The sequence below is a fragment of the Echeneis naucrates genome, chromosome 5, assembly GCF_900963305.1.
Source record: "Echeneis naucrates chromosome 5, fEcheNa1.1, whole genome shotgun sequence".
In the NCBI taxonomy this organism is placed as follows: Eukaryota; Metazoa; Chordata; class Actinopteri; order Carangiformes; family Echeneidae; genus Echeneis; species Echeneis naucrates.
In genome coordinates, this window is record NC_042515.1 from 1,834,539 (window position 1) to 1,978,717 (window position 144,179).

At 43.9% G+C, this 144,179-nt stretch overlaps 3 protein-coding genes across 3 annotated transcripts; 2 read left to right on the forward strand and 1 right to left on the reverse strand.

The window, feature by feature from the left end:
• The first annotated feature begins 1,734 nt into the window (after positions 1-1,734).
• Positions 1,735-7,255, forward strand: manf (mesencephalic astrocyte-derived neurotrophic factor). Its single transcript, XM_029502418.1, has 4 exons — positions 1,735-1,940; positions 2,571-2,698; positions 4,043-4,184; positions 4,936-7,255. The coding sequence occupies exons 1-4, from the start codon at positions 1,853-1,855 to the stop codon at positions 5,118-5,120; spliced, it is 543 nt and encodes a 180-aa protein (XP_029358278.1). The 5' UTR covers positions 1,735-1,852; the 3' UTR covers positions 5,121-7,255.
• Positions 7,256-7,759: 504 nt separating this feature from the next.
• On the forward strand, positions 7,760-12,365 carry rbm15b (RNA binding motif protein 15B). Its single transcript, XM_029503175.1, has one exon. It carries the CDS (start codon positions 7,974-7,976, stop codon positions 10,560-10,562), a length of 2,589 nt encoding a protein of 862 aa, XP_029359035.1. The 5' UTR covers positions 7,760-7,973; the 3' UTR covers positions 10,563-12,365.
• A 20,960-nt stretch (positions 12,366-33,325) lies between these two features.
• Positions 33,326-93,881, reverse strand: pcbp4 (poly(rC) binding protein 4). Its single transcript, XM_029502485.1, has 14 exons — positions 93,835-93,881; positions 76,009-76,273; positions 75,444-75,467; positions 73,609-73,641; positions 66,585-66,701; positions 60,210-60,341; positions 59,528-59,656; positions 55,701-55,775; positions 52,601-52,672; positions 44,261-44,302; positions 44,084-44,162; positions 42,919-42,974; positions 38,308-38,477; positions 33,326-34,250 (listed from the first exon to the last, which is right to left on the reverse strand). The coding sequence occupies exons 2-14, from the start codon at positions 76,138-76,140 to the stop codon at positions 33,812-33,814; spliced, it is 1,500 nt and encodes a 499-aa protein (XP_029358345.1). The 5' UTR covers positions 76,141-76,273; positions 93,835-93,881; the 3' UTR covers positions 33,326-33,811.
• Between the last annotated feature and the right edge of the window lie 50,298 nt (positions 93,882-144,179).

A 144,179-nucleotide genomic window follows, 5' to 3' on the forward strand; every position in this document is an offset into this window, starting at 1 on the left:
CTGCACACCCCCCGACATTAAACTACCATCAGCCAGTGGGAGGTTTGTTTTTCACTGCCTGACATGTAGACTCCATCACTGATACACTCCAACACACACACACACACACACACACACACACACACACACACACATACACACACACACACACACACACACACACATACACATACACACACACACACACACACACACACACACACACACACACACACACACACACATATCCTCCTGACACCCAGGAAAAAAAAAACTTTTCATTTTGACCTTTTGGGGATCAGATAAGTGTGGTGGTAAGTTTAAAAAAAGATTAAAAATATTTTAAGCTTAACTTTATTAAAAGTTAAGACACATCTGCTGCAGTGGACAACAGACATCCATCCACATTTAAACATTTTACCTCTGCGTCAGGTGCACCTGAAAGTATTAGAAGAATCAAGCAAACACTAATGTCCACTACAGAGGACAAAAATAAATAGCTTGGGTCTCAAGAGCACATATATATTTATGGCACTGAGTGTGCTCCTTCTTACCCTTACATGATTGGACTCGCACAGTAGAGAGTCACAAGCCAAGAAGTTGGAGTAATCAGTTAACTTTGCCAATGAAATATAGGCAACAGGAATATCAGATTTCAAATATATTTGATGGCTGTCATACATATAAATTAAATAAAAATAAATAAAGCATAAGGGTAAATCTACTTTAGATTTTATCGATATCATGAGTGGATTTGAATGCTCCTTGGTAGGATACGCTTGGCGCTATAATGTGAAAATTTAGAATTTTAATATAAGCTCAAAAATTAATATAAACTTATGAAAATTATTCCAGTTTAATCTTTTGATAGTGAAAACACTGATTTGGCTCGAATTCTGGTTTGAGAATCAATTTTATTTATTTTTTTAATATATTTAAAAATCCTAATCTGTAAAAAATAATGATAATGTAAAATTATCAACAATCTCCTCTGAAATGTAGTGAAGTAGAAGTATGAAGTGTCATAAATTGAATCAATAATAATTTTTCCATTGCACGGCTATAAATACTGTGGCTTGGAAAGGTCATGAAATTCCTCTCATTGAGTGTTTTCATATCTTATTTTAATCTGTAAAGAATTTGTCAGAACTTGACAACCTGCTTGCTTATTTTGTACTACGAATCTAATTAGTAAGAAACAAGACACAAGTAACTCCGATAAATGAAATCACACTAACAGCACAATGTAGAGAAGTTTAAAATATAAAGAAATACTCAACTGCACTTCAACAAATGTATTTAATAACTTTCTATCAAACATAACAACAGACATAGCTTTGAAGTACATTTATCTAGTATTACTGTTTTTATTGTATATGCCATCAAATAACATCATAATTGTGCTTTTATTCCACCGTCGTGTCTCCATACGTTTTTTTTTTTGTATCATTGATTCGAAATCACATGAATCACATTTTAATCCAAATGTTACTCTCAGATATTTAAATTTATTGATTAAATTGATCTATTCGTACAGACGCTGTCTCCCCATGTAAATGCGCGATGAGGGCAGGAAGCTGCCGGGAACCAATCAGGCGGCGCCAACTGGACGTTCTTCCCGGAATATTCCCCCGGCGACCAATCAGAGGGGAGAGCGTGGAAGAATACGGAAGCGATTCGCCCTTCTGACCAATAGGGGAACCGGAGTAGTGTGACGTGTTACCGGAAGAAGCCCGTACGCTCACTCCACTCTACCGGCGTCTCCTCCACTGAAGCATCAGCGGCGGCGGCAGCTCATGAGACACACGCAGGGGATTGTCCTCCTTCAGCCGCGGTCAAATACCTACATTTTACCCCAGTTTCCCCCGCAGAGATGTTGTGTCTAAGCGGACTGTCGGTGGCTCTGGCTCTGGCTCTGGTTCCGGGTCCCTCCGAAGCCCTGAAGGAGGGAGAGTGTGAAGGTAGGTCCTTGTTAGCTTCGGTTAGCTTCAGCATCTCCTCAATGGCTACCTGCAGCAGCAGCAAGAACTTTTCCAGGTGTTAAAAACAACCACACATGATCCCACACACTCTCCTGGACGTGTGTGAGGGTGCTGGGAGCTGGTGTGAGTCAGTTTCTGGTTTTTGGGTCGTAGGGTCAGACTGACCCGGGACTCTTAACTCAGACCAGGTTGCTTAAATCTGCTTGGAGGTAGACTGCTACCATCACCAGTCTAGTTCTGGTTAACTTGATGCCAGTCACAGCTAAGCATCAATACTTGTGAGGAACAAAACAAAAAAATACCCAAAAGACTGACATGATACTGAGAATACACTTATCTTAACTTTGCAGAGCAGTATATACAATGTCATTGATCATTCTTCCATGAGCTGATCAGCTGCATCTATTTTGATCGTCGAATAATTGCTCACATCCACTGCTGTAATTGAAAGCAACAAAGGATTTGTTCATCCTCGTTGCACAAAACTAAACATGATACAAAACTATTTAATCAGAGAACTCATCTTATCTCTAGGCGTTGGTCTAGAGAGAGAAGGAGCAGGGAAAAAAAGTTGTTTAATATCTGTTTTCCCCTACAACTTTGTTCCAGTGTGTGTGAGCTTCCTTGGGAAGTTTTACCAGTCACTAAAGGACAACAATGTGAAGTTCAACAGCGCAGACATTGAGAAGGCCATCACAAAGACCTGCAAAGAAGCCAAAGGCAAAGAAAACCGCTTTGTGAGTAAACTACAGACTTGGATTTGTTGTCAAGTGATTCTGATAAATATGTCATGTTCACCCTTGATAATGAGTGCTGATGTGGCCGGTTTTAAACTGTTGAGGCCCAGTTAATGTTTGAGTTTGTGGTTTAACTTCGTAGCTCTCAGATAGGAACACAGAGTTGGGTGGTAATGACAAAAAGCTGCTCAGCACAATTTGAACTTCCAATCCTTTTTAGGAGTAGAGAAATAAGAGCAGCATTTATAGATTTTTGGCAAATGCTCCTTCTCTACATACGAGAATACAAGAATATAGCCAGTGATTTCTTTGGGGCTGATGTGTATCTGAGTTGTGTGTACTTGTAAAACTTTTACCAGCCTCAGCAGCATCTTTGTCATTATATTCACACCAGGATTCTCACCAGCAGAAAAAACATATTATTCTGCATACAGTTGCTTTTGTAGAAGCACATCAGAGATGCAGTGAAAAGGTTGAGGAGGAATAATGAGGATTTTCTGACTGTTGGATGAAAACGTGTGCTGTGACTGAAACGCTCTTTGTGGTGGTGTTCCCTCAGTAACTGGTAGCTTTTTGGGTGGTCAGTAGAGCAGAAATCCAGTTGTGTTGTTGAACAGTTGTTGGTCTCACTCCTGCAGAGTAGATGCTTCTCTCTCAGTGATTCTTTGAACAAGTTTCGCAATAGCTGAGTTTGAAGAGGAGGTGGTGCTCACTCCACCTAATAAATCCTAATATACAGGTTTTGCCTTCAGTTGCCTTTGTTGTTTCTCGTCTCATATGCAAATCAAGCAAAGCTCGACCTGGCTGAATGATTTTTATTTTTTTACTAACAATCAATCACATGACCACTCGTGTGTGAATCACCAGCTCCCCTCACAGCAGAATCCTTCAACTCACTTTTGTTGAGGTTTGCTTTTATTACCTACTTTTACTGCTTTTCTTCAGTCACACTGTCATTTTTGCAGCTCCTCCTATTTCAACCTGCAAAGATCAGTTGGTTTGGAAAACCTCTGCATTGTTAACAAATATAATCTAGAAAATAGGGGTTAGGGTTACCTAACCCTAACCCTTTCTTGACTTTGTCAGAAGTAGCATGGATGTGATCTCCATTCTATCAAGTTAGAGTCAAAGGTCAATGTTAACAAGATGTTGACTTTGATGTCAACTCTTTGTGCTTGGTATCTTTTGAAACTTATGATTTACTTAATGTTAGATGGATTTATGTATCTATTTATTGAATTACTTTATTTTTAAAAATATTTGTTTCATATATTCTTTGGCCAGTAAAAAACTTCTTGGAAAATAAATGAATGTGTTTCTTCCTGTCTTGCTTCACACATGTAGTGTTACTACATTGGAGCAACAAGTGATGCGGCCACTAAGATGATCAACGAAGTGTCTAAACCGCTCAGCTACCATGTCCCAGTGGAGAAGATCTGTGAGAAACTGAAGAAGAAGGACAGTCAGATCTGTGAACTGAAATACGGTATGAAACCAAAGCCTTTGTTGCTACTTTAAAAACACTTCCCTCAGGACTAAACTCCCCTTCCACAGACTCTGGCTCCCATTTGGAGGAGCTGCTGATTTTTAGAACATTTTCTTTTATCTTTTAATTCTGAAAGTGAATCGACAAATAAGCTAAGCTAAATATATATATATATATATATATATATTACATTACATTAAGCTGTTTAAATGTTTAACGCACAGTGGCAAGGAGTGCATTAACTGGCAAATGTGGAGGCAGACCATTCTGTAGTATATGTAATATGTATGCAATAACCATAGATATAACTTTAACCTGCGTAACCGTGGACGCATCACAGCTGAAAACAGGCTCATACTTCCCCTTCATGCACGCTGTGAAGCAGATTGTCCACTCTGAAGTAAATTAGTTTTGCTAAGCACTACAAACAAGGAATAGCAAGGGCAGTTGTACCATTAAGGAGCTAAAAATAACCCCACAACAGCTGCTACAAAGACAATGTCTGTATTTCATTATACTCTTTCCGTCGTCCTCCATCTATCAGCTCATCTCGGCACCGATGTAACAAAACAAAGTCCATCAAGCAATTCAGATGTATAGTATAGAATTATCCCTTGCTTGCAGGTCATAATTTCCAGAAGTCCCCATTTTTGTGCTACAAACACAACACAACCATCCACAGTCGCCTGATCAAAAACTATAGATGGTCGCTGTATGTTGATTTTTCCCCTCTCTTGTGTTTCTCATGTAGACAAACAGCTGGACTTGACCACAGTAGACCTGAAAAAGCTTAAAGTGAAGGACCTGAAGAAGATCCTGGAGGAGTGGGGCGAGTCCTGTAAAGGATGCGCAGAAAAGTCCGACTTCATCCGTAAAATCACAGAGCTCATGCCCAAATACGCCCCCGCAGCCGCCAAGGCACGGACAGAACTGTAACTGCAACACAAAACCTAAACACAAACCAACCACACAACTCTGGACTTGACTTACTTGGACCAGTGAGGAGGACCAGGGGCAGAGGAGTTTAGTCTGACATGTCTTTTGTTTGATATTTTTTTAATTTTTATTTTATTTTGAGGATGTACACCCATCTGGTGATTCAGAAACATAGATGTTAGTGTAAACGCATCAGGCTGAAGTCCCATACTGTACTTTTAAACCAAGTGTGAGGGGAATGAACAGTGTTTTCGGTTTTCAGATATTTGGTGGCACAGAAGCACATAGGGCAGGTTCTTTTACTTGGTGTAGTCAAGATGTTACACATCAAGTCACTTAGAAAAACGACATTCAGCCATATCCATCAGCGTTGGCATCCTCAGATAGGGGCTCCTCTCTCTGCAGAGCAAGTTTGTTGTTCACCACGCTGCCCAAGATTTCCTACTCCAGCCAGGATTTGAATTAGCAGCCTCTTGCTCACAAACCTGCCTAACAAGCTGCTCTCAACGCTGCCTCGAGACCCAAAAGGATCTGAATGCCACGATGCTGTTTGGAAAAGCCATCATGTCATCACGATGAATGTGTTTAGCCTCTTGTAATTTTGCTTAGTATGGAGGAAGATGAGCCCAGGGTACCGCTCTTACTGAAACCTAAAGAAATAGTTTGAGAAGTTGGGAAATTTAGACTTGTTTTCTTGTTGAGTCAGATGAGACAATCGCTCATGTCTGTTAAATGCAGCTCAGTCGAGTGCAAAAACCACCTGCGTCCAAAAGTAAGAAAGCTCAGTAAATAACAGATCATCTCTCACTGTGTCAAACCTTTGCTTTGAGTTAAAGTCCGCTGGTTTCTCCAAGACATCCCCCTTCTTAACCTCCACCGTAGTCTCTCTGTATCAGCCTGCTGTTTGCAAAGTCACCCATAACCCAACTTAGTCATAGTTATAATACAAAAAAAAAAAGAAATCAAGGTAGATCTATTTTCTGTTTTAAGTTAAATTTAAAACATTTTTTTTTTTTTTAGACTTTTCTCATTCATGGCACTTTCACATCAGACTGATGCTGCACTTTATTGCCTGGTCAGTCATTCACAATGAGTTAAATGGCAAATAATGTGCTCCTAGTCTCAGTCCTACGCAATCAGCAGAGAGAATGAAGAAAAACATTAATTTAGGAATTCCAACACTGGCATCAAGAAAAGACCAGTGGACATTTAAAGACAGAGGAGGGTGGGGATTATGGGTGACTTTGTCAGTCTCACACATGAAGGTTCTTCAGTCGCTGTTGGCAAAGTAAGAAATATTTTGTTCAGATATTTATTGAGGATTTTCATTAAACATTTACCTTCTACATCTCTTTCATTTCAAAAGCAGGAATGGAGTTTTCATGTGTTCTTTTGGGGGGGATGGGGTTAATTTATTCTGACTGATTACATTGCAGATGTTTTCTGTCTTCTCCTGCAGCTGTTAAGTGTACTGAACAAAATAACTCATGAAATACTGCCTTCCCCTTTTGTCGGGGACACCCAGAGCATAAATGCTTAATCAGAAATTGGTTCGCAGAATTGCTGAAATGTAAAAAAAACTCCCAAAAAACTCAAAACTCAAAATTCTTTGAGGGCTGGCCGATGTCTAAAATTTGATCCCACGCTAAATGTTGTGAATCCAGCATTGTAACAATACTGATGCTTCCTAAACACGCGGAAACAACTCTGTCTTCTACATGTGGGGGCCACAGCTGAAAGTGAAGCAACCTTCGTCACTGGCTCTCCCACACTCCTGGACTTGTCTCTCAGAAAGGGATTGATATTTTATCGTTTGGTGCACCTAGAAATATGACTTGATAAACTCATGTGATACTTGATAAGATTTGATGTGGGGAAAATGAAAACTTAAAATATGCTGTTGTTTCACGTTGACCTTTCATGTAAGGCCCAGTCATTTGTTACAACTGTACTATTCTACTTTTTCATTAAAATATGAAAAAATCCATCTGGAGCACAAAATGGTTTGATTTCCTAAGAGTGTCTGTGTGACCAGAAATGTGAGATAAGATGTGTGTCTGTCACTGGCAAAACATCTGGCATTAAATTGTGCAATTAAACAATGGCCTAAAACTATAAATATGTATAAACCTGACGTGTCACGAGGAATGAAGTGTAAAAAAATACAAATAAATAAATAAGCAAACTAAAATACAACTGATAGAATTAAATCTATCTATCCATTCACATCCCTAAGTCTTTTACTATGTTTATTAACTCTGTAGGATAAACATGGAAAAATAAAAACGCAAAGAAAAGGAAAATCTTGAATTTTTAATGTTTAATAAAAAATCACATTTTTATGTCCATAGTTCTTCAAAATATATATAAACGTTTAACAAGGGATTTAAAATAAGAATAAATTGAGAAAATGTGAAAATAAATTTTATGTATTTAAAAATAATTAACAAAATAGATATGAATAATAAAAAATGAATGAACCAGATATACGTTATTAAAAATAAAATGAAAAGCTTCCTTTTTTAAAAATGTGTTAAATCGTTCAAAACAAGAAAACCTTAGACGTCACTACGCCCGCCGCGGTTGCGTCATCGCAGGCCCCGCCCTCCTCTGGGAAAGCGCACATTCCTATTGTCCAAGATGGCGGCGTCGGTGCAGGTCCTCCGATGCTGACATGTTTTTAAACGAGTTTTCGTCCTTTTTTCGATATTTATGCAAAAATCCAGCCTCCGGAGCCGGAGCGTCTGTTCGCCGTCGGCCTCGCTTCATCCGCTAACACCGCAGAAACCCGCTCCCGGGGCCGGATTCCCCGCTGCAGGCGCCGAAAAGTTTGAGCTCCATCATCCTTAGAAAATGAAGAGGCAGGCCGGGAGGGAGACGAGTCCGTCCAGGGCCGTCGCCAAACGGATCCGGGAGAGGGAGCGGGAGAGTGCGCGGAGGGAGGAGCTGCCGCCGCCGCCTCCGCTGGCTCTGCTGCTGGCGGAGAGCCGAGGATATCACCGCCGGAGCCGGAGCAGGGAGCGGGAGAAGCCGCGGCTGAGGGAGGAGCGGGCGGCCGCCCTGGAGCTCCACCACCGACACGAGCTCAGCCTCCTCGGCCGCCCGCCGCTCCGGACCACCACGGCGGCGGCAGCGGCGGCCGCGGCCGCAGCAGCCGCAGCGGCAGCCGCCGCCGCCGAGCTCCCGGCCGCCCGGCCGGGCACCCTGGAGTACAAAACCCTGCTCATCAGCAACCTGGGCTCGCAGGTGTCGGACGAGGACGTGGAGGACGCGCTGTTTCACGAGTTCAAAAAGTTCGGGGACGTCAGCGTGAAGCTGTCCCACACCCCGGAGCTGGGCCGGATCGCCTACGTCAATTTTCGGCATCCGGAGGACGCCAAGGAGGCCCGGCACGCCAAGTCCTCCAGGCTGGTGCTGGGGGACCGGCAGCTGAAGATCGAGCCCATGTACGTGAGGAGGCGGAGTGTCACGCCGCCGGACGTCGGCTACTTGCCCCTGCACGCACCCTACCCCTACCGGCAGCGCTCCCTGTCCCCGCCGGGCCCCGGGGTGAGCAACATCAGGGACCTCCGAGCCAGACACTACGCCCTGGAGACCCTGGGGCTGAGCCGGGAGAGGGAGAGGCTGCTGGATTACTACGGCATGCTGGATGAGAGGGGCCGGCCCTACGGCTTCCCTCCAATGCCGGTGGTGGAGGATTTAAAGCCGGAGGACGACCAGAGGGCCACCAGCAACCTTTTTATTGGGAATCTGGACGGTAATGTTACAGAGGCCGAACTGAGGAGGGGCTTTGACAAGTACGGCATCATCGAGGATGTTGTGATCAAACGCCCAGCCCGTGGACAGGGTGGCGCGTACGCTTTCGTCAAGTTCCAGAACCTGGACATGGCCCACCGGGCCAAAGTGGCCATGCAGGGACGGCTGATTGGTGGCAACCCAATAAAGATCGGTTATGGCAAAGCCAACCCCACCACAAGGCTTTGGGTGGGCGGCCTCGGGCCCGGAAACTCTCTTGCTGCTCTTGCTCGGGAATTTGACCGGTTTGGGAGCATAAGGAATATCGACTACGTTAAGGGGGACAGTTTTGCCTACATTCAGTATGAAAGTCTGGATGCAGCTCAAGCCGCCTGCACCCAGATGAGGGGTTTTCCCCTCGGTGGCCCCGAGCGGCGTCTGAGGGTGGACTTTGCAAAAGTTGAGGAGAGTCCGTCCCGGCCGTTTCCTCCGGGCTACCAGCCTCCCGTGGCGCTCCCGTCCCACTACGAGCTCCTCGGGGAGGCCTACAGCCGCCATCGAAGTCTGGAACGAGAGCTGAGGGGAGCCAGGGAGCGTTCGTCACCGCCCACCCACAGCCTCCTGTCCCAGCGGGAAAGAGACAGAGCCGTGCTGGAGAGAGACTACCCCACGAGCCCCACCAGGAGTTTGGAGAGGAGAGCGGGGGCGCTGGAAGCTTTCGGGAGGAGCGGGAGAGGAGCGAGGAGCCGGAGCAGGAGCAGGGAGCGATGGCTGAAGGAGAGGGAGGAGAGGAGGACCAGGAGGAGGAGCAGGAGCAGGAGTCTGTCAGCCGACAGACAGACAGAAGAGAGGGAGAAGGAGAGGGAGAAGGAGAGGGGGAGGTCAAGAGTCCGAGGTCCAGGAGGGGTGGTCTCTCCTGATGTGAGCCCAGACCGGGCCCGGGTCCGAGCCCCCGACTCCACCACAGAACCGAGAGACCACTCCCCCGACAGCGGCGTAGCAGGACGCCACTCCACCGCTAACGAAGAAGATCCACCGTCTGGCCGCCACCACGGCAAGAGGTCCTCCAGTGTGCACCTGAACAACCACCACCATCGAAACAGCGAGGTCATCGCCGCCAGCTCCCCCGCCATCCACACAGACACGCACACCTCCTCCTCTCCGAGCACGCTGTCGGAGTTCGCCCAGGCGTCTCTCTCCAAAACGTGGCACGGCTTCTTCGCTCTGAAGAACAGCAGCTTCCCCACAGACCTGTTCATGCTGGAGGGGGGGCCCTCGTTCTTCAACACGGTGATGAAGGACAGCCTGAAGCTGCAGAGCCAGAACCAGCCGAGCCAGCTGAAGATCGCCCAGAGGCTCCGCATGGACCAGACCCGCCTCGACGAGGTGTCGCGCCGCATCAAACTGGGGCGGCCCGACGGCTTCGCCATCCTGTTGGCCCTCCAGGGTCCCATCGATCGCCAGGCCCCCGCCCCCGAGCCGGGCCTGCAGGTGCGCTTGCTCCGCCACCTGGTGACCTACCTGCGGAACAAGGAGGCGGCGGGAGTCGTGAGCCTGCCTGCTGCGAAAGAGGGCGGGCCCGGGGCGATGCTGTACGCCTTCCCCCCCGGAGAGTTCTCTCAACAGTACCTGCAGGCAGCCAAAAGGACTGTGGGTAACCTGGATGAGGAGCACATGGTGATTGTGATCGTCACTGACACTAACTGATGACACTGAAGAGAACACACATGTACAGACGCTCGTGAAGGCATGCACACACACACACACACACACACACACACACACAGCGTCGCCCTGATGACGACAGATACTTCCATGTTTTTAGAAAGCTGCATTTTATTGTTGTATTCATTGTCTTATACATGAAACACAGCAGATTACACTACATCTTTTACGCTCTCCTTCCTTTATTACTTTACGTCTCCTGCTCTCTCCAGTTGAAATGTCACGTTCACGGGCGGCTCAGATTTTTCGGCCTTTCTGGGCCGATGAAGTGTTCAAAAACAGGCCTGTAATGGAAAACACTTAAAGGAGAGAGGAAGGAGAGGCCTCCTGCACACACAGGCCGACTCCAAGCTGGAACATATGACACTAAAACTGAGGGCTGGGGGGGTTGTTGTTTTATATGCTTGTTTACTTTGTCTTTTTTTTTGTTGTTGTTGTTGTCCTTTTTATTTGAATATCTCCAATACAAATGGGACTTTGGAGTCTTTTATACAAGGTGATTGGGGGAGGCAGAGTCCCGGCTTGGTCTACTTCCAGTTCGTCTCTTCTGCTTGCAGGTTGAGGCTGTTGTGAGCATCCTGGTCAGTCAGAGGAAACAAGCGAAATGTCCCGACCCCGTCCCGGGGACTGTATTCTTTACATTACTAGCCTTTTTATCAGTTGAACCATTCCAGTTTCTTCTTTCATTTTCGAAAGGTGTGAGTGTGTTTTGCTCTGTGTTGCATGCAGGAAAAAAGGAAAAAAAAAAAGTTTATATTTTGTCTGTCTAAACAAACAAAAAACAAAACAAGACAAAAAAAATGCTTCCCTTTCAGCACCCCGTTTCACTCGGGACATGTTCAGCTGGCCCGATGATGTTGCTGGTTCAGATTCAGGTTTTCTATTGTTCGCCGACTTTTCTTCAGTTTTAATCCATCCATCCTTCTCTGATCCATCCATCCAACCTGCTCCTCTCGTCACTTCAGCTTTACTAAACGTATCCCTCATTTCTTAAAGCAAACGTCATTGGCAGGCGGTTTTAGTTGGTTGTGTTTACAAGAATTTAATCAGCTCCAGAAGCAAAAAAAAAGAACACTGTCTGAACAGCTCATTTTAAAGCTCAGTTTCTGACCTTTGATATTTTCAGTTTTCACTTAGAAACCAGACCTGACTAAAAAATCAGACCACATGTGGATCAAACTTTATATTATATGGGACCTTTAAACACTAATTCAAACTTATAGTTTCTAGCATCCATGTTACGTGAAACTTCTGTGCCAAGATAATATTTTCGTAAAATTTAAACACTTTTTCCCACCCAGATGTTGTTGAATGAAATATTAGAGTTTAGAGAATTTATATTAAAAAAAGGTGGTAACTCTTCCATAAAGCTTCAACGAGGGCCAGAGATTTTTTTTTTCTCTTGTGGAAACGTGTTGTCGCGGTGTGAAACGGAGCCAGGGAAATGTAAATGTATTTTTTTTTTATCCCTGATAATGTCAGTATCACATTTGCTGTCAGATGATTTGTTTTGGACCGATCTGCCTCTGTAAACTTCTTCCACTACATTTTAGGTAGAAATATTCTACTTTGTACTCAACTACATGTTTTTTCAGAGCTGTCGTTGTTGTTGTTGGCCGTTTTGTACGTTTTGCAATTTATCTGTCACACACGATGTGATCATCCTGTAAAACATGATGCAAAAACAAACTGGTCAAATTTCTCCAAGTAAAAAAAAAAAAATAATAAATAGAATATATCTTAAATCTGCTTTAAAAAAATCCCTTGCTGTAAGACACAAACACTGAAAACAGGTTCAAATATTGTCTTTACGTATCAAAATAACATTTTGGGGACTTAATTCTAAACAAAATAGTTTTTACAGGATTTGGGATTTTTGGTTAAAATGTAATCTCTAAAAAAAAAGCTAAAAACAAAAAATGACTGAATGAATCAGTTGTTTATGGAGTCATTCAGGATGAGAATACTTCTCTGCTTTTACTCGTAAAGGAGCATTTCCGACTTTTACTTTTTTTTTAAGTGGAGACTGAATGCTTCTTCTGTCGATCAACACGATGGTCTGTCTCTCACCATGCTGTCTTAACTGCCATGATTTTAACACTAGCACTACAGACCTTTCCACTTCTCTTTTTGGGGTTCCTGCCGTTGCACGCTCTCCATTATCATCATCACCGTCATCACCCGTTCTGTTTTATCGTTGCCTCTGAAGGTTTCTCATCCCAGTGTCTTGGGTTCTTGGGCTTGAATGGGTTTTGATGAAGAAAAGTAAAGGATTTATGTTGAAACTGTGCAGGTGATCGGCTTCTGGAACAATTATCACTGAATGTTCGTCACCACCTGCACAATATAGATATATCCGTTTTGTATAATATACCAGTAAAGGAGACAAAAAAGGTGAAAGCACCATTTTTTTATATCTGCAGCCTGCAACGAATGAAAAGTTGTGAATCTATTTCCCACATCTTCATCTCATCTGAACTCGTGAAGTGCTGTGTCCCGACCGATGCACAGGCCAGGTGGAGTACAAATCCTTGACGACAATCGGTTTTTGTACACAGATTCCCTCTTTGGTTTTGTTTTTGTGTCGACATAGAAACATGTATTCTGCATTACAAAAATGTAATAAACATTTTATGCTCTTTGTAAAAGCATTTTGTGCTCATTATAAAGTTGGTAATCAGATTTACTCTGTTCTCAACTCATTTAAATTTAGTTTTTGTGAAACCAACTTGACAATAAACCCTCCAGCTTCCTGTGAAGTTTCATACACAAATATATTTTTTGTTCACTGTTCCAGAGACATGAAGGATTAATGATCGACAGTCTTCATATTCAGCTCCAAAAGCACTCAGCCTTAAATCAAGGTGTCTTAATAATTTACAACACTCATTGTACTTTTAGGAGAAGTGTTCGGGCCCTTTAGTTAAGTGAAGTGTCAATACAAACAATTTAATTTCATTCATTTGCACAAAATCACAGTATGATTTTCAACATTCTACGTAGATAAATTGTCCAAATAGGGAAAAAAGCCCAAGATCGTTCTTTGGTTTCAACCATTAAAAACATATTAGATGAAGCAATAATAAAGAAACTAATGTGGGACAAAAGCAACAGAGAGGAAGCCAATATCAAGACAGAAGTTTAAAATGTGCTTTAAAAGTTATAAAAGAAGATAACATCTTCAAATTTCTTCTTTGAATATTAGAACTTGTACTTTGATTAAAAGAAAAGGTGGAAATGTGACAGTAAAGGAAATGAAGCTCATTTGAGCGCCTCACTGAATAAAATGTCAGACAAAGAAGGAAAAATGACTAAATGTAAATGGAAAGTTTTACTTGTGAGATATAAGAGCAGTTTAATTCTGCTGAACAAATGTGCAGATTGCTTTTGACTAGTGGAATTTAAAGTCATTCTTGAAGAACTTTTCTGATGTAAGAGGATAAATCCTGCACTTAAGAGCCAACAGAAGTAAAAGTACCTTCATGTTAATTAAAAAATTTCAAATATGAAAGAAAAAAAAAAAGCTTTTTCAGTCATTATTGGGATATGATGCTTCATAGTCATTTAAGGTGGAACCATTTCAACTACTTTTTATTTTCTCAACTTAAGGGGGCATTAAATAAACCTGGGGGCTTAATGAAGTTAGTAAATGGGGAGTAGAGAAAAAACAAAAAGTTCTAGAAGACACTCATGGCTGCTGTCCAGCTTAATCCAGACCTCATAGAAATAAATCTATAATTACTTAAAAAAGAATCATATTTGGCCCAAATTTTACTTCATTTGTCTTCTTGTCGCAGCTCATCTTTCGGCCAACTTCGGTCAAAATCGGCTCAAAAAAAATAAAATAAAAGTAAATAAAAGTAAATAATTATTTGTAATTAGACGTCACCGGGAGGGGCGCTCTGAAGTGACGTCACGCGGTTGCTATCAGTCCCCACCGGAAGTTACAGGCAGAAAATGGGAATAATTTATTTCTGACTTTCATCTCACGCTGCATTTTTTGTTTGTTTGTTTGTTTTCACATCAATGGATATAGCACGATTAAACAAGACATTTATTTTGAAGGGGATCCATCACGTCCACGACCGGAAGAAGAATCCTGCAACAACCGTGAGTCCAAAACTGAAATGATGTTTGTTTGTTGGTTGGTTTTCTCGCTGGTTAAACTTTCCAGTTAATATCTGCAGAGAGGAAGCAGATTCATTTCAATTTACTGTCTCTCATCAGATTTTTAATGAATGAATTCCAGGAGAGTTGATTGAGGAAAAAAAAGTTTGTCTCTGTTTGACTTTTGTTTTGGTTTTAAGTTTTGTTTTGTTTTAAGTTTTATTAAATGTCTGAGGTGTTTGGAAAGCTGCTCAGAAATACACAGTCAAAATGCAGATAAAATAAAAACAGACTGCAGGAAAAAGATTGTAATGGTAAAAAAATAATGTATTTTGGTTCATTTAAAACATTCAGAAACAACACTGTTGTAAAAAAACATGTTGGAAGTCAGCCTCGGGGGGTTTTTGAGACACAATCCACTAAATAATGAGGCTCAGAAACAGAAATGATGAAATGCAGCTTCGGGGACGAAAATCTTGAACTGATTTCAGGATTCAGGATTTCATAGAGACTTGTTGTGTCTTTGCATAAACTGCGGGAGATAAAGTGACTCACTGTGCTTTTAGCTCACGCTTTTGGTCGTGCACTGGCAGAATCTCTGCAAACAGGCAGCATTTAAAAATTCAGCAGAGCTGAAATCAACATCTGTGTGTGATGATGATGATGATGTGTGGAATAGAAGCTGAGCTGTGTTGCACTGGATTGCGTTATCCTGCAGCAGTGTTCACATTATTGTGTCCACCCCCCCTCATGTTGTCGGACGTTATCTTGATTCCTTCAGCACAGGCCTTCTTTGAGCACAAGGAGGCAGCAGAGGAAAAGGAAAGGAAGCAGTGACGCCTCAATCGGCCTCCTGCTGTCATCTCATCTCTTCATACAACAGAGACGATTTCACTGAAACAGAGCTCACCTCCTTCCTGACCAGAAAAACAAACCCACTGGTTTCCAGTACGAATCATTTCTCGCTCCTTTTTTCAACTGAGTCAAATCCCAGCAGAGCAGGTTTAGAGCTAATCAGTGAAAAATTCTATCCTTCAGAGACAGAAACAAGGACGAGTGGAGGGGAAAGGTCATCAATTACTGATGGAAATAAAATAGATTTTAGCAGCAATAACAATAGTGTCAACAGGAAGTGGAGTGCAGAGCAGCTCTGGAGGAGAGAGAGAAATGGATCTGGACTAGATTGAATATGTTTGGTTTAGGGCGTTCACAGATCCATCAGATGAAATTATGATGCAAACCTCAAAAATGAAGCATAAAAATAAGTTTGAGTCAAATCACTGGGAAGCAGAGCTGAAAATCTTGTTCTTCAAATTGAATTTTCATGTTCAGTTGATTCATTTGGGCTTTTAAACAGGTCAGATAGTCTCACAGTTTGCTTCTCCAGATTATAACGTCTCTTATCAGATCAGATAATGAAAGTTAGCCTGATTAAGAGCAAGAAAATATGGTAAGTTCCTATTTCGAGTAATGTGAACTGTCAGTCGAGTTATGCTGAAGACAAGTGAGACAGCATGTGGTGAAAATGCTATTTTAAAGACCTTGACATTGGTTAACTGCCCCATTTGCTGGTTTTAAATGGCAGATTTATGGCTGTTTGCTCCTTTAATTGTATTTGTGGCACATCAAGAGAGAGAGATAATGTTTTTCAGTTCGTGGCTGCAAGCTCACAACGCATCTGGCTTCATTTTAAATACATTAAAGGGACAAACAGTAAATTGTTGAGCAGAGAAAGCAGGCGTTGTGTTACTTTGGTTAATTCTTTTGCGTCTGTGTCATTTTAGCCGGCCATTCCAAAGTCCTGAGGACACAGAACAGAGTCAGTTTCGTTCTTGTCTGACTCCTGAAGACACATTTTTCATGTCAAAGCTTTTATTGTTCATCGTCTTTCTGAAGTTCAACTGAATCACTCTCCTCACTTTGACTTGTTTGGGTGTTTTGTATTTGACTCATTTGAAGCACTTTACTGAAAAATGCTGCAGGAGTAAAGTGCTATTGTTACCTTTATTATTATTTTAAATGCTGTGCACTCAAACTGACTGACTTCTTTAATATGAGCTATTTTTTTTCTGCTGTTAGGTCACCTAGACCTGCTGCTGGTTTGACTGAACTGCGGGCTAAGATAATAACATAATTGCACAATACTTCTCCGTATGTGGCTGGATGTGATGTTTCTGTTGCTGATAAATCAACGGGCTATAGCAGACTTTAAACGGTGCTCGCTGGCGAGTTCAGACTTCGCAGTCTGGTGTTGTGATGTCATATTAAACTCAGCCGTTAAAGGAAGTAAAATCTATCAGGCACGGACATTTAGAGCTCATAATATCAAACCTTTGCATTATTTTCACATTTAATGTGGGCTTTAGGTCCTGATAGTCGCCGCCGTCGCTTCATGAGCTGCTGCTGTGAAGTATGCAGTTTGTAGTTTTCAGTTTGTCGGCCATCGTAGTTTTTGAAAACACATTTGAACATCATGTTGTACTGAAGACTGTAAACTAGAGACTGAGAACTCACCAGGAAAACCTTTACTCAGGAGGAGGAGGGACATTTTCCCATCGACTTCAACATAAGGGAGGAGGAGGGACAGATTTGTGTTCACGTGATATTAATGTCCTGCGTTGGAGACAAAAAGGCTGCTGGTGGAATCAATAGACTAAACTCAACTCATCAGACAGATGGGAGGGGGAGGACTCTCAGGGATGGAGGGAGAACAGGAAAGGAAGAAGATGACATGAAAATACAAACAGAACATACAGAATACATTCAGTGACTGATGAAACCTGCTCGTTCTAAATGTGCTCCAGTAAATATTATCAGGAGGAGAGAAGAAGAGGTCACAATGGGAGGCAGCAGCAGACTGTAATGATAACTGCAGCTACTGAGCAGGAACATGGAGCAGAGATGATTCAGCACCTGGAAGATGGAGACGGGAAGGAGGAGGACAGGAAGAGGGAGGACGGGAGGAGGGAGGAGAGGAAGAGGGAGGAGAGGAAGAGGGAGGACGGGAAGAGGGAGAGCAACAGGAAGAGAGAGACAGGAAGAGGGAGGACGGGAGGACGGGAAGAGGGAGGAGAGGAAGAGAGAGACAGGAAGAGGGAAGACGGGAGGACGGGAGGAGGGAGGAGAGGAAGAGGGAGGAGAGGAAGAGGGAGGACGGGAAGAGGGAGAGCAACAGGAAGAGAGAGACAGGAAGAGGGAGGACGGGAGGACGGGAAGAGGGAGGAGAGGAAGAGGGAGGACAGGAAGAGGGAGGACGGGAGGACGGGAAGAGGGAGGAGAGGAAGAGGGAGGACGGGAAGAGGGAGGAGAGGAAGAGGGAGGACGGGAAGAGGGAGGACGGGAAGAGGGAGAGCAACAGGAAGAGAGAGACAGGAAGAGGGAGGACGGGAGGACGGGAAGAGGGAGGAGAGGAAGAGAGAGACAGGAAGAGGGAGGACGGGAGGACGGGAAGAGGGAGGAGAGGAAGAGGGAGGAGAGGAAGAGGGAGGACGGGAAGAGGGAGGACGGGAAGAGGGAGAGCAACGGGAAGAGAGAGACAGGAAGAGGGAGGACGGGAGGACGGGAAGAGGGAGGAGAGGAAGAGAGAGACAGGAAGAGGGAGGACGGGAGGACGGGAGAGCAACAGGAAGAGAGAGACAGGAAGAGGGAGGACTGGAGGACGGGAAGAGGGAGGAGAGGAAGAGAGAGACAGGAAGAGGGAGGACGGGAGGACGGGAAGAGGGAGGAGAGGAAGAGAGAGACAGGAAGAGGGAGAGCAACGGGAAGAGAGAGACAGGAAGAGGGAAGACGGGAGGACGGGAAGAGGGAGGAGAGGAAGAGGGAGGAGAGGAAGAGGGAGGACGGGAAGAGGGAGAGCAACAGGAAGAGAGAGACAGGAAGAGGGAGGACGGGAAGAGGGAGGAGAGGAAGAGGGAGGACGGGAAGAGAGAGGAGAGGAAGAGGGAGGAGAGGAAGAGAGAGGAGAGGAAGAGAGAGGAGAGGAAGACAGAGGACAGGAAGAGAGAGACAGGAAGAGGGAGGACGGGAGGACGGGAAGAGGGAGGAGAGGAAGAGAGAGACAGGAAGAGGGAGGACGGGAGGACGGGAGAGCAACAGGAAGAGAGAGACAGGAAGAGGGAGGACTGGAGGACGGGAAGAGGGAGGAGAGGAAGAGAGAGACAGGAAGAGGGAGGACGGGAGGACGTGAAGAGGGAGGAGAGGAAGAGAGAGACAGGAAGAGGGAGAGCAACGGGAAGAGAGAGACAGGAAGAGGGAAGACGGGAGGACGGGAAGAGGGAGGAGAGGAAGAGGGAGGAGAGGAAGAGGGAGGACGGGAGGACGGGAAGAGGGAGGACAGGAAGAGGGAGGAGAGGAAGAGAGAGACAGGAAGAGGGAGGAGAGGAAGAGAGAGGACAGGAAGAGGGAGGACAGGAAGAGGGAGGAGAGGAAGAGAGAGACAGGAAGAGGGAGGAGAGGAAGAGCGAGGACAGGAAGAGGGAGGACAGGAAGGACCAAACACTGACTCCAGGAAGAAGCAGTTTGGAACAGGTAATGATGTAATGTACATTTCATCATTAATGTACATTACATATGTAATAGACATATACTATCAGTCTGTTTTCTCATCATCTATCCTTCCCTCCTCCTTTACTGCTGTAAACAACCGCAACGTGTCGAACTCACACAGACACACACAGCAGCTCCGGTGATACGGGCAGGAAATTGGAGTCTAATGAAATATTAATGTGGAATCATGGGAGGTCCGATGAAATCCATTAGGAGGCTGAAATCAATGGGAGGAGTAAGCAAAGGCAGACTGCCCCCCCCAGCTGACCGCCTGGAAACAGAGTATCAGCAGAAATGTGATGAAACTAAATAAATGTTAACCTGCTCCACCAAAGTGGAATTAATATCACCTTTGAGTTGAATCCCATTCAGTTTGAAGGACCAGCCTGAGGTCGTCCTTTAAACTGAACAGCACAGTTGGCTGTTTTTCTAAATTTTACAGAAAAAATATTAAAGTGGCCATTTAGTTTTTTGTTTTTGTTTCATTCATGTGCCAAACTATACATTTTCCACATCTTTCACATCTGACAAACAACAAAACACGTTACACTTACACACATAAAGAAATAACACAAACATCTGGGATTTGTACGTCACATTCAGCCATATTGCAATTTCAGTTTCATTTTGATTAATTGTGCAGCTCAGTTCTCCTTTTTTTTTTTGGCTTGACAGAGGACTCGTCGATTTATGATCTACCTCTTGCATTTTTTATTTTTAATTCCAGTTGCCAGACAGCCAGACAGATTTTCTGTTGTTGTTATTTTTCAGTGCAGTAGTGAGAGACAGACAGACGGAGTGCTCAGTTAGCACATAATCAGACTAACTGCTGTAAATACTGCAGTCTGGATCAAAGATTTCCTTTCATAACATCAGGAGGCTTTGATGGCTAAAAGCCTAAACTCAATGAAACTAAACCTTCATTAACATTCGCAGTTTGTAATTATAGGGTGCAGCAGTTTGTATTGTCACCTCACAGCACGATTTTAAATATCCTGAGGGCTGATTGTGAGGTCAGAAATGGCCGGATGGATAAACGGTGTGGATAATAAAGTTTCAAACATGTTTTTGTGACGTGACGTGAAGGTTTTATATTCAGGCAAACTCTGCTGATATAGCTGTCCTCCTCAGAATAGAACAGAAAGCTCCTGAGACGCTCTGAGTTTTAAAAAGCATTGGCTCCGGTAACAGATGAGCAGAGGTCGAATGAAAATCCACCAGAAAGCAGAATCGATGGAAAATTCCCCGTCGATCCCACGCACAGACGTCAAAAGGCCTCTCGGGCAGCTCGGCTTTCCCAGATCTACGTACTGTATATCATCCTTTTCCCCACACAGCAGAAATGCACACCGGCAGACGTCTCCTTTGCGATCTCGCTCGTCTCTTCTTCTCTGCTTTTTCTTCCTGCCTCTTTGTTACAGCACGACTCCGTGGATGACAGCGTCGCTGGAGATCTCGATAAATATTTGATTGCGTGTTGTAAAATGATGTGCTTGTGTCGCTGGTGGAAGAAAGAGGATGCTTCTATAATTCATCATTATTATTCATATATTAATGTGCCATCAGAATTTTGCTGTCCTGCCTGTTTAGGAATTATTTTCATTGTGGATTAGTCTTTATCTATCTTTATTATTTTGGTGAAATATTCGTGTTTGAGGAGCTTTTTGAGCTTTAGCCTTTTTAATATCTGTCCCCTCTTCTCTGGAACAAACTCCTGAATCCATTCAGGCCTTCAGATTCATGGATCCTGGATCCTCTCTGCTGTACTGCCCCATGACCTCCAGTCCCAAAACCTGGTCCTGGTCTGCTTTTGGGTCCAAGAACATTTAGTCAGTTTCACTCACACACATTTTATTTCCAAGATTTCTTTCTGTTTGTCTTAATTATTGTTGTATATATATATTACAATAGGCGGCGTGTGTGCAGCCTGAGAGTCAAAACTCGGGGCGGGAAATGAGAGCAAGCCCACAGGAAAAACTGCAGACGAATCCTTTAGCAGGTTGATCTGGATTTCAGCAGCAGAGAACATTATTTACATATTATAAGAGTCATCATTTGTTTGTGTAGCACCTTTCAAGGCAAAGACCAAAGTGCTTCACATGAGTCAGAAGTAAAACACACAAACTCTGAAAGGTCTCCTTTAGTTTTCGACCTCGACTTTGGTCTCGTCCAACAAAGAACCACCAGATGATCTCCGACTGTGTCCTGGATTGTGGAGGGATAAAGGCAGAGATTTGGAGCCAGCAGCTCAAAGTTTTGGTCTTTTTTTAGACTGAGTCAGGACTAATTAAACAGAAGAGCGCTGTTGACCGCCGGTCCCTGTGGAACTTGGCAGCGATGGCATAATGTGGTTTGCTTTGGCGATTCAACAGGAAAACTTTCCCACCTCAGACGTTCCCTCGCTGGAGATGGATGCAAACAAACATGCACGTGTTTGTGAAAAGGTCAGGAGAGGCAGATACAGGCAGCGGGAGACGTTTTCAGAGCTGAGGACGCTTTTCTCTGAACTGTCGCTCCGAGCAGAGAGACAACTTGCTTGGCAGCGTGGTGCACAAAGCTGAACAATGCAACAGATTTCTGAAGAGGGATGAGTTTGTTGCCGACGCCGATGAATGCTCGCTAAATATCATAGCTGTCTGTGGTGCAGAGCAGGAGATGATGGAGGACCAAACAAACAAGAAGGGAGCAGCGAAGAGAAGAGGGGGATGAATGGGACAGGAACTGATGAGTTGGAGGAGGAGATCAGGCAGGAAAAGAAGAGGAGGAAGCCAGAGTCAGTTAGCGAGTGAGCAGAAAGAATAAAGAGAAATAGGTAAGAATCTAATAAAAGGTGAAGAAATGGGATGAAAAAGAAACAACTGGTAGAGAGGAAGAGGAGGAGGGTGAATGTTTACTGATCAAAGGATGAAGCAGGAGAGAAAATAGAGAATGATTTGAAGCCTGTGCCAGAGAAGAGGAAGAGGTAGAAGGAACATTGGTGGTTTGAAGCAAAATGATTTGGAAAGAAGATGAAGAAGAGAAGGATGAGCGTGAGAGAGCGATCCAAGTTGATCCAGGGCTTTCTTCACGGCTCTCCTTAAGGTGGAAAAATATTTGGCACTCGTCAGTGAGACGTGAATTCACTAATTGATGCCAATAAATCTCACATGGAGTCAGTTATCTGACACTTTCGCTTCACTTTCACAGAAACCGTCAGAATCGTCTCCAGCAGCAGCTCCTTTCAAATGTGATTTATTCATTTTCCCAAACAACAAACAACAATCTCCTTCTGGCACCACGTCAGTTTCCTGAGTCTCGTTGTTGAGCGATTCCAACAAACCAAGGGGACCTGATCTATTTTGAAAATGTTCCCTAACATCAGCCCTGATTCTTTCCCATTTAGACCTTATTCCACGTAAAAGCCCTTAAAGTTTACCAAGTTACCCACCTTTGTTACAACTACAGCCTAAAAAGCTAACACAACATTCACCTGCGCGTTTGTTGACCATCCTAATAAATTCTGTCAAACCAACAGAAGCAACTGAGCTGGATGGGAAAGGAAGCCAGATCCCAAAACGGTGCTATTTTTTATACAGAAAAATCAAATTGAATATGAATCATTGCAGAGTAATTTTGAAGAAAAGTACCTTGAGGGGAACTTTAATATCTTTGAAGGGACCCCCAGATTTTAGAATAAGGTGTGCCGGATTTATATTCCTGGCACGAGAAGGGGCTATAAATGGCCTTTGGGAGGAAAAAGGAAAAGACAGGAATGTAGTCGCAGAAGGTTCGTTCGAAGGGCGTTAACAGACTGAAGCCAAAATATGTCTTGAAAAGAAAAGTCCTGGAGGTGACAGATGGGGGCAGAAAGCTGACAGAGGGGTCGAGCCGTGGCGGGCTCATTTTGATGCTAAAGACAGAGTGAATATAACGCAACGACCATCTTACCACGAATGGCGTTTCTGCCTTTGTTGCCATGGTTAAAAGGGCACGGTGGCACAGTGGTTAGCACAGCCGCAAAAGGTTTGATTCTGATTCCAGACTCTAATCATCACTGGGTACATCATTAACATGAGCTTCCCGAAGTTCACCAAGTCAACCTGAGCGCAGACCTTTGTCTGGTTGTCTGCTGTTCAATGCCAAAGTAAGAAGTTATGTTACTGTCGATGACCTCACTGAGTTCGTCCTCCGCCATCGGCAGGAACGTTTATTCAGCCGGCTCTTAACACTCATAAGGGGACCTGAAGACAAATGAAGGAGGAAGGTTAGAGGAGGGGAGAGAAAGAGCCACAGTTGAAGGAGAAGCCGATGAGCTGACGGTGCAGGAGCGTACTTAAAATGGTGGAAATATTTTGGAGTGATGTTCAAAAAGATGAGGAGGAGCAGGAAGGGGGATGACATTTGAGCAAAAAGGAGAGAGATACAGCAGAGGGGGGGAGATTATTGGAGAGTCTGAGGAACAGAGAGAGAGAGGAGGAGGAGGAGAGGGGATTATTTTGGAAGGAGGAAGATGAGGAGCGTGATGACGACATTTAAGCGTGTGGGGGGGGACTGATAGCTCACAGCGAGGCGTGCAGACAAAACAACACAACAGATTTTTCCTCAGCGTCGTCGGAGAGGGACGAGCCGAGCCGCTGATGAATGGTGTTTAAATATCACAGCTGTCTGCAGTTTGGAGGAGAGGAGCACGAAGAGGAGGAGGAGGAGGCGGGTGGGGCTAATAATTCAGAGCAAAGACTGGCTTTTAGCTTCAGAGGTATTTAAAAAAAAGGTGGTGGTAAAGTGAGGGCTGAAATTGTTGGAGTCAAAGTCGAGGAGGAAGAGTCGAGTTATCAGGAGGAACAGGAAGTAGTCGGCGACGCTCTCAGCGTGGATGACAACGATATGAGAGATCTGCAGGCTGCCTGTGGAGAGAGATGATGAACGGTGGGAAATGTCACTGCTGTCTCCAGGAGGAGGAGGAGGAGGAAGAGGGGGAGGAGGAGGAAGAGGGGAAGAGGGGGTGGAAGAGGGGGAGGAAGAGGGGGAAGAGGGGGAGGAGGAGGAGGAAGAGGGGGAGGAGGACAAGGAGGAGGAGGAAGAGGAAGAGGAGGAAGAGGGGGAGGAGGAAGAGGGGGAGGAGGAGGAAGAGGAGGAGGAGGAGGAGGAGGAAGAGGAGGATGAAGAGGAAGAGGAGGAGGAGGAGGAGGAGGAAGAGGAGGATGAAGAGGAAGAGGAGGAGGAGGAGGAGGAGGAAGAGGGGAGGAGGAGGAGGAGGAGGAGGAAGAGGAGGAGCAGGAGGAGGAGGAGGAGGAAGAGGGGAGGAGGAGGAGGAGGAAGAGGGGAGGAGCAGAAGAAAGAAGAAATAAAGGTCCCTGAACTGAACCGCTGTGAATCTGGATTCAGATATTTGACACTCTTAACTCGACTAGTCGAATCAGAGAAGTAATAAAGAAATAAAAAAGACACGTTGTGGGTCAGCAGCTGAGATACCAGAAGGAGTCATATATCAGCCATGATTAAAATTGAAGACGGCCTCAGCACGGGGGCCGACGACGTTTATTAATGAAAAAAAATACTCGTAGGTGGTGATAAATAAAGTGTGTGTTGAGTTTCGCCACAGGAGGAGCCGTAATAAAATATTTGGTATTTCCGTTTAATCCCACTTCTACAGCCGTACATGTCAATCCTGGAAGGAAAGTGCAGATCTGGCTCCGGCCGAACTCTCATTTGCATTTAGATTTATTTTTTTTCTCGTACTGCTCGAGTTCCAGTTTGATCGACACCTGAAATTATTTTTTCTATATTATTATTATTATTAGATATTATAAAGAATTATTTTGTGACTTTTATTTCTTTATTGTAAAATCGAAAACCTTTTCCTGAGCAGATAGATTGTGCCAATGCTGAAGAGAAGTCCGACTGTATTGAAGTCGATGGGAAAATGTTCCTCCTCCTCTCTGAAGAGTCTCAGTCTCAAGTTCACAGTCTTTAGTACAACATGATGCTCATTTTGATGCTCCATTTGGGGGGAAAACAGAGGGGACGTCCGTTGATGTCCACCTGCTGGCGTCTGTCCGTCAGCGTGAGCGTACACACCTCCCCACCGGAGCGCTGTCTTGGAGTTGATTGGTGCATCTTCTTATTTCAGAGTGTTAAACCCGAACACTCACTTTGTGGTGGGGGAACTAAAGCCTGGTGGGGCGGGGGTGGAGGCGGGGGGGGCTCCAGGCTGGCAGATGGTAGTTTAGGGGGAGAACTTCTGCTACATGAGGGCAAATCTCCAGCCGGCTCAGCTGCTCACCTCCTCCTCTCTCTCAGTCCCGCAGGAATGACAAACACATCCAATTTCCAATCCCCCCCAAATACTAACCCCCAACCCCTGAATTAATTATCTGTGCATTTATCTATTCATCTATAGAATCTGTCCATCATGCCACCTGTCTCCTTCAGTCTGACCTGAGAACAGCTGTGTGAACACCTTTTGTAATTCTAAAGACCTGAGCAGTGCAGGCGAACCATCTGAGGCTGATGGAGAAGCCGTTACTGCTGCAGGCGTTTGGACAAATTCGATGTCGGCTCTAAAAAGGGAAACATATGACTTGACTTTCTTAAATTCACATTTTCAGTTTGCTCATTTTCTTGAGCTGGAAAAGTTAAGACGACTCCAACTTGTCGCTTCCAGCAGAAGAAAGAAAGGAAAACAGGATTTCTGTGATGATGAGGAGACTGGAGCCTTCCTCACATTCATTTCTAAACTGATTTTCATTAGAGCTCTTCTTCTGTGGTGGTTCAGTGCCACCTGAGTGCCTCGGGGGTTTCTGACCAGTTTCCCTGAAGCCATTTATTTATTATGCAGCTGGAACGGAGTAATGTGGAGATAAAGCTTGTCCAGCCTTTAAAGGCTCTGGCGCTCCACCTGGAGTGTTTTCGGTGCCCTGGTAGTTTTTTAAGCAGTCTTGCTTTGTCTGGCCTGTGGTGGACAGTTTTGCGTGTTTTTATGTGACATTTGCTCTGCAGTTTCTTCATAAATTAAGTTTTGAGGGACTCCATCTTCACTTAGAATCACAATTGTCGTCCTCACGGTGGCTGTAAAGGAAAAGTCAGGACTGATCCACTGCCTGATTATTTATGATTGATTTGTAATTTAATAATTAAAAACAATAATAATTCTGTTGCTTCATTCAAATACCAAAAAGGAAAAAACAAACATGACTTTTGATTGAAAAGGAAAAACAAACTTCAATAACAGAGACTGGGCAGAAAACTAAAGCAGACAGACTTAAATACTTCGGGGACTGGAGGGTAATTGAACAGAAGGCGGGGCAGAAGTCTGTTTGGGCAGATCATTAAGATTCTAGTTGAGACGTTTTGAAAACAGTTGTTGGTGTGTTTGTGCGTCTGTGTGTGTCGTCCTCCGCTGCCCTTTAGGAGGTAACGGATGGTTCTGGACTGCAGACGGAGTCTGTGAGTGTTCTTCCTCCCTCTATAAGTCTGACTTGACATTTGTATACCTGAGAAAATGTCACATAAAGTCATTTTCTCCTGAGCGCCCGACCAGAACCTGCAGGTTGTCTTTTCTAATGCAGCGACTACAATGAGGGACATCCTCCTCCCCTCCCCATCCTCCCCCTCCTCTTCCTCCTCCCCTTCTTCCTCCCCTCCCCTCCCCCTCCTCCCCCCCCCCCCCCCCCCCCCCCCCCCCCTCCTCCTGTCAGTCATGATGGATAAGGTCATGTGATTGCCTTGTCAGACCTCTTGAGCATCTGCCCCTCTGGGACTGTGGTGCTTTTGTGTATTGTGTGTACCTGTGTTTTATGTGTGTGTGTGTGTGTGTGTGTGTTTGTGTGTGTGTGTGTTGAGTTGATTGGATTGGATTGCATTTACAGGCAGCATGGTTGGATGGATGAACAAGGGACTGGCAGTCAGGCCAAGCCCTCCATCCATGGCCAGCTCAGACATAAACCCTGTGTGTGTGTCTACACTTCCTTATTTTTCACACTGCGGATAAAAGGAGCATGTTCCTCTTTGATAATTACTCTCATTCGGTGTTTCCACGCTGCAACTTTCTATCAGACGGAATAACTCGGTCCACTCTGATGTGTTTACGTCCACTTCCTGTCCCGTCGTTATCGGAGCGAGCTGAGACTCCTTATCAGCGATAACCAGCCTGAAGTCCTCTCTGGAGAGCCGTTAGCCGCGGAGAGCAGATGCTCATCGCCGAGCTGCCTCTCCTACACTGACACCGTTAATTCAAACAGAATCATTACGCTCCAACTGAGGCCAATTACAGAGCGGCGCCTTTCGGCAAGACCTGATTATTTTGTGAATTTGACAAGGAAGCATGTTGTTGGTGAAGGATTTGGCGTGCGGGCTGAAGCTGAGGTGTCGAGCTGCAGCCTGGGAAGGCCAGGTGGTTCAGCTAAAACGCCCCCCGGCCTCCTCTCAGGCCTGAAGGCTCTCGTGAAAATCTGGTCCGTCTTTCTGTCTTTGTGAGCAACAAGTCACAAGGAAATCAGCGAGTGCAGTGAAGTTACGTGAGCTGAAATCTCCACCTGCCTGTCTGCCGTCTGCCTCCTCGCTTCACGCTCGCCTTTTGTAGATTGTGGATCTGTTTAGATTACTGTCAGTCTTTGCATCTGTAGTTGTTCAGTTGTGGTGATAGTCAGCAAAGTCTGACTCGCCGTCTTTACAGTGATACGCTCAGGAGAACTTCAAACTTCAAACTGGAATATTGCAGAAAAAAAAAACAGCAGAACATTATGATGTCACAGAGAAGCTGACCTTTAACCTTGGTCCTTCATTTTGGACATTTGACTGAAATTACATCACATTGAGGTCACGGCTGTCTTGACCTTTGACCCTGTTGTTCACGCATTATTCACCTGAATCCCCTCCAATCCTGTCATCTCTGCGTGCTCTGACTTCCTGAATGTTTAAAACAAATTTTAATAAGTTGTTGAAGACATTACTAATGTTTGAGAGAAATGTGAAGTTAGTAGTATAGATTTTATTTTTCAGCTCCAAAATACATTATTAATGCATAAATGCCAAAGCTTTTTAAGTCCGACGTTCCCAGACACTTAAAAAAATCTAAAAAATTATCAGTAATGTTGATTTTTTTTTTTTTTAATTCCTGGGCAAACAAATGTAAGACTGAAAGTTTTCTTTGTGACCTTTGTGACGCGTGAAAAAAAAAGAAAGAAAGAAAAATACAGGCTGTTTAGATGATGCAGAAATAAACAGACAAATACAGCCAGCTGCAGTTCCTCCTCTGCTTCTGTGTTATTATCTCTGCCGGTCGATGGCCTGGTGTGTGTGAAGAGTCCTCCAGTCAACAAGCCGCTTTAATCGTTGTTTAAAACATCAGCTAGAACAGAGATCCGTGTAATTACTGACTCCACCAATTGCTTGTCTGCATCTATTTGATCCGTGAGATTTCTGTGGAGGGAGAGAAAAGTGTGTGTGTGCACACGTGGTGTTGTTGTTGTTGTTGTTGTTGTTGTTGTCGTCGTCTTTGAAGAGATGAGGGAATGAGACCAGAGCTGATAATTTAGCAGTTAATCAATGTCATGTTTGAGTCTGCGAGGCAAACATGCACACACACGCACACACAGACACACAAAGGGCATATGAAATGAAACAGATGCAACCACACACCTGAACTAACACAAACAGTGACACACAATCACTCAAAAACATGCTGCATAGAGAGGAAATCCGTGTGTGCGACATAGAAAAATGATGTTTGGATGTTAATAAGTGTGTATTAAGAGAGGAACATGGATTCATGACTCATTTCAGGAACGTAGTGCTGCAGTTAAATCTCCCGACTCAGTCGTCGTCGTCTTCGGTGTTTTTCATCCATAAGAACGTATACACGCTGTTTTAAGAACCAGCACGCCACAGCTCCGTCAGCCAATCAGAAGGGATATCAGGTTGTGAATGGATGTAAACAGCTGCAGTGATGTCGTCTGATGCTGTGGAGAACGGCCTCGGACTATAATTAAAGTTAAAAGTTAGGTATCTGCAGCGGACAGGAAACACTGGGCGGTTATTTTTTTCCAGAGTGGGTTTTATTTATTAGAACATGGCATGAATGGAAAGAAAACAGAATCACAAACACGTCAGGCTGATACACAAAGAACAAACCTCCCCCGCCGTCAGGGGGAGGAGCAGAAATGAAAACAGAAAGATGGTCGTACTTCGTACTCAGCAGAGAGTTTTCATGTTCGAGTGCAATACAATATTCACCGCCGTGCTCGTTTCCCTCCAGCAGTCGGTTCCCTGTGAGTGTGCCAGTGTGGTGTATTTCTGTCATGTCTGTGTGCGCTCATGTGTGTTTGTGTTTGCGATGTGTGTGTCTCTGTAGTACAACTTGGAATGAAAGCGTCTTCGTAGAGATCAGTTTTGTGTCGTGTTTCTGAACCCCCCCACCACGAGGGCCTGATTCTCACAACACATTCGTCCTGAAGATGAATTTAGTTTAGCTTCCTGTCCTGAGTTTCGCCAGCGTTCCTGCAAACAAACTAAATATTTCATAGTTTTACTGGTCAGTTAAAGGAGTTTCAGTTTCAGGAATCATGATTCAGAAACACTTTTCTTGACTTTAACCTTTCCATCCGCCGTATCTTCGGTTGTCATCAACTCAGAGGAGCTGGTTGTGGGCTGTTGTTTAAATAAACAAAGCTAACAGGTGATGATTGTTTTTTTTTGTTTTTTTTAGTTTTTTGCGGAACTTTAGATTTGAGAATGTGAGAAAGCATCGAGCCCAAAGAATGGAGACCAGATCAAACAAATCTTTGGTTTGGACTTAAAATGTGAACGAGTCGAGCCAACAAACAAACTCACGGTGGCGGCTATGTGAAGAACAAACTCGCCACCAAGTTACTCACAGAATGGACGCCAACTTCTGAATTCTGTGATTAATCACAGATCGATAACGAGGAAGGAAGCTTTTCTCAGTCACGTTAAATGTTTCTGAGTTGACGCTGACATACAATATTATCGTATTAGCATTAAATTGTCACAAAGCTACGAAGCTACGACATCAGAATAAATTTTAAATATGGTGGTCGGTCCAAATCCGTCCTTTCAGACCTCTGAGAGCAAACGCTGAAGCTTTCTGACGTTTTGACTCCAGTTTCAGTATAAACTGCATCCTGAGGTCATTTTCTTTGTTAAAGTAAATATCACAAATTCTCTTAGTTTGACTGGAGACTGCCCAAACACACAGGACGTGACCCGAGCAGCACCGGATCAGCCGGGTCATTTCAGTTTTTGCTCCGATCCTCAGGGCGGATGCGTTGTGAGTCAGGCCCGCAGTCCGCTGTAGCCCACGCCGGCGGCCTCCGGCTGAACCACACAGGGATTATTTTGCATAGACATCAATTCAAGTCAGACTCATGCAAATGGTTGACAGACACGTGGACGAAAAAAGGAAAGGAAAGGAAGAGTGAGTGGAGTGAGGACGTGATTGAACACAGTTCAGTTCATCGACTTTATAAAAATAAGTGAGCTTGTTTAATATACCACATCATTATTAGAATTATTCTTAAAAACAAACTGAAGGAACAGAGAAACTCCAAAGCGTCAACAATCAATCCACTTAAATATTCATGTATTTGTACACACACGTTTTGTGTATTTGCCTGCCACAGTGTCTCTGCAGTGTGTAGCTACTCATCCGGCTCTGTTTAGTATTGCTTTTAGTTCACACTGTCAGTGAAGGGGGAGTCAGTGCAACAGCCGAGGCCCGTGTCTGTTTGTGTAGCATCTGTAACTGTGTTTTAAACTGTTTTGTGTTTAATCCAACATCGTTTCTGCATGTGTGTGTGTTTGTGTGTTTTTGTGTTATGTTAGTGAGGCCAAGCAAACATGCAGCATTTGTCTCAGACAGTAAACTGCGCTGAGCATCAGTTCAGCAGGAGGAAAAATAGAAAAAGGAAAAGAAATCAAATTGAAAGGTTACTTCCACACACAGAGGACGGACTCGGCCACAGAGCTACAATAAGGAGATCGATATCTACAAATGTCCAACATTTTAGAAACACTGCATCATAATTAAAAGGATTACAAAGGAAAAGCCACACGTATGAAATGTGCTGGACGAAAACGGATTTAAAGCTCCCTCAAACTAAACGAGATGGCCGACAGCCAAATTCCGACTTAAGTTAACGAAGTGATGGGCGACACTACAAACACCAAAGACCGTTTGGGTGAAAGTGCAAACTGTTTGCATCCAAGTTCAGTCAGATGTGATTTGTCGAGATAGACGGCAGAAAATGAAATGAAATACAAATTTAACAGCAAGTCAACACACCGTAAATAACTCATCAATTCATACACACTTTACAGGGCTCAGCGCATTTCCACAATGTTAGGAATATACAAATAAACAAAATTTTATTTTAGATAGAATTTCAGCCGACCAGGAAGTGGAAGGTTTTACCTCATTGTAGTTCTGTGGAGGCTGAGAGTTAAGAAGCAGCACAGACATTTACAAAACACATGTCCCCGGTCTGAAAGTGTGTGTGTGTGTGTGTGTCTGTGTGTTAAAATGTTCAGTTCGAGCTCACAAGTGAAAACACTACTCTTCTATCTAAACAAAAACATCTTATTATTAGCGTTGATGGTACAGTGATAATTTTTTTTCTTTCCTAAAACAAAGTATTATTTTTTTCCACACAACTAAAAAATAAAAACAAAAACAAGAAACAACTCAAGTACATTTTTACAGTATTTACCTGCAGCCATGTTGGAAACAAACAAAGAAAACTGTAACTGTAATACTTATTTTAATAAGTTAAAAAATAATTTAAACGCGTTTCAAATGAGAATTGTGAATGTTAACTCAAAAAAGCAAACATTTAAATTTAAACCTGTTGTATGTTGTTTTTTTTTTTTGTTTTTTGTTTTTTTAGACTTGATACAACAAACTGAAGAAGAAAAACAAACAAACAAACAAACAAACAACAGACAGGAAGCAGAAAGGAAAGAGTCCTATACAAGTAGACATCATCGTATACAAAAGCTGAGTTGTTCAGCTCAGTGTTAGTGACCAGTGATATAAACTCTCTGAGGGAATATTTCATATTAGTCAATAAATATGAGCGCATACAATAGAATAAGGGACAAAAAGAGAGCGGGAAACAGACGGGGAGGGAGAAGCTGGATAGTCTCTATGGCTTTTACAGGCTTTGTGGCCCAAATAACCTTAAATATTAGAATCATCACACGGTAGCTACAGAAAAAACGCTCCTTCCCGGACAGTCGCTCCCGATCGAGCTTCCAGAACGAGTGACGGAAGTAAAGTGGGATCGCTGGAAAATGCTTGATCACCTGCTGAATTTGACATTTTCTGGCATGATCTGAGTCAAAGGTGTGATTTTTGATTTTGTCTCCATGAGAGAGGTCCATTTAAAAAAAACAAAAAACAAAAAAAAAGGAAAGAAAATGAACCATCAAAGTTAACAGATCAAATTGTCAACAGAAAATTCGGGAAATTTCTCACTTAATGTAATAATTCATCTGCTGAATCTGTAAATATCTGTATATGTGTGACGTTATAATTGTTATATTAAGAGGAGTCGGTGATCCTGAGCGGTTTATTAGACACAAAAAAAGCTTTTTAGGATAAACACTGAGAACTGAAAAGTGTCTTTCTGCTTTCCGTCATCTGTTGTCTTTCAAATCGGAGGAAGCATGGACACGTTTGGTGTCTCCGTCCCGTCAAAGAACATTATTCTCCCTCGCCTATTTGTTCCCTCATTTATTTTGTCCACGTAGAGCTTAGACGGGTTTCTGCATCAAAGTGTGAACTTGTCATTAGCCGTGATGAAAACCGCTGCAACGGTTTCCCTCCAGCAGCTTCTGAGTTAATTGCGGCTGATGGTTTGAATTCTGCAGAAAGAACTTGAAGGTTCAGCAGGAAGTCAAATCGGCATCGGGGTCGGCCGTTTACTTGTGTGCGTCGTCTGCACGAGGCCAAGTTGTGTTGACATATAACTTCTACCTGAGTTCAGTTTGACTCCATGTTGCTGTTTTTTTAAGTTTAGTTTAGTAGTTTACTCTTCAAATGTTGATATTTAAAACATGAATATAATTTTTTTTTTCCTTCCTTCCATCTTCTAGATTTTACGTTTGCCTTCACAGACTTTTTTTGCTGAGGTACAAATGTGTTAAATTACATTATTTGTGACCATGAATGAAAAAAAAAAAAAAAATCTCTTGCAGACTCACATAATAATGTTGACCCGTCTTTGGTATTTCTGCACTTCAGTGTTTAGTCATTTACTGACGTACTGAACTGAAAAACCTTCGGAGGTTTTTATTATGAATAAATATGAAAGTAGGAAAATGCAACGTATTTATCCTCGAGTTTGAGTTTGAGCTGCTTTTTCCTAAAACAAAACAGATGTGGACGTCTCTCCGACCATGTGGAGCTGAGCGGACTGAGCTGCTGCCGTTTACTGTGTGTTGGCCCCCATCGATTATGTCGCGGCCCCACATGAAATCAAACATATTCCACTGATCCCACTTTGACAGCTTTCAGGAAAAGAAAAGAGAGTAAGAAAAAAACTGCCCTTTCCATCTGAGCCCAGGAGCTACCTCTTCCTTCATCAGTACGGAGCAAACTTCTGTCTCTCTGGCTTCTTCATCCCGTTGGCCGAGGACGAGATCTTGGCGGTGTAGGAAGCGAGGGCCGCTGCTGCGTGAGCCTGAACCGGCACGGTGGCCGTCGCGGCCGTGGGCACCGAGCCGGGCAACATGGGAGCCCCGATGGCTGCCGCCGCCGCCGCCGCCGCTGCCGCTGCTGCTGAGGCGGGAGGGGTGGAGAGTGCCAGGTAAGGGATGGATTTGACTCCCAGGAGGCTGGAGAGTGGGAGGGCGTAGGGGGCGCCCAGGATAGGAGCGTGGGGCAGCGTGGCGCCCATCGCTGCCAGGGGGGAGGAGGAGGACGAGGCAGAGGCAGGGGGGGCGGGCTGGGTGAAGCTCATGGTCAGGTCAACGGGAGACGGCATGGAGGAGGACTGGGCGGTGGATTTGGCGGTCTCTAAACTGGAGGAGGGGAGGGAGGGGAGGGAGGGGAGGGAGGGAGGAGGAGGAGGAGGAGGAGGTGGAAGGAAGGAAGGGAGGGGAGACGGAGGGTGGAGGGAGGGGGAGAGGGGTAAGGGAGAGGGAGTTTTGGATGGAGAAGGGTTAGAGGGTCAAATAAAAGACATGTTAAAGAAATCAAGAGTAAAATAAAATAAAAAGGATATTTTGGAGAGTAAAAAATGAAATAAAGGAAATTTGACAGAACTAAAATCATAAGACAGGTGTGTTTTGCTGGAGGTTGCAACAGATTATTGTAGGGGAGTTCGCTGTACGGATGGGGGGTGTGCTGTATAAGTTGGGGTGATGGCTTGGGAGGGGGCTTAGGGAGGAGGGAACAGAACCATTGTAGATATATTAGGATGAAGGCTTCGTCAGAGCTGATGAAGATGATGAAGAAGCAGAAAAAATAACTTCAACAGCACGAAAAAAAAGGAAAACCCAGTTAGTCTTTTAGAGAGCTGAAGTCCCACTCCACACCAAGATTAGCATCGGTGCTAACGGCTCAACCGCCGGATCAATGACTCCATCCTGACTTTTTAAAGGCCATCAAAACACAACAACAACAACTGTGCGTACGACACAGAACTGTGAGTCTGTTTGTTTGCTCTTCTGCTCACTTCCTGTCCCAAACTGCCTCGGCCTCGTCAGTATCGTGAAATCTGGCTCCAAGCGGAGCGGCTGTGAGTACGTGTGATATGTGATGACGCTGAATGTTAAATATACTTTTGGTCTTTTCACTGTTCATCGGATTCATCGAATTAACACAGATTGTTCCTTTTACTTCAGGCTCTGTCATTTTTGGACTTCACTGGAGAAGAAAATGTGTTTGAGCATGTTGAAACCCTGAAGGACAAACAAAAACTTCAAGGATTTGCGGCCAACGTCTTGGTCCAGATCCGTCTGGAGGAGTCCGGACCTCCAGGGTCCAGGACCAACCTGATATTAACCAGGTGGTCATAATGTAATGGCTGATGGTGGATGTTTTGGTTTGACTGTAGGAAGATATGACATTGTCAGATTCAGAAATATTTCATTAATCCGTTTGATGAAAAACCAGCAGGAGCGTCATGAATCTGTCTAATGTCAGCCTGGAAAGAGCAAAGCAGCCTCCAGCTGAAAACACGCTGCAGCAAAAATAACAAGTCCGATTTGCAGAGTGGAACTTCGACTCTCTAAAATCAATACTGTACATTTCTTTGAATTCACTGTAGTTCATTTCTTCCGACGTCAACTCCTGCATGCAGAATGTGGATAAAAACAACCTCATCAGGACTGCGATTGGAGTTTACTTTGAGATACCGAGCAAAGATCTCGACAAACAGATGGCTGACCGCTGATGTTCCCTCGCACCAAACAGATATCTGGTTGATCTGGACAATTTCAGGACACAGTGAGCCCTCCAGGTTCATGTAACTCCCTCCCTGATATTTGCATCGTCCGCTAACGTGTGTGTCACTTCCTGTTCCTAACAGGCTGCGTTTAAGGACGGACGGATGTTCAAACAGGAATGTTACACGAAAAAAGTGTAGTCAGAAAGAAATGATCTTCAGATTCAGCTGCTGTAGGAACTGATAATCAGCCAACGCAGAAGCTTCTGCGGCGGCCATCTTGAATATATCATTCAAACGACGGTGTCATCGTTTTTATTCCAGTTGTGACTTCCTTTGTGCCTGACAGGTTTCCTGATTGCTCATGAGAGTCCACGGGGAGCGCGGCGCCGAGGCATGAATAATCAACAGCAGATAAAAAGGGATCAGAGCGGTCAGCCTCCATTCAACTGCACGGAGCGAACGCACACTTCTGAGGACTCCACAACTGAGGTTGTGCGACTGCATCATAAAAGGTGATTTCTGGATTTCATCAGGAATTTAGCTTCAAAAAAAAAAAAAAATGCAGGTGGTCTGAAATTTTAGCATGAGACAATTACATCACATATTTCTTTTGCCCCCCCAATAGTGTTGCATTGTGGGTCGTTTGTGGCCTTAGTTTAACATTTACTGTTATTCAATACTATCCAATACTGAGATATTTGTCAATTAGTTCTAATATACGCTTTTCCACATTATGCAACATTTGGCCTGAACTAAATAAAGATATGAAATAGGTTGTTTACAAAGTTTAAAACAGCATTTTAAATCTTACTAATAATCTATAAAGCAGTAAAATCATCTTGGGCCCAAATACATCTGTGATCTGCTGCAGCAAGTTCAGTTTCTAATTTAACCCTTTTAAACGGGACAGTAATTAAAAAAAAAAAAAAGGATCTTCATGTTTCTTTGACCAAAAACTCGTTTGAGCTAATAAATCAAGAGAAAAGTAGTGACATTTCCCCATACAATTCAATACAATATGAATTCTTTTTTTTAATTAGAAGACTGCAGATTTAAGCTGCTGAATCAAACATTTCTGCAGCTCGTCAGTAAACATCACGTCTTTAATTCTTTTTAAATGGAGAAAGTCTCCTACATGGTATTTAACATCGGCTTATATTTCTGTTTTTATTCATTCCCTCGTGTGAGGAAGTAAACTCACGTTTGTTTCAGTGCGGTTCATGTTTCATTCTCCCACAGATGGAAGAAGCTGTGACAGACTGTCTTATCTGTGTGCTGACTGATTAAAGAAAATAATGGAAAGGACCAGATTTGTCGCGGACGCTTCGGCCTCGTCAAACACCTTTCCTGACCCGACATTTGAGGCTGACTCGTTCTTTTACATTATCTTTACGCTGCGCGTGTGTCTGTGTGTGTGAGATTCTCACTGCTGTCAGCTGTAAGTGAAATATGAATTTCATCCAGAGTCCAATCACGAATTTGCATATTCATGGTGGCGGTAACTCGTATTAACGCCGCCATGACAGCGTGGATCTCACGTCGCCGTCCATTTGGCGAAGGAAGGACGCTCGACCTCCTCGTCTTCGTGTCAAGATTCTCATGCTACACGTGCACTTCATGCTTGCGCCTCGGAACATGGGTGAAGTTTTGCCGGAAATGTGTCCAGAAAGATGGAGGAATGTCTGCATGTGTCAGGCCTCAGCTGTCTTTGCAGTCGAATGCATACATACTTCAATGTGCACCTTTTTTTTCCCAGGTGGAGGTGAAACATAAGAGAGAGAGACATCTGTAAGATCCCAATCAAAGGCACCTTTACCGAGTTATCACTCTGTTAAATTACATTAGAGGCATCGCTCTATTTCTCCTGCTGTTCATCATCATTTTATTGTAAAATCAGTTTCAGTGTGAGCACTTGAAGGAAAATCAGCCGTTAGCTTGTGGACGCTATGGGGGCGGTAAATAAGACAGATCCCTGTGCAGCAGCTGATCCGGTGCCGGTGGAGAACAGTTCTGGGTCTCTGCTGCGTTTTTCATCAACAGATGATGACTAAAGGGGGAATCTACGTCCCATTAAGGCTCGTGGAAGTGAATCTGGTCTCATGCTGCCATGTGAACCAAGTTAGCCGCTGTAAATGTGTGTAAATTTGACCTAACAAAGCAGACCAAACAAACAAACAAAGAAAAATCAATATGTCTTTCTTTGTGTTTACAGAGTTTGATTTCTTTGCCGCTTCAGACTCTTTTATATTTCTTTCCACAGATCTGCTTAGTTGACCATCGCTGTCTGTGGTTGCCAGTTAAGTTGCCACGCCGTTAAAATAAACAAATTGGTCGTGAATCTCTGGCCTTATTTGGTATTAATTCGATTACACTGTAAAAAAAAAACAGCAGTAGGCTGCAGGGTGCACATGATGACTATTATTATTATTAATATTAAGATTTTCACTCTCTTTCAGGTGGCTGTCTCAGAAGCTTCGAATTGGTCCGGTACACTCGGTTATTTAGAGAGTATAATGATTCGGGGGAAGAAAGGTGCTTTGCTCTGTGATCTGCACAGTTTCTTCTCTGCTATTCATTAAAAAAATCCACCAGAGCTGAAATAAGAAACATGGAAGAGTGAGACTGACTGATTTCAGTCGTCACCGTATCGTGTGATCGTGTGGAAATCCCCCGGTCTGGATCCTTACCACGAAGTGATGAGATACTGGGCCAGGTTGATGGCTATCGGCGTGCCGGTGATGGTGACATGGCGGTCGCTGGTGCTGTCGATCTGACTGCCGATCTTGATCTGAGCTCCCGATACCTGCCGGATCTCGTTAATCTTGGTGCCTTGACGACCGATGATTGAGCCAATCAGCTGCGAGGATGAGACAGAGGATTAAAGATTGTTGGACCGTCGCATGTGCTGAGGAAGACTAAATAAGATAAATGTGATTAGCTCTGCCCGTCCCAGGGTCCTGGTTTGTGGTCTTTGTGCCTCAAAAATGGACAATAATTAAGAAAAATGAACATCAAGTATTGAAGACGACTTTAAACTCGAGACTTAAACTTGAAAATTACTAACAAAAAGTTCACTGAGGTAATAAATCAGGTAACAAGTATGGCTGTTTTCCCATACACTTCAATGCAATCTGACTTTTTACAGCTATTTTCACAATGATGATCATTAGATAAAATGCATTGGTCAGAATGATGATTTGGACGCGCACAATATAAGCCAGAAATGCTAACGTTTATGCTAAGCTAGCTCTTCTTTTCTCGGAACCTGAACAGGAAGTTGTGCTGACGATTGGACTGAACAGAAAAGTGAGCTGTGATGTAACTCTGACAGCGACGGAGAGTTTAAACTGTCGAGGATCTGAAAAGCTGAACCAGAATTCATCCATCCATCCATCATCCATTCATCATTAATCCATCCATCATCCCTCCTGTTATCTCTGTTTCTAAGAATACCAAATAACAACAGGTGGTGAACAGCAGCTTAGTGTGTGTCTGTGTGTGTTTTTGTCGTGCAGTAGTTGTCACCATAAGGGCTGACTGATATTTACTGTTACTTCGGTGTCACTTCCTCTCCTTTTTGTGTGCCGGTTAAACTTAAACACCAACACAAACTGATTTTTATGCACAAACAGGCAGAAAGCTCATAAAAACAAACAGATCAGGCGTCACTTTGCTCCTCATTTCTTTGGCCATCACTCCTCCTCTAATCTAAAAATAACGAGTGTTTAAATGATTTTTTATGAGAAGTGACAGCAGACTGACAGAGATATAATGAGGATGTAAATACGGTCCAATTAAAAAGAATAACAATCAAATATTTTACTGTCTGCTTAAAAAAATCTGTTAGGATCTAATCTGGCCAGCATTTAAAGAGAAGACGGAACAGAACTCAAAGAAATGTACGAGATGAATCAAAGGAGACAATTTCATCAGTTTGGTTTTCACTCCGGATGAGCTTTTATTCTTTTATTCTTAACAAACTGATCCTGTCTGCTGCTGACGAATAATCCGCTGAAATAAACTTCTCTTTTTGGAAAACTTTTTGGAAAACTGTGTCCCCTGGCTGGCCTGGGAACGCCTCAGGAGGTTAGGCTTCTCTGCTTAGGCATCTGATTGGCTGCTGGACGTTTCTTCAATTTCTTGGTGGTTAAAAAGCGTAAAATACTCCTCAGAACCAAACCACAACCTCACTTTAGTTCTGGCTCCGTCAGGGGAAAGAGGCTGGCCTCGCTTACGGACTTCAGTCTGGCGTCCCACCGTTCAAGTCTGAAGTCGACGACTGCTTCAAAAATTTTTAAATCTCTCATGTTTGAGCTCGAGTACGGATCAGGACTCCAGTCCAGCGACACAGATCTGGATTTGGACCTGGTCGGGATGCAGTCCAATAAGAAGTGTGGACCGAGGCATCGGCCTTAATCGGAATCATTTTTGAAATGAAATGAAAAGCCTTCTCACTTCCTCCTGATCTTTCCCCTTTTCAGCCTCCTCTGGCTCACTCCATTCATCATTTCATTTCACTTCTCTCTCTCTCTTACGTCTCACATGTAATATTTACTTTTGTCTCTCTGTCTCTCTGTCTCTGTTGGGACAAACATTCCTTTCACCGCCCGTCATTCGAGCGACGGGGCTCTTTTGGAGGAGATCTGCTAGGCGTCCTGCGGCGGGCTATTCGTGGAAACAGGCCTGATAATATAAGTGTGTTTGTGCGTCTGTGTGCGGCAGCTATAATGACACTGGTGGACAGAAGACACAAAGCGCCAGCTGACGACTAACAGGTTAGAAGCATTTGGGTGTAATCCACCTTTAGCCTCGTCGAGTCACAGGCTGCCAGACTTTATTTCAAATACTGTCAACAACCACAACACTCTCCAGGTTCCAGCTGAATTTTTAAACTAACGTATCTGAATGTACAAAATGGGACTCGAGCGGGAGGAAGATTATATTTGTTGGTTGGAAGCGTGACACAAACACACACAGCCGGTCCATTTGTACCAATCAATATTAAAAACCACAGGCACACACGTGGAGAGGAAAGGACGGATGAAACAATAACTTCCTCTAAAACTGCCGGAAACATTCAGGAAGACGGGAAAATGTTTTTGTGAATTGAATAATTCACTAACACTACCTTACGTACAACTTCAATTAAAGATGCGTTAAAACAGACAAACAGTCATATTCCTGTATCACTGAGCCCAGCATGACCTTTAAAAAACCCCAATTCTTTGTACTTTCCTCTTTTTAAATCAACTAAATACACTCTGACATAAGCTGCCGACAGACGAGCTGCGTCCTTGTTCTTCAGTTTTTCACGTGTCCAAACGAAGAGGGAGAGAGATTTTCACTATTACAAATAAAACTGACTGGAGTTCTTCGCGGCGGGAAAACATTTCCATCGGGCCTCGCTGTGAAAACAAGCTTTGGATTTCACGCTTTCCGCAGAGCCGGCTGCTCTGGAGATTTTTTTCTGTCCCCTCTCTTTACGAACTAAGTGCTGTCGGGTAAAATCAGCTCGGAGCTGGAGGAGGGGGAAGAGGACGGAGCAAGGCCTATTTTTGGGGCCATTCCCTGCTGCCCTTGTAATTTTAGGGAAAGGTTTATTGAAGGAGAGAGAGAGAGGGCTGCTGTGAGCTATAGGATGTCGTTAAGCTGCTTGGCCCCGCTCAGCGACTCTCATCTACACAAACAGACATGTGGCACACTTAAATTCAGTCATTATTGTGTTCCCGCTGGTCTCTCATATAGAAACACGCTGAAGTTGGCGCACGGACACACGGAGGGAAGCTCGGGGGCTTTGAAACTGAGGCTTCATTTATACCTGAAGGGTGACGGCTCCCGCAGGGGTGTTGATTATCTTGTCAGAGTTTTCTGTGAATCCGCGACCCCCCCCCCCCATGAACCCCCCCGCCGTCCATCCTTTATTGTGCCGCACACAGCTCGGAGAGATGAATGTGACTGTAACTGTGCGAGTTCCTGAAAAATGGATGACGCCTCGGGCGCAACTAGAGCTGCGAAAACACGCTACGGCTGCAGATATATTCAGAGAATTCTGCTATTTATCGTAGTCCAAAAGTTGGATCTCTGAATTACCCTCCACTTCGCTCCACTGTCAGAGAAGAAGGAGAAGAACGGGATGATTTTGGAAAAAAGAAAAGACAACAAAACAAAACAAGAAAGTTGATGTCTTATTTTAAAAGTTCTTGGTCCAGGTTTGATTTCAGTGCCATCTTAAAATGTAATTTTACAGTTGGGAAATTTGACAGATGCTGTCGATGCACATTAGTATTTTTCAATGTCACGCTGCTGTGGGATAAAACGATAATGTGCGTGCAGTCGGGTTTGTGGTCCCCGACACCGTCCATGGCGTTTTGTTTTGAGCTGCAGACGTAAGGCCGAAGCTGCAGACGAACGCCACGCGGCACGCCGAACGGCTGACTAACAGCCGGTGATGGATGGACGCAGGGAGGCAAAGCGGCAGACGAGTGTTAAAGTCAAGTGAGGCAGAATACACATTTTCTCTAATGAGGAAAGCTCACTTGCTGGCAGGAGTGCCGTCCAGCTCCACATGTCTGTGGCTCTTCAGTTTAAAACCTCTGTTTGGTGGTTTTTCATTAAACTGTCACGATCTCCGCCTTCTGTTTGTTTCTGGCGTCAGCAGCCGGTTGAACGGCAGGACGTCTGTAATGTGAACGGGGGGAAATAACGGACGGCGGACGTGCGGCCCAGCTCTGACCCACAGAGCTGAACTCAGCTTTGTCGCAAATTCCCTCCAGTCTAAAACACAAAGTTACAAATGAGAGCTCAAGTCAGTGAGCTGTCTTTTCCTTCGGTCGATAAAAGCTGATCACGTCGCGAATCTACAGAGTTCAGTTTGGTGAAGAAAGTTCTCTTTTGGTGGCTGGTGAACGAAGGACGGAGGAGATTTAAAAGAAACGTGTCCAAGGTCACAGTCAGAGAGAGGAAAGCAAAACAGGAATATGAGTTTGTGTCAACTCAAAATTACGCTATTAGAAATAGAACCAGGTCATTATAAAGATAACAACTGATCACAGTATTAATTTGAAAATGATGATCCGTCAAATTGTTTCAGGCTGCAGCTGCATATTTATATCTGCGTTTCCTTCAAGTGTCGGTTCTCCAGCTTCCTCTCTCAGTCTAAACAGGTGAGCGGCTGTTTGTCATGTCATTGCAGTAAAAAGCCAAGTTCAGTTATTATCCGAATGAAATCTGCAGCCGGTTCCACCCTCGACAGTTTGTCCTTCTCAACCTTCTGTTTCATTTACATCGCCGTCACTTACATCGTTTGGAATGAGGAGCTCCTGAGACGTGGTTTGGGAATTGGCCTCCACCCCGCCTGAGAGAGAGATAAAGAGAGAGGTGATTCATTTCCATTCAAAACAAAACAAAAAATTTTATTCTGCTCCGAAAAGGTTGGACTGAAATTTCGTGAGGTGAAGTTCGTGGCTGAACATCAGATCTTCAGGAGCTGTTAGAGTTTGTAAAAGTGTACAAAAGATTTGTTTTTCAAAAGAAGAAGAAGCTGTGAACAAAATCTGTGAACGAATGATGTCAGTGATGAAGTTACACAACACTTCTGTGAACTGAAAACAAGTTCCCACAAAATGTGTGACCCTGAAGTTACAGGTATCAGCTTGTTTTTGTTTGGGTTTTTTTTTCCTCACGTGAATTTTTTTGGTAAAAATATAAATGATTTCTTCGGATATGTAAAGATGGAGCTCTTTCTGTCAGCTCTGTCAGAGCGACGAACACATTTCAGGCCTCTGCAGCTTGACAGCATCTCTGCTGATGTGTCCACGACCTCTGACCTCTCTGAAGAGGGTGACCTCACCAGAGAAGATCTCCATACGAATGACCCAACGTGCCTTTAACACTCAAAATAAACAGTTTTTAAAATAAATGTGCGATGTTTTTCCGACTATTCCGGCTCGTGAAGATGATTTGAAAAAAGAAGAAAGGCGTGAAAACCAATTCCACATTTGATTTTCACCTTGTAGTCAATTAGCAGAGTTCAGAGCAGCATGTAACAGCGTGTAAACCCAGCTGGATGCTGGGAATCAAAGCTAACACACCGGGGTTATGACGCAGGGCTGCAGGCTGGAAGAATAATTATATTTGGTTTATTATCCAGTATGAAGTTAAAATGACTCACAGAACGAGACTTTGGAATAACAGAGCGGCGAATTCAAAGCAAGTCGGACAAATTCATATATTTTTACACATATCTTCTCTGTGCTTCAATGATGAAACCCGGAGTAATGACTTCCTTCGAAGTGAAAATGAGGTTTGGATATCTTTTTCTTCTTCTTTTTTTTTTGTTCCTTTTGCGGCTTCAAGTTTGTAGAGTTTTTGTGTGAAAAAAAAATAAATTTAAAAAAGTGAACTCTGATCAGCTGACAGTCTGTCACACAGTTGTTTCATGTTTGTTTGTGCGTTTGCACCTACCTGGCAGAATTTGTGTAGCTGATTGGCTGATGGGGCCCAGGCCTTGTTGCTGCATCGACAACTGGTGAAGCTTCGCCAGCTGCGAGGGGAAGAGAGAAAGCAGAGAAAGGAAGTTATAATCTTCATATATTGACCGGAACATGTCACGTAAATCTGGCGACGGCCTGTTTCTGTCACCTCTGAGTGTGGAATGCCGTAGGGGCTCTGTACCGCGTACGTCTGCAACACAAAAGAAACACACGTGTCAATAAAGTCCACGTTTAAAATCTCTTCAGCGAAGAATCCAAATAGGCCTCATTTCTACATTTTTCTCACATTCAACGGACAGGAAGTTACACTTTTTTGGCCGTCTCAGGCTCCGCCCACACTGATGTGTTCTCATTTCATCTCCAAAGCTGAATAATTCAGTGTCAGCAATAATCTGATAATTCGCCCTGAAACGCTTGAAAACGGTGGTCACGTGACCATCTGTGCAAAGCAACGGCCTCCTGTTCGTGTCTTCATCACTGGAGGTGGAGGCCGGAAATGTCAAAATGGAACGGCGTCAGCAGCGTTTAAAATGTTGGAGAAGAGCGAACAGCTGGAGAAAATGTAAAGACTGCTTTCCTCTGATTGGTGGAGGCCTGGGAAGAAGGAAGTTAAATAAAACACAGCACTGATTTACACAACAAGTATTTCTTTATTAAATACTAAACTAGCGTTCCATACAAAGCCGGCCAGTGGACGTGCATGTCATCTCCAGGCCGAGCACAGACTCCGTGTCAGAGCATCCGTGTTTCTTTCTGAGGCTTCAAACAGAGCAAACACCTCCACGCACAAGATGTGTGTGTCTCCCTGAGGTTCACCACACCTTACATAACAGATTTCTAAGCTGTTCTCCTTGACGCAGTCCGCATTGCCACCGCTGCTGAACTTTTGACTCCTGATGCTAACTCAGGAATGAGGAGAGCCGGCTGCATGCAGCAGGAAACAGAAGAGGAAGAGGCGCCGGCCTCAGCGCGCCTCTGTGCCATCTCTCTCCTTGATCTGCAGATACTCCGGTAAATATTGATGCACGGTGGCGTCCCCATCACGTGCCCAGAAGGAGAAAACATTTTGGAAATAAATGAAAACACTGAAGGAATCAGAGATGCAGGCGGGACTAGCTGCTGTGCTGCTGCTGCTTATCTCAGAATACTACGTCACATCTAACCATCATTTTCCTCAGTGACAGACTCGTATAGTTCTGCTGCTGATGTCTGAGAGAGGACTTGATCTGTTTGGAGTTTTCAAAGTAAAAAAAAAAAAAAAGATCCTGTCAGAACCGAGAACGTCAGCAGGAACTGATCATTCTGCCTCATGAAGACAGAACTTAAAGGTTATCACCTGATTAACCTCAACTTAACATACCGACGTACGATAAATAATTCATGCCGAGCTTTTTCCTGTCTGGAGCAGCAAGTAACAAAAAAACAAAACAAAACAATTCTAAGGAAAGTGCTCACAAGCAGAAAGAAACGAGGAAAGATGGACCACATTTTTGTGTGTTTGGCATTTCAGATAATAACAATAACGATGATTTGTGAAGCATCTTATTGTGACACCTGATTGCTTTCAGCATATAAAAGTAAAAACCACTGAGGTTTGTCCCAACTCCAAATCTGGTCGTTGTTCCCGGACGGTGATGATCCAACAGGTGGATCAACGGTTCAAACTGAGGGCCTTAAATCTTCAGAGTCTCAGCTTGGTCCTCTGAAGCACAAACAAACAATCATATCTGTGGTTCGATTAAAACCGGATCCAACTTTATCATCTTTACTGTGAACGCCGGATGTCACCTGAGCTCGAGCTCATTAGATCTGTGGGCTTGTTTTTAATTTATGAATGCAGGAATCTGTTGAGCTACTTTAACATTAAAAGTTTATGATAAAATAGATTTCTAACATTTTGTTTTTTTGCCCTAAATGCCATAAATTTGTCAGCCAGTGTGGATGGATGTGCCGCTCGTCTCTTCGCTGAACATTTGTGCGAAGAGTCATTGAGCAGATTTAGCTTCTCTCCGAGGACGGTTTTCTCTCCGAGGCCACAGCGGCTCATCTTTATTTGTGTTCGTCTGGACGGAGTAATGAATCCTCTCAGCCTCCAGAAACACCTGCTCCTCAGCGTTAATGACGGTCGGGGCAGCTCAGCATCAGCTGTGATAATGACCCTCCCTCCGTCTCCAGTGTTATTAATACACATATTAATTATCAACGCGCCGCTCTCGTGAATATTCATCAGATTCTTCATATAGAAGTGACCGGAGATGGCGAAGGAACAACAAACGGCGAATGGAAAAAATGAAATGAATACAGAAAAAAGATGTTTTGGGAGATCCAGAATATTAAGATGAACATGAAGGAGCGGCGCAAAACAATTATCTGCATGTTCATGTCACAAACATTTCAATTTATCCTCCCCAAAATTTGAAATAAAACAAATAAAACTATATTTGCGTTTGACAGCAGAAAATATTTTAAATATTTTATATTTTATTTTATATTTTATTTTGGACTGACTGAAGCTCTCAGATCATTAGGAAAAGATGTTAAATCAAATAAAAAAATAAAAATGAAAAGAGGTCCAGATGAAATGAAACTTGAATACGGAGGAGAGATATTAACACAAACAAACCACAAAAGCTTTCTGGGGTCAAATACTCAACGGGAGATAAAACAAGACGACGACTGGCCAAAATGTTGAAGCTTCCTTTGACCTTTAAGACTTCAGCTCCTCAGTTCTCTGTCTTTTGTCCGATCACACGGCGTCAAAGTAAAAATAGCACCTGTGGAACTTGAGTGGAGCTTTTAATCTGGTGAGAACTGATGAGGACGAAGTCGTTACTTCCTGTTCCAGAAGACTCGCTCCTGCCTCCTCACAGGGTGAAATGACCCAGAAGTATCTTAATGGCTGCCACGATAAGAGGCGGCTGACCTGTCTGAGTGATACGGAAGGGAGCTTCGATGCTTCCTTCCTTATCTCCTCTCCCACAGGAAACATTGGAGGAAACACTGAACGATAAGTCCGCTCCAGCAGACTCACATCCTTATTTTTCTCTTATGTTTTTCCTTCATGTTGGTTTTAAGTTCTCACTTCAGTCGATTTTTGTTTCAGTTTACGCTTCATGTGTTTAAAAATGAATGACTTTGGTGGTCTACTTCAGGAATTCACATCTTTCCTGGTCTTGATGAACCAAAGTTCTGTGTTATCAGGAGTCTGAATGAGATCTGTAATAAATTCTTATATGGAGCAGGAAGGTCAGCTGATCATCAATGCTAAAAGGTGAAACGCACATTTGCTCCTTCTTATCTAATTTACTTTCACAATTTCTGATCCATCGGCTCGACTTTCCTCATACAAACATTTCCTTTCCAAACTTTGTTGGATCCCGACTTCTTCACTTACTTGACGTACTTAACGTCTGTCAGCGTCCAAACGCTTAATCGCAGCTAATTTCCGTTTGATCATATCAGGGAGAAATCCGCCCTGCTAAAATCCTGAAATGAAGATTAATGTTAAATCCCGGAGACGTGACGAGTGCTGATGAATCTGTCAGCAGAGAGAACATGAGTGATTTCAGCAGAAACTCCATGTAAACAGATGACGCCGTCGTTCCACGAATGGAAGCGAAGAATAATAAGCACTTATCGCTTCTCTTCATGTCGTCCTCCCAAACCTCCGTCCCATCGACTTCCTTTATTTTCTCCACCTTTGACCTTTCCCTTTCATCCGTCTTCATCCGCTTATCCGGGGTCGGCCCGCGGGGCTTTTCCTTTCATTATTTACTTATTTGCCCTCCTTTTCCTGAAGCCTCTGGCGGCCATATTGGAGGAAGTCAATTGAAATTTCCTCCAAACACACTTTCTTTGAAATGAAAACCTGAAACTCAGAATCTTAAGAATGTCACATTCCACACTGTCTTCAGAACTTTTCCTCCCAGTCCGCACTTCTTTCCTTTCGCTGTGAGCACTGAAGTCTGTTTCTTTGTTGGTCAAATTTAAAAGTATCTTCTTGATTTAATCTTTCCATTTGGAGACATTTCTTGCTTCTGTAAAGTGTGAATTTCAACTCCATCTGCAGGACAATGAAGTCTCTGCACATTTCCCACAAAGAGACAAAACTCCGTGACGCAGCAGCCAGAGGAGCTCCTGTAGTTTCCTCTTTTCTACGTCGGCCATCCGTCTCCTCCTCCCATCAGCCCCGTTGAGCCTCCATTAGCTTGTGTTACTGTTTCTTCACCTGACACCCCCAAGGCCCCTCGGTGCCTGACAGACACTGTTTTAAACGCACACAGACAGACACACACCACTTAGCTACAGCTGGCTGAGGAGAACAGGGAGCTGTCAGTGTGCTGCAGAGTGTGATGGAGTAAAGCGATGTTCTGTCCTCCGCTGCCCGTCTCTGCCGTCCGTCTGTCAGTCCGTCCTCTATGTCCAGCTAATCTGACCGTGTCAGCTCCGAGGTTCTGAGCTCTGAGCGTCCAAATGCCTCTCCATCAACCAAATCAGTCAGTCCTCAGCGGCCCGAGAGTGAATCAGCCGGTGGAGGGCGTGCACAACTCAGCGCAACGGCGAAACAAGAAGCATAGAAGGAAATAATCTGTTTGGCTTTTTTTTTTTAAGGGTGACTTCAAAATTAATTAGATTTTAATCATCAAGCTTTCCCGTGGAGTCAGTTCTGATGGTTAATCTGGTCACTCAACGTCAGCGCCTGTCTGTTGTTTGATAACTGGAGCCAAACCTCCAAAAAGTGCGGAACTCAGTCGTAAAGGCTTCAGGCTTTTTTCTGAAACCTGACGAGGAAAGAGCATCATTGCTGAGTCTACTTCTGGATTTTAGCTGAACTGGCGCTGAACTGGCATCAATGCAACGCCTGGAATTCCTCCTGGGTCCAAGTTTTAGTTTCATGTGGACCTTTAGCTGTCTGATCAGATTGCCTGAAAATAAAAAGACGTCATTTCATATTTTTTTCATTTAAGTTGAAATCAGACAAAAGTACAACAACAACCCAGAGATGAGATCTTCCAGTCTTGACTGAGCTTAATCACCCTGGAAGAATAATCATCTCCTCGATGCGGATAAAGTTGAGGAATTCATGAATGTGATGCAATCCTTGATTTAGTTTTGTCACATGAGAAACAGTTGAAGTTAAACCTGACTGTGTCATCCACACAGGCTTTAATTCGTCACCCGACATCTGTAGCTGTTCAGGGAAAAAACAACCGTTTCTACCCGGCTCCAATGACGGCTCTGACAGAAGCCATTGCACATCAACACCCTCACACGCTCGGCTCTCGGAGACACGTAAGTGAAAAGTGTTTAAATAAATGAGGAATTTTCGCCCCGGGGCTCTTCTCTATAGCCTGACTTGAAATAATTGTGTAAGCAGCGACTGTGAGTTCACTGGCTGGTTGAAGGACACTTAGCTAATGATGGTGACACGCTCTGCTGTTAGAAACCTGAGGACGCTCCGTTATGGACAGTCTAATCTAAACACGCTGCTTCGCCCTTGACATGAAAGCTATTTGTGAAGCAGCGTTTGCACGGTTCACTGAGGGAGGAGAAAAATTGCAGGGAAAGAAGCCATTTAATTGAATTCTCTATAATTTAGTTTGAAGTTGAGAAAACAAACATCGCAGCCTTCATTTCCCAACACCAATATTCACTTCCACTTTTGAGAAATTAATGGTTTTTGAGAAATCAAAAATGAAAGAGGATGTGTTTCAGAAAAAGAGAATCAGACAAATTAAAGTAATCTAATGATTTCTAGTCTACATTTTTAAAAAGGCCCCATTTTGTATGATGTCTGTTTTTTTAATTCTCAATCACGTTTAGGTTAGATTAGACAGTGAAGTATCAAAAGTCTGCCTGGATTCAGAAAATGAGCCGTTGGTCCTTCTGGGAGTTTGTGACATCACAACTAAACAGCCACGCCCACATGGACCCACCATCCTGAGCGTTTACCTGAAATCTGCTGTATTTTTATTAGATCACAAAATAACCCTGAGATATATATATTTTTTAAAACAAAAGCTCTAAAACGTCACATTTTCTCTGGAGGGAATCTGTAGGTTCATCGTAACGGTGTGATCTGAGCCGGCCTACGATTCATCACGCTGTCCTGAAACAGCGCCAAGATGAATGCTTTCCTGGTTCAGGGGCAAAAAAAAAAGGTTAAGCCTAAATCTGTACAGAAACAAAGTCTTTGACAACAAAAACAACACATGATGGTTTTCTCTCCTTGGCGTTGGGGGGGGGCACTGATAGCAAAGTGGCCTCCTGCTGTGCTGAGTCCGACCTAACCAAACCTACAGGGAGTCTGGCTGAAGCCCCGCCGGCCAATTTAATGGATGCTCAGACGGAACATTTCGGGGGTGGTTCAGATATTAAATCCAACTAAGGAGGTCCCTCAGGAGTCTCACGGATTATCAGATGCCTAAACACCACACGGGGGGCTCCAGTCCTCGGAGGCCTTTTTTTTTTTTTTATTTTAAAATCGCTGAGTAGACGGTGGAAACATGTTCACATCGACGTGATCTACCAGGAAGTGATTGGTCGAGGCGCCGCGTCACCGAGTGACAAAGCAGAATAAATATGGATGTTGGCTCCGCCTCCAACTCCCTGATGATCCAAAAATGGTCAAAGGGGCTGGGCTTGATACTCAGTTTGTAGAAAGCTAATTTTAAAAAGTTAAATAAAAAAAATGAAAATGAATCACTCACTGAAACTATATTTTATAAAAGTCTGTAAATGTGTTTCTACAGGTTTAACGTGAGAATCCAGACAGAGTCAGAACCTTATGGCCCTTGAAGTCTATGTGAAAATGTCCTTCCTTCTCACTGATTTATTTTCCTGATGAGCAGCTCTCAGATTGATGTGCGACATCACGGAGGGTTGGGACTGTTCCACTTTAGACCTGGACTAGTGAAGCTCCACTTCAAATCCGTCACCGTGCAGTTTAACATAATGAAATTCTCTTTGCTCTCCGGGGAAAACAGTAATCAGTCTACTTCAACTCGAAGCTCGTTTGGAACAGATGAGGCTCCAAAAAAAGGAAAAGAAATGCAGCAAAATTAACTCTAAAATAAAGATCAGGCTGTCTGGCTGCTTTTTTTTGTGTGTGTGTGTATTTTCACAGCGCCTTAAAAGATTAAAGGTGTTTATTGTCATGTACAGTAAAGAAACACGTTTCCCGTAAAATTAATGTGCGCATTTATAGAATTTTTTAAAAAGGTTTAAAAAAAACAGACAGGACAGCAAAAATAGAAAGAACAATAACAGATGAAGTGTAACAGTCGTCGTAGTCGATGCAATTAGTAACTTCAGTTTAGGAGTCTGATGGCAGCGGGAAGGAAAGAGTTCTACATTTGACACTTCTGTAAACGTGCTGTATTGGATCATCGGTGCTGCACTCTTGTGTTTGTGTGCACTTTTTCTTCTTCTGTTTCCTGATTCGCTTCACTTAGCTTTTATTTTACGTTTTTTTTTTTTTTTTTCTGTCCAGCCAATCTTCATTTGTCACCTTCCAGTTCTTTTCTTTATCTCTTTGGTTTCAAATTTTCTTTCACGGCCGTCCTCTGTTCTCAGCCTCGGTTAACAGATAACTGCATTTTCTTTTCCAGCTTTTTTGTGTAAAGAAGACAAAGAAGAGTCACATTTATTGCCCCCGACGATGTGGGGCTGTTAATCTGTCTGACCCTCCGACCATCAGAAGCTGATATGAAGGAAATATCTAGACATCTTGAGTCTTTAAACTTATTGCGTAATTTTTTTCTCTCTGACGACATTTTTGTTTTTAAAAACGAGACGTTCAAACGAAACGTGACGTAAAGACGTCGGCAGCGCTGCAGCTGTCTGACACTTCATCGCTCCTTCATTACTGTATTTACTGCCACTTCTCGACATCAGCGGCACAGCTCTGCAGATTCAGATTAGATTTACACAAATAGAATCAAATACTGAGGAAAAGACTTCAATAGTTTTTTTATTGCCAATTTATTGCCGACATTTTGGAGAGAAAAAAAAAGTAATTCTGGTTTAATGTAGATTTTAATCATTTTTCCAAATTGTTTATTTTTGTAAGATACACACATTCACTCATTTTCATTTATTTCAGGCACAAACCAAACATCCTATCTTTGCTCTTCTGACAAAGATAAGGTTTGTTAAATGAATGCCTCAAAGCAGCTGCTGGTTGTTTGGTATTGGAAGTATTTTGGCCGCCACTCCTGAATAAGTTGAAGCTCTGCTGAGCAGGAAGACTGTTAAATTCAGTTATTTGTGTGTTTTTGGTCTTTGTGTCCATATTGTGTAAAAAAAATAAATCAACCTGCTGACCAAAGAGGATTATTCTGATCAGAGGCCTTCCTCCATCACTTGCTCGCTAATGTTGACTTGACTGTGTTTCATTTTCACAAAAAAAAAAGAAAAAAAAAGAAAAAGGCATTTGGACCTTCTGACCTTCGACCCTTGACCCTTGACCCCAGGCGGCCATACTCACTTGCTGCAGGTCCACTCCTCCCTGTGCCACTGAGAACAGGGGGTGAGAGCCAAAGTCTGACGCCTCGAACACCTTCAGCCGGCACAGAGAGACACAAGCACAGTCAGGGCTTCGGGCAGACTCACAATTATCAGACAACAACAACAAGCGACACACTGCAGAACCCGGCAAAGCGAGTCATTCACAAATCCCCGTCACGGCCAACGAGGGGAACGTTTTTTTTTTCAGTGTGACTTATGTCGTTTTAGTGATGCAGCCATCTCTGGATCAGGAGGAAGCGCCGTTTTCATGTCATGTCCTGATGAAGTTGGTTCTACTGACGTCACAATTTCTTTACTTTACTGGAAATCAAATATAAACAGCGAGGAGTCACCCAAAAGGAACGAGTCCTCGTTCCTGATTTTAGGATTGGGCCAAATCTCTGAGGTCACGTTGGCTGATATTAATCAGCATGTTGTGAAAGGTGTAGTGAGACGTAACACAACCAAAAGCTTCGTAAAAATGGACAAAGTCTGACCGGCATCGACTCAACAAAAGCAACGGACCTGCCGGGTTCATAATTTCCTATTGCTTCAACAACATATTCCAGTTATTTAATAACCAAAACTATTGCAGTGTTAATGTGGACTAATGAGCTCAGTTCTCCTCTTCCATCCTGCGGAAAATGAGGCTTCTTCTAGACCTGTTACAGATTCAAGACCTGGAGGTGACTGCTAAAGCAAAAAGCTGATTCTTTTTAATCCCCAAGATTTCAGTTTCTTCTTTTATAGAAATTTATATATATATATATGAAAGTGGCAGAAACTTTTTGATGCACTGCTATATAATTGAATCCTCTCTGGTGTGGTATTGATTTAACTTTTCAGATGAGAAAATGCGAGTTTGAAGTGAACTGAAGCTCAATTTGAACTTGTTCTCTGTATTTGGGACGTGTTTATTCCACCGTCGACTATCGTGACACCTTAGAGCCGCACAGCGTTCAGCCATAAATAATCAAATGCCCCAGACAACAGTGCCGGGAGACGTCCAACCACACAGGCGGCTAAATCTCCAAACAATATCTGTTACAGTTCACTGATGTGTGACCAAGTACAGACAGATCTCAGATGTGCCACTCTGTCAGGGAAAATCATCCTCAGCTCACACTGACCAAATGACAACCTGCACGCCGCTAAGCTTCAACGCCTCGTCGAGGCTGAACGCACACAGTGAGATTTCTTCAACCAATTAAGCATCTGAGTTTCCGTTCGTTAAAACTCCTCAGAGCTCGACGTGCATTCAAAAACCTACAGGGGGGCAAAAAAAAAAACCTTCAAAGATGAAGATTGGAGCTAATTAGAGCTAAAACAGGTCAGCATATCTGGATCACACAAATTCCATCAGTTCTGTACGAGAGAGAACGAAATAATTTTTTTTTTTGTACCAGTTGATGGTGGAAACTGAGTCCCATGAGCTTAAAACAGGAGATCCAGAAACACCACAGCCATGCTGAAGCAGCTCTGCACATGATCTTCAACTAAAAAACATTCAAATATTACATTTCAACACTTTTATGAAATTTCATACCGAATTCAGTGTCAGTGAGCTAATAAGCACGTTTCCCACTTTTCTCATATCCATTATTCACCAACTTCAGGGAGGAAGTTGTGATGTTTCCATTCCGTCGGTGTACACACAGCCAATCTGGATTTTCTTTTCCAGTCTTGACTACATTAATTGAATCACATGACATAATTGCCTAAATTAGCACCGTATGCTACTCAATTAGGTCTCTGTGTGAATCAGCTGCAGCCCCCGAACGGCCCCAGCAGACGTCCTGATCGCAGCAGCCTCAGGTGGAGCAGGATGAAACTATTGATACTCATTTTTTTTTCTCATTGCGTCAGCGTTGCATCAACACAGCTGACTTTTCGTCCTCCACAGAGAGTTTACACAAACTATTAGATCTGCCGTCAGACATCAACGGCCATCAACAGCGGCCAATCTGACTGAAAATAATATAGATGATTAAAAATCAGACGCTGACTGAGGTCGACTGTGGCCCTTTTATGGGATCGTTTGATTAACAATGATAAATAAAAAAAGATATTTACCAAAAAGTGAAACTAAATGGAAAGTAAATTGTAAGAAAGCAGTTTTTGTGCACGACAGGAGAGTTTAAACAACTCCATCCATAAAATTTAAATCCGGAGGCAGCAGAGTGACGGCGGATATAATCTTCAAACCCTGTGCAGGTTCATGAGTCTGCCGAAGAGCACTTTTATAAGCTTTTAAACTCAGCTTCTGTGAAACTTCTACCTCCAAATACGCTCTGACTGATCTGGTCCAGCTCGGAGGACGGATCCCTCCCCCGTCGCTCCCTCTGAGTTTCCCCTCATCTTTATTTTCTATGAAAACTGAAACTCAGATTCATTTCCGTGTGTTTTTTTAAAAATGTCCTTCCGTGATATTGACAGCTTGACAGCTGACTTCTCCAGCATCTATATCCACATCTCACTGATGAATAGTCATGACTTATAATGAATACACATGATTTTGTGATGGCGTGTGGTGACAGGAGCTGCCATTCACCGTGCATGACCTATCAAACAGACGTTTAACAAGTGTGTGTGTGAACAAAAAGGCAAAGTGTCTATTCTAACGTTCAAATTGCAAACTAAAGCAAATTTTCTGACACTAAATTATGTATCGGCACGTTCGTTCCTCCGTCCTCCTCTACATCCATCCATCATCTCTCCTTCCCTCCATCCACCCACCCACCTATTGGACCCATTAATCCATCCACCCGTGCCTTCGCTCTCCTCCTCCTCTCATCCCTCCTTTCCTCCCTTTGTCTATAAATCAGATTTTACATGCCTCCATCCATCTTTTCCTTTATTCATCCAATTAACCATCAGACTCTCTCACCTCCTTCTTCTTTTACCTTTCTGCTCTCATCGCTGGATATCTCGCTAAAACCTGCACGAGTCAGGAAGCTCCATCCATCATTTAAAAAAATGTATCCTGCTGATTGAACTTTTTTCTCCTGATTGTATATTCAGTGTTTTGGTCTTTGCTGTTTTTGAGGGCCTGATGATGTCGAGACGTGACTTCCCCTCACCTGGTTTCCCGCCAGCAGCACGGTTCCCGGGGTCGGGCTGGGTCGGTAGGGAATCGTCGCTCCCTTTGGCGGCGACTGCAGACGGAGGATTGAAAGAGAGAGAGAGGAAAAAAAAAAATTAGTCCTACTTTTAACGGGCCCATATAGTTTGAAGGGAGACTGTCCTCCGATCATAAATCTGAAATCTCCCGTATTTTTTATTTGATCACTCAGAAAATAGGAAGCCAATCAAAAGAGATGGCTGAACTGAGGAGGGGATATAAAACCCCATTCAGATGGTTTTTGGTTTCTTCTTCGTGATTTCCACCCTCGTCACAAACTGGAGAAATGTAAATGACGGGACTGCTGAATCCCTGAAATCTGTTTAATCAACTCTGTTGACTTTAGAGATAATATATCCAGTCACCTCTCTCTGGATGGCCTGAGTCTCACAGCCAGATATCTTTACTGAAGTCAAACAGGTAAAATGAATCGGAGAACAGTTTTCCTTGCAGTAGTTTTGGTGTTGTGATGTGAGCTGATCTAATTTTGTATTGTTTTGTGTTGCACGTCTCTTTGGGACCATGTACGTGTGCTCACATCACATGAAGTGTCACCGATAAAAGAACGTCAGCATCAGAAAGCGTCCCGTCGTGAAATTTTCTAAACCCTCCGGCTCGTCATTTGGTGGTCGTCATCTTGGTGATGAAACCAGATGAAACCAGATTTGGAGGAGAGGGTGGAGCCGCCCTGCTCTGGACTCTCTCCTGATTGGGCGGTTGTTGCTTTCTGACGGACTGTCACACGTGTCGTGAAAAACAGCAACATCTAACATTCCTCCTCTGGGAGGGAAAGCCGGCGCTGCCTCTCAGGTCCTCCTCCTGTGGTGGAGGTGAATTTCAGTCCTGGTTGAACTTTCAGCACGACGCCCAGGAGCCATTCTGGGACTCTTGATAAGTACGTGCTCAGAACTATTATTATAAATGTGAATAAACTCATCCTGGAGGAAAAAGTACGGAGACTGAGGCTGAGCCTGGAAAGTGAGATTACTCTGATACATCACTTTGCCTACGTAATGAGGCAACATTTCTTATCTGCTAAATCTGATTTGCCCAATCAGTGATGTTTATCTCCGATATGATGGATACGACGTGAGTTGCATGCATATTTATAGAAAGCTATAGATGTTACTCCGGCACTTTGTGTTAAAAGCAGCGATGGTTGTGTTGAGTTTGATTTATGGTCCTACAATCTAATCACGCGTTTTGCACCTTTCCCGCCCGAGCCAACGCACGCGGCATTCTGGGAAACAGTTTTCCCTGCAGCTCGTCGGCAGAACTCGCTGTATGGAAGACACATTCTGCAAACAGGAGCAGAAATAACACAAACGTGACTTTACAGCTATCATGCAGGCTCTTCCTGTCATCTGCTTTTCTTTCTTTTAAAACTCTCATCGTAGCATTTAACCTCGTCTCCAGAAATAAATCAGAGGCTGATGTTTCTGATGTTGCTGCCGGAGCATCATCTTTTCTTTTTGCAGCTGAAATTAAACATACTTCTGATGAGGAGCAGCGTGATTTCATTTTGCAGAGGCTGTTGTTTACAGCTGGCTCTGGTGTGTGTGAAATGAGGGAAGTCATCGCCTTGTGCGCTGCGAGTCGAGCGGTTTTATTACAGCCGAGCTCCCCTGACGTCAGATCCATCACGCCGTGAACCGCTCGGAGGTTAAATTCTTGTGATTTGGCTCAACTTAAATATGAGTTTGCGCTGCGCTATCTAATGCAACAAGTTAATGCCGCTGTCGCATCCTGCAAAACACACTCACCTTTTACAAATATGTTTCTGGGAGGCCGTGTGTGTTCAACCGTATCTCCTCGAAATTGCATTTTCATGGGACTAAATCTGTTTCACGCTGACACTGTGCTCAGAAATCAGCAGAGTCTCCACTCTGTTCACCGACGTGCTCTTTCAAATGAGAAGAAGTTCTTCATTCACACTTTATTTATTAGGTCCAGCAGGCCGGAGCTGAATAACTGCCTGTTATTTAGCGGGCCTTATTGGTGGAAATGGGAAATATCTGTGTTCCTCTGCGTTCATGAAGGAGGATTTACTGCAGGACTCTTGGATCAGTTTAGGTTTGGAGAGGTGAGCGTGAATATGAGAAGCTTTAACAGCGTCTCCGCTGCTGAGATGGATGTCGTGTTATTATATTTTGGTTGTGATGATTTTAGGAGGTTCATTAACAGCTTTTCCTTGTTACGCTGATAAAAAATGGATTTCGTGTTGCAGAGAAGAAGCTTCTGAATGAAATGTCGGTGAGTTTGCAGCCACATCAGTCATCGTCCGAATGAGACCGGGCTCGTTGAACATGGAAACTGCAGCACTTTAAGTTGGTTTTGGTTTAGATTTATCCGTTTTTCTCATTTGCTGAAATATATTTTATCGTTGACTGAGACCAAATATACACAACAGTCATGAAGAACATAAACACAGAAAGAAGGACAATATATAAATGAATGAATGAATGAATGAATGAATGAATGGGGGGGGGGGGGCCGTTCACTTCCATAAATAAGTAAGTAAAGTTCTGAGTTATTCATCAAGGCGGTCAGCAGGAGAGACGCTCCGAGTTATCAAACAATGAACTGACGGAAAGTTTAATACAGGAAGAGTCCAGCAGACAGCAGGACCTCACAGAGAAATACATTCCTCGTTTATTTATTTTGATGGGCGGGGGGGGGGGGTCAGGCTGTGTCCCATCCCAGCATGCACTGGGTGGGAGACAGAGACGGCAGTCTATCAGAGCATAAGCAGATCAAAAGGCTTCGGACTTCAGATCAAACACGAGGTGTGAATGGAGGGACGGAGCTTCACGTCGGCGGAGTAAACTCTTTGATTGCACCGGCACTTGAAAGTGAATGAGTTTAGCTCAGGTCAGCGTTTTCTTCTCCCATCCCCAGATTGAGGTGCTCGGAATACCGACGAGCTGCCGGAGATTTGGATTCCTCAGTTTCTGCCTCTAATCTCCGAGACGTAGCTCACGTTAATGAGTGCTGCCTCTGATTAACTATGATACAATCATGTCTCCCCTTTCTGAAGATTATAGCAGAGGTTTTTATTTTGAATTAAGAGAAAAACCTTTGCGTTGTGTTGAATAAATGTTGATATGAAAGCATGAATGAACTCCGTTTCTTCCTACATGACGAAGCAAACTAAATGAAACGATTTAAACTCAATCAAAGCCTGAAGAAGAGTTCACTGAAATGAGAGGATTTTTTTTTTCATCTTCTAACTGACAGGAAATATTTTCACAATTTACCTTATTAGTTTTCTTTCTCTGCAAAAATCTGGCATTGAATGTGACTGGAGACCAAATAAAAAAACACCGGCGATCGAGGAAGAAGCCGCACACACTCAAAGTCTAAATCAGGCAAAAACTTTCAGGTACCGAGCTGACATTCATATAAATTCAAGTGTCCAAACAAAGAGAACTCAGAGGAACCTGAACAGACCCGAATGCTCGACGAGACGGTTCCTGTTGATGATTGTTTCAAACCTTCAGGTTCCGGGTTATTTCCCCCTGTGAACCAGGACACAGCCGCCTTTAATTCACTTGCCAGAGAAGATCAGACTCACAGAGTCAGTTCCCCACTTTATTTAACGTTTGAGGCCTTTAATTTAATTCACATTAAGTAACTTTTATTTTATTATGTTTGGATGGTTTTTAGTTAATGAAATGAAATGATTCGAAGAATTTGTCAGGCTGTTGCGTGTACGCCTGGAAGACGATGGTGCGTCTTCAGCTTCTCATCCACAGCGGAACATGGAAGCCGTAAGTATCTACATACCTCTAAGATGACGGTGCAGATGAGTTTGACACACTGGATGATGGCGTCCTGGCTCCCTGATATCGTCACCTCTCTCTCTGTGGAGTTGGGGAGGAGGTCACCTGCCACCTGCACCTGAGCACCCGTCGTCTGCACGCACACACACACACACACACACACACACACACACACACACAGTGAGCGTCTCCACCTCAGGATCAAACTGAACAGAAAGAAAAGTTTTGTTTGGATGTCAGAAGGTCAAAAAAACAAACAAAAAAAAAACAATCAGGGAATCACACTCCCTCACCCTTCGTGACAATTCAGGTTTCTGGACTTTTTTCAACCGCTTTGTGTCTCTGCTATGAGACTCCTGTTTCCATGGAGACAAGTCCAACCAACTGACTGTCACTTGACCGTGCAGCCTGTTTTCAGGGTCTTATTTCATACTGATAATGTTTAGTCCTTGTATTTTTCTTTTTCTTTTAAAGAACGCGGCTGTGAGAGTCTTTCGTCCGGGAACATTTTTTTAGTGATTTACTGCAGAAGGTTTCAGTCTGAAAAGTCTCCAGCTTGGAAGGTATGTGTCTTGAGATGACCAAACATTTTGTATTCTTTCTGTCTCCCTGCAAAAGTCGATAATATCATCATATCAATATCAATATCAATATCATGAACATCTGGAAATCTTCCCCCTCCTCACCTCTCGGATTTCCTTGATCTTGGACCCGCCTTTCCCGATGAGGGAGCCGCACTGACTGGCCGGGATCACCAACCGGAGGGTGACCGGCGGTTTGCTGGTCACCGTGCCGTTGGCTACCAAGGCGGCCAGGTCCTGAGAGAGAGAGAGAAGGTTACACCGGCGGGGCTTCAGATCTGTCTGAGGAAACTGAATAAACTTCCTGATCAGTGCGTTCCACCTCACTGCGTCGCTCGGTTTAATCGCTAACATCTGTCAGCAGGAGCGGACGGATTATTCCGGTGAGGGCTCATCAAAAGACAGTCCAAACCAAAAAATCCACTGAATATAAAATCCAAGTTGGAGGCTGAAAGGTGTCGACCAACAAAAGATGGTCAGCCTTTTCTTCTCTTTCCAACAACATCTCACGGTTTAATATTTCTACCATCTGTAGCAGGAAGGTGGTGAAATAAAAATTTTCTCATTGAAAGAAAATAAATAGATGACAGAAAAGAGATTTTAGAGATATTAAGCTTCCTCTAAATTCTCTATGTTATTCCCTCACAGAAAGGAAATAACTTTCACATAAAGGTTATTTACACATATGGAAAGAAATTCCCACAGTTGTCACCACGACGGTAAGAAGTCACAGATTAAACTGAAATTAAGAATAAATCAAAGATTCAATACAGGAGGAGGAAGAATCTTCAGATGAATCAGGTTTCTATGGAATTCATTTATTAAAACCAACGACACCCTTAAAAATAATAAATAATGTAAAAGTTACACCGAGTGTTTGTCACCTGGCGGAGAAAAGAGTTCAGCATGACAGCTTTCATCATTTCTCCACAAAAAGGTCAAAGTGGCAGGCAGATAAAAATAGACGCAGATGAAGGTATTAACGGAAGAACTTCCTCTTTTGTTCTTCGCCCTAATCTTGCTCCCGAGCTTCACTCTTAAGCAGCCCCTCCCTCAGAAACTCAACACTTATCAGCCGTCATTATTTTACTTCAGTGCTGTGAGTTGAGGTTTTTTTGTGTGTGTGTGTGTGTGTGTGATTGCAAAAGCAGAGCAAAGCATTCTGGGATTTAGTGAATATTTTCATTTTCTAAAAAATGAACCACCCACTTCATTTGACAGACGACGTGTTTGTAAGTTACATGTTTGTCTGAGCTTTTATCAACACAACCTGACGCTAAGTTAGCTTAGCCTGATGCCTTCATGTATCTTCTGTTCTTCCGTCCAATTAAATGTCATTCTGATGGTTTGTTTGCCTCTTTAAATCTGTAGTTGTGTCGTACAGTATAAAACTATAATAAAAAGCAGGATGGAAGAGGAAACGTTTTGCATTATTCACGCTAACCTAATTTAGCCGGGCGCTGATGTTAGCCATTAGTCATTTCTGATGTTTCTGGGTGCCCTGTGGTGTTTAGTTGGGTTTGTCTTCCTGACATTTTAAAAATAATAATAATAATTTACAGAAAGGTGGCTGGCGTGAGAACAGGACTGGAAATTTAAGCATTCATGACAATTGCACTGGACTTCGCAGGTTTTTTTTTTTTTTTTTTTTTGGTTTTTTTGCTGTTTTCTCAAATGAAAAATGAACGGAAATGAAATTTTTAATTTCCAGTTGTTTTGCTGTAATTTAGCTGTAATGACTGGTTCTTCTCACTCAGTGTGCATTTAAAATGTGATAAAGTCACGTCATGTCGCTGCCTCTGTCTCATCTTATTTTATCTTTTACACAGTAAAAAGAGATTGTGCTGGTTAGACGCCAAACTCCAGCTGGCTCCGAGGTTAGCGTTGATTGAACACACGATTTCCACGCTTGTCCGTCATTCCTTTATTTCCGATGCAGATCACAGACTGACTCTGCCCCGGTCAAACATCTCTGCCCCCCCCCGACCTCCATTCTCTCCACACACACATACGATTTGACGAGTGGGCAGCTCTCATGTCAGGAAAATATTGAACTGTGTGAATGTTTCATCTTTTTGTGCGCCTTGTAAAGTGTTTTCTTGTGTTCCAAACAGACAGATTCATCCTCCGATCGTTTCCTAGCAGTGTTTTGCAGCGATGATTGTCATTTCATAACTGGATTGGATTTGATTTGAGTTCTTTCTTCGTCCTTTTCTGTTTTAATCGAGTACAGAAGTTAACCTGATTAACTGTTCAGATGATGATTCTGACCCATCACATTTAACGGCGGCTGGCATCGCCATGATGAAGGCATTACTCATGAAGGCCGCTTGTTGTGCCTGCGTTGGTTAGTTTTAACAAAAGCTGGCAGGTTGTGTTTCTAAACTAAACTAACCAAACAGATGATTTTTGTTGTCATGGTTACATTCGTAACGACAAAGATCGTGAACTTTTGAAACACCGTGAACTACTTTGACGTGGGAATGACGCGGGTTTTGTCATCTGTGATCTACGTCACCGATCCACTAGATGTCGCCTGACAACACAACCGGACCGTGAGGTCATACTAACGCTCGGACGTCTGCAGAGGAAAGAATTCAGTATTCACTCACGATCAGGCGGATCCAGTCTGGACTTCAGACTGCCTGAAACAACCCGGGCTCATAGTTTCTGGCTGAAATCCTGCTGCTGAGTCCGCAGACTGTCCTCACCTCCCTCTTACCGGACTCCATCCCCACCTGTCAGCCTCGTCCCTCCATCTCTCTCGCGCCCCCACTGTCTTATTTACATCCTTTCCTTTTCCCCTTCAGCTCTTCCTCCCTCCTTTATTTCCTTCCCTAACCTGATTTTCTCATTACATACTATCTCCCCCTTTGGCGGCTCGAATCACCTCTTTCCTGTGTGATATCACTCTTTTTTTTACCTCATCCTTTCTTACCCCGCCCCCTCCTCGCTGTTTAATTAACTCAGGTAATAAATGGTGGACTAAATCACCCGGTCTTAATTCGACCGGTTCGATCTTTGGGGCCGAGCTGGACTCGAGGCTCAGCTGCATCTGAAGCGTTCAGAGCAGCACCATCTTGTCTGCGCTGCCAATCAGACGAACAAGCTCTGAATAAAACGGCTCCCTCCCTCCCTCTTTGGGGCGGCCCAGCACATATTTATTTATATGATCATGTCATGCATAAAAAAATGAATAAAATAAAACAAAAAAGGAGATTTTATTCCCCACCTCCCTTGTTTTTGTCACAGTAACTGACAGTCAGCTCTGTCCCTCTTTCATGATGCTGAGCTGACGACTCTGGATATAAGATAAGTACAAACTGCAGGAGGACGATGACGGTGACCCAGTTTTCCTTTTTTTGCCGTTGTAGAGGAGACAATGTGATGAAAAACTTAAAAGTTTTGAGTCGCTAATTTCCGGTCGACACGGATCAAGCAGATTTCTTTCACGCTCGTCATCGGATGCTAATGTTTTAGCTGTTAGCTTTTAAAGCAAAACAACTATCCCAAGATCGTTTGCATGCTGGTAATGAAAATATGGAAGCAAAAAGAAGAGCAGAGCCCGACTACACTTTTAAACGCAGACACAGGTGTAGACACGGTATCAAGGGTTTGTCCTGATTGTTGAATCGAGACGCTTAAATACAACAGAAGACGCCTCTAACTAGTTTGCACCACATCTTGAACACTGCAAACACAACAACGCCACAACATTCTGCTGATGCCCGGTAGCAAACACAGGCAGCTGCTGAAGTCTCCCGTCTGTTCCACTGGATACATAAACTTGTGTTTTCCACTCATACGTCTCTAAAATGACGCAAAGAAAAGCCATAAAGAAATGTGAAATGACTCCCAGCTCCAATTTCTCTCTCCGTCTCTGACTTTCCATCTGTCTACCATTCCATATTTTCTTGAATCCTCCTATTTCAGTTGTTTTATTCCTTCCCTTTTCTTCTGCTCCTTTCCTTAATGGCGTCTTTCTTCTGACAGTTTCGCTTTTCATTTATTTAGACAGATGCATCATCATCCATTCAGCTTTCACATCCCTTTCATTTGTCGTAGTATTTTCTCACACACAGCCTCGCCCTGACTCTTTCATTTTAATTACTGATTTTGTTGCTTACAATTTCCTCTAACTCACTTTCACATTATTTTGTCTGATCAACAAATAAAAAAAATCTGCAGATGTGACGCTGAGAAAAACTTTGGCATCAGTCGGGATCCGCAGTCGTCAACGGTGGTCCGACTGAGCCCTTTTAAAGATTTACCAAAAAAAAAAAAAGGGTACATGTCAAATATTGACAATGATAGAAGTCGATTTATCTGACTAGCTTCTGTAAACTTTTTCTTACCATTTAAATGTGTGAAAAAACAAAAAACTAACTGCCTTTCTTTGACATTGATCAGCTCATAAGATAAAACCAAAATGCAGTTGCAGGTGAGAGTAATAAAAAAAATAGAAATCAGTCCTTCACAGAGAAACTGTGATGACAAACAAGACAGCCGCGTTAGAACACGATAAACACAATAAAAGTGTGTCACACTGTCTCCTGCGGCGCCTTCAAAATAATATCAGCTCAAGGAAGGGAAAAGAGGCCAATTATCAACAATGTGAAGCTGGAAACTATTAACTGGTTATCTCGGTTTGCTGCTCAGAGACTCATCTATGTATCGACCGCTCGTTTCAGCTCTGCAGACTCTGGCAGATCTTGGATCAGATTTTCAGGAGTTATGAGGTCAGAGAGTCCAGAGCAGCAGCCGTGTGGGCCGAGGACCGACCGCCGCTCACGCTCTTTATTTAATTCCCTCATCACACTTTTTATAATCTCTCTCTGCCAATCTCATTAACTTTTTATAGCACCTGCTCTCTCTCATTTCTGTATCTAGCTCTCAACTTTCCTCAAACCGCTCTTCTTTCTGAATCCGATTCCCTCCATCTCTCATAATCATCGTTTTCTTTCATATTTTCTTCCCTTCACTGTCCAATCTACCACTTCCCAAATCTCCGGCTCTCCACCCTCAGCGTCCATCCGTCTTTTCATTTCATATCCATCTTGTTTTCTTCCATTAGAATCACTCAGATTATATAAACAGCTGCCAGGATTTAATTCCTCAGAGTGTGACATTTACCTAAACAACAACAACACTCTCCAGTTCCCAGCCAAAAACTGCTCCGGCACAATTCAGCCCACATGTAGATGAACCAATTCTCACAAAGTAACTCCTCAAATTTCATTGATTCTCCAATCTCACTTTAAGCTGTTAACATAGTCTTCCATCTTCCCCCCACTCATTCCTCTCGAGGAAATTTTGTTTTCTATGTGCTTTGAGTATATATATACGTGTGTGTGTGTGTGTGTGTGTGTGTGTGTGTGTGTGTGTGTGTGTGTGTGTGTGTGTGTGCGTGTGTGTGTGTGTGTGCGTGTGTGCGTGTGTGTGTGTGTGTGCGTGTGTGTGTGTGTGGCTGCAAATTGAGCTTGGCATATTGAATTGAAAACAGTTCTGTTTGTTTGAGCCATGCTCAGCATGCTCCTGTGAGAAATAACCCTCCAGCAGGGTTTGTTATATTTGGTCAACATTGACTAGAATTCTTTTTATATTAATTCCTTTTTTTATTTTTATTTTATTTATCTGTTTTTATACCTTTATTTGGAAAGGAAGAATGGAGAATGACAGTAAATTAAATGTGAGCATTGATGGCTTGTTCTGGCTGCACACAAACACTAAGTGACCTCAGTTTAATAACTCAGCTGCTTTGACTTTAGTTACCATCTCTCTATCTTTGAGCCCAGTGAGAATTACAGGATTATATATAATTAGATTCTCTGGCTTTAATTATAGATAACATACAACAGAGCGAAGGCCGGCAGATTGGTGACCAGTCAGCGATCAAAGCAGTCGAGAACCAGCGCACACTTCACCTGTAGGTCTCTGAAAAAACGAGGAAATCCTGCCGAGCTCTCAAAGCCTCGTGATATTTGAAGTGGAAACGCAGGGAGCAAGGCTCCGTAATCCAAAAATGTATCAATTAATATGACTGATTATTAAACTTGGTGATTAGTCTTTACTCTCCACGTTTTCTAATGTTGCAGCTGCTTGTTGCAGAAGTCCCGACGGATTTGTCAGCAAGCTTAACGCCGACATCCTTCATCTGCCACCGAAGAGAAAAGTCATTTTGGCCTAAAATCTGTCAGAGTGTAATATGAGAGTGAGGGCCAGTCAGATGTACAGATAGGGAGCCAAGTGCTCGTGTCAAATTCCCCTGAGAGACACTCACACTTTGTGCGTGTGTGTGTGTGTGTGTGTGTCTGAGGTCAGACAATCCCATTAGACACATAATAAATGGCTCCCTGCCAAAGAGGAGCCATGTTGTAGGGAACTAAAGGTTATGCACTTCACTCAGGGCGGTGTGGGAAAACCTCTGGGAGCTCAGAAGTGTGTGTGTGTGTGTGTGCGTGTGTGTGTGTGTGTATCTACCTCCTCCAGTTTGAATGTGATCATGGTGAAGGCTCTGAACACGCAGTCCGTCGGCCCCGTGATGGTGATGATCCTCTCCGGACAGGATCCCTCCGAGATGTTGATCCTCGCGCTGCTCTGTGGGTCCAGATAGAGATGGAGGGACGGAGAGGGATTGTGGGAAAATTATTTTTTTTTTTGGGGGGGGGGGGGGGTGAGGAAAAGGGAGAAAGGGCATGAAGGGATAATGTAAAGGCGGTGGTGGCATCAGGTCAGGAAGTAAAGGAGAGGAGCAGAGTGGAGGAGAGTCATGATGGACAAAAAGGAGAAGGGGGGGGGGGGTTGTTGGGGGTGAAATGTAAGTTAACGGCGATGGGGAGGAGGGAGGAGAGGAGAGGAGGAACAAAGGAGAGAGAAAGCACATTAGTGTAGGGGGGGTATGTGGGCCAAGACAGAGCAGAGGAGGAGAATCATTTGTGCCACACTGCTCCATAAAGGTGATATACCTGTGATGCAGGAGGAGAGAGGGATTACAGGGAGGCTGGAGGAGGAAGAGGAGAGAGGAAGGCAGCAGGTGGGGGGGCAAGGGGCAAGGCAGATGAGGAGAGTAATGCCGTAAATCAGTTTGTTTGTTTTAGGAGAAGGGCAGGGAGGCAGACAGGAGGGGAGGAAATGAAAAGGTGGTGAGAATATTGGGGAGATTAGGGAGAGAAAGATTGAGATGATTTTGAGGAGGAAGAGGACGGAGAGGAAGACATGATTTAATCCCGGGAATGAAGGAGAGAGTGTGGGCAGAGTTATTAAAAGGAAGGAAGGAAGGAAAGGAGAGGAGCGGGAAGAGCAGAGAGAAAGAAGGTGGTGCAAATGTTTGAGGAGGGAGAGGAGGAGAAGGAGAAGACATAGAAAAGGTGCAGTAATAACTGTACGAGGATGGACGGGGGCGGGGGGGGGGGGTGTCAGGAGAAAATTGAAGTGTGTTAGAGACGATAAGAATCACAGCCTGCTGTTGGATTTGTGGGGAAATGGGGATTTGACTCTTCTGGTATTTAACAAAACAAAAACTAACTCGACACGATTGTTTCCGTATGAAAACACAGACAGGAGCATAAATGTGTCTCTTTGCTCACACTTTCAGATTCTGTTGCTGCTCTGACAGAAATAATTAGTTTCTTTAAATCGACCACAAACCACCGATCCAGTCGGACAGGAAACAGGAAGTAGAAGGAACGAACTGATCGCCGCAGATCGTGAACACACTTTGATATTTCACGGCCAAGCTGGTGGAGAAAGCTGCTCCAGCTTTTCATGACTGCTTTGGATCCGTGTTCTCCAGACCAAACGGGTTTTATTATCACCACTATCAAAGTGCATTGTGGGAAATCTCAGCTCCACCATCTGTGGAAAACAGGGACATAAAGAGAAGGAGCCGGATTGTGCTGCTAACGATAAGACTAAGAGCCGAGGATTTGGGGAAGCTCTGATGTTGGATCGTGACGAGGACGAACCAGAGGGTCCGTTTATGACCCGCTTTCTGAGGCGCTTTGTGTTGACAGTAGCACGAGCATTTTATTTCTACCTGCTGAGCATCATGTGATCTCGGAGCTGCAGAAGAGACTTCAGGGTCCCCACGGTGCAGCGTTAACTCAGCGGAGCACACCTCCAACACTAATTTGGATTATCTCTTCAACTGCATAAATATTTGTTTGTGCGTGTGTGAATTCTGCCGGAGCGAGCCAAAGCTTCTCCCAACCTGTCATCTGTGCAGAGTGTGTTCACCGATAAGCGCACGCACACACACACACACACAGAGTATTCATATTTTATGTGTCTATTTGAACAGCGTCTGAGTTTATTTCCTAAAAAGACACCTTGCAGGTGTTGGCCATCGCTTTTTCTGTTATTGTGCATTGTGTCAATTTCATTGTGTTTGTGTTTTTATCAGTAAAAGGTGATCGGTGCAGTCTACCACTCATTGTTGTGAAACTGGAGCAATCATGTGTTGTATGTGTGTGTGTGTGTGTGTGTGTGTATGTGTGTGTGTTTGTGTGTGTACAGTAATTGGTAATAAAGCAATGACGGAATAATTCCCTCCTGCTCTTCCTCCATTTGTTTTCCCAATAAGAAGGAATTAGTTAGCATCTCCCTCTGCTCCTGTTTCTGTCTATCTGTCCATCCTGCTACCCCCCCCCCCCCCGCTCTTTTACCCCCCTCCCCCCACATTAGCATCTCCTCACCCCTCTGTTCATTCATTTATCCTTTAATCTCATCGATACATCCTCCTTCTGCTCGCCATCTGTCTGACAGAGCTGCAATCGATCCGTGCTTCACCACTCATATACATCTCCCCCTCTTCTTAACCCTCTGTCCAATCAGTTACCCTCTCCACACCCCCCCCACTCAACCCCCCCCACATGATGTCCATCATCACACTGTTTCCTGCCTTAATTTGCTCCCAGATAGCAGAATGGCACTTCTGGGCTCCGCCTCCTGAATCTGGCTCGTATACTTCCACATCTGGCTGCTGGTTTACAGCCGGCATGTGGCCAAAGTAAAGGCCAAACACGTCTCACTATCTGGGCCTCCTGTTGGTCGATCCCTTTCCTGCAGGACTGAAGGAATTCTTTGTTTAAGCTGCATCAGGTTTTGGCTTTGCCCTGAGCCAGACTTCCTGCAGCTCTGCTGCCCCTGAACTGGCTATCCGGCGAACAGCTCCACAACAATTCAGCGATAAATTTTAGAACAGTTTTCACTGAGCTGCAAAAACATGTCAAATGCAAGCCAACTTCATCAAAGTTTCCCCGATCTGCTTTCAAAGCCGCCAGTCAAACTCACCGATTTGTCAGCGACGGTGACCAAAAGAACGAGAACGGCGGCAGGAAGGGCTGAGATGATGCTCAGGTGTAAAGTGGCTGGGCTCGGCCTCGGAGCGACGGCGATGAGCTCAGCGGAGAGCTGCTGCTCCTTCACATCAAAAGGAGCCTGCTGAGGCGGTTTGATCACCTGATTAGGATGCATCCTGGGCGCCTCCAAAATGGAGGCCTCGTCAAAGCGGTGACAGACGCCAGGGTGGGTACAACACTGCAGCAAAATATATTTCTCTGCATCTGTTCAGACTTCCCTTCACTGGTTCGTTGGATCCGTCCGTGCGGCTTTGGGGTTTCTTCTTTTGGTTTGTGCGTAAAAAGTTAGTGTGAACACAAACTGGGAAGCAGCAACTAATATTTCATCGGTTAAACCTGAAACTCTGTTGGTCATTCATTCGCTGTATTTCCTGTCTCTTTCTCCTGCACCTCCCCGACTCCCCCCCTTCTCTGTCCCCCCCCTCTACTTTAATGAGTAAGACATGCAGCAGCGCGTTGTCTTGCTGTTGCGGCGTGCGGCGGCTGTCTTCATTACTCTTCATTTGGAGAAGAGGAAGGATGGACAGCCTCGCCATTCAGCTGGATTACTCTGCTCTGTTCTGCTTTATTAGGGAGTCATGCTGTCAGGGAGTCTGTGTGTGTGTGTGTGTGTGTGTGTGTGTGTGAGAGAGAGAGCGTGGGTGAGAGACCACGTGCTAGCATGCAGGTCTGAGTACGTGCATGTTTGCATGTGTGCGGCTGTTATGAAGAGCTACAACCTAACATCAACGTTTTTATTGACTGGATGTAAAGGGACCTCGTGTATCCTTGTGTGTGTTAGCAAGGTGTGTTTGATTTTGTGCCTCTTCAGAATCCCACTATTGCATAAAAGTGGAGCCTTGAAACTCATTTCAAACGGCGTGCAGTTCATTAAAGGAAGCAAACGACGGTGTGTGAGAGTGAGGCAGCGGGATTGGAAATAAAGAAGAGTGATGAGAGGAAGACGTAGCTCATAAATCCAGTAAACTGTATATCTGCTGTTGTGGTATTGTCCTTCAGAGGCGAATATCCATTTAAATATTCATGTTTCCTGCTCGCTGTCAGACAGAAAACGTTCGGGCAAAAACAACATGTTGTCTTTTCCTCTTCATCCGTCTCCCTCTCGTTCCTCGTTCCTCCCTTCTCTCCTTCTCCCCGCAGAGGTGAACGTCGACTTTGGGATTTTTTTTAATGAGATGGTTATTTTATGAGGCTTTTCGTTTGAATTCCAGTTCGTCCTCGGTCTCTAGCTTGGATCTCGTGTTTGCAACGTCTCTCTTTTAAATTGCAGCTGTTTGATTTCCAGGCGGCGTCACAGTTTGTGTATTGATTCACAGAAAATCCAGGACGGTGTTTATATCGCAGTCTAAAATATTCATATAAGCGACTCTCACTGAGAGAGTTGTTCAGCTAAAGATTCCACAGCTTCTAAAAGGTGACTCCTGAAATTCATCTGATTAATGAATACATCAAACAGGCCAACGAGAAGAAGCCGCATCAGTTCTGCTCCATCTCTCGTTCCCGTTACATCGAAAGCATGAGCTGGTGATTTTCTGTAAAGAAAATAACGCACATCAACACTGATGAGACTTTCTCACCATCGATCGGAGAGTCTGATGGACTTCGGCCTCTCGGGTTTATCATTTATTAAATTCACTTTTTAAAAATACTTGAATAAAACATAATGCTGGAGCATTTCATGTCGAACCGTCTCAGCTTTTGTGGTAGTTTTTGTTTTTCCAGAAAACACTGAATGAAAAATATCTAAATAAAGAAATGTTTCTTTCTTTTATAGGTTTGTTGTCCGTGGCTCTAAACATTAGCGGTCTACAAATCGGACCCTTGCAGGAATATCCAGGCCACGCAGTCCAGCCTTCACTCATCAGCGAACCTTGGCAGCGATGACCCTGTGCCCACTTGACCTTTGACCCCTGTCAGGGTCGTTCCTCAGGCTGACGTGACCCATTCCTTTGTGAGCTTTTGTAGCCTGCAGTTTGTAGGAGAAGGTGGATCTGACCTGGTCTGTACTCTTTTCTGATTGGGTGGTGCAGTCTGTCAGTCACACCATAGCCCCACCCCCCTAATCCATCCCCTACTTCCTGGGCTGTCATTTAAAAAATGAACGCCATGAGACCACAAAGCGGAGCTGTTTTCCCATAGACTTCAACAGAGTGGCTCTTATGTCTTTCCTTCAGGAGGCCCACTGATTCTCCTAAACTCGCTTAAATTCACATTTTATTTATTGTGACATTTGACAAGTTAACTTAAAATTCCCTCGGTGGATAAATGGAAACATAACTCTTCCGCCTCGCTCCCCCCCGTCCTCCCCCCTTTTGTCTCTCGCTCTCTGGAGTGTTGATTCATGTGCAGTCTCTTCAAACTATTTCTCTGAGGACACACATCTCTAAAATAATTCCTCCCTCCAGAATGTATTTGTGGGTTATTATTTAACGCTCTTTCCCGGAGAGGAAGGAATTAAACCGAGTAAATTTAGTCTCATTAAAACACAGTCGTGTATTGTTTTCTTGTCGAAACACACCGGAAGGAGTTCTGTGACCTATTTTGAGTTATAGAATTTAATCTTTTCCCGCATATTTGACTCTCCTTTATGCTGCTGCTGCTGCTGCCGCTGACACGGCGGCTTTTATTTTCCCAGCCTGATGTCGCAGAGACTCCGGAGAGCGTTTTCAACATAACAATAAGGATTTGGTGACATAACACCTCGTCCTTGTTTCTGCGTTGTAATGGGAGCTATCCATTTTACAACAAACACACACATTCTTGCCATTTCTCTTTTTCCCCCCATAAATTTGGACGAGGATAATCTGGGGTTTACATTAACTCTCCTCCGGGAATCCCTGTGTGTTTGCTCACGTCTATAAAACTCTGGTATTCACGTCAGGTGGCGCCTGAATTAACAAGCCCCCCCCGACGTTTTCGGTCGGTGAGTGGAATGCAGAGCATTTTGAGATTGTAGAGCGTCACGTTTTCGTATGCAGCAGACGGGCTGATCGCACATGTAGCATCTCAACGGGAGAAGAGGAAGGCGGAGGGGGGTCACTGGAGCAGGAGGCTCATCTTATTCTTACTGAATTTGTTTTATGGATTTTAGAACAGTTTTAATTGGTGACGGTTTTCTGAGACTGCAGCCGTCGCCATCTTTGTTGTGTTCGGCTAAAACTCGAACTGCATTTGATCTGATAGTTAAAACCAGATTGACAATTTGAAATATTTTTGGTTTAGTGTTTATTTATTGTTTTTGTATATTTAAAATGGTGCTGTTTTTCCCCAAAGCATTTCAGGAAAACAAGTAGTGAGCCATAAATTGGTCAGTGGAGTTAATATGCTTCATCTTAATTTTAAATTAATGAGTGCTGGTTTTTCCCTGCTGGTATCAGCGATAATCAAATAAAACTTCCTATTAAGTTTTCTAGCGTCGCAGAATGCCATCAAAAAGAAGTTGGGTTTTATGAAATGTATTCAGCGTGAATCTAAAATTATTATTTACAGATTGAATCTAAAAAAATTACAACTGCTTTTTGAGGAAAAAAAAAAAAAACAAAAACCTGGCAAAATCGTAAATGATGGAAAGCTGATGTGGATGAATCTATTATTTCCATTTACTTATAAATAAACTTCCAGTTCCAGTGAGAAGGCGCTTTGTGTGTCTCTGTGCATCTGAAACTGTACAACTTCTATTTATCTTCATATTTAAACGACAATGTTGTCCAGACCAGTTATTTCCTGCTGTCTGTGGTGGCGTTGGGTTCACAGATGGAAGTCTCATCCAGAAAACCTGTAACTTTGTTTGGAAGAAGCCGTGATGGCAGACGGGACGCGTTTCAGGCTGCCGGCAGCGAAGACAGCGAAACGTGTAAACGTCAGCACAGCGAAAGAACAAAAAAACCTTCAGATATTAAGATGGCTCTCTAAAAATAGGCTTTCACTTCTGGCCCGAATGAAAGGTTTTATTCAAAGAGCACTCACAGAAGAATATTTAAATAGTAATGTTTGATGCAGTGTCAGTAGCAGGTCACGTGTGGGCTGCGTTTGAAGGGTTATCGTGGATTAATGGGAAACCGCAGAGGATGATGAAGATGAAAGAATGTGTAGGATGAAGGTTAGGGGTGGAGCGGGGGGGGGGGGGGGGGGGGGGTGAGTCTTACCTCTTCTCGTATTCTCTTCACTGTTTCCCCTTTCTGCAGAAAGACAAGAGAGCAAACCTGAAATTCATTGGTCTCATGGTTATTCATGAAAAACACTTTACAGAACCAATGAAAAGCATCGGTGAACATTAGGACCCCCCCCCAAAAAAAAACAAAACAAAACAGGATAAGATTAATTCACAGTCCAATTTGAATCAGAGCCATAACAAAGAAGAAATGAATAGATAACAGAAAGCTTGTTGCAGGGAGGGAGGTGTTATGTTTCAGTCTGATTAGGTTAAAGTCGCCCTGCGGAGCGTTTGAACACCAGCTGAGCGATGGACTCCTTTTTTTTATGAGTCCATCCTGCACACACATTTTTCCTGCTGCTAAAGTTCACCGTTGTTAAAGAAACCAACGTTAGCTAGAATTGGAAGTCACTCCCCCGACAAAACCTTCATCAGCTTATTTTATGGGACTATTATGTCCTAAAAAAATGGCAGTTTCTTCAACGACTCGTGGAAAAGAGCCGCATAATTTGGTTTGAGAGAGTTCAGCTTTTTGGGGCGACTTCAAAAGAGAACAGTTTCATTTAAATCCAAACACTTTGGAATTATTTCATTGTTTAATTGTACAAAATGTATTTAATATCATTTTCTTTTCTTTGCTGTCATTTCGCTGTTAGCTTTCACTTTTTTTCTTACACTGACAAATAAAATAACTGGACTGCTGCTTCATGGCAGCGCCACTTACATGAATTACGTTTTATGCAAAACTGACAAATTAAACAAAAAATACAATAACTGATCAAAAACAAAAGAAGAATAATAATCCCTTGAGCTTATACCAAAGTATATATTTTTCCAAGATGGTGATTTGTACAGCAGACTTTTTTGGTAATGTTCAAATGAAATGAGTCTGAAATATTCAGCTGTTTCATAATGTTGCATAAAAATGTATGAAATTTCATCAGGGAGCATAAATACACAAATATATGTAAAAGACTGAAGTGGAAAACTCCAGGTGTGGAAAATGCCATGTTTTCATCCTGCGGCTCCGCCAGCAGAGCTCTTCAGGTACCACCGTCTCGTGCATTAACTGTGACGCCGGAGTAGACAAAAAGAAATGTACTCTGGATGTCATCCATGTTTGTTCGTGTTTTCGAAACAAACTAAGGAATGTATTCTCAATCAGTCACAGGACGGGCTGGGGGGGGGGCATCTTCATGTCAGAGGCAGCAAGTTAGGAAGTATTTAAGTCTAAATACAGGCTCCAGTCAGGGGTCAGAGGTCGCGCTCAGGGATTTTACTTAACGCGCCTTCAGTCAAACTGACTAGTGTCCCTGAAGAGCAGCTGATTTTCAGGACGTGACGGCTGGACCGACACGTCCTGACTGGAAATTTTACACACGATCAACGCGTATTTCATGGCAGCTTTATATTGCTGTTGTGGGATTATACTGAATGTTATCCTGAGCAGAAAGCAATTAAAAAAAAATATATATACATATATATATGTACTTTTTTTTTTTTAGAAAGTAGCTTGGATTTTCAATCACGAGGTTTATTGATTGAGAGGATTTTCCCGTCCGTCTGTGTCGCTTCGAGATTACTGTACATATAAATATACATTTTTTTCTAATGCTGCTCAGAAATTCTAATTAAAAGTGTCATTTTCTCCATAAGCTTGATGTAAAAGACAGAAGTATTATTTGTATTTGCGGTCATTTTGATTGCTTGACATTGAAGACTTCTTGTCTTTTGCACACAGACGTGCACAAACGTTTTCTTCCCTTTTAGTATTCCGTTATTTGAACACATGCAGAGCAGGAATAAAAGGTTGAAAGAGTAACTCACCTTGCCGATGATGCTTCCGACTTCCTGATGAGAGAAACACACACACAAAATGTCACCATCACCCTCAGAGGATGGATACACAAAACTCTCATCTCTCTCATCCAGCAATCGGGGAGCTCACTTCTCTTTTTTTTTTATTATTTTTTTTTTATTTGATGACGCAAAAGCAGCATTTTGTCATCATGCCATTTATTCTAACCCAAAATATGCTTTTTGTTCAGAAAAAGTGCACAAACATTCTTAAAAATCAACTTTGTCACTTATTATTTCTATTATTATGTATAATTTATCCTAAATGTGAAAGCTTAAAACACACAAAGTCTACATTCAGGAACCAAACCTTAAAAACGAGCCGTCGGGACTTTGTGATGTCATAACAAAAAAAATAGCCACCCTTCAAGCCCCGCCCACCCGGACCAAGCACTTCCAAACATCTACCTGAAACCTGCTAGACAATCAGCCAATTAGAGGAGAGGTCCAGAACCCTCTCTTCTGATTGGCTCTCCAAAACTGTGACGAAACACAGCTGGAGCTGTGATAAAACGGTTAAGTCGCCCTCGCTCACCTTTCCGTGCATGAGGAGGCGCAGTGTGAGTGTGACCCCCATGGCCCCGTCTCCAAACTCCCGTTCACAGCTCATGGTGGCGGCGGTGTGGTGGGTGGAGGTGTGGGTGGACTCTGCCGCTGGGAGACGCATGAAGGTCCGAGGTACGGAGATTTCCAGAACACCACGGAGGGGTGAGGTGAGGGGAGGGAGGGGGGGATAGGTGGACCGGTGGATCTGTTGTTGGGGGTGGGAATCAACCCTCACTCCTGCTTCTCTCTCAATTCTGCAGAGAAGGAGAAAGAAAACAGAGGTGAGGGGAGATAATTGTTTGGATGACGTTCCGAATAAATACAGCTGTCAACGCCTCGCCTCGCCTGCGACACCTGTATCTGCCGCGTCCTACGGCAGGAAGAGCGACACTTTGAGCCGGCGTGCCGTGTGGTGTCGAGTAATGTGACTCAGCAGATGCAGATGAAGAAATTAGAAGAAAAACGGGACAAAACGCAGCAGGACGAAGAGGCCTGAAGCCAGAGTGGAAGCAGTCCTAATCAAGCTCCACTGGATCCAGAAAGCATTAATGCTCCGTTCCCCTGCTGATGCTCGCTGTCAGTCTGTTATTTATTTCTTTTTAAATATATATTATGCTTCATTTTGCCAATTTAACACCATCTATTGTGATTGTGGCTGCTGGTTCTCTCTGCTTGTGAGCTGTTTTGGCGTATTGATATTATCGTGGAAAAACAATAATGTCGTCGCCTTTGGCTGCTTTTTAACAAGAAGTCTTCGGTAAAATGGCACCACTTCTCACTTGATTCATTAGCTCAGTAAATTTTTTTCTAATGAGTTCACGGTACACAGATTTTTTTTTTTAAAACGACAGAGGAGATCGGGAAGGAGTACAGCGCAGATCAGATCCAAACGTGTTGCAGCTCACAGAAGAACAGATTTATTGAACTTTGACCCTTCGCTCAGCTTCTAGAATAGACAAAACCTGATGAGTCCACTCGTGTTTCTGAGACAGTCCAGGCAGATTTGTTTGAACAGGACTTCTGCTCTTCAGAAGTTTTTTCCACCACACCGTCTGCTGCCTTCAGATTTCTGTCACAATGCTCGACATGTAATTCTTCTTTCACCACAACCAAATGTGACAAAACTTCCTCAATGGGCTTAACGATCAGGGCCTGCAGACGACACCTCTCAGAAAGAGCAACTTTGGCAAGCTAACTGTGTTCATGCAACAATTACACAACACAATTCACCAGTTTCACCGGTTTCACCAGTACCTGATCATAAAGGACAACATTGGGCGAGTTTGTGCTCATTAACGGCCTCTTACGTCCATATTTCAGCTTCTGGTTGGAAGCGGTGACTAATAGCACCTCCAACGAGAGCACAAATAATCACTGACTGTTGTGTTCTCTTCCGCACTTGTGTGTGAGCGGCGTCAAGTGCCGAGTGCGTCTGTGAGATGTGTATGTGTGCGATGTTGCCGTTGAATTATTTTAATTGTGCGTTTGGGTCCATAGCCACGAGGCCTACAAGCCAATTCATTGATTCAACATCCTGAGCAGCGCTCCGAAGGCTCTGCGGGAGCGAAAAAAAGGTGAGGAAATTAACATAATTTCTCAAGTGTCAGAAGCTAGTCAACAAGTCAGCGTGGTAATTTAAAAAATTAATTGGGAACTCTGTTTAAAAGGCTTAGGGGGCTGAATTAAATAAGCTTTTGGCAATGGAAATGCCACTGAAGCGTGATGATGCTTAAGCATTTCCTTTTTCCCCAAAAAGAGCAAAGTACCAAAAGAAAGCGGACCTCAGCCGATGCTGCATACTGAAGAGATGTTTTCCCTCCCTGGTGTGTGTGTCTGTGTGTATCCATACATCCGTGCCGGCATGTTTGTTGTACACTGCATGACATGCATGCCTAATATACTTAGATTTTGTGTGTGTGTGTAAGCTTGTGTGATTTTCTTGAGCCATGAGTGTTTTTATGTTTCAGCGTGAGCCGTCTGGAGAGCCGTCATTCAGGCACCCGTCTCTATGCCAACCAGGATCCTTAGTGGCAAAAGGTATGCAGATGAATAAACAGAAATGCGTGTTTATTTCACATTCAGATGTGTGTGTGTGTTGTTGTATGCTCTTAAGTGTGTGTTTCTGTGGACCTTGATGCATGCGTCTCCATTTGCTGTGTGAGCGACTGCATCTCCCAGGCTCATAAAAAATACACACACCCTTAAAGTAGGTCACAAACCAAATGCAATGTGGGCTGTCTGGCACGCTAGACTAGTGATGTCTCACAACAACCGCACACGCACACACACACACACAGAGACACACACACGGTTCAGAGAGACCACCTGAGAAACAGAAAGGTGGGATGGAGAGGAAGAGGAAGAGGAAGAGGAGGAGGCCGAACCTCCACCCAAAAACACACATCATCATTTTCAGATGGAGTTATTCCTTCAGAGCAGAGAGAGTGTGTGTGTGTGTGTGTGTGTGTGTGTGTGTGTATTCAGAAGGACGTATTATTCATTTCCTAATGTGTGTTAGTGTGTGTGTGAAATAATACAGGACATATGAATTATTGAAGCTCTTTCGGATGCTTCAACATGACCCCGCCCCCCCCGAGTCATATATGATCGAATGCACCCCCTCCCCCACACACACACACACACACACACACACACACACACACAGTTAACATCCCTGTGGACCTGTCCTTGTAGAGATGGACTCATGGGAATAAGCCATGAATCAGCCATGCATGAGGTCACCACTCGAGTGCGTGTGCGTGTGTGTGTGTGTGTGTGTGTGTGTGTGTGTGTGTGTGTGTGTTTGCATTACTAACATTGTGGGGGACAAATCCGTGTTCACATTACAGATACAGACCTTTCTGTCAGCGTTAACAGATTGGAGTCACCTAATCAGCCCTGATCTGGACTCAGGTCTGAACCAGGTCTGACTGGTCTGTGAGGTCAAAGGTCAGACTGACAATTTACACACAGATCTGTGGCAAATGAGCATCACAAAGGACCAATCGGAAGGAACCACACGACACCCTCTGATGCTTCCTGGAGGGCGTTGGGCCGTGCCATCTCTGATCCGATCATCAGACCGTCAGAGAATCAGGCTGATACCTCGACACGCTTTCTGCGCTCTGAGTGAGGGCTGCTTCCCCAACGCCTGAAAAACACAACTAAATTGTTCTAAGGAGAGAACGAGTAAGCATTTGAATACAAAACAGACAGAGAGAGAGAGGGAAGAAACTCAGAGCGATTTCATTTTTCTGCCTTCCGGTAAATCATCGTATTGGATTTGATTATAGGTGGGCGGGCCAGATTGATTCTGGCCAGCAACGACTCATTTCTCTAAAATCTGATTGGATTAAAAACTCCGAGCCAACGACTCGTTCCTGGAAGATGATTGGATTACACACAGCAGCCGGCTGGTTTAAATCACGCTGCCCGTTAACAGCGATGTCAAGGACGCACTTATAAAACCTGGAAAAAAGAAATAGGTCCTATCTGTGATTCAAGGCCGCCGCCTCCCAATGGGAGACTTGTACATGTGTGTGTTCATAAAGAGCCAGAGTCATGATGTCACTTCCTGTCTACAGCCTGTCTTCTTATTCAGCAGTCCTTTCTATTAACTCCCTAACAAATAAAAAAAAAAAAAAAAGGAAAGTCAGCGCTTTCCTGTTTACTTTCTAATGAATTTAAATAACAGTTAATTTGTTAACTTTTAAAAACTACAACTCCCATAAAGCACCGCACTTAAACAAAATTTAAATCATTGCTTCGTGGTTTGGCTCACGTAGATTAAACTCAGCGGTCAGACCCGAGCTGCGACCTTTGTCTTTGAAAACCTCGACACCATTACATGCTTGACTGGTTTCAGGTGGTCTGTGGCATTATGGGAAATGGTGTTCACTTCAAAAGTCCATTTTCTTCACACATGGTTTGACTACAGGGCTTCAATCTGTCGTTGGGATTGTGCTCGTGAAGTGGTGTCTGTTACAGTGTGTTTTTTTGTGCGTGGATGTTTGTGTTCTCTGCTCTGCAGCCTGTGTGTGTTTTGGCATCAGACAATGATGTCATCACATTGGGATGGTGTGCAAAATGAGAGATAAAATTACGTCACTGTCAGTGTGTGTGTGTGTGTGTGTGTGTGTGTGTGTGTGTGTAACAGAGAGACTGACATCATTGCCTATCTATGTGTGTGTGTCGATGAGGTTGACACCAGCTTCTATTTAAAGACAACAGAGGAGGAAGAGGAGGGGTGACTGACAGAAAGAGAGAGAGAGAGAGGGGTGAGAGAGGGAGGAAAATATAAAAAGTGGATTTAAAATGTTCCTTTTTAGGCTCTTTAAACTCTGACATGGAAAATCAGAGCGAGAGTGGGCGAGAGACAGAGAGCAGACAACAGGAAAGAGTGAGCGAGATACAGAAATAGATTAGATTTCTGCCATCCGTCTGACTTCTGATAATCGCTGTAATTATGCAGACAGGCTAATGCTAGGATGCTACTGCTAACGCTGAGTTAGAGAGGGCGGCGGCAGGATGCTGACTCTTCGGCGCTTGGCGAGGGGAAGACCAGAGTGTCGAGGAAGCTCAAAATAGAAAAACCATCTGTAGAAAGATAAAGTTCCCCCCTTCGGCCGACACTGTTGATGTTTGAGATTCACTCGGGGGTCAGCACTTTGATTTGGATGTGGAGGAGGCCGGCCGAGCGGAGTGGAGCGCGACAGCCGAGTCCGCTTACACTTCACTTCTTTCAGTTTCACTCAGTCCTCAAAGTAACTGCAGAGATTTGGATATTGCTATGACAACAGGGGAAGAGAGACGAAGGGTCAGGTAGTAACAAGACGACAGATTCTCTCCAGTTCTTTATCTGGAAAGAAAAAGTCGACAGATTCCCAGATTCTCAGATCCCGTCCTGATGGACCGGGTCCAGAACTGACGCGGCCTTTCTTTGTGCAACAGTTTCATATCACCGATTTTTAGCAGTCACACGAAAAACAATAAAAGCACCATCAGCTGCTCCGACGTGAGGCACGAGAACGGCGATGTCTCCAAGATGATGTCGATTCATTTTGTTTTTTACTTCTATGGGGAAAATATCACATAAAGCCAGATGAACAGCAGTTATGGAGACCTGCAGAGGTCCGGTTGATTTCTGAATATCTGCTTTTGACCTGTAGAGTCTCTCCTCATCTGTTTTTCCTGTTCGGTTTGTCGCTCTGCTTCCGTTAACGTTCATCTGTGTGCGATGAGGCGTGAAACATCAACAAAAATACTCTCCCCTTCATTTTGTAAAGCTGATTAATAAGTAATTGAACCCCAAAAGCCCATTAAATGCATCTTTAACTTGATGTAAAGTTAATAAACACAGCGGTAATATGAAACACGTCTTTTAACGGTCCAGCTTTGTTTTGGACAGAAATGATCTGTTTTGTAAATTCTTTTTTGGGGTCCTTCAGTCTAATTCTACTTTACATGCACAGTGCTTTATTTATTGGCAAATGTAAACTTTTGGAATCTGAACCAATTCCTGATTTAAGAGTGATTTTGGGGACCGGTCCACTCCAGGGCCGAGCGATTTGTACTGTGGACTCAACATTTACATGTTGTCAGTCTGTGTGTGTGTCTGTGTGAGAGAGAGAGACGAGGAGAGCTGAAAAGAACAAGTAACCTTCTAAAGAGTGCTGGATTTGTGTTTTCAACATGCTAACTGCAACATTATGTGTGTGTGTGTGTGTGTTTGTGTGTCACTGTTAATAGATTTGTGTTTACATTTGTGTACTTTTAAATCCTGGTTTATCTGAGTGAGTGTGTGTTTGTTTGTGTGGCAGGTAGGACAGTAGTGACCTTGTCATATTTATTCATTGCTGACCAGAGGCGCACGCACACACACACACACACACACACAACATCCTCGGGTGTATACACAAATTGCACATGCACGAGCTGAAGCAGAGTCAAACGGACAGACACACACATTGGCATGCATACACGGGGCAAACACACAAACTCAGACACAAATAGAGCAGAAAACATGTGCTGCCTGCATACACAGACAGGCCTGCCAAAACCACTTACACACAGCTAGGCTTACAGGACAGACACACACACACACACACACACACACACACTAAAGGCCGACTGTCTGCCTCACACATACAGTTACAAATGTCGATTGGACATGAGCATATAAAAAGGATACACAAACACACACACGTGCCTGGGTGTCCAGACAGAGACAAACACAGCTTACATCTAATGGTGTACACACACACACACACACACATACACACACACAGACAGACACACATCAACCCATAAATGAACAGCATCCAAGTGGAGAGAAAACAAGAGCAACATCAGTGAATTAGTAACGGATGGTGATGAGAATGAATTGTGTCTGAAGCTCGGAGACGCTCCATTTCATCACAGCATGTGCACGCACGCACACACACACACACACACACACAGAACAAGGAGGTGTGTAAAGTGCGAGCTGCATGAAAACACTGGCACTCTTTCTTTTTCTGAAAGTTTCAGTGTAACTTGCACGACCCTCAAACCACGCAAGCCGATCATTTCCTTTGATTGCCTTTAGACCTCCACCACAACCTGCCCCTCCCACCCCTAACCCCCCCCCCCCCCGGCTGCAAAACGGCGAGGATTCATACGTCCATCACTGTGGTGTAATTTTCAGTTGAATAGAGCTGTGATGCGTTCATGAGACTGTGTGGAAATAGTGACATCGTTCAGTGAAGGCGGGGGGAAAGTGGACTGTTGGGGGGGGGGCAGACCGAAGGGGAGTGAATGACACATATTGTTTAGGAATTTTCAGTGCAAGTACAGCCACGCAGTGAGCAGGAGTGAAAAAAAAAAAAAAGATTTTAAAATTCAGCCGAGCAGCCGCGATGACAGTTTGGGGGAAAATAGCCTAAATCCCGTTCGGAGTTGCTCTTAAAGGTCTGCGGCAGCACTGTGACAACGAATCTGAGTCGAGTGACAGCAATCACTATGAGAGGCTCCGCAATGTGCTTGGAGAATTAGACCGTCCCCCGACAGACAGGTAGAGAGACGGGAGACGCACACAAAGAGACACAACGTTGGAGGAGCTGCAGAATATTTTCATTCTCTTTCTTCAGTCTTTACGTGTACTTCACGTCGATCAGCAGCTTCTGCTGCTGATAATACTGCAGGTCAGGTTTTTCATCTGTTGAAGAACTCTCTCTGTCTTTGGTTCAGGTTAAGAAAGTGGATTTAAAAACAATTTGAATAAAAGAACGATAGAAAGAAAGAAGAAGGGAGGGGGGGGTCAGCAGACAGGATTCAGAAAAGGTCAAACAAAGGGACATTTTCATCATTAGACGTGAAATCTGTCACAGCTTGAGACAGACGAGCTTAACAACTATGAATGATGGACTGTCGATTCCTCAGAAGAGTTAAATCATCTCTATACAGCAGCAAAGACGACAGCGAGAGCTTCATCGACTTTCTCTCGTCGATAATGAGAGAACTGACGGGCGTCCTCCGGCTTCCTGCGGCGTCGAAGTCGTTTACAGCTAACTGCTAACGTTAGCCGCTGATGAAAAGTCTGACTAAAGATCAGATCAGAAAGAAAAGTCACCACAACAACAGCTGAGAAGAAGAAATTAGGGTTAAAAATTTGGCTGCTGTTCACGGAGGTGGAAAAAAAAACGTTTTATACAATCGTCATAATTATATATTTTAACTAATTTATTATTGTAGAGAATTGAGCCCACCTGCGGGTCACACAGTTGGAGCTGAAATATTCTGTGGCATTGACAGTAAATGACCTCAGCTCCAACAAAAATCATCATTGGTCTCCTTTTGTTTCTCTCTGCTCAGACCCAGTTCCCCCTCCGGCTGTGCGTGTCTGGTATTTATGCATCGGACAGTGCGGCGAGCTCTGCCGTACCATTCAGGGAATTCATAAGTCACAGAGATGCTTATAATGAAGAGAAAACACACACTGCTACAGCAGAATGAGTGGCTGCAGAGCCAACAGAAGAAATGCCTCAGGCTTTGGTGTTGAGCCTCACAGCAAATCCAGAAAATCCAAAAAAGAAGCCCCCCGCAGAAAAAGCTACATCCGTCCTACATAGCTACTCTCAACCAGCTGAAAACATGACTGTGTAAAAGTGTTCTTTTCTTTTATAATTTATGTAAAGTTGTGTTTTTTTTGGTCCCTCACAAGCGACAGAGACACAAAGGCATCAAAAGACGGAGACAGATCTTTGAAAAGATGATAAAAAGATACAGCTGTGACATTTTTGCTGCCTCTCAGGCCAACGAATGAGAAAAGGTAGATAGGCAGGCAGAGTCAGAGCTCAGACTTTATTCAAATGTCATTCTCCGCCAGCCAGGGAATATTTGAATACCATAACAGGATATGCATATTACCTGCTGTGGACTAAAGCACAAACAGCCCCGCCGTGGATTAGACCTTTGGCTCATATCTGCTATTGACTAACACACAATGCACGGCTGGTCTGGGAGGCAGATTGTTTTTAAAGGCGGTTGTTCTTTTGAGCGCAGCTGTCTGGACTTTTCTGATTGTTGTTTCATGCTAATTTACCGCAATCACCGTTTAGATACTAGAAGGGTTTACCAAAAAAATGGACAAGAGTTTTTATTTTTTGTTGTTTTGGGAAATATTCTTTCATGATTCTCATTCGTGCTTTGAAAAGATCTCCTGCTCGTAATTATACCTGACACCAGAATTTAATTTAGGGAAATGGAGCAAATCTGCAGGGTCTTAATTAGCGGGAAAGAGACATCCATCTTGATTGCAGATCTTCTTTAGGTTTGTCTAAATTCTCTTTTCTAAATGCCTCCTCAGATACTCGGGGTTATGCCGGAGGCCCGGACCGGTTGTTGACTGATGCAAATTGCAGACGCAGACACGTCCTCTGCCTCAGCAGCAGAGAATGTTTTTTTTAAAGGAACAGAACTCCCAGTCCGACTGATCCTGAGCAACGCTGCCGATCACAGTTCGTGTAAATTTTGTCTTTCAGGTATAAACACGAGCAGAGTCAAGACAACATCATCATTTTTTTTAACTTCAAAAAACTTTCCAAACAGTTTCTTCCACATCTGCGGTTGACGAACGGCGGCCTGAGGGCCAAAACTGACCAGTCAGGAATAATACTTGGCCTGTTTATTGTGACTATCAGTCATATATCTTTCAAATACTCAGATTTAACGGCAGTCAGCAACGGCCTGTTAGGTCACAAATTAAATACAAAATAAAAGTCTGAAGGATAAAAGAATAAGTGCTACAATATGTGACTGCAGATAACAGCACAAAGCGTTAACACATTTGTTAATATTTGATTTCCTTCTGCTCATCTAACAGATATCTTCTTGAAAAGATTGTTTTCTTTGAAGCACAGACTTTCTTTTTCTTTTTATTTCTTTTTATCAGAGCCAAGCTGAAACGCAGTTAAATGATAATTTACCTGTAATCAAGTCTTCTTCTCCACCTGAACCTGAACATCCTGTAAAAATCAGAATACAGATTTTTTTAATTATTATTATTTTTATTATTACTGTGCTGCTTATGAGGACATGGACCGACGGTCCTCTTACAGTTTAGACAAAATCTGGATGTTGTTTCTGGCCTTTGGGATCGCGCAGCACCATCCATGTAAAGCGAAGTCCAGTATCATATTCTATACTAACATTCCAGCTTCGAGCTCTTCTCCTGACTCATCGTCTGAAGAGCAGCAGATGTGCCTTTTATGACCTTTTAATGCTGTTTAAGACAAACTTAACTGCTTTGGGAAGTGCGGTTTTAAGTGACTGGCCATTTTTTATTCAGCAGAAAGCAAAAGCCGGCTGGCAGGACGGAGTCCAGCAGACAACCGTGGATCGAGTTTTTACAGTCCTGCACGCATCTTAAATTAGCCGTGACTGCTACTGGCTGAGGTCGGAGCTACGAGTCATCTATATTATATCAATGCACTGGCCTGAGTGTGTGTGTGTGTGTGTGTGTGCGTGTCTGTGCTTGCCCTTGCCCTATCTTTATGTGGACCGCTTTGTGGTTGTATAAGATGCCAGCTAGAGCATGCATTATGTGTATGTCTGTGTGTGTCTGTGTGTGTCTGTGTGTGTCTGGGAATGCCTGACAGCTAATGAAAAACAGTGAGTTACGCATATGCACGTGTCAAAGATACGCTTGGCGTTATTTGTGTGTTTGTGTGCGTTGTGTGGGGCAGTTTATGGGGGTCATGCTCCTCGGGCCACCGTGTAATCTCCTCTAAGTGGCCCAGCCTCGGCTGAGAGACGCTGAAGACGGCGCGGCGTTCTCTCATATCGTGACAACAAAATATTTATTCTGCCGACATTTATAAATCGCGACGCTTCTGCTGGGACGCCGGCGAAAAGATTGTGCTTTTATTATTGTCCCAATACGGTTTTTTTTATTCCTCCAACAAAATTAAAGCGAATCTTTCTTCCATGTTTTTCCCAAATTCTCTTCAAGTGTGCTGTCTGAGATATTTAAGGACAGTCACGTTGTAATAATCCTCTTCCTCAGAGCACATTAAGTCTCCGATCTATTCTCTCTGCTCGTTCTTTAGCTATACGGCGGATGTGCCATTTATCTGCCAAAGAATAACAATCCATTTTCACTGTTTAGAGCCACAGTGTGAATTTCTTTCTGATGTGAATTATGGGACAGTATTTGCCATCTGCCTCGGAGTCTTTCTGTATCTTTGATGTGCCAAACTGTCTCGTTTTCAAATACGCAGTTTCAAAATGTCAAACTTTTTTATGAACACGTAAACTTGTTCAAAGACAGAAGCTGATCGATTTTAATCGGGGAAGTGGAAGTCTACTCACAGGTAGACCAGCCAGTCTAGTTATTTGAAGTCTCAGTGTTGATTAACAGGCAGAGAACATTGTGATGTCACAGTGAGGTTGACCTTTGACCTTCTGACCACCAAACTGCCAATTGACCCCGTGACCTTTTGGCAACGGTTCATAATTATTATAAAGTGTGTTTTCTGAGGCTACAGTGATCTTGACCTTTTAGCTTTCACCAACAAAAAGAGGTCAGATTCCCTGAAGGTGTGACGAGACGACATAAAATAAGCCAAACAAACAAAAAAACAGAAGTTTATTTCCTGGACGGTGGAACCACAGGCTGTCCTCAGCACGTCCTCTGACTGTGTGACTCAAAAGAGGCCGCTTCGCCACGGCGTCCAACTGCAGCCTGTATGTTGATGCATTTCATGCATTTTTCATTTTCTCCCGGGCGACACCGCCTAACGCACACGAGGAAGGTTATCATGGCTGGCCATAAAACAGGTCATCCGTGTAATGCATCACAGCGCGGCGGTGGCAGAGGGCTGAGTCCGCCTCCGTCCTGCGAGGTGACGGGCAAACGCACCAGTGAAAGAGGACGAATCTCGGCAGAAGTGGAGGTTACTGAACAGAGCAGCGATCGTGTTGAACCTTCACGACCTTCCTGTCGGATAAATCCTCCTCACGCCGAACAGCAAGTTGCGATGCATCCGCCTTTATCAGTCTCTCCTCCTTTCCTCTCCAGCTCTGTGTGAAAATCAAGCGCTAATTCAGCCATATTTGCTCCAGAAGAGTCGCTTTCAATTGTCTCCCTCCGCTCAAGAGCCTCTTGTCTAATCTCTGAGTGTGTGTGGATATTATTTCTGTACTTCACTTTAACCACGAAATAAAAAGCACATTAGAGGGAGGAAGAGGGGAGGCGGGCCTGATCTGGAGATGGGGGTCGCCGCCTCAGATGGTCCCCGTGGTCCCGGGCTTCACTTCCTGACCTTCAGCCATCAGCCATTTTCCCCCTCTCACACACACATGTTTGTGTTGTTGCTTTCAGAGAGACACTAACGTTTGCCAAGACATTTGACATTTCCCATTCAGATGACATTAACCATAAAGCAGAGCATGTCGGGGGGGGGGGGGGGGGGGGGGGGGGGGGGGGTTGGGGCGTGGCTATCGTGTGATTGGCAGACTGCAACACACAATCAGCTCCACCTTCTTCACCAAGACGACATTATTACCCCTGTCAGCAGAGGCAGACCTCCAGAGCTCAAATAAAACGTGTTATTTTCAGATCACCTGAATGCATCACAGTTTCAAAAGCTCCGTACTGATTCGGAGAAGGCGTCTGTCAAAAATCAAAAGACAGAGACTGAGACTAAAATGCAAGAAAATGCTGCTTTCAAGATCAAACTCTGAAACATCAGCGTGTGCAAACATTCAACAAAGCTATTTTGGAAACACAAAGTCAGTAGCCGGTTATTTTAGAAAGAACGACGCTCACGTGGAATAATGTCGATAATTAGAGTGTAATAATGTATTAAAAAGACAGAGCAGGAAAATAACAGAATAAAACTAAAACTATGTTCATTTTCATGATTCTAAGTCAGCGCTTGTAATTACTGACTTTCTGACAAGCCTTAAACGCAGCAGCCCTGATCCGATTGTGTTCTTACTGCAGCGACTCTCTCTGACCACAATGACTGATTTTTTTAAAAGGCATTATGGGAAAAAAAAAAAAAAAAGGAAGCAAGGACGTCGATGATGAGGGGCGGATACATCCAAACGGTTAATATCCTTCAACTGTTGTATTCAAAATATAATTAACTCTTTCAGTCAGCGGTGCAGAGAGGCCGAGACGTTGCGTTCAGGAACCATTAACACTCATAAACATGTAAGTTATTTCGCTGGAAGGAAACGGCGGCAGAACAACATATAAAGGCGGCAGCTGCTGTGATGGAGGGGAAACACCGAGGTGGGGAGCGGAGGCTTCTGGGCACTAACAGGCAGGAAGTAATGGACTCTTTATTGCATTAGATGCTCCACAAAACCAGAGCAGTCATTATTATCCAGCTGAGATCCTGACACAACCACTGATAACTGGATCCATTAACTCAATTGGCTGCACACCCATTAATCACAAGACGTTTTAAAATATTTATTTCACTTCCCCGGGTACTTTCTGCCGGGTTTTTAGGCTCTGACCGTTCTTCAATCATCATTTGAGTCTTGTTTTGCGATTATTGTTGTTGTTGTTGTTTTTTTGTAGTTTTAAAGATTGCCAGCCCCATGAACCTTTTACAACTGAGTTTTATTTAACCAGCTTTTAAAAAAAATAATTAAAAAATGTGCTGCGCAGCGATAGGCGAGCTGGAGAACAAAAACGTCTTTGTCTTTTCTGAATGAAGAAGTCGCTCAATGTGGAGGCAAACAGGCACAAAGTGGCACCTTGGCCATGCTACCTGCATCGGCCTCGATAACAGACAAAACCCAGTAATTAGAGAAAGCTCCAACAATCAATTTGCCACACACGTCAACACAATCTAATGCGCAGGAAATGAGGATGTGAAATTGTGCACGGCTGGCTAAAGAGGCTCTCACAGGCGACTTGAATTACAGCAGAGGTGAAAATAGGTGCCCACTCTGCCAAACAGAGGAGGAACACTGTGCTTTTTTTAAATCACATTAGCCCAGAAAACAGAACGCGGCAGATCCAAAGACTTCTGCAACGGAACACAACGGTGAACTCTATATTTTCTAACGTGTAGTTATTGTAGGTTAAATGGAAGCGCTTTGGGAGGCTCTGGCTTCCTCCCACAGTCCAAACATGTCCATTAGGTTAACGGCCTGTAGGCGGGAATGGCTGTTTATCTCTGTTTGTCGTCCCGTCCCCGCCCCGCGTCAGCTGAGGCTGGTTCCAGCTCCCCACAAACCTGCGTGGATAAACCGTATATTTTTTATTTTCACTGTTCATTTTCTTTTGTATAAACATCATTTTCCCTTATGTATTTATGTATACATGTCCGATGCTACTAAAAACTTGAAATGAGGATGAAAAAACGTTCTATCTGTAAAGAATCGATATCGATAGTGACTGCCGGTCTTTGCGTTAGATGGCTGTCAGACATTTCCCTTCCTTGATTCCTCCTGTTGATCTGTTGAACCGGCTTGTTATCATCGACAGCGTGTGGACAGAGAGGCTGATGGCCGGGAAAAGTTTCGACCGCAGGCGGAGTTCAACGAGGAGCTAATAACAATCTCCAACATCAACACATTCCTTCCGGCGAGAATAGAGCATTCAAAGCAGATGACTCACAGGAGATAAAACGTGGGCTCATCCTCACCGTCCCCATCACTTCCTGTTGCTGCTGAACCACCGACACAGGGAGACCTCATAGCTGCCCACCCAACCGCTGAGACCTGGCAGCGTTTAAGTCCGCCGAGGCAGATGCAGCAAGTTTTAGAAGATCTCCTGTTCTGTGTCTTTTTGGCACTTGAAACCAAAGTTAAACGAGGTGTGGGGGAAGATGGAGGTGTGCAAGATTGCATGTCGGGCAAATTGCTTGCACATCACCTTCTCTCTGTTCACTTCTCCTCAACTTAACAAACAGTCATTGTCTTTTTTTAAAGCTGTCCTCTGCTATTTCCTTTAACAGCAGTCGAGTTAGACAGGAGGAAACACAAAAAGATGCAGAGGAAGAGGGAAGCAGAAAGGAAATGAAGGGACAGAAAAAAATGACGGACCAGATTGACACTTCCGTAGAAAATACATTTGAAAAGTCAGAGAGTCTCCGAACGCAAAGAACGAGCCCTTTTTCAAAGCTTAACACAGTCCAGTCCGAACATAAGAGTCTGCAATATCATCAAATATATCAAGTTCATGTACTCAGACTGAATTAACCAACAGTGGGAGAGCAGGTAACGACACGAGAACTAAGACTCAGGTCGTAACAACATGCTTACTGATGTGACCTAACACGATGCACAACTCTAACCCCCAAACAGCAGTCGTCGGAGGTAGATCTCTTTCTTTTTTTATTTTTTTCTGCACCTTGAACCACAAAATGTCACCATCACGGTGGTGCGAGAAAGAAGAAAGTCAGGCGATAATCAAAGTTAATGAAATTCATCTTCGGGGAATATCAGGGGAAAAAAAAGTCGGGACAATCCAACGACAGCAGATCCATTTTGGTCTCCGTAGCTCTTAATCTCCTCGTGCAAGTAGATACATGCAATTAAAATATAAAGGTGAATTAAATCTCCATGTTTTAAGCTGATACAAAGACACAGACTCACACATCTGCACCGCACAGTCAGCAGGTTACACACTGACGATGTCAGCAGGAAATGAGCTCATATTGTACCGCTGCACCTTCACTTGACTCTGTGACCCCCCCCCCCCCGTCCACACACCTGCTCACCGACCTCCCAGGTGATGTCTCAAAATTAAACCGTGAAACGAGGCGAGCAGATGAATGAAAATGTCAACACACTTTGTCCTCCCTCCCCCATTTACGACACACAATGGTAAGGTAGAAGTCGCACACTCTACGCTTAAAGCTAAAGGGGACTTTTCAAAGGGCAGGCCTCATATTTATTTATTTCTGTCCGTCCGACTTCTCAAAGTAATAAATCCAAGTACAACGTGATATCACCCCGTTCAGTTTTTACCAGAACATCAGCTTTTGTTTGTTTGTTTGACAGGCAGCAGCAAATTTTAGCGTTAAGCAGTAAAAAAAAAAAAACTAAGAAGAGGAAAAATGGGACTCTTTCTGTGGCTGAGTGAGCTCTGATGACCCAAATCCATCTGATTTCTGCAGTTTGACTTTTTCTTTTTTTTTCTTTTATATGAAGACAACCGAGGCCGTTTGAGGTTTTTGCATCGTGCACGCTAATTGGTAGCTGAGCAGAGAAGGAGAGAGGAATTTAAAAAAAAAAAAAGAAAAGGAAAGAGAACAAGACGGTAAAAGAGAGATGGAGGGAAGGACGAGGATGGGGAGATCGAAGGGAGATAAAAATGGAGTTTAAAGATGGAGCTGGAACAGAAAGAGAGCGAGAGACAGACAAACGGGAGGAAAGCCGGAGCTCAGAGAAATACAGGAAGACACAAACCTCACAACATTTCCAAATACTTTCAAACAAGCCAGTTTGCCAGCAGCCCCCCTTCTTTCTTTTCTTACTGTAATTATGGCTGGCTTTTGTGTGTCTGTGTGTGTGTGTGCAATCCCAGACTAATGACAGACCAATGAGCCGCTGAGTCCAGATGCCCAGTTAAAGCGACACAAACACACACACGTTGTCGTACTGTGAAGTCTGTCATAAATCGTATTAATTCACATGCCCCTAATTCATTAAAACATTAAAAGTCAACTACACGAAGCAACCATGTGTGTCGTTTTAAAACTTCTCCTGAATAAAACTGGAGTTGCTGAAGCCTCATCGGTCCATTATCCTCCTCCTCCTCCACGTAGAGACAAACAAGCTGCTGTGATCACACCGAATCAGCCCAAACCTGCAGGTCTCTGGACTGTGGGAGCTGGAGAACCGGCCCCCAGGTCCTGGGGCCGCTGAACTGGACCAGCTCAGCCCCTCCCCCGGCCTCGGTCGACGCTGATCACCGTTTAAAAAGTCACATCATCCGAGCCCGGCCTGACATTAAAGCTCTCACCCGCCCGCACTCAGCTTCTGGATCCGTCAGATCGGACACCTAATCCCTCCTCCTGTCGCATCACGTTTCAAACTAAAAAGGTGACACAGCTTCTGCGGCAGGAGCTGCGAAACCATCCTCCTCCAAGCTGCACTGTATTATCGCCTCCTGACACGATTTTCTGTTGCTTTTTGCTGCCTCTGCAGGAGCCTCACTGAGCTCAGAGAATAAGTCAGATGAATGAGAAGGTGGAAGCCGAAGTCACCGTCGCCGCTTTCGGTTTCAGGCTCTGCATTAGAGGGGCGAAAGGACACTTTTGTGTGAAGAGTGCATGTTTACTGGGTGAAATGCAGACTGAGGAGCCCGAGCAGCTGAAACACGTTGCTGTTTTGTTAACTACGTGACCTCAACTCACAGCACTTCTAATCTTATCCGTCCAACCGCATCTTAACGGCCCTGCAAAGACGTAAGGAGCGGCCTCGCTTTCCAAAAGTGTCCACACTCTGAAGGGCAGAGGTCTTAATCTGTCCTCACAAAGATAGGCGTGCAGAAACACACTCACAGACACACAAGGCGAGGGTTAGATTCCTCTGCCTGTTCCCAAACTGACAAAAGGTGTGAACGCATGACGGGCAAAAAGAGGAAGCCGGTGCCAGGCGGAGAATAAAGACGACTGTGTACTTCCTGTGACGGATGACGGTCTGCAGTCGAGTTCGAGCAAGTTGAAGTTTTGGGGTTTTTTTTTTTTTTTTTTCCTCATTTTTTAAACTAAAGTTGAAGCCAAACGCTTCCAGGCAAAAAAAAAAAAGAACCTGAAAATGTGGTGGAATTTCTCCAAACAGAGAAAAACCATCATCTGGTTTCTGTGTGAAACGACTAACAACAGATCACATCGACACACAGTTTGTGCAGCTGAAGATAAAAGCAACCAAAAAAAAAAAAAAAAAACCTCCCTAAACTATTCAATGCCGTCCGAGTCGAGTCATGTGATTAAACACGACTCCATATTATTTTCTCCGGTTATTTTTTCGAGCAGAGACGAGAAGTCTGAACGTAATGAAGGGTTGTAGCTGCTTGTTAGCTTTTCCAGCTTTCCTCTCCACGGAGGCGCACGACTACAGATCCTACTCCACAACTCTGACGCTGAAATATTTTATCTGGTGATGTTGTTCGGGTGAGAAAGATTAATAGAAAAAAACGAAACGGCTTTCAGGCTTCTTCAGGAAATGTAAGTTTATTTGATGACGGACAGAGCTGTTATTTGTGCTGAGCACGGCCTCTCAGGCTAACCTGAACTCCCACACATCGTCAGACATATGAACACACTCGCTGAGAACAGATGCCCAAAGTGTTGACTTTCCCTACCTGAAGTCTCAGATCTGTGGACGTGGCGACATCACTGGAACAAATCCTGCAAGAGAGGAAACACAAAAAAAGGTCAGATGATCCCACGTCACAACATCATCAACACGACTGATTCCAGGAGAAAAACATTCTTTATCAACGGCTTTATTAAGATGTCTGTGTCTTCTTTAGTTAAAAATCAGGTCCAGGTCTTCATATTAATTCTGTGAAGTTATAAAAGACAGAAATTGAATTCAGAAAGTGAACCTTAAAACCAGCCGTGATGTCACAACGAAGCAGGCCCCGCCCCCCTCCAACTCTGAAAGCAGTCGGCCAATCAGAGGTAAAGTTTAGATTCTGCCTTCTGACACGTTTATCCTTTTTATTTAATCAGAGTCTCATTGAGCTCACGATCACAAAACGTTTTATTTCAAAGTTTCAGTATTAAACCAAATAAAGTGGGGAAAAAGATAACAAGGAGAGTTCAGTGTGTTTTTATTTGTTGGATTTCCTTCAATTAAAAAAAAGGATCTGATAAACTGAAGCTATTTAACAAAAGACACGAACGAATCAAAGCTGAAGCTTTCTTTGTGCCGCACAGCGATGAGATGAGATGGTGAGATAACTATAGACTGTAATACCTTTATCCTGGTTCACTGTGTGTGTGTGTGTGTGTGTGTGTGTCTGCTACACTCCCATAACACACTCCACTCACCACAGTGCTGCAGTCACTGTTGACCTCGCACAATTTCAAACTCAACGGCCTTTTGGGTTAATTTAAGTGATTTAATAAAAGGTTATATTGTGAGTCCAGTGAGTCACAGCTTTGTTCTCTCTCACTCACTCACACACACACACACACACACACACACACACACACACACTCTACTATAGCCATATTTATTCATTCATATCTAAACCAACCCAAGTTTGCTTTTTTCTGTTCCATATTGAGGAGCTCAGCTGGCAGACGGTGAAACTCTGCCGGCTGCTGACTTTATTAAACCAGCAGGTGTGTCGTGAGGCTGCTAAGGGCGCTAGCTTGTTAGCCGCTCTCCAGCTAAAATCAAACCTTCCTTTGATTCAGCTGGAATAGAGCAAAGCGGCAGGTCCGCCTCAGAAGCCGTCTGCCCACCCTCACCAAGTCCGAAACCTTCACGCATCTCCTCCACATCAAACACCTCAAGTTCATTTCAAGATCACACCCAAAGAGGTGGACTCTAAATACCAGGGGGGGGGGGACAGCATGTGAAGGTGTGAAGGTGTGAATTTGTGAGTAGAGCCGGACTCTGAGTCCTGTGGTGAAAAAGAAAGAGGAGGAATTCAAAATGTGATGCATTTAGTCTTCTCTTTATTTAGCTGGCCCCAAATTTGATTCATCTGAAGTGACGGTATCCAAAAGAATTTAACTTTTGTAGTTTCATGAACAGAAAACCATGTTGGTGTCGTTTTAAATCTTCTCTCTGCTTTCAAGGAAAAGATGTCAAATGTGAGTACAGGCCTTTCAGACTCTAACCCCAACATGAGCAGGACGCAGTTCAGTCAGACAGGAAATATCGAGCTCATATGAAGCGCTTTGATGCCTGAAAGGAAACGTGCTCGACCAAAAGTGCGATTAGAATTTTTATTATCATTATTATTATTAAGAATTATAATATTGTTAATAACACAAATGACTTTCTGGAGCAAAACACACAAAGAATTTGTGCTCAGGGAATAATCACCCCAGTGGAGGTGATGTCTGTATGACATTGTGTGCGTGTGTGTGTGTGTGTGTGTCAGCCTGAGGCGGGGTGTGTGTCTGATGTTAAGAGAGGACACTCAGCTGTTGAACACTGGACAACTGCAGAGGGAGAGAGAGATGACTAGACTAAAAGACGACAGCGGTGAACTAACAAAGTAGTCAGGAATCCTCGGACTTCTCTGTATGGCAGCTATGTGTGTCATCCACCACTCGCTGTGTGTGTGTGTGTGTGTGTGTGTGTGTGTGTGTGTGTTCACTGGGAATGAACTCTTGCTAAGCTCCCTCTGATGCCCTTTTTCAGACATTTGACTTGTGTTAGTGGACTTTAGTATGCACGTGTGTTAGTGTAGGAGTGTCTTAGCGCACAAACCTCTGTGTGTGTGTGTGCGTGTGTGTGTGTGCCCTCTGCCCTTTTCCAGATGTCTGAGTTTAAGTGTGTGTGTCTCCCTTCGGAGCTATAATGAGGTCTTGGGGGACCGGAGGCCCTTCTGTCTGTCTCTGACCGACCGCACATACACAACAGGATCCTGACCCTCAGTGCAGACGCACACACCTCCAAACAAACACACACACCTGCTGCTAATGCACTTCTGCAATTCGGTGTCAAAGAGCAGGGTGCCATTAGAGCAGAATGGAGACTAATTAGGTAGAGAGTTCGGAGAAAGCTCCGTATTCACTTTCCTGTAACATGAGAACGAGAGAGAGAGAGAGAGAGAGACGAGTTTTTCTCATTTTTATATTTTACATAACAAATTGGAGTTTTTATTATTTTATCTGTAAAACTTTGGTGGTGCTGTTTTTCCCCCATATGTCCACATCAATGAAATCTACTGAATGGAGAGCAGAGATGATGAATTAAATTTGTTTAAAGCATCAGAGTTTCCCCACAGACAGGAATGAAAAACAGCCTTCTGTCTTCGTTGTGCAGCTGAAATTTACTGTTTCACGTCGATGACAACATTTGTTATCCATCTAAAATTTTGCACTGACATCCTTTTAGGGGCTTTTAATGTTTTGAAAGTGGAGCTGAACTGATTCCTGAAATCAAAACGAACTTTGATTGCTTCCTTTAGGAAACAGACTTCCTGTCTGGTTTGAAATGTGGACGTGACTCAGCGGTGAACTCCAAGATGAGTCGGATTAATTGCTCGTCTTCTGATGATCCTCGCAGATTTGTTCTTTCTTCTTCTGATGTTTAAGCTGCCTGCTCATGGGGGACAAAACAATCCACGGCCGGCCAGTTTTCACTTTCTTTCTGTGAGCTATTGAACAATTTTTTCTCCCGTTTCCTCGCCCATCTTTCAGACGGCTCACTCCCCCTGTCCTGTTTTTAAAATCCTATCCTGGAAACACTGACAGCTTCCACATTGAGAAGGTTTGATGAAGCTCAGATCATGCAATCAAAAAGTTTTTGTGTTTGCTAGGTTTGTTTTTTTTGCTCTTTCTTCGTAGGCAATCAGAGTTTTTCATAACGTTTCCTCAAAAACTAGTTCCCCTTCAGAACATCACTTCATCTTTGGGCTCAACGGCTGCGATTGGTTTGAAGACTGCCGTCAATCTTCTCCAACCGGACTTCTAACTTCTCTGTTTTATGTGGGCCCTTAAAAAGGTCTGAGGTGCCCACATAAACACTGAGCTGATGTTTATGATGTTTTTGTTTAGCTCTGGAAATCTCACACTAAACAAGTTGGAATTTTATTTATTTAGTTTTTTATTTGTTCCCTGTCCTGTTTTCCTGTTAACCCCTGAAAACATTACTGAGCTGAAGAACAACTTGTATAAAAATAAGACTTAGACCTAAATGTCACAGAAGTTATCGGTGCCTCTGGAAGGTGAAGGTGTTTGCCTGCGCCTTATAAATGGCTGTAAATTCACTGTGAATACCGCCCACATATTAAAGAGACTTCATCATTATTTCATATACAAGACCAGTACTGAAAAAAAAAAAACAAACTGCAGTGATTTGGTATTTGGACGACGTTTCAACTCCCTCTTGGTCTCGCTCTGGAAAGAATAACAGCTATATTTCGATGGCACTTTCAAGGTTAACAAAGCAGAAAAAAAAAAAAAAAAAAAAAGAACAATCTGAGTAATCGGCTCAAACGAAGGGGAGATTTGTGCTGCTGACACAACCAACACCCGCAAGAGCTGACTCAGAAAACATAATGGGCTCCCAGCAAACAAATTAACAAAGCTACTCCTGCATAGCGAGAGAAATAATAAGGTGTCACTTAAATACGTGCACATACTAAATGAGCTTTCAGCTGAGTCCGATAAGAAAAACGTCCACGGATCGTCTTTTGAATATTTACGAGGGCAGGCTGATGAAGACTCGCAGGAGATTTAAACACTGAACTGGAAGATTTCGTTTTAAATAAATACCTGGTGACAATGAAACCTTTGAAATGACGAGCCCCGCCGTTAACCAGCACTTGTGTCCCAAGTGGAGCCGAACGAGGTCACGGAGCAGTGATGTGTGACTCCTGAGCGAATCGTTCAAATGTCTGAAGTCGCTCACTGACTCGTCCCTGCTGCCTTTAGCTAACTGCAAAGAGGAGGCCAGACAACTTGCCACTATTGCGCGACTGCAGCTGTAGCTGTCTGCAAACACAGCAAACATGCATACATGATCATTTGACTTCAACCTTCAACAACGTACACACGATTATGACAACAATCTCTCCAGTCTCTGCTGGCGGGTTTGTGAGAGTGCGCGCTTGGCATCTGGGCACGTTGCGGCAAAACTTCAGCAAATTATGAAGAAGAAATAATAATAAACGTTCTTGTGAAGAGCCACAAGGAGGCCTTCACCACAAACACACACACACACTTTGGTGTCGGGGGAAAAAGAGGCCAGGCGCTCCAGAGTAGACTCGGTGGCTCCATAACTCAAATGAATGAATCACTTCTGTGAGATCGAGTTTCCCATCACTATCACACAGCAGCCCGTAAACGTCCGCTTTTATTTCCTGTATTTCTGACAGGGATTATTAAAAAGTCCCACATTTTGAGTTTTATTTGGAGGCAGATCGGAAGAGAAGATCTTAGATAAGATAAATTTATGGCTTTAATGCCAAAAACCATTCTGATATAATTTCACACCTCCTCTCACATGCTCCTCCTCAGAGCTTCAGCAGGAACGGGACGTTTGCAGTTGGAGTCCTCGGACCGGCTGACCGGTTTCTGCGAAATGCTGTGAATTGTCGACTGTATTGTTTTGTAGCTTGGTAAGAATAATGCAGGTAAAAAGGTCAAGCAGTGAAATGATGAGGACAGATGTTGAGCTTTGCACTGAAACAGTCTGGTATTTAACAGGTGATGTCAGGTGAAGGCTGCTCCGCCATCATGGCTACAATAAGGAACGATCACGGCTGAACGGTGAAACATGAAACGATTTGTTTCCATGTTTACAACAACAACAACAACAACAACAACGGTATCGTTCGCCGTCAGTCGTGTGGGAATCGAACGCTGCGTCGTATTCCCGTGTTTTGTTGAGCCTACGTCACCGCGCCCATCGTTGTTACTACGGACACCTGTCGTCTAGCAACAACAAAAACACACACACACACACACAGGTTTGGCTCCTGAGGGGACGGCGACCACGGCGGCCTCAGAAAGGGCGTTGACTGAAGACTTTCTGACCTCCTGTTCTACTGATGTGAAAAACACACTCGATTCGAATCGAATATGAACGAAACAATCTGCAGTGACGTCAGAAAAGAAACTGCAGCTGAAGGTGTCTTTCTCTCTCCAATCTATTCATCATGACCTCGTTACTGTTGCCAGTGAGCTGATGCGGTGTGGGATGAATCCCAAACATCGATCTTGGCTTTAAGTCCCGAGTCAGACTCCACCTCTAACGATCCCACACGCCGGCAGCAGTGCATTATTTTGAGTGGCGTTTCGATTGCCGTCGCCACGAAATCACCTTAATTATCCACTCTGGTCATCTTCCGTTTGTCTCTCATCAAAGCTGGTGATGTTATTCTGAGGTCAGCGGCCACACTTTGCCCAGCTGGAGGAAACAGCAGATTGTCTTTGCTCAGATCAATAGCTCCAAAAGGCTGATCTGTCCCTCCGTCTCTCCCCTCGTCTGATGAGCTCATTCTTTAAAACAAACAAAAAACACAAAGCCAGCCCACTTCCTTCAGTCAGCAGACTATTTTAATACAGAACTTCTTTTCTCATCCCTTCTTTCACGCTCCTGTATCGTACCCGTCACTCACCCAATTTGCCATCTTATTTATTCTATTTTCCTTTGTCCCCCCCACGTTTGCATGCATATAAATAAACTGATTAGAGTGAATACACAGATTAAAGTGGTGGAGAGAGTTCAACTCAGAGCAGCATCAAAGAAAGGAGGAAAAACTGGGAGCGACTTCATTTTCCGTTAATATGCTTTTCATAATGTCGGTTTTAAGAGCTTCCCCGTTACAAACGCAGCATAGAAGCTGCTTAGCTGCCACCCCGACATCTACTCCCTCTTCAGGAGATTTTCACATCTGGTTCAGAGCCTGAAATGTGGCTCATTTGTTAACTCAAACAAATGAAGTCATAAAGTTGGATCAGTTTAATGAACACTTGGCTGGTTTTTATTTTCTTTGCTGTGATCCGGATTGATTTTTAACTCTGAGAAAGCTGAATCCAGCGCAGCCTTGGAGCCTCCTGGAGAAGTTGGGCCGCTCATCTGGAAGGTTTCTTCAGTTTCAGCTGACCGGAGACATCGGCGCCTTTCTCTCGTTAATCCATGAAACAAACAGAAATGTCAGATTTCTTTCATGCATTTTCATGCCGTTTTCCGCATCGTCCTTTCACGACCTCTCCGCCGTCCGCGGTGGTTTGATGGCAGATCGGCTCCACCAGCTGTATTATCTTAAAGCGCCCAGCTCCTGACCCCTAGCTCACATGGAACGGTCCAAGATGGAACTCAGAATATTTACTTTCTCAATATTTAGTTCACATTTCCACAAAAGGGACAGATGATACAATCAGAGTCGCCTCCATCGGCGTCATCAAGCATTTATATTTGTGTAATCTGTGTGTTTCCAGTGCAGTATAATGTGAATAAATCATCAGGCCACCTTCTTCCTCTTATTGCATTTCATCTGCAGGGTTTTGTACTCGAGCTGTGGAAGCTTTTAGTGGCCGGAGACGTTTTATTTTTACAGAGCAGCAGACACGTGACTCGTTCCTTTTTTTGATTTTTTCCCCGTTCTGTCGGCCTTACTCATTCTTCCTTCCTTCTTCGTCTTCTTCTTTTATTTTTTCAGTTTTGTGTAACACTCCTCCTCTCTCTCCTTATCTTTCAGTGGAGTCCTTGTGTCTTCGGATTTGATCAAAGAGGGATGTGTTTGTTCTGCAGCACATGACCAGTCAGCCTCTGGTCCGCACGACATCAAATCAGGACTAAAGCCCACCAAGATCACAGGATAACTCTATTTATACATGCTGAGCTTGTTATGCACTCAGATGAAAAACTTATTTTCTGGGCATGAAATTAAACTGGCTCTCGCTGGAGGCTGGCTGGGCTTTTTTTTTTTTTGGATGGTAGACGGGGGGGGGGGGGGCAAGATTGGGAGACAGATTCTTGATGCCATGCATGAATTTTCAACGTTTACCTCAGGTGTCAAGGAGAGTTCAGCCGTTCCCGGGAGGTTGGCTCTCTGTTCTCTCCTCAGTTTCCACCCTTAAATCCAAGGACTTAACAGCACAAGGGATGCCTTCAGGGACCGCCAATCTGCCTGGTAAAACTGATCCATCGCTGCAGTGATTTCCACATCGGGTCCTAAACGTTTGGATTTGTCAGAAGACGTTCCAAGTCTGCATTTTGTGTCACCTTTTAAAGGACAGTTATAGCCTGAAATAATGGATGTGGAGCTTTTTTCAGTCTGGATGTTTGGACCCTCACAGAAGAGGGCGGATGTGAAAAACCACCACTTCAGGGTCATTCATGCAGTCACTTATGAAACACAATGACAACCTGACATGCAAATATCTGGGGTTCCAACTACGGTGGCCCTGAGAGCTCAAAACACTGCAAACTGAGAGAGCAGACACGAAGTACTCACAAACAACCAAATGCACAGCAGCGCTGAAAACACAACACAATAGAACCATTTCCAGGATACACAAACAAGTGGTGGACCTGGTTAGTGACTTGAGAAAAAAAACAAACAAACATGAATTAATGGGCGCACATGGATGTATCATTGTCGCCTTGTTCTGGCTCAGTGTGTTTGTGTTTGCATGGTTTATTCCTGACTGGCTGCTGTGGAGTTCGAACCGCTGGCTCTTCCCACAAGACTGAAGAAAACACACAAATTCTACTTCTTTTCACAACATAAAGCATTTGCAAAACAAACCAAAAAAAAAAAAAACATGTGACAAAAACCTAATGACCCTAATGACCCACAACCCTGAAGCAAAGAAACTATTTAACAAAGAGTAGTGTCTCCAAACAGACTCACCAACACGTCGCATTCCTGAGTGGAAGTAAAGCAACCTTTGTGTGTGCAGATGTGTGTGTAATTCGAAAAGTGTGCACTGTCGGTTGTGTTGTTAAAACGGTGAAGGACAGAGGAATAACAACAGAGATAGGACTGCAATCACATCCAGTCGAGCTCATCACCAAACACTTCCATCGAGCCGCATTTGTGCGTTTGGTTGTGTTGTGAGTATTTGTAGCATATGTGTTTTTAAACCTGTGTTTGTCACTTCAGCAGGGCTGTCTGTAAACATTTTAATCACATACCAACAATTTATGACTCTCCAAATATATTAATGACCGACAGGAAGTGTGCGTATCAGTTTGATGGAAACACGTTTGTGTGAGGCTGTTTGTATTTCTGCCTGTAAAAACTGCAGCATTTTGAGTTCCACCTAAAAAAATAAAAAACTGTTAGCACCGATCGATTTTAACGGGAGTTTGATTTTTTTTTTTTTATTGTGACTGTCTGTAATTTATTCTGTGTGATGTTTTTTGTCTGGATCCTGAGTCTGTAAAGTTTTGTTAAGAGTCTGCACCAAAATGTGTTTCATCCAGGCAAATTAAAAAATATGGAAAACACGAGGAAGGTGAATTATTTAAAGTGGAGCACACGGAGAGGTGGAAGTTCTGTGGCTGCGGCGGAGGACGTGAAGAGGACGAACTCAGAGATTAAATTTTATGATCAGAGGGGGAGTTGGGATAAGGACACACACGTCGTGGAAAATTACATGTCACATCTAATAATTCAGACTGAGGTGAGGTGTTGATGACAAAGTAACGGCTGAGTTGACTAATACAGTTTAATGAGCACTTAAAACATGCCCTTCAATTAGACGACCGCAGCTGCACATCCATACTTCGCCTCTGGATGAAGTCACTTCCTGTCCTGCTGCTGCTGCTTTGTGTGCACGTGCATCATCAGTTTGTGTGTCTCAGATTCTCAAAATAAATTGTTGCAGGTTGAAGTCAGTCTTAAAAGCGACATCTCTTCGTTTCCTGTTCACAAGAAGCAGGAAGTGACCTCATTGCCAACTCTTCCTTTAATGAGCAAAAGAAATTCTGAATATTTTTGGTTGAAATGATTTTTCGTGGAATGACAGCAAGTCAACGGGATATTTTTGGCGTCTGAGCTGTCGCTTCGACAGGAAGTCACATTTAGAGGCCTTTATGAGGTTTTGGAACTTTTGATTGACACTTTTGCGAAATTTACGGAGAGAAAAATCATCAACAAGGAGTCACCTCGTCACTTCTGATGTTTAGGAGGAGGAGACTGGAACCTTCCTCAAGAAACAAACACACAATACACAACACAGAGAGAAGAAATGTTATTTTAACGGAAGAACTGCAGCGTTAAAATGTGAAGACTCGAGCGTGACAGAGAACACGTGACTGATCGTCCGCCATGTCTTTGACCTCACGTCCAGCTGAAGGACAAACTGCCGATCCGAAATCTGAGATCACTCCCAGCGGCGCCCACTTCCTGTCAGTTCCCATCATCCACCTCAGCGCTCTCTCTCCATACGTGCTGTACATCCTCCACCACGTTTGGCCTGACATGTCTCCTCTCCATCTCCGTTCTCTTCGTCCACGACGGGAGCCGGTTATCGGCTGCTCCGTCCCCTCTGGTGGGTCATATGATCCTCGTCTGCCTCCCCTCCATCCCGCTGTCTCCATACAGTAATGATTCAGAGAACCCGAGACCACCCCAGAGAGAGCGAGGAGAGAAGGATGGCCAGATCAATACCTTTTAACAGGAAGGTGCTCTCAGTTCAGGTTATAGATCTGTGGTGCACGCGTACGCACACACACACACACACACACACACACACACACACACACACGTGTCCACATTACCGAGGCAAACATGCATATATACACTCTTTAAAATGCAAACACATTAGCATATCTGCATGAATCCATCATCTCTGTTTCATTCTGTTTCTCTAGCTTTGACACACACACACACACACAGCATAGTGCTTCGGGGAATTTGCTCAGCCTTGTTTCTGTCAAGTCGTATGGAAATGTGTTTCTCACTGTGTGAGCTCGCCGTTCCTTCATTTGAGCTCCTTTATTTTCAAACTTCAATCCCTCCTTTCTTTTCGCCACACTTCAAAAAATTCCCTCACAAACAATATTTGCGTTGCCACACTGCCGACAAAGGCAACCTGACCTTTAGATGTTCTGTACTAACGCAAATCCTCAACCCGAACACCCAAGATGCTGAGCTCCGACAAACATTCTGCGATTTCAAATAGTCAGCAATACATAAGCCCTCTTTGGGTCCAAGTATCCGCCTCCGTGGCTTCTCTGAAGCCTGCTGACGACACCCAGCTTCTGTTCTCAGTGAAACCTTTACAGATGGTCTGGCCTTCAGTCACACCCAAATCAAGCTCAGGTCTCCGAGTTCCAAACTCAAAGCGTTCCAGGCAAGTTGTGTGCAAGGAATTCTGGTATGTAAACAAGCCAACATGACGGACACTATAAGACTTATGATTCATCGTTTCAATCGCCAAAGGTGCCTGCAATTCGCTCATTTGAGTGAAACGGAGGAGGGGAAACAGCACACAAGTTAACAGAAGCTTCCACTTTATATTTGACGTAGTTTGTCGTTATTTTGGAACGTATTTTGTATTGATTGACAGTATGAGATTCATTTAATTGATTAACATTGTGTGCCTAATTTCGCCATGCTGAGTAATTGTACATTACATAGTTGTTTTTTTTTTTAATTAGCATGATCGCATGATGAGCTAGCATTAGCCATTTCCTGTCGGCAATATTTGGGCACCGTTTCGGAGACATAAGAGATTGTAGTGCACGATTGTGTGTGTTCGAAACACAGATTTACTTTACATTGTTCTAAAGTGCGTGTGTCATGCGCAGCACCACCTCGTCCACGGAGGCTGCCATACTGTTTAGGAAGCAATGTGACGTCACAAGTCGTAACTCTCAGTACGTCGGTCAGGTACGACTTCACCACGAGTTCGACTGCCGTTCCGGTGCAGTTGCAGGTTGCCTGGAACGCAGCACAAGTCCAGACTGACCTGGTCTTTGGTTCTCAGAGGTTGAAGTCTGTCGGAGCTGGCACGTCCCGCTCTGTCTTTAATACAACTTTTCAAATCTCATCTTTTTCAAGAGCAGCTCCTCCTAAAAACTCATAATGCTCCTTCACTTTTTCTACTGACTTCTCTGAAGCTTTCTGCTGCACGGAGGTCTTTGAGGTGGTTTACGGCCAACTGCATTGAAACGTCACCATTTATTCATTGTATGAGATAATTAACAGCACAAGTGTTTTAGCTTTTGATTTTCCTCCAAATCCCCTCCGATGCTTTGGATTAATTTTCAAGTTTCAAGTCTTATGTCTTATTTTGTGAGACGAACAAATATCTCATCTTTTTTTTTTTTCTATCTCCTTAATCTTTATTTTATTTGCACAAAATTTAAGGGAATCTTTTGCCTGCAGAGTAAATAGGAATGAATAAAGAAGGAGAATGCAGCTCAACTTAAATCCCAGTGATTTGAGCATTTCAGGCACTTTGGGGCTGAGATTGTTTCACGTCCCTTCAGTCAATAACTAAGCTGTATTGTTACATCTCATTTTGTCTGTCTGAGCTGATTCAGAGTGGCGTCTCCTGCATTGATTTGTATTCTCGTGTCCTATCAATTCTGTTAGCCACGCTTCATTATTTTTGCAGAGATGTGCAATTATGTAAGTTGGGAATGAAATCAACCAAGGGGCAAATTGCTCTAAGCAGCGCTGACTCAATGACACGCACATAAAGTCCGATTCACACTAAATCCTCGTCCCGGGCCTCTCTGTCCCGAAACTTATTCAAATGTTTCAGACTCTTCTGCAGCTCCTGCCACAAGACGAGATGAGGAAGCAAGACTTTGACCTCTGTCGAGTAATTTGAATTCACGACAAAGCTGTTCCCCTGCTTTTCAATGAAACGGTGACTGAAGCTAACATCAGGATTTCGGCTGCAGCCGGAGCGTTATCAGCGAATCATCAAAGACACGAGTTTAGAGCCAAAGCCGGCGCTCTCTCTGTGATCTCCACGCTGTATCAGCACATAGAGGCTGCAGGGCAGCGCTACAGTAGGTGTCTTCCTGCTAACCTGCTTAATGAGCAATTTGAAATTATACACTACAAACAAAATAATGGAAACGCACTCAAAAAAAAAAATATATATATACCGTCACATTCAGTTGGAATGATGCTACAAGAAGAGAAGATGAAGATTTAACTCTGAAAACACACACACAAAAAGACAGAAAGTGACAAAGATTTGTCCACAATGTTGCTAGACTTGCATTTCTGAAAAAAGTCTGACAAAAGTGAACAGAAGACGCTGAAAGCCCGTCCTCTGATTGGCTGACTGGACCAAATCCTGCCGTTTGGACGTTGGTGAACAGCTGAAAGTCACAAAGTTAGTCCATACGGCTCATCGTGGGCTGGATTCCAAGAAGTTAAATACCTGGGACTGAGTCGGGAAGAAGCTTTTCGGATTTGAGGTGAAAAGTCTTCTACAATCTAAAATAAGTCCAGCTGACTTTGATTGAAGCAGTTAGAGATGAAGGGAAGTGAATAGTGATGAAGTTCCGTGATTTTGTGCAGCACTTCCGGTCAGCCGCTTTCCCTTATCGGACCTCACAGTGAAAGCTAATGTTGGCCAACAATGTCGTGGGTGCACTATAAAGAAACCTTAAAAACCAAGATGGCCGACTGGGAGGACGACATGACGAAGTGGCCTGAAATACGATATGTGGACATTTTAATTATTTTGTGTTGCCTCTTGGTGTGGATGGGTTTACTATGCACAACTACAAGAGCACAGAACCAGAACCAGTACCAGTACCAGTACAAAGCTGATGTCCTGCCCAGTCAAAGCACTCTGCCTGAGTCCTCACTACATCAGCCGGCACGATCGAAACGGCCGGTTGTTCTTGTGTCGCACATGAAATAAAAATTCAATTGACACTTGAAAATGAGAAGACATTTTATTTAATATCAAGTTGTAGGCGTAATTATACAGTCTGAAAATTTTTTGGTACCATTCAGTTCTTGAAATATAATCACAAAAATAGAATTGATAAAAAATAGAGGTGACAAACACGAACTGTTCAGAATAAAGCGAGCTCATTCAAGAAACGCCCTCTTTGTAAAAGTTCCACACTTTCAAAGTGTAATTGTTTAGTTAATGTAAACATACACATTATACATGTATGTAAATCATATGTACAAATGATAGAACAATCGAGGCACAATGGTCTGTAACTACATAAAAAAAAAAAAAAAGTGGACATGACATTTTTGCCTGAATGTAGATTGCCATTTTTACTCAGCGTCCTCATGGATGAACCACAGGCAAAGGGATTTACCGTCTTTCGGCGGAGGATGCAGTTCATATCACACCTTTCATCCACATTCAGCTCTCGTACGCGGCCGACGTTCAAAACACTCCCCCTCTAGGTAAACTTTGCGTTTATACCAGTTATTATTATGGCCCCTAACTGGACAAGAGACCCCGGCCTTCCTTGAAGACATTACTTCAGATAACAAAAAACAAAACAAAACACAAATATCTCTCTGTAGCTGCGGTAGAAACAAGGTAGCTAATAGCTACACAGTGGTCAAGAGTGCTGGACCGGAAGTGTCGCACAAAAAGGTGACTGTTTAGTTGTGACGTCACAAAGTCCCAGAAGTCCTGACTGCTGGCTTTAAGGCTCAGTTTCTGAATACTGATACTTTCACTGGATTAACATGGAACCTTGAACAGGTGATGGAGATCAAGCTTAAGACTTTAAAAACTAAAACCAAAGAGAAACCAAAAAGTTGAGTCGTGAACAAGACAAAGACGGAGAAAGGAGGGATGGAATAAGACAGAAAGCAGCTCAGTAGAGAGATCGAACATGTGCTGACTCTGTCCCGAAACACAACCAGCCAGCGGGAAACGGAAGCTGTCACAGAAATGCTGCTCCTTTTTTTTTTTTTTTCCCAGCTTCGTCTCTTCAAGCAGCAGAACACACAAACGTTCCCTCACAAGCTGCTTTTTGCCATCAGAATACAGTATTTCCATTTAAACAACGATGCAACAGGTCCATCAAGGCAAAATCCGGTTTGCTCTCAGGAGCCCACATCGTGTAGGATGTTTTAGTTGGTCCAGAGCAAACAGACGGCGTCGAACCGACCTCGGCGGCTCCACCGTCGCGAACGAGCCCATTTCCTCTCCTCATTCTGAAATGCATAAGCTGATGTGCATAAACAAAGACGCTAAGCTGGCAGGCTTATTTAAAGTAAACACCATTCCTTCATGCACACATGACGGGAGCCACACACACACACACACACACACACACCTCATCTATTCATGACACAAATTTAAATCTGCACAACCTGCAAGATCAAAACAAACACGCACACACATATCTGTATTTTCCAATCTCATTTATGAGCCTTTCCAAATCCTTGTTTTTATAAGTAAGCAGCAATAAAACCACGCCGGGTCCCACCTGCCCCACCTGAGCCCAACGCCTGCCAGGAGGACAGCGTTACGGAGGAACACAAAGTACAGGAAGAGGGAGGAAGAGGAGTGGGCCTCGAACTTTCAAATCTGAGATCCGAAGACACGACCTGACAGCTGGATCAGCTGCTGCTTACTTCAGAGATGCTCGAACACATTTGTTGCTTTTGTCCTTTTTCCTTTCCCCTCCTTCAGATTCCCTCTCTCTTTACCAAAAGGGAAAAAAAAAAAAACATTACACCACATAAAACAAATGGCCGTTTGGAACGGGAAAAGAAAACTGAAAGACTTGGCTCAGCGCTCTGTGATTTACTGCACAGATAATTTGCAGCTCTCTGAATCATCGGGGTCAACCGCAACAGTCGTGGCCGTCGTGCCAGGAGACGTTTCCTAAACGCTCGCTGCTCAGCGTTGGTGGGAGAGCTTTCAAAATCCTGCAGTAACATTAATGACACGTGATGCACTGCAGTGGGATTTCAAATACGTCGCACTTGGCCTTGAAACGCAGAGATTTTTCATCAAAGGGGGCACAATCATTTCTGTCTCATGTCCAATTCTGCTGCAAAAACACTCACGTCAAGGTTTTTCCCATTTAAGATCGGCCGCATCGCTTTGGCACAGATCTGACTGAGCTCCACACAGACTGTGCCTGAGCTCCCGGAGTCCCCGGCAGAGCCTGGACAAGCACGAACACATGTACAGAAACACTCCGAATCCACATGGAGAAGTGGAACAGAGGGACGGTGGGAAGGTGGATCCAGTGTCCAACATTCATGTATTGTGAGTGTAAGTTTGTGGATAATGGACAGATGTGGCGGCACGGTGGAGCAGCGGTTAGCACCTCTGGGTTCAAACCTGCCAAAGTCCAAAGACTCCTCGGCGTGCATCTCTGGAAAGAACAACTCAACTCAATTAATAATTTCTCTTTTCCTCCAGAGCCTTCAGAAAACTTTACCCCAGGATCCGTTTTTTGTTTTATTGCTGGATTTTGAAAAAGTAAAAGTCGTATTTTGAAGGGCGAGTGGACCTAATTCGACAGGACAGTGAAAAGTGACAGGAAATTGTACAAAGAGCAGGGAAATAACATCTAAATGTCATGGCTGCTTTGGGACACGAAGCTTTCGCGCTCATGTGGTTTGCTGTGCAGCCTTGACTGAGGTTTCTGAATAAATAATCGCACTGGGAACGCTGTGTTGCTGTTTTCTGTTTCCTCTCTTCTCCCCCCTCGCGTACAGGAGACGCTAAATTATGAGATAATTATATTGTTGAATTTCGTATTTCATAAATAGTTTAACTAACACATTATATTCGTCCAATTTTTGGTTTCAAGTATAAGTTCCTGCCAGTTAACAGCAGTTATTTGCCTCATGCAGAGCAGAGAAATTAGGTTTGGACTCACTCGCTGTTAAAGTAGAAATGTATGCAAACCCGCAAATATAAATAGAAATAATTGGATTTTTTTTTTTTTTTACAACATCATGAAAAATATCACCCATGACGGGAATAATTGGGATATTTTAAACACTGACTATGGGCTGAAGACTCCAGACTGCCCTGTGTGATTCTTATTATTATGATTTGACAGCACAACAGGAAAGAAATGGAAAGCTCAGGAGGAGAGATGTGCAGCAAAAGGTGGGAATCAAACTCGGTCAGGACAAAAAGTCTCACCAGGTGAATGATCGGCACCATCACCTTTAACGAGCTCTAAATCAAACTAAAAGTATCAGCAGGGTCATTGTCTTCAGTTAAAACCATTTTTCCTCGCCATCGTGAATATAAACTCGACTCCCCCTTGATGCTCCGATCAAAGCGTCACTCAGCGAAGCTGACGGCGTCCGCAGACTGATCCTGTTTACATTTCTTCATATCTTTCATCTTAACGCAGTGATACGGAGGCGGAGGCTTTAACCGAACGCTTTAAAACACAAATGCTAATAAACGGCCACACTTGTGAATCCACTTGTTTGTTTTATTTCGATAAAATAATGTGCCGGATGTGGCGCGAGCAGAGCTGATGAGTCACTCTGCTCAGCTGGCGCTGTGACTCATCAGTTGTAATCCTGCTCCACATTTTCTTTCGGCTCACATCAGCCTGGGATTAGATCATATTTGCACACTTCCCGCAGCCTTATTTTTTCCTGTTTGAGTTTGACAGAAGCGTGTTGACTAATTTGTCCATCAGAACAGTGCGGCGTAATGCCCTTTAAATGTGTTTCCTTCCTCCTCTGTCTGTTTGTCAATCAACCCGCCGACGGCCACAACCAGGCCTGCTTTCCCTTTCAAATAGCGTTTTGATTTATTCTGGAGCGCCGGGCTCTTGAGACGCAGTCACGTATTGTCGATGTTAAAAGCTTTTTAAAGCTGACACTCTGAAGTTTGTAATCTTTGTCTATCAGCAGGCAAAAAGGAAATATTACAGACTGCTGCTGAAATAAATAACCAAATTAAAACCGTGCACAGCTGAGCATTAATTAACTGCCAACTGGGAGACGACGGCTGCATCAACTCAAGTGAAATGACTACCAGAGTAACTTCGAAATTTTGCATGTCACAGAAAATGAACCTAAAAAATACCTGAATAAATAATAAAGCACCTTATAAAACGACAACTCTAAAAACAAAAGTAAAGTCTAAACTGCCTCTTTTGGGCCCTTCGGCTGTCTGCGTCGTCATGACGACCTCAGAGAGACAATGTCACTATTGTAACTACGGCTGTGCAATCGAACACGATGCAAACTAGTACAACAACAACAACAACAAAAATCCATTTTCATTTACATTCTTTCTGAAAATAAAAAAGATCATTCTGCCAGTTCTCACATCAAACCCAAACTGTAAAGATGATGAAGTCCAACATCAAAAAGGGACTTGTCGTATTAATACTTATTGTTGCCATGGTGATGACATGATGATGGCCATACTGTAACCATGGCAGCCAGGATCCGGCCCGTCCGCCACTGTGACGGGCCTATTTTAGGAAACACTCCCATCAGTTTGTGATATCGTGGTGAAGACAAGCGTCTCCTGTTGTTGATGACCAGACTGCTCATTCAGCGCCTGTTGGGGTCTTATTGATACGAGAACATTCGTCACGACGAGCGCCGAAACAGCCAGATCGATCGTGAGCTCCTGGAGGAGTCTGAACACACGGTGACCTCACTGGCCGCGACCCCGACGGCGGCTGACGGCCCCCCACCAACACAACACACCATCTCCACCTCCCTGAAGACGAGCATCTAGGAATGCATGAAATGCCTCATCACAGTGTGTGTGTGTGCGTGTGTGTGTGTGTGTGAGTCCGTCTTCAGGTCCACAGCCATTACATTGCGATTCTAAGCTACGGAGAGAAAGGCAAGCGTTCCCAAAATAGCACAGGCTTTGTTAAATATTTCAGTAACTCAGATGGTAGCATAAGAAGGAGGAGGAGCTGGAGAGAGACAGGGAGAGAAATCAAGCATCAAAATAACACACACACAGACTCACACAGACACACACGAGCATCCATCATTATTATGCCGTGTCATGAATGTTTCTTGCTCTTTGCTCTTGTTTAGTTTTCAACCATTCTACTCAAGGAATACTTTCCCCACACGTGTGGAGACGGAGGGGGGATAAAAGAGACCGAGGCAGACACTGAGTGAGACAGCCAAAGGAAATAACACACGCGCACACGCACACACACACACACACACACACACACACACACACACACAGAGAAAGTCAGCTTTTTTAAGACCATACGCTTTAAGTTGCCAAAGCCACAGTTGCCATGTTTTGGACACAAACAACATTACCCTGCACTTACACACACACACACACACACACACACACTGAATGTAAATGGCACACGCACTAAGCCCATTCAATCCCAAACCACATTCCCCTCCCCATCAAATCTAATGGAGCTCCGGGTTCCTGCTGGTTTTGGGGCTGGAAATGGATTTTATAGCTGGAAATTGGAGGTAGCTGAAGGCTTGAAATATATAGAGGCTTCGCCCCGACATTCAGCTGCAGCGCCTGGCACCATTATTAGTGCACAGGACACAGAATGCACACTATTTTCTTCATTTGTTATCCGCTCAACCCGGCCACAGTATCGGCACCGTGAAGCTGTCAGCTAGACGTTTTTAACCAGCAACTCAGGAATCAGTCGTGTGCGCTTCTGAGCAGGTCTGAGTAACACAAACGCATCACAAACGCATCCTCAGCCACTACGATCGTCTTCTGGCTGCACGCAGGCCAAAGGAGGCAGCCTGTGATTGTAAACCTGTTCATTTCTGCTCTTTCTGCTGCTGTAATGATGCTACGAACCCAGAAACACGGCAGTCACACACACACACACACACACACAAAAACAAAACAAAACAACACAATCATCGATCGAAGCGTCTCACGAAGGCTCTGACTCTTTTGCGTCACGTCCAAACCGGAGATGAGACGCTGTTTCTTTTATTTTACCTTCGGGGGAAGAATGCTGCACATGTAAAACTATTAAGCAACTGAGCCAAAACCCAAAAGTTCCATTTAGAAAAACAATCCTCAGGCTCTCCTTTGGTGTTTGTTGCCATCTTAGTTTGATTACTATCATGAATCGGATCTTAGGGTTTGAGTGATTCTTTGAAAGGGGAAAAGCCCTCGTCACGCCACTTTGCTGCTGTCGAATGGACACGGTGCCGACTTATACGGGACCGAGCTTATAACGCTGTCAATAAAAACTGATTCAGCAGAGCCGGAGATATTGTCTTCTTTTATTCCCCTGACTCTTCTTCCTCACCGAAACCTGCTGCCTCCAATTCCTACAACACAACACCACGGACGGTTTTGGAGATTTAAACTCAGTGCATGAGGAAAAATACAAGCATGTTCTGATGACACTGCAGGAAAAACGTCCACATTATTTATAATATATTATTATGGTAAAATATTCCTCCGGGCTTTGCAATTGCATGAATATATCTACGTTCATTGTTGCTGCGTGAGCCATAAATGAGCCCACCGCACGTGTACTCCAAGCTGAGCTGTGTGTGTGTGTGTGTGTGTGTGTGTGTGTGTGTGTGTGTTTTTGCATTCTCACACCTTGAAGTTTACCAGAATACGTTAAATCTGGGTCAGCATAATCAATTTCCCAACACGAACATTCATTCTGATCTAATAATAGAACGAGCAGGTTTATTGAAAATAACAGGCAGGCATGTTTGACAGAGAGCCGAGAGGAAAGAGGAAAGGAGGAAGGATGGGGGGTGGGGGTGGGGGGATTGGGGGGTGGGGGGGTGACAGGGAGGGGAGGATGAGGATGCAAGAAGTGGATTTAAAAAAAAAAAAAAAAAAAAAGTGAGATAACCACAGAAAGTAAAGACAAACTGAATTAGTGTGATTTTATCTTGGAAGCAGAAGCCTCTTGGCTCCAGGCCGCCATCTACGCCCAGTTTAATATGACATCACACACACACACACACACACACACACACACACACACACTTTCCACTGTCCAGTGCTCCAGGCAGGTTAGTATTGATCTGTTCTAAGAAGTGCATGCAGCGGTCAGATATTTATGAACGGCTCTAAATCCGCCCGTCCATCCATCATCCATCCATCGTCTTCACTCCCACATTATCCAGCCTCTGCTGGTGTCCCTGCTCTCTTTATCCTCCCAAAGTTATTTCATCCTTCTGTGGATTTCAGAAAAGGTTCTTGAGAGAAAAGACTGAGAAAAGACCCTCCGGATCTCCTTCTGCACGTGAAGCTCGTGGAACAACAACAACAACAACAACCAGCAGCATCTGATGGATTTACACCCTGATTCTTTTCAGCTTCACCTCTTTATCTGGGAATCCATCCAGACACAAAGTCTTTTGTTATTCACTGCATCTGCAGTTGTCTAAATACAACTAGAAAACACACAATGCATAATTCAGGATTGTGTTGCTGTTAAATAGCTTATTATCAATCAACCTGCTCACCCACACCACAAGTGGAACATGAAGCATCTTAATAGGCAGCTCTTTAGTTATTTAAGGCACCTCTGGTTAAGGAGCTGAGAGCGATGATTTGTCTGCTTGGAAAACATTACACACCTCACAGCTGAAGCTCTGCAATCCAACAGTTGGGTTTCCAACATTAAAGTGAATGACGGTAAAAAGGAGAGTCATCGATGGGCGAATGTGAGGGCGTCCATGTACCTGCCAAACGGCGCCGACTGTGCACGCCATCAGGAATGTGGCTTTGCTGTTGGAGCTTTTTACTTCAGCGTCAAACTTCATTTCTTTACTTGACAAAAGCTGAAAGATGGAAAGGAGCTACTGTTTTGCTTCCATTTGTGAAGTTAGCATTTGCTAACCAGCTCGGCCCCGTTGACTTTCCGATACCGAGTCACAACGAGCTGATATAAGTTTACACCCCCGCAGCAGGAATAGATGTGGAGCAAAGTTTGTGTAGCAAATGAAAAGTATTTCCTTGATAACCAAAGATGGATGACTGTTATTGTTTGTACCTGCAGCCTTTGGTGATAATCTAAAAAAAAAAAAGAAAAAAATAAAGAATAGCAGACAGACATCAGCATCTGGATCGTATAATGAAAGAAACAGGACACTGTTCTTTGCAGACGCACAACATAAAGTGAGGACTCTGTTGCCGGCCTTCTCAGAAATGGCCCTGTTTATTCATAGCAATTACACTAATGTCTCCAAATGTATGTGGTAATGATTTATTGATGTTAAAATGCTGCACGTAGCACCATTAAATCCATCCAGAGGCCGAGCCTTTCCCAATAATCCTCGCTGCGCCTTGTTTGTCGGAGGGGCTGACCCAGCTCCATCCATCCCTCCATGTCATTAGTTCACTCTTCTATCCACCCACACTTCATCCCTTTCCTTCTGACATGGAGGTTGATGTTTAGCTCTCATTAGTAAAAATCTACCTCCTCTTTCTGCCCCCCCCCGCCGTCGCCTTTGCTCAGTCCAGGGAGTGCATTAGTAGATTAAAAAGAAAAGGAGCAATGAAGCACCTCCTGTCTATGTGCCAACTCCCTCAAGCTACCGTTCCTTCCTTCCTTCCTTCCTCCCTTCCTTCCTTCCTCCTCTCCTCCTCTTTACTTTTCATTCTTTCTCTTAATTTCTCCCTTAAGTGTCTGTTGGATTTCAGTGGGAATGCATTTTCTCTTTTATCAAATTTCTAAAAGCTCACCAAAACCTTTTATCGTCCTTTTTTTCTTTTTTTTTTTTTTTGTCTCCGTCTTTCGAGGTCTGGGCTCTCTTTCTATCATCTTTGCTGTCATTTCCTTAGAAGCTCTCGGTTTCCATCCCCCCGCTGTTCAGTTTATCTGTTTTCACCCTACTTTTCTCTGCCTGTCTGTGGCTGAACCTCTCATTTCCCTTCATCTGGCAGACTCAATTCTTTACTGTTTGTTCAACTGAATCTTTTTCGCCTCACTTTCATCTGCTTTTTATGTCGACATCTTTTTTTTTTCCCCTCCCAAGAGAAAGCTGATGCATGGCTGCTTTATTATACAAATAATAAACCCGAAAAGTAGGTTGGACCAATTTTATAATTTGGATGAAGATAAAGCAGATCTTGGCCAGAACCCAAAGTCTGAAGGTCTCAGAGTATAAACCAGGTTCTGTTTTAATGCTGTGAAAGTGTCCAAATGAGTCGCCGCGTCCTCTGTGACTTTATGATGTCACAATGAAGCAGCAATCTCCCCAAATCCTTGAAGGATCTGGTTTATCTGAAATCTGATTTCTCATTGGGTCACCCAGTGAACCAACTTGCTGACTATTATTAGAAATGTCATTGGTAACAGATCTACATGATGTACAACATTTCCACACGACAGGAAATATGAGCAGACCTGGAAGTGAAAACCAGCGCGAGTCCGTCCGCAGGCAGCTGGAGGAACAGACCACCTGGAGTCGCGTCGCTGCAGTGATTCTGTTCTCGGCTTTGAAAACTTGACACTCAGGGTGACAGAACAACTCAGCAACTCGCAAAGCTACTGATGCTGAAGTGAGCAATCAGCAGGATCAACTTGTCAAACGTACAGTGACTCAGCAACGAAACTGAAAGAACTGAAAGTACTTTCACTCCTCTAATAGTAAAGAGTGTTAGAGAGAGCGAGGTGGAAGACTGATGGTTCAGATTAAGACACAAACAAACACAGTCAATAGTTCATTACTGGCACTTTCTCTTTTAATCCTTCCAATAAATGTAGAATGTCTTTGCATATTTTTCAGCATTTTTGTGATTTAAAATAAAAAAAAAAGGCCTTACCTAAATGTTTGTAAATGGTCCTGAACTTTAACACGAGAGCTCGACGGTTGCAGCCTGGCTCAGTTTTAGGAAAGAACCTTTCAGATGAACGTAATAAACACGTTGACTACTAAGAAGTGCAGACTTATGATAATGGATGAAGGCGATTCAAACGCCCTGACATCACTCCTCGGTTTGGGCGCTGCCGTTTTGCTGCCTTTGAAGGAGAATGTGATCCAACCATTTAATTAATGAACACCATGTTGCGTTAAAGAAACTAGAGATCGAGATCATAAACTCACCAGAAAAACGACTACTGAGCTAATAAATGGAGTGAGAACGATCCCGTCTACACTCCAACACTGCCTGCGTGAATCATCGTCGCCGGGAGTCAGGGGGAAATATTAAATATGAAGAGTGTAATTTAAGATAAACACAAACTGGAAGATAAACCGACCAAATGTTTTGGTTTCGTCCCTGAAAGAGAAAGAAACGGAGATGAATGGATATTTATTCAAGGATGCAGAGGGAGAGAAGTACAGAGAGAGACGCACACAAAGCTCGGCCTTGTGACGGCGGCGGAGGCATCCGGACACAGTGGAGCTCTGTGTGCGTTTTTGACAGTGCGTCGACAACACACAACACCCTGCCAACAACAAAAACAAACAAAAAAAAGTTTTAAAAGTGAAGTAAAAATGAATTTCACTGACGCATCAATGAGTCGTATGTTGTCGCTTCCCCCACTCACAGACACGCACAGACACACACATTCTTACATTCACTACACTGTGAATCACTCACAATCAAGATTTCATCTTTAACTATGTTGTAACTCAACACACATTGCTGTGTGCGTGTGTGTGTGTGGCCACAAACACAGCAGTATTGTCTATTGAACCGATTTTAAAACGAGCCCTACTTTGGTTTTCAGGTTCGAAGTGATGTGACTTTAATAAACGTCCAGGTTCTGTTGGACTTCAGCCTCGCTGTCTTCTAAAATGGTTGCTAACAGTTCGATTTGCAGCGTTTAAAACGTTTAAAATGTTTAAAACGTCAGCAGGTCTCAACCTCTTCAGGGTGTCCGGTCACATGACGTCTCCTCAGTCTGAAGTCACTACAATCACACAACATACACTTCACTTTGGATGAAAACATTTAGCTGCCTAACAGAAAGCGACAACGCACTAACAACGTGCACACAAACTCGCTGGAGATTACACCTTTGTGCTAAAACAGACCCACATCTATAAAGACACACACACACACACACACTCTGTCCGTAATCCAAGTGAATATCACTGCACTCCAGAGGACCTTTAATTAAAAACCTGAATCAATGGCTGTTTCTCATCTCAGCTCTGCAGAGGCTTGTGTCAGTGCACGACTCTGACCTGTTACTCACCAGTATCACACACGTGCACACACAAACACACATGTCACTTCAAACTCTTGAGATTGGAACACACATGATGGATGGCATCAAAGCAGGCTTTGGCCAGACACACAGCTGATTGGAAACGAACCATACAACCAGACTCTTTGACATAAAAAGCTGACAGACGGGGGACAGGAGCAGATTTCGTTCAGGCTCAGTGGTCATGCTGCACATCGTTTTCTTTTTTAATTTTTACTAAGAATTAACCCATTTGTGTAAATCTGTCCGCCCTGCATCAGGACGATTGTTTCCTCGTTCGGACGCTGTCGTGACAAACCGCAGAACGAATGGACACATTTGTCCGGACAGGATAAAAAAAATGAACTATTGCAGCAGACTTTGACGACAGTTGTGAGAACGGACTGATTTTCAGCATGAAGAGGCGGATAAATAATTCATCTCAGGCTCTACATTATTATTTCATCATTATTTAACGGTATAGATGGCCATTTTCAGGGGCTACAAACCTGGAGGTGGCTGTTCAAAGATACAAGCTGAACGTACGGAGCAACTTCAAAGCTGCGTGTCTTGAAAACTGAACGTCTACAGGGAGGACGTGACTTTGGACCGTTTTTTCAGACTGTAAATATAAACAGACTTATTTACTCGACCAAAGAGAAGATCTATTTCAGTCAAAATACCAAAACTTTCTGGAAAATAGGAATGCAAGCACTGAACTCTTAAAACACACTTTCAGATTTAGTTTCCTTTAAATCTGATTAGATGTCTCATCCACCAACAGAGAAGCTAATTCAAATCTTTTCCAAACGGTGTCCGCTTTCAGTTTAATGGTTGAGTGCCGAAATGGCGGTCTGGTCTACTTCCTGCTCGGCTGCGCTGCTTTTCTGCTCTGGAGTTTTCATTGATTGGATGAGACAAGAGAAGAGAGTTTAGACTTGACGTAAACGCTCAGCCGCATCTGAAGCAAAGCTGTTTTCAGGATTATTTATTATCATGACTGTCGACTCATCAGGATCCTTTTCCAAAAAAAACAGCTGCAAAATTTACACCATTTCCTTCAAAATACACAAAATTACATATTAACTTCTTTTTTTCTTTACAATTTGCTGAGGCTGGTGAGTCCACTCTCAGCAAGTTGCAAATAAAACTGTATAACTGTGTAACTGTATCATATGTTGCAATATGAACTGGATTATGTGGAAATTCAATTCAACTAACTTTCTCTCTGTGTCATTACGGGAAGTGTTGATGACCATGAAAACATTTTACTGCTCGGGGAGATGTCACAAAGTCACAGAAGCCTTGGTGGCTCATTTATAAGACTCATTTTCTTAATGCAGGCTGGAACGATTCAAGAATAGAGCGAGAGCTTTTTAATCAAAGGAGACATGAACATCTACCTTTAAAAACAGAGAACAGCCCAAAAGAAATTAATCTGAAATGTTCCATAATAATAATAATAATAATAACAACAACAACAACCCCAACACTAAGATCCCTTTATGTATATAAATAAGCATCTTTACAGGCCGGTGTGTCTGCAGGCTGAACAAACTGGATGCTGCGTTGCTCATTTTCCTCTCAGCGAGGTTTCTTCGCCAACAAGCTCAGCGACTTAACGTTAACTTGAAAAGGCAAAAAAAAAAAAACTAAACTGTGAGCTGTCCCCTTCTCTCATCTCACCCAGGCTGTTTGACCCAGATCCCACAGCTGTCTGCGGCCTGGTCTTACATTAGATATGAGAGAGCCACGTTCGTGTTCAACCCGATTATGTGCATGACAGGAGAGCGCCGCCGACTTTATAGGCCGAGCAGCAGGGACTGGAGGACCTGAAGTAAACCCGAGTCCTATTTGATGTTTGCTTACAGAGATAGTGTGAGAAGGAAGTGTGTGAGTGTGTGAGAGAGAGATTTCTTGAAACAGAAATGCAAATCCACTCCGTACGGCAAACAACTGTTGTGACGGCTTACGCCACTCGTACTATTTCTGCAGCATGCCGAGGAGTCGCCGCGCAGGGATCCGTTTTCTCGAAAGCATTTGGTGTTCAAGTGAACTCTCCTGGACAATAGCCAGCACGAGGACACAGACACAAGCTGGGCTGCTCCATGAAAGTCGGTGTCGGAGACCCGTCAGCGATCGAGGCTGAACGGCAGGATAAAAAACAGACAGAAGCTTTGAAAAATAACATCTCAATGAGGAATCATTACTATAATTTTATATTCCAGGCGTTCATTGACAATGTTTTTCATGTTTGAAGTGAAATAAAAAATAGATTCTCTTCATTTGAACGGGTTAGGGTTATTGCAGCATTTTAAAATCACATCCAACTAAATCCTCAAAGAAATGTTCCCATGACTCTGCTGCATGTCACTGTGATCATATTGTCAAAATAAATCACTTTTCTGATTGTCAGGTAGTCTTTATGAATAAAGAAGATAAAGAAGGAACGACGGGTCAAACATTCATTTTGATCAGCCAAATCCAATTTGACGAAACCTAAAAACTAGCATCACATCATGACGCAACATTGGGGCTCAACAAAGAACCTGAATATGGATCTTTTTTCATTTTACAACGCGCCATAAATAAAGATCGTAGCCGACACAAAAGATGACATCTGTTGGCTCATCCAAACGGGAATAGTCCTCTTTAAGTAGCTGTTGAAGAAAACAAAGAGGATTGCGCACGCACAAAAAAGAAAGAAAATTGTGCTGCGTTGTCTACAAAAGACAAACAGTCTGGGCAGACCCCTGCTGCGACACAAACACACAATCCTTGAGATGGAAACTGCTGTTGTGCGCGCCTCAATATACCACAAATGTGCACACAAAGATCACTTCAGCTATGATGTTAATTCTGAAAACACTGACTCTTTTGTCTCACAGGAGGTGGGGGGGCTCAGCACAATTCGACACGCTACCCCCTCATCCTCTGCAGGAAGAAATGCCATTTCCCGCCGCAGCTGAAGCTGCGCTAGCTTTGAGCTACACAACCAGACTCCATTTCACATTTCGGGTGTCGGTCTACCAAAAAAAAAAAAAACTACACTAAATTAATTAAATAAAAAAAAAATAATCTGAAAGTTGCTGATGCGTGCCAAAATAAGACATACAGCAGGCTGTGGCGCCCGGCGATGTAAAATGGTGCCGTGGGACAGAAGAGAGCTCGCCCTCCTTCCCCTGATCTGCTGCACACACTCATGGACTCTCACTTGTGTTTTCATTTTGTCGCAGCACAAAACCAAACTCCGACTGTCTCCAAATTAACAGATAAAGCTGTGCCTGCCGACGTTGTTGTCGTTTTGTTCTGGTGATTCAGGCTGATATACGATAATGCTCAGTATTGATTTCGCCGCCCTTCTTCTGGTTTCTGTGGTCCATAATTCTTGTTGTGGAATGAAATTGCTTGCTGTATCCCAGTTAAGTCACAAAATGACGATAAAAACAATAATACATTTTAAACAGACACTCTGAAGGGACGGCCCGCTGTGGCACGTCGCCATATTGGTCGGACAAAGTGGAGCTGGAGAAATGAAAGTTTTAGACCTGGAATATTTTCAGGACTTTGTTCTGCACACACAAGTGAAGCAATCTGGGAAATGGCTGTGTGGTTACACCTCCTCTTACTGGATTACATCTGAAGCGTCACTCGTCATAACCTCTCCTCCTCCTGCTCCTCTGAGACTCTCTCTCGGTGAGTTATTAACCTCCAACCTCCACTATCTGATGCCTCGCCATCGCCATTACTCTCCGACTCTGTCCCATCTCCCGCTTCTCTCTTTCACTCGTCATCCTGAGGTGCTGAATTCTTTTGGCCCCACACATGCAATCGGTGCAAGCAGCCGCCGCTCTCCCTCCTCCTTCAAAGCTTTGTCTACCCCCCCCCTCCCCCTCCAGCTTCCTCTGGAGACTTTGACTCCATTAGGATAAGAGGCTCTCTGCCTCCCTCGTAGACTTCCTTCAGGTCCGGCTCATTCTCGCTGCCTCTCATACATCCGAGGACACGACTTTCAGAGCCGCAGCGTGTTTTTATGAAGCCTTCTATTGTACGCGGCAGAAACGAGATGGAGCCCTGACGTCCATTAGCGTCTATATATCCGGTCGATACCATCAAAGGATCCTTTGTCACGACCGGTGCCGGTGCTTCAGTCGGCCTAAACCTGCAAGTGGAACCAAAGGAAGTCGCCGTCAAAAGCTTCTTTTTCGAGTCAACGTGAGGCCACGGAAGCTTTTATTCCAACTTCAGCTGCACCAAATAAAGTGAGAAAACAGACGACAGGCAGAAAATAATGATGTGTTTCTGAACTACATCAAGCCAGAGGACACAGTTTAGGTAAACACAGAGCAATAAGCCAGAAAATAAGAATATGATGTGATGGGCTGCTTTTTACCCCCCCACAGGGTAACACCACACACAGCGATTCATTTCACCAGCGCTGCTGCAGAGAGAGCCGCAAGTTCATCAGACAACACCAGGAAGCTTAATGTTAAACATTTTTAGCTGCCCAAACAACAACAACAACAACAACAACTGTGAAGAAAATCCACCTTCTCTGAAAAAGTTGAAATTAAAAATAAAAATGGCTGATGGGGGAAAAAAAAAAAAAAAAGAGGGGGGGGGACTAAGTGCAATGGGACCAGATTGAGTGAATAAATTATGAGGTGTGTTGCTTCCAGTGAAGAGATGAAACGTTTGTGGAGCGATGATGAGCAGACTGGGACCTTCCTCACATTAATACATGAAACGGACAGAAATGTCACTCAGTCATGTTTTCGCATCACGATCTCTCCTTCTTCTTCTTCTTCTTCACTGGTTTTGTTGCAGCACCGGCTCCCCCCAACGCACAACATTCACTTCCCAACAGCAGTACATGGAAATCCCTCACAATCTCATTTCTCCCCCAGTTTTAAGGAAAATTTTGAACTTTTGTCTGTAAAAGTGAAGAGAATGCTGAAGAGCTATCTAACAACCATCAGGGGGCTCTTCCATTGTTAAAAGGAGTCTGATTGTATTGAAGTCTATGGGAAAATAGCATTACTTCTTACTTGCTTTATCAGCTAAGTGAAAATAAACTGGGCAGCCAAACCTTTCCCGGTTTGTCGAGCCGACGACTCAGATGATGAAGACTGCTATGATCGTTTGCTTCCCTGTAAAGGGAACGAAAAAGAATCAAGTGTTCTTCACGATTTAGATTCAAAATGGCCGATCCTTCAGCCTAACCAATCTGATGCTCGTTACAGAGAACGGCATGAGTCAATTTATTTTCTGTTATTAGGGTGGAAATAAACGATGAGCAGGAAGAAAACAAAGAAACAGAGATAAGAGAGGCACCAAAATAAAGAGCGAGGACGCCGACGCAGCCCACAGAGACGACGATTAAGAGAGGAGAAGGAGAAAGAGATGACAAATTACAGAGATGTGACTGTTTGAGAGAAGCCCTGAAGTAGGAGAACGATGAAATGCAATCAGGGGTGAGACCAGGACAAAGCAAGACCTGTAGTTAAGTCACATGATCCAAGTCCCCCGACACGGAGCCATAACAACAACCATCAATATTTTCTGTCAGCCGTCTTTAATCATCGGTCCACAACACTCCGTCCACCGAGCTACTTTAATTAACAAATTGCCTGACAACAAGCCGACCGGCTGTCTAATAAATAATCAGAAGATCACAGCTTGAGAAGCCGAGGCTGTGCATGATTTAAACCTGACGTGGATTAATCCAGAGCCAACTTCGTCTCCAAGGAGAATGACTCGTGAAACTCCCCGAAGAGAGCGGCTGCTCGGTGCTGCGCGTGCAGACCTCAAACCGAAGAGATAGATCAATTTAAAAAAAAAAGACAAGAACAACAAAAAAACAGCTTGATCCAGGAGCAGAATGAACGTGGCAATTATCAGGAGGGGGCCCGAGCGAGGAGGCATCAGGAGGAGACGGTACGGGATGGTGAAAGGAGTCAAATTCAACAAGAGGAGGTTATGAAACGGCGAGAGGGGAGGAAGAGAAAGAAAACAAAGAGAAGGAGGGACGGAGGGAGAGATAGAAATCCTCTCACTAATTAATAGGTGTCTGAATTTCAATTAATGCTGACCTCGTTTTCTGTGAGAGCGAAAACAAGAGGGAGAACATGAAGAGGGCAAAAAAAGAGCGGGGCTCTTACGTAAGCGGGGAATTTTGTGGAAAATATTTTGTTTTTCCCCTCGACGCTCTGCTGATGTGAACAAAGCCTCCATTGTTCAGCAGTGGGCCGACATGAGCTCCAGGTCTGGATGCCACCGTTCCCAGAGTTGTGTTGCAGTTGTGTTGCGCTGCTCCAGCATCGCACTTATTCGCGTTGGTTGTTGAGCAATGTCGTGTCTTAAAACAACAGAGTTTGTTGTTGTTGAGCTACACACTGATGCAGTCGGTTGTGTCACGTTGTGTTACGTTGTACACATCAGTTTGTATGTGTCTCCTTCCTCCTGAGTAATTTTAACTCCGATGTTTTTTTTGTGTTTCTTCTCTTTTCGAGTTGAAGAGAACTTTGATGTGTTTTTTTTTTTTGTTTTTTTTAATTCAGTCCTGAATAATTAACGTCAGAGAAAAGGGCAACTGTCTCGTTGTCTTCATTCTGAGGGACCGACGGCAAACTCTGCTGGTGTAAACGTCCACGTCGTGTTCTGAACGTATCGTTCACATCGGCTGTCAGCTTGACGTCACGGTGAAGTCACATTCACCATCCAACCTCGCAGGATTCGCTTTCTTTACCTGAACTCTGCAATAACATGCATTTAACTGAAACTTGTGAGGAATTTGCTTCCAAACTGAACATGGAAGAAATAAATCCCAACACATTATATATCCATGGATGTGAGTTCTGGTGCAAAACGAGAGTAAGAAAAGCTTCATACTGTGATAATACTACCAAAAAAAAAAAAAGATTGATGAATACAAGGTTCATTCAACAGCTCAACAGTTTAACGGGCCAGATCTCATTATTTCACCTGCTCCGTTTTACTGAATGGAGGAGCGAAGACAAAGTGTGGTTTTCAGGGTCAGACCTGAAGGCGATAGATAAGAGAGCAAAATAAAATGTCCAGCAGCCAAACGAGCCGGCGTCATCCGCGTTTTCTCTCAACGCCACCGCGACGCCAACCTGAGGCTTCCGTCATCTGGAAGTTGGGTTTCAAGTTCATTCTCTGAGCATGCCGGAGATAATAAATACAAATAAAAATGAAAGCATCTCCTCCGGGAGCCCCCGCGGTGCCACCAGCCTCATTAAAAATGTCAGCTCAACATCTAAGTTCGTGTTTGACTTTCAGGATGTGAGTTTGTGGCGTGCACAGCAGATAACGGCTGAAGCTGAAAATAAAAGTTCCCCTAATTACACATTACGTCTTAAAAGCCGCTCATCAGCTCCTCGTGGCCAGTTTATCACAGAATAAGGAATTATTACACTGGCTGCTGGATGCTAATAAAAAATATGGACCTGTACTATATTTTTACTGGAATGGAAGAATTTTGAAACTGTCATTGGAAAGGACGTGAAAGCACGAGCCCTTCTGAGAAACCGAAGGAAACCAACAACTCAACTGTGCTGCCTTCGATTCCACATAAAAGAAGAAAAGTTTTATGACAAAGAATCTTCCACTCTTTCTTTTAATTATTTCAGCATTGACATAACTTTACAGCTAATGGTTCAATATATCTGGAGATCAGGACAGACAGCAGCACATCAGTCACACGTTCCACCATCACTTTGACTTTTACTACATCTTTGCTGGCTCCGAGCAGACAGAAAAGAAAATTTAAATGAAAGCACTATCATTACACCTTTCCCAGTAAAAGTAAATCAAAGTTCAGCCCAAACTGTAACAACACGTTGTGTTTGTGTTCGCTGAACCATCCCGTCTCTTTTAACTCCTTGTTTGGTCTCCACCAGGACAAAATCTGACTAAATGCCTGTTAGCTGCTGAGAGCGCAGAGAGGAAAACGATAAAGTCAGATCGTCCACAAACGTGACCAAGTTAAGAAGATTCATTTCAGGATGCTACAGAACGAGCTGCACATCAGAGCACTTTGCTGCTTTTTGCTCACAGTTACGCCCTTTTACGTTCTAATTTCCGTGTCCCCGTTATCTCCAAGTCTTCCTCCCCCCTCAGGACTGATGGGAACTTAATCAGTACGATCAATAGAAGAGTCTCAGCTTTGCTTTGTTATTAATGATTAGAAAATTCGTGGAAATCCCTGACATTTCGCACACTCGGGTTCATTCGTACGTAAATAAAGGCGGTCACATGGTTAGCCTCGGGCCCTGCCGCCTCCCGCGCACAGCGGTGATCGATATCTAAGTCTTTGATGATCGCACACGGAATGATACATCAGTACCATTACACCAGTTGTGTGACTGGCTACGTACACACAGACACACACAGCAAGGCAAACACACACACTGACAGACACACAAAATGAGGCACGCTGTGTCTCCCAGCTGTAGAGCTGAGAGCTCACCATCATCTTTGAACTCCAAAGTGTTGATGAAAACAGCATAAATTAGCATTAATCCCCCAAAACGTGCGTTAGCCTTCATGTGAGTCTTTATCCGCCCCGTGTAATCGCTGTGTGTGTCTGTGTGTGTGTGTGTGCAGATATTCCACCTTGCGTATGTGCTGTGGAAGTCAGCCTTTGTCATGTGTGTGTGCATACTAGCATGAGTGTTTCTAACAAGCCGTGCCGACACCCCCTTGACTTCATCCTTATCACAACAAGCACCGGAGCATTCCTCGATGCTACGACAGCAGCAGCAGGCCATCGGCGCTGGCCTTTTCTCTTTTTTTCTTCCTCGCTTGCTGCGCTGCCGTTCGTCTGTCCTATTTATAGGCCATTACTTTGAAATGTGAGTATGCCTCCTTAAATCCCCACCCCTCTCACTCCGAAGCCCCCCCGCCCCAACCAACACCAACACACACACACTGGGACTGCAGCCTTTGCTGCGCGCACAATCAGCCAACTCTCCTTTTATAAAGCTCATTGCGGTTAGATTTGGTGGGGGTGGGGGGGGGGCAGCATCATTGGACTGTTTGATGTGGGTGGTTGATATGCAGCTTGTGATGTTGGAGTGGATGAGTGTGTGTGGTGCCCCGAGAGGAGCCTGTTTAACCTGAGAACGAACACACAAATGAAAGTTTCGTAAAGTTTGGGTGTTCCCTCTGTAACTCTGGGCGGGGGGGGCGGGGGGGTTTGATCTGCAAGGTTAATTACATCATCATTAATAAAATATTCCATTTGTGATGGTAACCAGCAGCAGCAGCCGGCTGCAGCCGCCCAAAGCAGAAACCTGAAGATCAACAAAGCTGATTTTTGGGCCGTTTTCGGAGCAGAAACAATCAGCTTTCATAAAAAAAGAGGAAAAACGAAACAACTTCCCCGCAGCACGCGCCGACATCATCGAAACACCTCTGCACATACACCACGAAACGGAGAAAACCAACTGCTCCGCAAACACTGATGAAAAACAAAAAGTTCTTTTTTTTTTTTTATTTTTTAATTCACGTCACAGATATTCTAGACAAATAACGGTCGGCGACACCTTCTCCTGTTGGCTTTATGTTGTTTAACGTTGAACCACAGAGGAACCAGACGGACGCAGAGATGTTGGGGTGAGTCTGTTTGAAGTGACCCCCCCCAAGCAGAGCTCTTTTCAGCCGATGGTAAATTATTCCTTCAAGACCACAACCCAACAGGGAAAAAAATAATAATCATAATTCATAAAAAGGCTTTTAGATTTCCTCCATTCTGTGAATCTCAAGGCCTCCTTTACAAGATCTCTGCCACATCAGGCAGTAAAACTGCATCTGAAGAGTTTCACTCACGAGTTCACTATAGATCTTGTTGGCCATGAGAAGAAGTGTCTGACCCCCCGTAACGTCTGAATTTATAAAACAAGATAAAAAGACGTGGCAGGAAGAGCGTTTCTCAGCTTTCACCTCCAACGGCTCAACACTTCAGAGGGTGAGTGACTGACACCATGTCGCTGCTAACTCACATTACTCAGCTCTAATCTGGACTCTCCTGCGGTGTACAAACTCGCCGTGTTGGCAGCAACATCGGCTCTTTAGAGCGTTAGCGTTAGCATCAGTGCAACCTCAGTGTGAGACTGCTGACCGGACTCACCTCGTGTTCAACCAGTCAGTCGGTTCTTTAGCAATCAAAGAACGGCTGCTCAGAACGTCAATGGTTCTTCCTGTGACGTTTATTTACACATTTTTACTCAGACAAGTCCAGATCGTTCTGACATTTCTTTAATAATCCTAAAAACTTTACTGTACGCAGGCCCGTCCAGCCTTCCATCAAAATGACCCAGCTGATAAACTGAAGGCCGGTTGGCTCTTTGTGCATCTCCTTCTGTCTGAAATCTGCATCGGCCAGAATTCCCACTGAAATACATCACAGGATTACTTTCAGCTGAGTATTATAGCCCTCTGGTGAGAACGTGAAGCCATCAGACCTCACCAATTACTGAGCCACAGCCTCCCATAAAACACACCAACGCACACACACAGACACACACAGACACACACAGTCACTGTGACAGAAGGTAGACTATAGTTTGAGTGGCTTGTGTCTCCGAAGATGAGCCGTGAGGAAGACAGAGCCATATGTTAGTCAAATTTTAAAGGAGAGGAAAAGGATGGGGGGGGGGCAGAGTTTGGGTCCATGGGTGGGGGTGGGGGTGAGTGTGTGTGTGTGTGTGTGAGAGAGAGAGTGTGTGTGTCCCATCCCAACACAAGTGAGGTGCAATTTCTGCTTAATTTTATTATCAGAGATAAACTCAGAGTAGCTGCCCCCCCCCCTTCCAATCCGATCATTACAAAATCTAAGCTTTAACACATCTGATAGAAGTGTGTCGGCCACACACACACACACACACACTGACTGACAAGGTGTGTTTTCCAGCCGACGCCGGCCGCTGAAACAGCCCGACGCACATCCGGCAGCCTCCGGACGAAGAGAGCTCAGTTCCCTGGAAGTTCAACTCCGGCTCACAAATCACACACACAGACACACAAAAAAAGCTCAACATATTCACCAACACAAGTCCAACACACACACACACACACATCTCTTGGTCTTAACTCCACAGAGCCGTTTGCGCTTTCTGCCGCTCCAGACACGCACATGTTCGCTGACAGACGCGCGCAAAGCTGGATAATAATCACAACAATAACAGCGATATTGTTTGTGTGTTTGTTTGTGTGTTTGTTTGTTTCGATGTGCCGCAGCCAGAGATTGTCTTACCGTGCCGAGGAGGAAGGAAAAAAAAACGACGGAGGCCGGCTGGAGAAATTATAAATCCCGACTTGGTGTCCGCATTGTCGGACGGAGCGGAGGATGAAGAGGAGGAGGAGGAAGGAGGAGGAGAGGAAGGAGAGCTGGCTGCTACTGAGAGAGAATAATCCGACTGACAGTGACAATAAACCGGAGAGGAGGAGGGAGGGAGGGACATCCACCCCATCCAATTAGAAACAGTGGGATTGATTGTTACAGGAAATAAATCAGTCAGTGTTTAAATGCTGTCGGGGGGGGGGGTCTCTTTTTATTATATTAGAACACAAATAAAAAATATTCACTGTAAAAAAAAAATAAAATAAAATAAAAATAAAGCTACTCGTGAAAATGATTCCTGATTCTGAGGAAAGCTCAAATTTAAGGAAACAGCAGATCCGCAGATTTTTATTTTTATTTGTATTTTTTCTAAACTATTGCCAAATCCACTGCGTGCAATGCAGAGTGGGAGATTTAGTGGAGCTTATTTCCATATTCAGAGCTGAAGAGCTGCCAGTCCTCAGCATCTGCCTCCACCTGCTGCCATCTACAGTGAGGAAGAGGAAACATCATCACCTCACAGAAGCACTTTGAAGCTGAAGCATGTCATGTTGTTTCCAGCTGACTCTCAGTTGGATGAGAACTTAAACTGAAACCATTAAAGGCAGAAATCTCCTTTTGTGTTAAAATGTGTAACACAGTCTGTCCTCCAAAACTGAGCGTTGGACATAAAGCTGCTGGGGTCACACCGATGCAGAGAATTCACTGTTTTAAGAAAAATAAACCTCGAAATCAGAGAAAACAGAGCTGAAGTGGATCCATACACAACTCAGAGGTGTCCAGCTGCTTTTAAGATTAGAAAAAGAAGCTGATAACGATAAAGTGTGCGATTCAGCCGACTCACTTAGTTCCACAAACTGAGTCGGTCCAGCCAGGCCAGCTTCACAAACCATCAGAATATTAACACAATCATCTCAGTTATCACGCACAGAATATTGGGACGTCCCGCCTGTCCGCTCAGACTGTGATGGGATGATTAAATATTGATTATTCATCAGGAGGACGGCCCATCCACATAATGGGGCTGCTGTGTGTGTGTGTGTGCAGCTATTGTTAACATAGTTATATTAGGAGCAGCCCCCCTCCTCAATCTGTGTGTGTGTTGGTGTGTGTTTGTGTGTGTTGGTGGGTGAGTGTGAAGTGGAGCAGTGACATGTTGAAGAGGCCCTAAAAGAGGAAGGACAGGTGTGTGACACAAACGCACACAGGAATGTGTTCCTAATATAACTATGTTGACAATAGGTGCAAGGAGATACAGAGGTGAAGTGTGTGTGTGTTAAACAAACAGATGGATGAATGGATGAATGGATGAATGCATGAGAGTGTGAGGAGGGCTCTGCAGGGAAAGGCCACCCTCTGCAGCCCAAAGCTGGCAGCACCAGCTCACTCCGGCACTCACATCTCATTAGTAAAGTTAATTAAACTGCTGATTTCATGGTTGAAAATTTTGTTTTCAATTAAATGTCCAATTAGTGAAACTAATTCCCTGCAAAAAAAAAAATCTACATCTTGTTCATCTTATTAAATGTTTTTTTTGTGTTTTTGAAGACAGAAAAAATAAATGAAGTATGAACAGAATGATTCATTTCATCAAGATCTTAGAGATTTTAATGAGGATGCCTTTGATAAGATAGTTTGCAGAGATTGCTTAGTTTGAGTAAATTCACAGTTTTTCTACTGAAAGCATATTTTTTCCATCTCAGGCCTTCTGCTGAATAATAACGAACATAAACAGAACACTTTCTGTGGCAGCTGGCGGACACAAACATTCCTGATGTGTGGGAGCTCCTACAGATTTATTCACGTACTCTTTTAGTTACTTGATGATCTCCAGGAATCAGACAGATCCAGGTCAGGGAAGCCTGCGATGGCAGTGAGGTGCATCCTGGGTAAGCAGAGAAAGTGTGAGCGTCATAAGCGGCCAGCAGATGGCGGCCTCTGACCACGGCAGGACTCGGCCGCCTCTTCCTCCTCGGTGAGGTCAAGGGTTAACCATCCGGCCCTCCAGTCAGGCTGAAAATTAAAAAAACGCTGACAGTTTTACAACCTGAGCAATGGAGGAAGAAGAATCTTCCACGGAGGGGGTCAAAGGTTATTTAGCAGGATCAGGAGGAACATCTGCAGCCATCTTTTCATCATCCTGATCAGGCGGACACAAGTCCACATCACTCCGGGTCCAAAGTCAGTTCAGATGAAACACATCACAGAATCTGTAGAACTGTTTGTCCCGAATCAGTCAGGTTTAAAACGTCAGCCATCAGTGATCTGAGCAGGTTTGAAGGTCAACATTGTGACCTCAGAGACGTCCGAACATCCCAGCTGAGGTGAAGGAACGCTGATTTATTTCAATATAAATCCACACGGTTTACATTCAACAAAGACAAACTCATAAAATCAAATAGAATAAGCAGAAACAACTGAACCTGAAATCTAGAAATGAATGAATCAAGTTTTGTGTTTTGGATCAATATGACGATCGGTTTTATTTTTCGATATCAGTAATATCAATGTAAACAATACAGGTTTTTCAAAGTAAAGTTACGTTTCCGCGCCCACAACTGTCTCATTCATCCAATCTGATGAAAGTAACAAACCCTAAAACTTGCATGCGACTTCTTTAACGCTGTTTTTTTAATTACTTTCTATAAATTTTTATGTTTTTGTTTTAATGTGAATTCATTGCATTGTCTGGCCCTCCGTGCTCGTACAGAAGCTCCCCACACGCCTGACGTTTGGCGAAATGTACAGATGGATGTAATTTATAATAAAGATAACATCTCAAATACAAACCTGATTTGTTTGGTCGATCACAAAGGGGCTTTGTAGACTCCAGAGTGAAACAATCAGGATATAACGTTAACGATGAAAGTTATTGAAATAAAACCTTCAAATAATACAAAAAACCAACAACCCAGAACTCAGAAGCCATTTTAGCCAACTAAAGCAGCTTCGTTAATCCTCAATAGGAGCGTCTCTTCAACATCTCTGAAGTTTTCAGTTAATGTTTTGTTCCAAAACCAAAAACCAGAAAGAGCCAAGTCACAAAAGTCCGAAGTCCAATGTTAAAAGAAAAAAGCACAAACAACAATTTGTTCCTCCATGCAGGCTGAAAACAAAGAAAATATGAGAGCCTTAGAACAACATATCACCTTCAAAATAAAAAAAAAAAAAAAAGAAAAGGGAGAAAAACAAATAACAAAAACACCAAGATGTCAAAAAAAAAAAAAAAAAAAAATAGTGTGGAGAATAAATGCAGGATCCAAACAAAGTGTGAGCTCCTTCATGGAGTCAGCCATTAAAGTGACTTTAATGGAGTTAGAAACTCGCTGCCAGCAGTAATGAGGTCTCGTTCAGCTCGGCCCGTCCTCCTCCAAACTGGAAAAACAAACAAACAAACCATACGGCAGGACCGAGGGGTCAACCACGACACAGGGGAGCGGCGTTCGATTCCCATGTTGTCTCCAGTCTTTGTAAACATCCAAATTCATTTGGGAGGAATTTTTTTTTTCCAAAAAAAAGGCCGGTACCACACTTTTATGATTCGATGATACGATAAATTTAATCGATACCTACAATTTCTGTGATTTTTGTGTTTAATCAAAATGTTGCAGATCACACAGCCTTTTCTCACTTTTCTCCACTCGTATCAGTAAGACACTGTTAGCAGGCTAAAAACAGCAGGAGCTAAGTGGAGTTGCAGTGCTCTTCTGGTCACATGACATGGCTGCAGAAGGTTAGCCCGAAAGATTCAGAAGCGATGTGCGCTTTTATTTCACATGTATTAGTATCGATGAACAGGTGACACGGTGGAACAGCGGTTTGCACTGTGACCTCAGAGATGGTTATGGTTCATGTTCCCTCACAGTCCAGAGATCGGCAGGTTCAAGGATCTTTGGTGAATCTGAGCTGACCTTCGACCTCCGACTGGAAGATTTAACAAACTGAAATGTCTGAACGTGCACAAATTATTTTGGTTCATCTGAACCCACATTTGGCCCGACAGGATGTAAATTATTCTGAAATATCTAGAACCCCAAACAGGAAGTGCTTTTTTGTTGTTGTTTTTTTTTTCACCTCAGGATCTTCTTTGGTTTTCTGCTCCGCTCTCACCTCTCTTGTTTCGGGGCCAAGAAAATCCCAACTGTAGCACCCTCGGCTGTCCGTCTCCTCCTCCGGCAGCAAGCAGACACAGTGAGAGTGAAACATTTAGCAGCTAAAGAGCCACTTATTTCCCCCAGGAGCTGGAGCCAAACAAAAACAAAACAACCAGACAGACTCCAAATGAATGCTAATCCGGCTCTGTGTGCGAATAAGAAGCCGTCTGCTCACAGCGTTAATAGAATATGTCAGTGTTTATGTTCACGACTTGTCTTTTGTTGCTCCCGAGAGGTCAGAAAGGGTTTAAAGGTTTAAAAACTTTGGACGGCCGTCCGTTAAATGTCTGTGGCGACAAATGTGGACGTTTAAAAAGCAATGAAGTTGATAGGAGCCGTCAAAAGCAGCAACATATCTGACAGCGCTGCAGATCATTTCTAATTTTATCGCCTCGTGGCCGTTTCAGCTATCTGGCCCTTCAGCTGGAGAATTCAGTGAGACGACTGCTGTTGTTTTTTACAACGTGGCTTTTAGCAGAGAAAAGCTCTTTTTCACAGGCGATTTGAGATCAAAGAGAAATGCTTCCTGGTCCATAATAATTTGTCTGATGCTCTTAAAGAAAAGATGATTGCTCTCTTGTACTTCACTTCCTCTCAGCGTTTTTCCCTGATAATCCCATCAGCTCCGTGTTCTGCAGACAACAACACATGAGAGAGATGAACTCTTTCAGGTTGTGTATTCAGCTGAAGGAAACACAAGTTGTTTTTTTTTTTAAGATGACCGCTATCACGAGAGAAAGCAAAGAAAAACCTGAAGAGCTTTGGAATGAAGATCTGCAGCTTCTTCTTCAGGAGCGATGACTTTCCTTCTGGTGTCCTCTGGGAGGTGACAGGCGTTATGGTGAAAAAGAGCCGGTGTCCTGCTTTGGGATAGCTGCTGAGTGTTTCTTGTCTGATATTGGAACAGGGAACTTAAATTTTTGACTGACAAACAGATGTTGGCTTAAAAAATGTAATTTAACAAAAAAAACTCTGAAACTGTTAGAGCTGCAGAGAACGAACAAATCATTTTGATTGTAAAACTCGAACTAATGAGGGAAAATCGGATACATTTGTTTGTTTTGTTTTTTTTGTAGGATCAGCTCCATTTCATCGGTCGTTGGATTTGGTGGCTTGTTCTCTTTCAGATTTGTTGACGCTTTCAGAAGAATGACGGGAATCGTTCCTTCAGCCGTGGCCTCCATTGCCTCATGCATGTTACCTGCCAGCTCAGCTTTCCGGATCTTTTGAGATCCTGCTCCAAGAAATCCCCAATAACTCATATTTAGGGGCATCACCTGAAATCCCTGCTGCTTTTAAACCAGAACAGCAGCGTTCAACCACCGCCGGTACTGGGCGGGCCAAATAATTCCCTCAGCGGGTCGATCAGGTCAGAGAGCGTACAGTGCAGGGAAACCTTGAGAGTTGTTAAGAGCTAATTGTTGGACTCATCACGTTGTCGCTCGCAGCACACCTGACTTATGTGGATATTTATGCTTGTGTTTATGTCACAGTAAATTTCAGTGTGAAACTGCTGGGTGCGGTGTAAAAAACCCTACATGTGCAGGTTCTTTCCTCCAGTGTGCATTTGCCGTTGCAGCTTCGCCGTTCTGCGAACACCTCCGGCTGTCTGTTAACACCCCGGTGGAAATTATGAGGATTTATAATGGATTTGTTCTAATAAATTGTTATAATGACTTCTGGTGTTACATTTTAATGCTCCTGTGAGCTGCTCTCGACATATTTCCAGGTACTTCACAGAGATATATTATTGAGAGAGTACTACACTAAATCTCATTATCATTAAAGTTATTATTTCCAGTGTGCCATGTCCTCTCTGCTCTGCGCCCTGAGCTAGCTTTAATTTCTTTTGGCTTGGTTTTGTTCCAAAGCGTCCAACGTTTTGAAAATCAAGTCAAAAACTGACAAAAGCTGCTCAAATATATCCCGACAAAATTCCTCTTATTAGTGGTACTTTGAAGCATAATAAATTTGGTCTCTAGATTAAAAAAAAGGTGAAATATTTCATAAGATATAGTGACGGAATGGATTTCTTCTATTTCTGGAAGACGGCTGGGGCTAAAAACCTGCAGCCATCTATACGACAAGATTGTCACAAGTGTCTCGAAGTTGGTGGGAAAGTTTCGCTGACAGAAAAAGGATTCACGTGTTGGCGTAACAAAATGGCTACTAGAGCTGAGACGGAGGATTGGACGTGGAAATATTTGGGTCCTCTAATGCCACATTCTGCAGCGAATGCCCCACAAATACACTGACCGGTGACAAAGACACAGGCCAGTGCTATCTAGCTGATTTCCTTCCTCAAAAAACAAACAAAAAAAAAAACAAAACTGTTTGATTCCTGCATTTCTGACACTCTTCACTCTCTTTAATTATTCTGCAGGCAAGTCAACTGTGTCCTCTGTCAACTGTGTTTTGGATTTCAGAGCTGTCAGGTCGATAAAGCGTGTTAAAGCAAAGCAAAACAAAATCACCCTGAACTACAGCCACACAAATAACTTTATTGATGATTGTACAGCCACGTGACACAAATTACAATATCGTCATTTGTGGCGGCTCAGAACATTTGTGAGATCTGTGAGAGGAAGGAAAAGCAAACGACCAGACGTCGGACGGAGGAGTTCAGTAAAAGTTTGAAAAACATCGTTCTCTTCTCCTTTGAAGCTGTTAAGAGTTAAGTCTGCTGGATCTAATTCGCTCGGAAGTGTGTGCATGCGTGTTATTGTGCGTATGAGGCGACAGCTGCATCCAGGTGTGCATGAGGATTGCAGCAGGGCGAGCGTGCACGCATGGGTGCGTTAAGAGGGAACACGTGTGTGCTGTCAAGTGATGAAGTATTAAATCAAAGAGTCAAGGATGGCCACTCCATCAAGGCCACAGTGGCTCCATAATAATGTTTAATATAAGGATAACAGCTTTCAGGATGTGTGGAGGGCTGGGGGGGGGCATCAAAGCCACTCACGCCCAAATGACTGCTCAAGGCTGAGCTGAAATCCCCCCGTCGGGAAGGAAAAGAGGTGAAGGCAATAACGGCCGCAGATAGAAAGGCCCGAGCCGGGACATTCCTTCAGTAAACAAAACTGGGACTTCTGAATATCAATCATTCATCACAGCTTTCTTCTTCCTGACTGATCATGATGTTCCCTTAAAGGCAGCGCTGAATATATGAAGCACAGTGACTCTGGAATGGAACCAGGAGATGTCTGAGGACGAGCTGAGCTGTTGGGATTTATCTGTATCAGATAGCTCACCATCTCTGGTCCTCGTTATTTACAACACGCCGTGTCATCGAGCTGTGGCACCAAATGTGCGGTAACATGCATTTTCTGTTGTGTATTCAGAGTGCCACCTTCATCCAAGTCAGATTAGGGAGAATATCAGGTTTCCCATTACGGGCTGAAAAAGGTGTTTATTTCTAAGTACTCTGGAGAAGAAATGAGACATTTTATTCATCCGTCTCCTTTTCCACAGCCAGCTCTGCTGCTCTTCCCCCCTTTCGGGCTCCTTCTATCCTTTCTCATTACCATTATTGCCTTCTTCATCACAATCACTGTCACAGTCAACGTTATCCTTGTCATGATTACTGTCATCGCCGCTGACACCGGCCCTGCCATCATCACCGCCAAATGAATAACATGGAACAATTTGCAGCAGATTCAATCTTAAAACAAGACTGTCATTCTGAACACATCTGTGCGTCTCATGGCAGATGATGCACATCCGTCTCAAGTTAAACATTCCCGACGGCTCTGCAGGTGGTTTGGTGTCTTCTGTTTTTCTGCCGCTAATAAAGTTGAAACCAAAGTTTATTTTCTTACGTTTGTCTTCCTGTTCATTATTGTAATCGTCGCTGCATAGCAAAACACAGACGTTCTTCATCACCGTAATCATCATCATCATCGCTGTTGTCGTTGCAATCATCGACGAGCAGAATCATTATCATCACAATCATCCCCAACAACAGAAACAAGGAAAAGAACAGCGACGCACTTAGAGAAGAAACCTCTCCGAAGGAGATCAAACTTCTGATGGTAAGTTGGTCGTAGCTGCAGTTAGAAAAGCAGATATGATTATCTTATCTTTTCTTTTTCTGTATTTTACTCCGGCAGAACCTCACACACGAAAGCTTTGCATTTCTCTGCATCGATATGAACTTCAGGCTGCTCGAGATATTAATGTTACATTGCACGACACTCTGCGGCGCCACTGCAATCTTTTCCAGGACCACACAAACAACGCTGCGGCTGTTTGTTGTAACCAAAGTCTGGTCCGCCTGCCTCCTGGGGAGACCCCAGGGGTTCCCCTTGGAGCCCCTCAGAGTTGGATCAAACGGCGGATTTTTGAAGATCGAGCATTTTGTGTCACATCTGACAGCCCAAGAGATTCATTTTGTCACGTCACATACACAAAACCGCATCACAACACAACAGTAACAACAACAAAGGGGGGGTGGTGTTTGCTCGGAGCGTCATTTCATCACAGACACACACGCACACAGACAGACAGACAGACAGACAGACAGACAGACAGACAGACAGACAGACAGGGGGTCATTATTCAAGTTCATAACACCAAAAGTCACACTCATCCATCCACATAGGTAAATCCACTCAGGCGTGCACTTACACACACACACACACACACACAAGTGCATATGCATACAAACTACTATATCAGAGTCACGCTCCTCTGGATCTGCTTTTTTTCCCCTTTTTCTCAGGAGGCATTGTTCCGGAAGAAAGCCTGTTGATAATGTAGTGAATAATATTCACTAGGTCAGATAAAAGCAGCCCCGAGGGCAAGAGAAAAAGGTCTCACATTTATTTAATTATTTAACCTTTATTAAACCAGAAAAGGTCATTCTGGGACAAATCTTTATTCAGAATAAATAATTCAGAGAGTTATACTTAAAATTAATTAATTGCGTTGCCTTCAATGTCTTCTGGCTATTAATAAGTGTTCTATTGTTGGAAGCTTGCTTTGATTATTTACACGTCCTTCAGATGGGAGGGCCTGTGTTTATTTTTTTTAACCACCTTCAGGTATGTCAGCTCTTCTTTCTGTGTTGTTTTTGTCTTTTGTGTGAGGACTCCATCGTTAGCTTCTTCAGCACAAACAAAGTTTCCTCTAAAGTCTTCTCCAGGAACTCAGACACTGAAAAATGGAGCCAACACGGAGGCGTGGAAACCTGCAGTTCCACAACTGATCCGGAGAGACTTGGAGAAATAAATGTGTTTACAGCTCAGGACAAAAAACTGTTCCGTTACATTTTACGTCCTGAACAGCTGAAGCTTTGGAAGAAATACCAGCAAGTGCTGCTTTTTATAAGCTAACGTCTTTTCCCGTTGTGCCTTTCCCTTCATTATTTCTTCTTCAGCTGTATTCATGTCTTTATATCTGATAGTCGTGTGAATGATGCACGTATGTGAGCAACAGACTGTAGAATTTCTCTGACCATACCTGGATATTAGCTTAGCTCTTTAATTAGCCTCATGTTAACCTTCCAGATATCCAGCTGTGCCAAAGATGCTAATGATGCTATTCTCGGTTTAGCCAGCTGGGAGTCCACCGTCAGGCACCACAAAGATGGAGGCGACCCACTCTGAGCTTCAAGACCACCTTTCAGAGAACTACAGATGACGTCACAGAGTCCGTCCGTAAGAAGGAAGGGCACTCTAAGAAAAACTGATTGTCAATCAGCCAAAAGTGTTGTTTACTGCCCGACTCTTCACGGCCAACGAAAACAACATGAAACAAAAGAGAAGGGTAACTGTTCATCTTTTGAAGCCTTACAAATATCAGGCCAGAGGACGTCCTGGGCTCACAAAAAGCAAGTGGGATTGTTTACTTGGACGAGGACGGCTCAGTTGGACGGACGCAGGACTGCGTGGGATGGCTGCCATTGAGCTGCAGTCACAGGCTTTGGAAGGAGAGAGGCTGTCAGGCCTCTGAGGGAGGAACAGATGCAGCTTTGGGCAAACCGAGGAACAGCAAAGACCCGGAACTCTCAAAATATTTGTTTGTGTCATTGAAAGCAACACAATGCCTCCGACACAAGAAAACAGTAACAAACGGCGGTTGGAAAAGTAAATCCGAGGATGCGGCGGTGCTGGAGTTGAGGTTTGGATGTCAAAACATGTTTAATAGAGAGTGTACCTCATTAAAATTGTTGCCATGGTTATGGTAATACTAAAGAATCAAACATCAGCAGGAACAAATTATTTTAAATAAGCAGAGTGCTGTGAAATGCCCCAAAAATAAAAAGACCACGATTAACAGATGACCTTCACTTATTTCCTTCCTGGGGATACGATACGAGGTTTTTTGTCCGGAGATGAAATAGTTCTCATCCTTGAAGCCTGTTCTGCTGTGAAAGTGAAATACTTGAGCAGAATGTAAAGCCCACATTTGCACAGCTTGATTCTTTGCAGCATTTTGTGTTTTTGTGTGCGTTTTTGAGGCCCTTGCTGCCGGCAGTGTTAGTTCTTGGACACTTCAACACGTTATTCAGTCATTGGCTTTCCTCAGCAGTAAAGATATCAGAGGACGATTGTGAGTCATTTCAAATCATCAGGAAATTCATTTTCCTCTGAAGAAAGCCGTCATCAAGAACCATCAGGAGCCTGAAGGTTAAATAATACCGATGTTCTCTCTGCCAGAGGAATATCCGCTTTGGTGAACGTATTGTTGAAAGAATTAAAATTATCAGTGAACATAATAATAATAAACTGGGACGCTGCGATAAGAAGGAGGAGGAGACCTAAGAGGTGGGAGATGGAAGAGCTTCTCCTGGCTGACAGGAGAAAAATACGGAAGAGGAGGATTTTTCTTTTTTAATGGAAACTACTTCAGAGTCGGGGGGTGGAGGGGGAGAAGTTAAGTGACAAGCTGTGAGCTCACAGATGAGGCCTGCTGAAGGCTTGGCAGGCCGACACTGTGGGACTTGCTAAACGCTGGACTCGCGGAGCTGAAATACCAGACTTTCAGGGCACCGGGGACCTGGACTACAGAGGGTGTGGAGATACAGACCAAACGGCTGGTTGGTGGAGGAGGAGGCAGCACAGAAAGACCTGAGACGGCGGCCCAATCAGGTCAGCCCCTCCCTCCACAGCTCCAAGCGGGCTCTTTTGGTGTCAAAAAACCAAGATGGCCGACAGCCAAATCAGAAACTCCAGGCTTCAAAATGGAAGCTGTTACAGGACAGTCACAGATGATCGTATGTGACAAACACAATTTTGAGTCTTGGGATTTTTGCCCTTGTGGTTTGAGTTCTGCCGTTTGCGATATCCGTTCGACAGACCTTATCTGGAATCTCTACAAAGGTTGGTGTCCTGACAGGAACCCTTCTCTAACTCCTGTCTGCATCTTGCGCAGGCACCGACGTCGGTTTCCGACGAAGATCAACGAGCTGGAAAAGAGAGAGATTGGTGATATGGAAGGATGACAATGTGGGTTCGCCTTACACAACTTTTGGGAGTGGACTCATTAAGTCTGACTTTTCAGAAATGGCTGATGTCAGGGATTAGCTGGAGGGGCTGGATCTCTCTGTTGTGGTCACTGTGCCTTTTCATCTCTTTGAATGGCCTTTTAATTTATTTTTTTTTTGCCATTCTGCAATGGCTTCCTGCCCTCCCTTCTACTCATTTCTTTTTCTTCTCTCTCCATCTGCTGCTACTTCTTTCCCACATTAGCCGTCCATCTGGGTTCCTACCACTCGAGTCGGTCCTGTCTGCCATCTCCCAGACTCCCCTCTCTCCTCAGCTCAACCTGTCTCGTCCTCCCCGAGTCCCCGGCGAGCTGCTAGTCCTTTGCCTTAATCCCTGCTCTGCTTTTCCCTCCTCTCCTGCTCTAAGCCTGTATCATTTCCTTTCAGTCAGCCGTCCCCAGACTCCCATTCCTCCCTCACTTCTTCTTTTCCTGTCGCCCACTTGGCCTGTCCTCTCTTCACTCGTTCCCTGTGAGTTCATTGTTTTCTGTCACCTATTCATCCTCCCTCCTTTCCCCGCTCACCTTCCTCCCCTCGTTCCATTGTGAGCATCTTTCTTTAATTCACCCCCTTTTTTTTCCGGGTGTCTCAGCAGTGGGTGCCGTCTTAATAATTCAAGCCGCCTCTGATCTTAAGGTGTAAATAGTTAATCATGAGCAGAGCCAGGTGACAGCTCCTTCTCTCCATCCGTTCCCTCCCAGTTTAACTAAATTCCCATCATGCTCCACGTCTGTTTCTGTTTGCCCCAACGGTTCCTGCTCTGTGCAGCTTTCTGAACTTCTTCATTATTTCCATTTAACTTTTTAAACCAGTTGATGAGTGACATTCTCTTTCGTTTTGATTGTAAACCTTTAAGCCCCATAATGAAATTCTTACGCATTTAATTGACCTTTTTCTTCCGTTGCATGTCTCTTTTTTCTCCATCAAAGTAGAATCAAAGCAGCGTCCCATCGTCCCTCCCCACATGGACCCTTTGCCCCTAGAGCACTAACTGAGTGAGTAAAAACAAATGGAGATGACGAATGGCTGCCAAATCAGAGCAAGGATGGAAATGAAATGCTGAACCCAGAGCGGCCTAGAAGGCTCAAGAGCGACAAGAGACAGACAACCGTTTGATTGACAGGTCTTCAACAACTATTTCCAACCTGTTCCAGCTCACTGGTCACCTGAAAATATCAAAAATGTTGGTGGGTCACATCTGACTGAAGCTCAATTCACCATCTGTCTCTTCCTTCTGAAGAGTGCATTCCACTAAAACTGCACTGTTTAGTATGCAAATTGTGACAATTGTAACATCTGCAAGTTTGTTCAAGAGAAGGAACTCCTCGTCATATTCCCACTGTAGGAATGCTGTCTTTGGATCACAAATCCAATCCAATCGATTAATTGGCCTTCAGTGACCAAATCCAGTATGTTGGAGTTTCCTTGGTTGAGCTGAGTGGGTCCTAAGTTAACGTTTGTTCAAGCTGGAAAGGTTTATTTAAGTTTTGAGGCAGCGTGGCCTTTTTATCTTCTCAATGAAGTCCCGATTCTGATGAACATGGGAACCAGACAGTTCAGAAAGGATCTGCAGGTTAAGCCCAATTAGAAGGTGAGGTCTGAACCTAAATAAAAGCCCACAGCAGTTCATCTTACCACCGTGTGTCAGGAAAGCATTTACGTCAGAACAACCGACAAATCGCCGTGGTGCGTTTGTTGAAACTCTGAATTTTACTCACCAAGTGCAGTCGTGCCATCCGTCACCTCTCTTCTGTATGTTTTTGCTCTTTTGACTGATTTCCACTTCTCCAAATGGTTCTCCATGCTGAGTGGCTCCAGTAGATGGGCCTCTTGAATTTACAGCCAAAAGTGTTATGAGAGGCATCATTAATAATTTCCACTGCAGCTTCCATATTTTCCCGACCGAGAGCAGAAAGAGACACTCTCAGATTGCTAAGAATCTAATTCTGCAGTTTTTAGAGCTTTTCACAGGATTGGTGGGACAATCTCTGCAGCTGTTACTACGCTTGGTTATTTAATATAACACGACGTACAGTCAGAGTCCCATTAAGACTCCAGCACGGCCTCAATCATTTCTTCCCTATCGTGGAAAATTACACTTTAAGACAGTCAAAGGAAATGAATCTTTATCAAGGCTCCCTGGGCGATCCCCACTGGATTTATCCTTCGCCAGTTTGAGCCATGCCAAGTTCCCAGTTTTCACAGACCAGTGAAGTTGGTGCTGTACAGTAAAGGTCTTCTTTCTTTTCTTTGTGTGCTCGGCTGAGTGCTCGCTCTCACACGTTCACGTCTTACTGAGGGCGCAGGGAGCTAAATATGTAAAGCTGGAGGGGGAAGCTGTAGTTTTTATTAAATGACTGAACTCTATATTTCTATCTTCTCACCTTTAGTTCTGTTTCTCTGTGTTGGATGTCGTCACCTGCTGAATCACCTGTTTGCCTCGTGAACACTTTAGGTCAGCCGCCTTTGGCTGCGAGGCAGCTGACCCTCTGACTCGACTCGTGGAAAAAAGATCAGACTGCGTGTTTAAGTTCAACAACACCAATAAATATCACATTTTCTGCGGCCCTGACTTTAGCCTTTGGCCTCCAGAATGAAAAAAATCACAAAAAAACCTGCTGCATTTGGTCCAGATATCCTCGGCGCCCAGAGAAAGACAGACTTTAGTGATCCCACGATTTGACATCTAGAGTCGGTCAGTTTCTACTTTATTCGCTGAAATATCGCAAAATCTTCCAGAAATTGGATGAATTGTGGACATGAACTGTGAAACCGATGAATTGCATTAACTTGTGATCATCACATTGTTTCGGACTGAACACCTGCGTCGTTAACATTGTTCCCATCAGCACGTTGGCTGAGAAAGGCCAGTTTCAGGTGAAGGATTCAATAAACAAATGGAAACTCTCACATAAAGTGGAGAGCTGAATCCAGACTGAGTGAGCAAGAAATACAAATAC

Excerpts from the sequence above, each read along its gene's own strand:
- manf (XM_029502418.1), top strand. The coding sequence starts at position 1,853 with ATGTTGTGTCTAAGCGGACTGTCGGTGGCTCTGGCTCTGGCTCTGGTT. Across the intron at positions 2,699-4,042 it reads AAGGCAAAGAAAACCGCTTT|TGTTACTACATTGGAGCAAC; the intron begins GTGAGTAAACTA and ends TCACACATGTAG. Across the intron at positions 4,185-4,935 it reads GATCTGTGAACTGAAATACG|ACAAACAGCTGGACTTGACC; the intron begins GTATGAAACCAA and ends TTTCTCATGTAG.
- rbm15b (XM_029503175.1), top strand. The coding sequence starts at position 7,974 with ATGAAGAGGCAGGCCGGGAGGGAGACGAGTCCGTCCAGGGCCGTCGCC.
- pcbp4 (XM_029502485.1), bottom strand. The coding sequence starts at position 76,140 with ATGCGTCTCCCAGCGGCAGAGTCCACCCACACCTCCACCCACCACACC. Across the intron at positions 75,468-76,008 it reads GCCTCCTCATGCACGGAAAG|GAAGTCGGAAGCATCATCGG; the intron begins GTGAGCGAGGGC and ends TTCTCTCATCAG. Across the intron at positions 52,673-55,700 it reads TGCTGCTGGCGGGAAACCAG|GTGTTCGAGGCGTCAGACTT; the intron begins GTGAGGGGAAGT and ends TGCCGGCTGAAG.